A 141,084-nucleotide genomic window follows, 5' to 3' on the forward strand; every position below is an offset into this window, starting at 1 on the left:
TTCTGATGTACTGGAGCCACGAGCTGAACGCAGAGGAGAGAAGTATTGATCTGATCAGGCTAGTATCGATCCGATACTGTCCAGGTTAGCTGTGTTGCAGGCAGGATGAGGACTCAAACAAAAGCTTGAACAGTAAGAGGCCGCTTTATTGGCTGTGGCAAAAACTCTAAAATTACAAACAGGGAAAACACAAAACTTTCAAGTGGAACCGCAGAACTCAAAATGAACAATAAGGCGATAACACACAGCCCTGAGAGGCAACAACGGACAGAGGAAAACACAAGGCTGAAATACACAAGGAAGTAATGAGGGAACGAGACACAGGAGCGGGCTTACAGGTGGGGGTGTGGCCACTTTGAAACAGGAAGCTGTAACTGATCAGGCTTACAGGTGGGGGTGTGGCCACTTTGAAACAGGAAGCTGCAAGGTAAGGAGTGACTGACTGGCTTCTTCTTGACTGATTTAAAAAAAATGATATTATCAAATCAGTACTAAGGCTTGTTGGTCCGCTCGTTACCGAAGCTTGTTATGAATCCTGGAGTGGTTTCACCATGGCCAGCTTGGTGTTTTGAATCTGCCTTCATCAGCTAATGTCTCCCAGTGTTTTGCTCAGGTTTGGTGTTAGATTTGTATTGTTGATTGTCATTTATGCTTAGAAATATTTACTTATATATGCTTAGAGTTTTGTAATTAGTTGTAGATTGGTAGAGGTTTTGATCCTTGATAGTCTGCAAACTTTGTGTGTATTAGACAGCACTTTGGGAGCATGAGAGGTCATACCGTGTCTTATTGTTTTATGGTAGGATTAACGTAGTTGCGTCTGTTCTAGTCTAAGTGCTCTTTGTTTAGATGAACTGCAGGACTTCCTCACCGTGTTATCTAGGATGAACCATCTAGGGTGAGGGGGAGGCTACCCTCTTCCTGACCAAGGATGTTTGACCCTTTGATCAGCAGTCCACACACACACACACACACACACACACACACACACACACACACACACACACACACACAGGCAAGGTACTCTTTGTGTGTATGTAGACGTCATATGTTAATGAACTTATGCATATTCATGTAACCTCAATAAAAGAACAGTGGTACGGGAGAACGGACGAGAGCAACTGGGGTCAAGCGAAGGAACGGTGCCTGTCCGGTTCTCTCCCGTGCACGAGTAACATGAAGAAGCTTGCCTACTTGTGTCTTGCTTTGCAGTGTAATTATATTGTCTTCAACGTTCCAGCGGATGGGTTCAAGCTACAAACCTATCATTTGGTGTTCACGCATCGATCGTGACCGTGTTCCTGTAACTGTGAGGCGTACGTGACACAACCGATATTTCTGTCACTTGATACATAGCAGTGACATTTTGTAATCTACCCTACAAATTGTTGTAGCTGCATGACTCAATTCAGGAACTTCAAATAAGATACAAGTCTGAAAACATAAAAACAAGAAAACACTGGCTCACTGTTAATGTAAAATGTGAAAGTAATGAGGTCATGCTTCAACACGATCAGCAAACATCAGCAGCAGCCTGCCGGAGACTCTACAAAACCACTGAAAGAATATTATGTAAAAGGTTTTCACTTTTTTTTTTTGTTAGCAGGTTAATCGTTTATATCTGTGTCATTACAGGCGTTTCGCTCTCCGTGGACCACGTCAGTGTCTTCTTGGGTAAATGCAGTCAGAGTATGCTCAGAGAGAGGCGGGATGAAGGAACCAGTGTCAGAGTTTCTGAGAAACGTTCATGTGACAGGGATCATCAAAGGTCAGATGACACTGGCTCTGGTGATTTCTAAGAAAGACATCTTCTCAATCTTTAAATGATGTGAAAATCTGGTGACATGCTGCATTTTTCTCTTATTAAAACATCCGGTGCACACTTACTGATACAGCTCCTCACTTTAATAAAACTCCTTCAAATAAAGTTAATGGTTAAAATGGCTTACACACTACTAATATCAAAACTGCGTCATTCACAGTGAAAAAACGTATTTAAACTTATTAGAGGCATAGAGTGATGTCATTGTGACAATCCAATTAAATCTGGCTTCCATCCAATGAGGTCGACACGTCAAAGACTGACAAAAAACCCTGTAACGTAGAAACTATGACCCTTACAAGTGAGGTGTGTACTGCCAGCATATAGAAAGTACCACGTAAAGATTTAGATATGCTAGAATGATCTGCAGGTTGACGTGATAACAGAGGTGTGGACTCGAGTCACATGACTTGGACTCCAGTCAGACTCGAGTCGTTAATTTTATGACTTTAGACTTGACTTGAAAAAATGTTCTAAGACTGTGACTTGACTTGGACTTTTACACCAATGACCTGGGACTTGATATTTCACCCCAAATATAAAATTTAACACGCATATTATATTATATAGAAAGTGTGCACCATTAATTCAATTGATTCATTTATTCAAACCACACTCCGTACGTATGTGTGCGTGAGCTGTAGCACAGCCAATCAAATTAACCAGATTTTTTTTAAAAAAGAAAAAAAAAACGCTCAAAAATGCTGCAAGGAGATATTTTTTTCAGGTACATAAACTATGAAGTAGTGAACAAAAAACCGAAATGCAATATGCAAAACATGCAAGAAGAGAATCACAGACAGATGGAGCAGCTTCCAACTTTCAAGAAGTTGCATAAAGAACGTAGGCGGTGCTTCTCTCTTGCTACGATGAGATCATGACTTCATCTAACTAGCAAATGTTTTCCAGGCTACGTTGGTGATGCAGTTTTTTTTAATGTGTATGATATTTTTGTCATGCGATTTTAAAGCTGGTCCTACAAGCGCATCCAAGAATAACATGCAGCTTATCTCAGAACTGTCGGTGAAAATTATTCTTGGAGCTAGGTTTAATTGAGCTGCATTTTAAAGAGGTGCAATTTCACAATTTGTGTATATTTTCTAAGTTCACTATTTTGTCATGTGTTGAGAAAAACACAGATTTAAAACTCACATGGTCTAATATTTACACTTAGCATAACTGCAACATGCTTTTTTTCTTTTTTAAAGACTCGAAAGGACTCGAAATTCAAAATGTCAGACTTATGACTTGACTCGGACTTTTACACCAGTGACTTGAGACTCGACTCTGACTGGCCTGACATTACTTGAGACTTGACTTGTGACTTGAGGATAAAGACTTGAGACTTACTTGAGACTTGCAAAACAATGACTTGGTCCCACCTCTGCGTGATAATGCCTTATAGAGCCAATTAAATCTGCCATTGTTTGTGTTGACAATATACAATATTCTTAATATCACGCCACCTTGGACCCATAAAATAAACGATCAAGTGTAAATAAAGTGAAATGAGCGTTCAGGCGCGGCCGTCATGGATAACTTGTTTTTATTTGTACGTCCAATGAGTGTTAACAAACCCAACACAGAGGTTAGCATCCAGGTCTACAGCAGGGGGCGCTCAAACACACTAAAGCTCTGAGAACATCGGACAGGAAGGAAACCAGCAAACATCTTCACATCTGTACAAATGTACACTCAGTCTGTCTGTCCGTCCGCCAGCAGGTCACAGTTTGAATCCGAGGGCGTCGATGGAGATCCGGCTTCAGGTGGCGTTTTCTTCACCTCTCTATGATTCAAAGTGAAACTTACACAAACTTTATTACTCTCTGCACTAGTAAGCAAGCTGTTGAGCAGATTCAAGGTTAAAGTTAAACTGGGGTTAAAATGTGCTTTCGAGACTAAACTCACAGTGTGTCATCACTCAAACAAACTCGTCAGTAAGAAAACATGAAGCCAAAGTCCAACGTCACCTCAGACACATTCACTGGGCTTGTAGGAACAAAGTAATATAAAACAGCGCCACCAGCTGGCTGCAGGGGAACATTCACAGGGGGAGAGATACGCTTTACAAAGCAGTGCAAATCAGAGTCTCAGTGTGATGGAGGAGAGGGAAATGTACAAAATGAGACCAGCGCAGTGAAGCAGAGGAGCGCTGCCGTGGTCGCCGAGCATGTTTCACATCCCATCCTTAGCATCGGCGTTTAGTGCCAGGATGACCATATTTAGACGAGAAGGTGGAGCCTAATCAGCAGAAATAAAGACTGGATACAGAAGATGAACATAAGTTCAGAGTCTGAAAAGTGAACCCAATGTGGAAGCAGTTCCCTCTAATGACCAGCAGGGGGCAGCGAGGGCTGGAATAAGAAGCCCGAAGTCTGAAAGAACTGAGGAAATGAAATCCTACTTGTTATCACCTTCATGATGAATTTATCATTTCACCTGACAGTTTAGGTCTTTATGAACGCAGCATGATGTCATTTTTTATGAGAGTTAAAAAGCAGGAGTGTTCAGTTCCCTCGATTTCACAGGGACCAAAAGCTGATGTCACGGTACCTACATCCAACTTTTATGTCCAAGATGGAAGTCTGACCTTTGGAGTGGACGCCTGCCATCAGAGCTTTTAAAGACCTCGATAAATCAACAGTGACTGTGTCAAAACGCTGAATTAGTCTTTTATAAACAAGCCTTAATTAGTTCTGAATGCGTGTACTGAACAGCCCTTACACACATTACTTGGTGGACTTTTGTCACATGACAGTAAAGTGCTTTTCTGTAGAATGTGGACTGTTGCATTTCAGGATATTCAGCGTTTTCCAGCAAGAGTCGTAAGCAACAAAAGCTACATCTGATGTTTCTGGTTACGCTACTTTTAGCATCAAAGAGGTAGTCGAACTATAAAGACTTTTTGTACTTTCGACGGTCAGCTGAATTCTAGTCATTAACTGCTGTATGCTGCAGATTTCATTGCTTTTTAATGTCCTTTCAGGTTTTCAGACTTTATTTTGGTTGTTTTCTTTTCTGAATTGTCACCCAGCTGCCTGAACAGTGTTTAGAGGAGCTGCAGGTTTTAGCACTTCCACATTGGTTTCAGTTTTAAGCCCTGAAGTTCTTATTTACCTCCCATCATTTAAAGCGAGTGTTATCCTCATCGTAACTACAGCACTCCTGTGGTAAACTAGCTTCTCTTTTAGTTTTAGTTCTGAAGATAGAACAGCTGAAACATCATCAGGCACCACAGCCGCCCTCTGCGTCACTCGCAGCCTAAATTAGAGGAATGCATTCATGTTACAAACAAGTATTTTACATAATCTTTCAGTCTTCAAGAGCAGGAGCTGATTTCACACGATCTAGGGTCAGTCAGGAGGTTCTGACGGTCCTGAATCCCCGTTGAAACGAGGCCGAGTGCACTTCCTCCGGGGTCGGGTGCGGTCGTACGATCTGCTGCAGGAGCGGTGGGTGAAAATGATCTGCAGGCAGAAGCACGCTGCTGTCTGACAACAGCAACTATCCTGCAAATGGAACGTTGACTGAGCGTCGCAGCGACTCTTTGCAGCAGTGTTTGGTCCTCCAGAGGAGCAATCGTTACTTGGATATATTCAGCGTTTCAGTTTATATGCAGTATTTTCATCATATTTTCTATCAGAGCTGAAATTTCTTCCTGCCGTGGTGATGTCACAGATCTCAACTCTTCATTTGGAGTGATTTTTTTTTCTTTTCAGACGGACATGCAATGAACTGCATGGCAACAACAGCAAGAGGGGGAACTTTTTCTTTTTTCTCACATTTCTTTTAATCATATTTGAGCATTCCTTCCCCCGTCGACACACATCGACAGCCAGAGGAGACACGAGAACAGTCTTAGAGATGGACGTCATGGTTTGTTTACTGGCTGTAAAGAGCTGCAGGATTCTTCTTATACTTGCAGATGTAGTTGTGGTAGAGAGATAATAGAGGGAGAGAGTTTACCTATGATCACAACAGTGTGACTGTGTTGTTTTATGTATGTGTGTGTCTGTGTGTGTGTATGTGCTGTACACTGAGTCTTTATTTCCCAGTGGCTTCACTGGTGGAGTCCCAGCCAGTGGGTGGTGTCGGCTGGTTTTGGGCGGTGCTCCTCCCTCAGTACTCGCTCAGGTTGTGCCATTTGGAGATCTGCCGGCGGGGGTTTTCGCACACGTCCCTCCAGTGGGAGGCTCCAGAGGGGGAGGGGCTGTGGAGGCCGAGCAGGAGGCGACCCAGGACCTCGTTCTTGGTGGTCCGGTCGAAGTCGACCACCAGGAACTCCACAGAGATCTCGGGCAGAAGCTCGGGCGGGATGTCGTAGATGAAGGACTCATTGAAGACCGGGTTTAGCGTGCACTTCTTCACGTGGGTCTTCTTCTTGGCGATGCGCTTACGGCCATAGAAGACGTTCACCTTCACATAGGGGTCTGAGGACAGAAGGAGAACGGTCTAAGATCAAGCTTCGATGTTTGACAAATATCCTCTTACATCAATATAAGAACAAACAACAATTGCACAGCAGCTCTATAGCATGTTGTTTATCAGGGGGTGTTTGGATATGCGTGGATAGTTTATGAATAAATCAATCAATTCAGGTGCTTTAGGCCGACTCGCTCCATGCTGCATGTTCCAACCACAACATTGACTGTGCCTCAAAAAACAGAAAAATATCTTCTAAGCAAGTCAGACTGAACGCTGAGCGTCTTCCTGCTCTCTGTCCTGCTTTCTACTCACTGGCTGACAGGCCGGTGATGTCCATCTTGGGGAGGTGTCGAGCCTTCAGGACGACCACGCTGAGGCGATGAGACACCGGCTGGTAGGACAGAGACGCCAGCAGCTCTCCACGACTCTCGCACTAAAACACACAACAGAGGGAACAAAGTTAGCGTTGTATCCGGGTGACTGTTTCTTGTTTACGGTGTTTTCTCTCGTCCACTGCTCGCATGTTTGACGATCCAACATTAAACTGATAAGAGACGGAACAACAGCGAGGCTGTCACTGACACAGACTGAGCAGCTGGCTGCCATGGTAACGCAGAGAGCAGACAACAGGGTCAGTTAGTCACGTATGTAAAGTGCCAGGACCACTGCTGTCAATCATGAGTGCAAACACTAACAGGAAGCTTTAGCCTCATGTGACTTCTAACTCTGTCATTTAGGATGGAAACAACCAAAAACAGACCCAACTGTGAACATGATTTTATATTTATTAGAAACTGAGAACTTTATTGGTTAAGAAAAATGGGCTGGACATCACGTCACTATTATGTTGCTGCTTCCTGCTGCATATGAGAGTCACTAACTGTGACTTCAGCTGTATACAAATACAGTACATCAGAAACGTCTTGATGCATCTCCATCATCCAGGAAAGTAAATGGCCTGTATTTGTATAGCGCTTTACTAGTGCCTAAGGACCCCAAAGCGCTCTACACATCCAGTCACACACACATTCACACACACATTCACACACACGTAGCGTTTTCAGTGGGAGAAACGTTTCGTCACTCATCCAGGTGACGTCTTCAGTCTCAGTCAGCTGAGACTGAAGACGTCACCTGGATGAGTGACGAAACGTTTCTCTGAAAACATCCAGATGAACAGACTCAACTTTTGGAGATTACATCAGAAACATATTTATATGAGGGCACTGTTTCAGTGCTGATCTGGGATAGGGCTGCCACAAACGATTATTTTGATAGTCGACTAGTCACCGATTATTTTTGCGATTAGTCGACTAATCAGATCATCATCCATTGAACATAAATGTACAGCTTATTGCACCAGCAGCATCTGCTCTTATATAACTATCATTAGCTTACAGCTTTAAGTGTTTAAGGTCTGTGCTAACTAAAGACAAGATGATAGTTTATTACATTTTAATGAAATGTGCAGATTGTTTCGGTGGAGTTTAATAAACTCAGCCGATTTACTCAGGAACAAATAAAATACTGAAAAAAGCCAAACAATAACATTTTTAAGTTATCTAAGTGACTCATATATCATGTTTAACCTGAGTAGGGCGGTGGGTTTGAAAACAATCTGCCGGGAGTCCGGTGCTCTCATGGCCCCCGGCTCGCTATCGAGCTAGTGGGTAACAGACGTCTCAGAAAACGTCGGAGCGCTTTTGAAAATATGCGGTGTCCTGATAAACTGAGCAGATATTTGAGGTTTACACAGCTACATTCTCACCTGAAAATATGTTAAACGTTTATTTTGTGACCCAGAAAGAATAATAAGAGTAATATTAAAACTAAGTAGCTGCCGCCATTGTTGGAAACTGAGCTGGGCCGCGCTATGAATTCTGGGACACAGCTGCTTCTTCTTCGTCGGAGTTTAACGGCAGCTGGCATCCTTGTACATGCAGTGCTGCCATCTTCTGTTTCAGTCCGTTATTACACTCTTAAATCCTGCTACTTATTCCTGCGTCTTTTGTGATCTTACAAAGCTTCAAACGACGCGTCGACTATTAAATCAGTCGTCGACGATTTTGATAGTCGACGTAATCGTGACTAGTCGACTAATCGTGGCAGCCCTAATCTGGGATCAGACTAGAAGTCTGTTCCACGACTGTTTCAAATACAACTACCATTAGTTTTATTACAGCTGCAGCAAAGCCTCGCTCACCTGCATGTTCCTCTTGGTGATCTGCTGGCTCAGGTGGACTCGGCCCGTGCTCGGGTCCACGCCCTTCAGCGGCACCACTGCCTCCCCGATGACATCATCGCGGGCAAAGCGGTCAAAGCTGAGGACCAGGAAGTGCAGGGTGAGCTCAGGCAGCGAGCTGTAGGCCACGCCGTAGAAAGTGAAGGTCTCATCAAACAGTGGGTCCAGGGTCTTCCTCAGGACGCGGGTCTTGACGCGGTGCTTCTTCTCGGGGAGGATGGTCATCTTCACGTAGGGGTCTGAACTACCCGCCTGCTCGTCCATGGCGGGGAGGCCCCGGGCGCCGACGATGGTCACTACCAGAGCCTTCTTGGGGAAGTTGTAGTCGACGGTGAGGCTGATGGAGCCCAGGCTGGGCTCGGGCTCGGGCTCTGAGGAGGCGGGGGTAAAGGGGGACGCCGTCTTACTGCTGGTCTGGCTGCTGCTGGCTGAGCTGCTGTCCAGGCAGCAGTAGTCAGCACGGACCGGTAAAGCCCGCTCCAGCCGACCCTGGCCGTGGGCGGCGTCTGCGCCGGCAGGAGGGACCAGGTGACTCATCTGCAGCTGACCGGGGACATCCAGGATGTTGTTCTCAGCGTCCACAAGCACCATCCCCCTCCCGGCGGTGCCCGCTGTGGTGCAGCCTCGCTCTCCGTCACGGTCGGAACGGTCGGCACGCCGGATGCCGCGCACGATCCTTTTGCTGCTGCTGAGGGATTCTGGGTAAATGCTGATCCCCTTTAGCATGTGGATAAACTTGTAGGGCGGATCCTCCGAGTCATAGTAACGGTCCCCGTGCAGCTTGTAGCGCCCAGAGATTCGGAGGTAACGGCGCTGACAGAAGGACCAGAGCAGCACCAGAACCACCACGACCAAAACCAAAACACCAGCCCCCAGGAAGCCCGCCAGCACCGGAGACATGGCTGCGAGAGAGAGAGCGACAGTGGAGTGAGTCAGACACAACAGGCTGCTGTTCAGTCAACACACAAACACGCAGTTTATCCCAGTGTGACGCCATTTGTAACCCTGAAGTCTGCCATCCACCGCACAGCAGGGTCCAGGACTTTCAGAATAATCCCTCACTGGGAGAACAAACTGCAGTTATCAGGAGGACAAATAATTAAAAACACTAAACCGAGTAACCAAATATAACCGAACGCTTTGCCCAATTAACATCTGTTTGTGGGCGGAGCCAAGAGGACTTTTGAATATCGAGTAATCGGATACGAAGTAGTCGTCTTATTAATCAGCAACAGTAAATATTCAAAACAAATCTTAAATAAACTGTTAATTTTTTCCATTTTAGAAATCGCAGTACTTTGAGTGGTTTACATAACGTGCCAGCGTAACGCTTGTAGTGTGTTTATGTTTATTTTCTCAAGTGCAAAAATAATTAAATAATAAAAACAGTAATTAAATATAAAATGAGACAGAAAATAGTCTTTACTCTGTATTTTGGGAGGCGTATCACTGCCTCGTGTATGATGTAGTAGGGCTGGGCGATATGACCCAAAATTCATATCTCGATATTTTTTAGCTGGATGGCGATATAAGATATATATCTCGATTTTTTTTTAAAGCCATAAGTTAAGAACAAAAAGAGAGTTCTTAGTCACACTGTGTCCCAGATGTCACACGGGCACTTTTATTTACATACAGCGTAGATGTACATGAAGAAATTACTCAAAAATAAATTATCAGCATTTATTAAATAATCATGGTCCATAAATAAAAGAAAACAATGTTGTTTTTGTGCATAACAAAAAGCTCACAATTGTGCAGTCAAAATGTAAACTAACAGACGCTGAGCATAATAACAAAGAGACAGATTTCACTCCTGCACCACGTCTCTGAACAGGTGCCGTTTGTGGTCCTTATACACACACACAGTACGTATCACTCCGCGAGGCTCCTCCCCGGTAGCCGTAATCCTCCGACAATCCATCAAGCCGTGCAGCTCCGTAGCTTAGCAAAGTCATATTAAAACATTTGACAGATTGCTGAGCGCTGTATACCACATAAAATTGGTTCGCGGTCAGTAAGCACAACCAGAATTCATACATAAGGCGCGCTGTCGATTTTTGAGAAAATGAAAGGATTTTAGGCCTTGCAGCACCTCCTGGCTGCATGTCGTTAGCGCGGTTAGCTCGTTAGCGCGGTTAGCTCGCTAACACGTTGACGCCGTCCAGCCCCACGCACAGTAACTCGCTAACGGAGATTTTCCGCTTTCATCTTGTCATTGCCTGCAGGTGAAGCTATGGGGGAGGGGGAGTTGTGTTCAGTGAAGGAGAGGCGAGGCCGAGTAACGTTGTGTAGAGACAAAAGTGGACGAAAGAGAGGCAAACCTGTGGCTCCACAAGTATAATTATAACGTAACATAGACTATATCGATATAAACGATATGGTCACATCTTATATCTCGTATGAAAATATATCGATATTTTTAAAAAACTCGATATATCGCCCAGCCCTATGATGTAGCTTTACTGTCTTCATGTGTGAGTCCTTGTGTGTGTGAGATTTAAAGGAGCATGTGATGACTGCAACAGTGTGTAAAACACATGTTGAGACGGTGTGGATGTTAATAATTAATGTTAATAATACTTCAGTGTTGCACTGACCCATTTGTGTTTTTACTTTATTTACTTAGATTTTATAGAAATGATAATCTGCAGCGTAGTGCCCCCCGTGCCCTCCTTTAGACTCTCCCCTGCTCGCTTCAGGTTCACTGACAGGAAGTAAGAAAGCTGCCGTCTGACTTCAGCTGCCCGATTTGAAGCTAAGTCAAGCTACGTTAACAGTTGGTCTGCAGACGCACACTTTTATTTTAACTTCTGTAGTTAGCTAGTTAGTTATTTGGTGAATCGCTGCAGTCCTCACAGAGACCGTCAGTGTTTCCCTTCCATATAATCCAAATCTAAGAGGTGGAGATATTCGAGCACTGGGACCACCAGAGAGCGCAGACTGTAGTATCCTACAGCAGCTAGGGCAGCGCAGTCGGTGACAGCATATTTAAAAACAGTAACACAGAGTGAAGTCACCACATCGACTCTCCGAGGATCTCATTAGAAACATCTGAGCACTGGGCGGAGGAAGAGCAGAGAGGCGGGGTTTGTGGAGCTCTTTGTTTGCTGGGTATAAAAGAGTATTGTTGTGAGTCACACAAGGGCACACTGATGCTATGCGCGCACACACACACACACACACACACACACACACACACACACACACACACACACACAGTAGCTTTCCCAGAGAAACTGCACTGATGTACTGACTTGGTATTCACTGAATGCTGAGGTAGAATTCAGTGTGCTACCCAGCAGCTAAAGCAAAACGTAGCGAGCTGTAGCTTCAATATGTCGGTGATCAGGCCGGACGCAAAGCATCCACAGAGAGAGGACGCAGTTAGTAAATGTCCATCCCAGAAAACTAGTGCGAGAAAAACCTTTTCAATTGATCCACTGAGTCACTGGGATTCTTGGAAAGCTGCAGGGAGCTCGTGTTTCTGCCACTTTACACACTGTTCTCTGAAAGTCCTCATGTCCCAGAATCTCTCCACCCCAGGTGGAGGATGCAACGTTAGCAGAGTGTATCCACCTCTCATTGGAAGGCTCCAGACTCCTAAACACTGCCACACAGCCTGAAGCAGCCCCGTAGCGCGAGGCTGCCCTTGGCATTTCCACAGCAGCCAAAACATGAAAAGCAACCTCGCTGAATGAAATAAACACACAACCGCAGAACAAAAGCCAAAGAGAGGTGAAAAAACACACAAGAGCAAGAGCAGAACTGAGGTGAAGAACTCCATCAAATCTAAGAAGCTTCATTAGTAAAATCTATTTACTGCAACTTCACCAACATCTGCTATTGTGTCTCCATCACAGCTCAGCAGAGCTGCTCCAGAATGAATGACCTACTTTGTTTGGCTCCTATAGGCTTTAAATTGTGATGAGTAACCAATCAGATTCTTCTGCAGGCGGGACACTGCTGCTGGTGACAGAAACGGCTGCGTCAGAACCACATCAACGCGTGTTTCAGTCAGATTAAAGGAAACAACGCTAAATAAAATATGAATAAAACAATAAACTGCTCGTGTTGATGAAGTGAACTGTGTGATTAGCTGTGGTTACAGCATTTACAGCTTCACGCAGTCTGTGCCTGGTACACTGTGTCACACACTTGAAGCCTCCCTGTTTCCTCTTTGCTGTCAGTGTTTTGACTCATATGCAGGTCTGACGTGTTTCTGCTGCTGAGGTGACGGACACAGAGTCGCTGCTCAAAGTGTAAAAGCTGCAGAATCAAAGTCCAGAAAATCCTCCTTCCTGTTTGTTCTCGCTTTTCATTCAGACTCCATCAGATGATGTCATGTTTTGGAAAGAGCTGAAAGCAGCTGAGCTCGCTGCCTGGCAACTCTGGGACACACACACACACACACACACACACATGTTGGGCATTCATATCTTGTGGGGACATCTAATTGACATAATGCTTTCCTGAGCCACTTACCCTAAACTTAACCATAACCCCTCTGCAACCCTGACACTAAAACCACATTTTGAGTCTCAACAATGCCTTCAAACTTGTGGGGACCACGATTTTCGGTCCCTATAAGGGCTGTTGGTCCCCTAAAACTTCCAATTTTTGGTCCCCACAAAGATATGAATACACGCTCCTGCTCACACACACACACACACACACACACACTGAGGAGAAGCTCACAGTCTCTGATCTGCTCGGTTTATTCTCAGCAGTTTAAATCATCACTTAATGTGATTTCTCACGGAGTAACCAGTTCATCTTGTAACCTGTGTCTGTTCTGACCTTTGTCTCTGACTGATTACACTCGATTACAGGAAAAAGTGTCCAATAACTGTAATTGCTCACATCCAGATATTTAATGACTGGAGGATACGACAGGAAGTCCGTGCTGCATGAGACGTATTCGTTTGTCTGATTGTGGAAAGAAACATAATCACAATTTTTCAGGTTTAATTGTGATTATTTAACATATCGATTCACTTAAGTAAATGCAACGAACTTACTGAATATTAAAGATGTGTCTGTACACTTGAACAATACAGATAATAAATAACACAGTGGGAGTTTTTTGGCCCAGATGGACACAGAGCGGCGCCTCAGGTGACCTGCAGGAAGTGGGAGCCACGGGGAAAGAGAAAGAGAGCTCCAGTTAATTAACAACTAACGGGCACCTGAGCTGTGCAGCGCTGAGACCCCCTGCTGACAGCTACAGACAGCTGTCTGCACAGCCGTCCTCAGGCTCCCTGCACACAGCTTCTATGTCTGATATGTGAGGTGCGTCGAGCTCGTTCTAGTTTGTGGGGAACAACATCTTTATTTTAAGGTTGGAGGTGTAACTATATAATAATTTTACTGAACCCCCCCCCCCCAATTTAAACTGACAATGAAGAGAATTTAATGTCTAATATCAAACTCGTCAGTGGGATTCAGACATTATGAAAAAATGCAGTAAAGTCCAGAATGTATGGATGCTAACTCTGCACTCTGCACAGCCCTTCAGTGGGCCCAGTGACGCCTGTTGGTTTGATTAATCTGGATTAAATTTGCTGACTAAAGGTTCTCTGAGTCATCGGAGCTCAACTAAACTGGGGTTCAACATGAACTCTCGCTCTGCAGGGAAGCAGAACAAACCATTCAAGCGCACAGCTTTGTAGCTTTGCAGCTAAAACGAATGCAGAAGGTGATTGATTGTCTTTACGCTCAATGATTTGTTCACATAATCATTGGAAGCCACCATTTCTTCACACCAAAAGCTCTTTTCCAATCAGCACCGTCCTGAGCTGATCCATAACCTCAGCTGATCGGTATGTGGATCAACGAGCTCCTGAATAATACAGTGGATTGATTCAGAAGTCTTAACCTGTCATTTTAAAGCTCCCTCGTTCTGCTTATTTGCAGCTTCTGTCGGTGAAACCAGATCTTTAGGACAGAACTTCCTGTCACATACTATACGAGCCACTTTATTAGGCACACCCATTCAACTGCTTGGAATTGCAAATATGCAAATATGTCCTCAGCCAAACACGCAGGAGCGACTCAGTGCACTGAGGGATGCAGTCAAGACTCTTTGCTGAATGTGGAAGAGTCCACCAGGCACCGCTCCCGTCAAGAACAGGAAGCCGACTCAGTGGTTCAGCCTGGTGAGGTAAAGGTGTGGTTTGGTTGCACACTTTGGGCTCCTTAACGAAAAAGATCGTTAAAACCCCAAAGCTAACTGAGCACTGTTAGCTGACCTTGTGCATCTCCTTAATACTACCACAGTGGCCCATCTGCCGATGGCTGCTTCCGGCAGCGTAACAGACCACGTCACAAACTGCAGATCACCTCAAACTGGTTTCTTTAACATGATGGTGACTCCACTGGGCTCAGATCTCAGTCCAGTCGAGCACCTCTGGGATGTGGTGAAGCTGGAGATTCTCATCGTGGACACTGCCGGCAAATCTGCAGCAGCTGTGTGATGATGTCATGTGATCATAGACCAAATGTTGAATGTGTGGCATGACGACTTAGAGTAGCTGTGAAGGTAAAAGGGAGCCCAACCCAGTGCTAGCAAGCTGTGCCTAATAAAGTGGCTGAGTGTCTTCTGGGTGGATGTTCAGGCTCACCACAGACAGAGCTCTTTACTGGGTCTTAAACCAGCAAACAACAGAAACCTTCAATATAGATTTTTATCTAAAAATGTCAGAAAACTAGGAGCGATTATAATTTTCCACAGAAACACCATCATCCAGTTTTATGATCGCACCACAATCAGCCAATCGATTAACTGCATTTATCAGCCAGTATATATAAGATGTGGTGTAAGTCTGGATCTTCAGCTCATTTGTATTAAAAGGCGCTTCATCGATGACGTAATCGTCGTTTACTTTATTTTCCTTTCGCTGATCAGCTCCCACGCGACGATTAAACTGATTTAAAAGGTTTTTTCACTCGGAGAGCACAGACATGACGTCACCCATACACACCCCGACGGGCGCGCGCTCACGCACGAGAGCGAGGCAGACCGTGCGTGGGAGCGCCGCGAGAACGCCCTGTTTTTCTCCCCCGCGCGGGCTGCTGTTATTTTTAATTTGTCACCGATGATGCAGAGGCACGCGCGAGGCCTCGTTTAAACCCCACGCACTTTTTTCCGTGGCAGTGAAATGATGACTTAGAGGACGGTCATCTTTCCCCAACACCGTCCACTCAAACATGGCTGCGGTCACAAAATCACCGTGTGAGCTCATTTGACCGGCCTGGCAGTGGTGCCAGTCACGGGAAGATGACCCGCTCCACCCCTGAAGCATGAAAGGAAAGACTGGATGTGATGGGCTGTGCGGCCGCTTTATTCACCTGCTGCAGGCATCCGTTAAATATGTCACAGCATTTGACCCCAGTACACCCCACAGCCTAACGCAGTGAGGCCATTTAAACACGGTGGATGTGGGTGAGATGGAAAAGATACGAAGACCAAAAGGGCCTGGATCTCACCGTAGGCGGGTCCCAGCTCGCTGATATCCGCCATTTTGTGGATCGGGGCAGGATGCGGTCCTGACCGAGCGGGGAGAAAGAGCGCAGAGATGAGAAGACACCGACTGACTACCGCCCGCTTTTACTTCACATCCATAGAGGAGCGACGGATGAGAAGAGAATCACCGAAAACAAGCCGCTGATCCGGGAAAGGAAGCCTTCATACATCGGCTGACGGAGGTGTCGTCCGCTCGCTGCGTTGGTCTCCGTGTCGGTGCGCAGTGATGCTCCCGTTAGGATGCAGGGAGTCTGCGCGGAGGAGCTCGCGATGAGGCTGGCCAAAGGTTGTCTAAAAACAAGATGACTCACTCAAAGCAGGATTCCTGCGCCAACGTGTCTCATTTATTTTTTATTGTTGTGGAATCTTTATTTTTTAAAAGGACAAGGACAAAAAGTACATTCTAAAACTACATATTATCTTTATTTTTCTTTTTACATATAAATATTAAAGAATTAGAAATGTTTAAAATATATATAAATATAAGGAAAAGTACAGATCTTATAAATCTCATAAAACGTTTTTGCTTGCAAATAAGTTTGGCTGCATAATTTTGATGCAGTGTGTGAATGTAAAGGTTTATGCTGAATATGTTTGGTGATTTTTTTACTTTTATTTTTGTAAAATCCTTGTTTGAAAAAAAACCCGAGAAACTTCTTAAATGAATTCTGTGCTGTGTTGCAGAAATGTCAGCTAAGCAGACCTTCCCGTCTTTTATTTATTGCTGACAGAACAGGGTTTCCACATTTTCTTCTTTCATAAAAAAATAATGACTAGCAAAGAAAATAAATTATAAAATTAAAAGAAAAACCTCTGGAACGAAAAAGAAGCCAAATCTTCTCCTCAAAAACAAATAAAAAACAAAATAATATGTGGTCAACTGAGGCGTTAAAAATAACAATAAAACTAATAGAAATAAGTTCTGACCTTCGCACTGGTCTCCGTCTCATTCACACAGATGGATTCTGTTTTCTTTCTACTGACTTTAATTTGTCTTGTCTCTAAGAGCAGACCTCCACCTCTCCAGGCTCTCCTCCACCTTCTCCCTACTCTCACTGCAGATCACAGTGTCGTCTGCAAACATCACAGTCCACAGAAGCTCCAGCCTGACCTCATCTGTCAGCCTGCTGCAAACAAGAAGAACCCATGTGTCAGTAATGTGAATTATAACAGTTCAGCTTAGCAGGAATTAACATTTTCAGGTCTAGTCAGACATAGTTTATTTATCTGAGATGTGAACTGTGTGACCTCGAGCCTACAGAGCTTTGCTTTCCACATGAGACCTCTCAGATGAGCATAATAACAATAATGATAACAATAAATGGTAAATGATTCTCATACAGCACCTTTCTGCTCTCCTGGATTACTCAGAGAGATTTATACAACGTTTTTCAATTCAATTCAGTTTTATTAATAAAGCGCCAAATCCCAGTAACAGTCACCTCAAGGTGCTTTATATTGTAAGGTCGACCCTACAATAATAGATACAGAGAAACCCAACCAGCATATGACCCCCTATGAACAAGAACTTTGGCGACAGTGGGAAGGAAAAACTCCCTTTTAACAGGAAGAAACCTCCGACAGAACCAGGCTCAGGGAGGGGCGGGGCCATCTGCTGTGATTGGTTGGGGTGAGAGAAGGAAGACAGGATAAAGACATGCTGTGGAAGAGAGACAGATATTAATTTCATAAATTCAGTTAGATATTATGCCCCATAACGTAACTTGGATGATACAGATTTTTAAGTGTGGCAGTACTTGTTGATTATGTGACTACAGAAACAAAAGATCAAAACTAAAATGTAGTCAATTCAAAATGTGTCCATATTCTATATAAAGAAAATGTCAATTTCTGTAGTGAAGATTCAAATATATTTATTACATCATATTTAAAGTAAACTAAAAACACAAAAGAGCCTTTTCCTTTAAAATCCGTCTGAAATTTGTGGTTTCCAGAAATGTGAACAGAGTGAGACATCATCACAGCATCCTCATCACTGCGAGGGTCCGCTTGGTACTCGCGGGAGCGGAGACCCCGCCCCAGGCTGCGTCATTACAGTGTTAGATAATAAACAGGAAGTGTACTTATATGTCCACAAACCGCTGAAGCAGAATGACAGGAAACAGCTGTACCTGTGTTCTAGGACCAGGTGTGGACCCGGGAACCTGCGGTCCGTCTACACCAAGCGTGCAAGACCAAAGCATGAAGGTCACGATGGACCTCTCCCATCCCAGCAACTCTGGTCACTGAGGTCCGGAAGCGTCTGTGCTCCCTTAAGACCAAAACAGAGAGAATGAGGAGGAGCTTCTTTAGTTTTGTTCTCTGTGTTCTCAAATCTCGTGTTTGTGCATTTTTATGGCTTTATGAGCTTCTGTTCTTGTTATTTTTGTTACCACTGACATGCGAGTTGGTTCTCATTAGTTCCCTTTTGTGTTCTTGGCCATTGATTAAGTTGTAATTTTGAGTTTAAGTCCCGCCTCCCGAGTCCTGCATTTGGGTCCACATCCTTCCTTTCACACTGCTGATCCATGACGTTCAGCGATTAAACTACAACAGGATGCAACAAAAACTCCTTATGAAACAAATTTGAAACTGCAGAATTAACTCAGTTTAGAAAACTTACTCATTGAGTAGGAGCTGATCAATTTGTATGAGAGCCATCACTGCAGTGTTAAATTAGAAAAAAAACCTCTGTAAAGTAAAATATTTACACCCGTTCTCACTCCCGACACGTAAAAGATGGTGTCCTGGATCTCTGCCCACATCTGGACCACTGAGCTCCTGAACAGTCTGAGATAAATCCGGGCCCATCTCATAGAACTTTATTAATTCTGAAGGCGAATCAGCATTAACAAAGCAAACACAAATTTCCTTACTTTTTGTTCAAGGTTTATAATGCTCACATTCAAAGTTTTGACCAGTTAAAATTACCAGTTAACCTGAGAAGCATCTCTTTGGACTCTTACCAGAAACTCATGCAGACAAACTCCTTTTGTGAACCCTGGACACTCGGCACAGAACGAACTGACCAGCAGATTCAAACCAGTAACCTCCTTCCTGTGAGGTACGAGTACTAACCACTGCACCGCGATGATCCATCTTTAAGGGTGGACCTTTGCTATTCTTGTTGTTAGAGCCCACAGCTCTGTTGTGCAGAGTTCCTAAGATTTTTGTCTTTTTTAGTACTTACATGCATTTAACAAAACAAAACACTTCCCAGGTCGATATATTCGCTTCCTGCAGTTTTCAGTTAACTGTAACGTGGAGACGGGTGACTGGAGTTTGAATCATTTGATCCAGTTTAAATTTAACGACAAAATGAAGGTTTGAGACAAAGTACGAGCATTTTGTGTTTCCATTAAAATAAGGATTGAGATGTAAATTGTCCCAGGCTGCATCCTCGTCCTGCTCATCACTGATTGGTTCAGAGGAGGAATCGAGCCTGAACACTCCTGTGACAGAATTATCATAATTATAATAATATTCAAATATCACTGAAGTTCTCAGGCAAAAAGATTTTGGGTGTAAAAACACCCAAAAAGCTGCTTTCAGTTCAGAGGACGCCGCCGCCGTTTCCAAACGTTTCCATAGTTACTGACAGATGATGCAGCAGATGTGCTGGTTTGAAACGCACTTTAATAAACAGGTACGGGAGACATGAAGAAGACACTCCTGACCTCATTTATCTCGCACTATCTCTTCAGCCTGTTTGCATCTGTAATAACATTTGAATAAGTCATCTTCACTTTAAATGACTGCGAGCATCAAATGGACGTTACACGAGGACCTTCTGATAGGCGTGGGAGGAGGAACGATCAGATTTATATCAGATGGAGAGTTTTGATGCTGAACAGAGCGTCGGCATCTTTGTGTCGGGTAAGTTACCAAGTTTTTGTTTCGCATCTTTTTTTGCATAAGCTCAAGCAGAAGCTCGGGAATCAGATGATGTCATCCTCTATGTCGCACTAAAACCTGTAATAACTACAGTCGGAAAAAGTGTAAACAGAACAACATTTTAGTAATAAAAAACATTTAGTCACTTGTAGTTTTCTGTTGCGCTCTGAGCACTTTGAGGTTTTAATTTTGCTTTGTGATAATTTAATTATGAAAGGAAAAATCCTTTATGTCTTATTCGGACAGTATTTTACTTGTAAGCCTGTAATATTATACTTAGTGCCATCGAGAAAGAATTTTGTTCTGTTCAGATTAGACGCTGCTGATATTTTTGTGTTTGTGGTGTGACTTGTCGTATTTACTCAATCAGCCGTGAAAGTTGAATGAAAATAAATTTTTCTGTGAGTCAGAATTTCATGTTGAGGATTCTTCTTTTTTAAAAAGATGAATCTATGTGACTTATTTTATTTATTTTACAGTAGTGTGAAATTCAACTTTGTGCCAAATTGGAACTACAATATTGTTTTTTCCGTGTTCTTGTCATGTTCCTGGGTCATGTGACCCAGTATTCTGAGTTTCTTGGTGTTTTGTTATTCTTTTTAGTCTCGTTTCATTTCGGTTTATCTGGTTACATTCTGCCATGTTTCATCTCTAAGTTTTCTTTGTTTGTCAAGTTCAAGTCATGTCTGGATCTCCTTATGTTTCCTGTTTTATTTTGAAAGAGTTTTGTGTTTATTATGTTTAGTTTGTCCTGTCATTGTATTAATTGCTGTCAGCTGTTTTCCCCATGTGATTCTACTTCCTTTGGTCATTCCTTATGTGTATTTAGTCTGTGTGTTCCACTCAGTCAGTGTCAGAGCGTCTGTTAACCTCACCACAGCTTTCATAGGTTTACTCCATTGTTTCTCTGTGTTTCTAGTTTACTCAGTGTTCTTGTCATAGTTTTTCACTGAGTGTTACAGCCTTTTTGTTAACAGTGTTCATAGCCTCCTTAGTTTCTCTAGTTCCTTGTTTTTTCTTCTGCAATCAGCCAATAAAGGCTCGCTTTATTTCTGAAACTACGTTTTGTCTCCACCGTGTCTGCATCTGGGTCTACCTCTTTCCTCACACTGGCACACCCCGCCGTGACAGTTCTCTAATATTGTCATTTAAAACAGCAAAATTAATAATAAATGATGAAGCAAACAGGCCTCACATTTGAACACACCAGTCTTCACTGTTCAGGAAAACATCAGATCACTAACGGGACCTTGCAGCTGTTCCACCGATGGGAACTTTTATTAACTGCTTAAAACTGGAAACACTGCATTGAGCCAAATGTGACAGTCGAGGGATTTAAAACCGAGACTCACAGAGACAAGAGACTAATGAGGTAGACTTTCCATTTAAATGGATCAGTGAAAATATTGCAGTATTGCTTAAGTATTGATGCAGTGCTGCTATGTTCAAACTGTTTGGGTATACTTGTCTTAACCCAACTACTCCTGGTTACAAAAGAGGAACAAGAAGATTACGAGGTGACAGCTCACAGCAACACTCCTCCCAGAGAGGCAAATAAAGACGCTGCGGCAGAGAAACAAACAGTTCAGGAAATGAAGCAGAGGAGCGTGAGGGAGCAGCGCTCAGTGTACGGGACGTCCTCCAGCAACCTGAACCTGCAGCATAATAATTAAAAGATGACTCAGGGTCACAGTCAAAAGAAGGAAAGTTTAAAGGCCAAACAGCACGCGGTTCCACAGGAGAGCTGATAGCTCAGCCCAACTCTCTCATTCTGAACCTCAAAGAGCCACAAATAAGTCTGCCGTCTGAGAGCGAAGTGCTCTGATAGGACAACACGAAGTCACGAAGATGTGTTGAGGCCTGTATATCCAAGAAAAACATTTAGGTGAGCATAAGTTTACTGGGAACCATTAAAGAGAGATCTGAGAAACAGGAAAAATCCAAAAATCAAACGGTTTAAAACGGATCGTCCAATCAAAACCTCTGTTGCTCATGAAGGTTTCCTCCTGTGTGAAGTGACCCCGAAGCAGCTGCATGGCGGTCATGATGAGAGCTTAGGAAAGGAGCTTGGATGCTTCCTTTATTCCCTCCTTTAGCAGCGAGAGTAAATAATGCTGTCGCACAGCTGATTACAGCAGCTCTCATAAAGTTCTCCCATTTGTGAATGTTGATCTAAATAAACTCAATCAGACAGTTTTGTGTTTGTAAATAAAGCGAGAAACATGGGTAAATATTCTAATCACAGTACAGCACATCTACATGGATCCTGGTATCTGACACAGCAGACAAACAGCGTGCCAAGAATATTTGTGCTCGTGCTTCTTTATGTTCGCATCATATACAGTCGCAGCATTTTGTGTCTACAGGTATGTGCGACAGTAATGCTTTGACCTAAGGTGATTGTTGAAGTATATGAACTGGGGATGTGATCATGCACTGCTCATCACTGTTTGACTTGACTGGTAACTGAAGTATTGCACTGGAAATAAACTGGTTTATTTTTCCTTATCAAAGGTGTCAAACAGTGTGGCAGCAGCCTGCATATATTTGAGTCCAAGGGCCTGCAAACACAGAATAGAGACAACGTCTCTGTCATGGTCACACATGTGAAACATGACTCGTCCGTAGGGATGGGTATCGTTTAGGTTTTATCCGATACCGGTGCCAAATCTGTACTTTTGAAACGGTGCCGGTGCTTAAACGGTGCTCGAACCGGTGCTTAAAGAATGGAGAACACAAACTTTGTCCAAAAACCTCTCATGTTCAGCTGTTTTTTTGTAAAAAGATAACAATGTTAGCCTTTTCTGCAGCTATGGGGCATATATGGCATCACTCTTGGCTGGAAGCTTAAACAATGGAAAAATCACAAACTTTGTCCAAAAACCTCTCATGTTGAACTATTTTCCACTTTTTCTTTGGTCATTTTAGCCTTTTTGGCCAGGGTGAAGGGAGCATCTGCCATCAAACAAGAGGACAGCTGCATGTAGCTATGATGGTGTTTGCTAGTTCACCTTACATGCATTAATGTAATAACGTGGTTAGCCTACTCAAGGTAAATTACACACGAACAACATTAAGCTACTCACGCAGAGAAGAACGGCTGCTGCTGCATCATCATCCTCATCATTTCAGCTACACTGGCAGGGCTAGGGGCCAGGACTCTCCTCTTCGGGTTTTTGGGGGATGTTGCTAACTCCGGGTCCGATAACAGGCACCACACCCGCAGTAGACGTGCACGGTGTGAGGTCTCGCAGCAAGCTGTCAAATACGACGCATTTCTCGGCTTTTAAAAAAACGCTATGCGTCGCCAGGTGTTTCATCAGATTCGAGGTGTTACCTCCTTTGACAGTATCACAGTATCAGCTTAAAGCACTTGTTGCTGTTGAGTTTGCATCTTTTGCTGTGAAGTACAGCCAGACTTTTGACCGCTTCGCTTTGGGCATTTTTAATCTGTAGCTCTGCTCTAAAAGAACGTACGTACCTGGCCCCGCCTACTATCCTCGGAAACATAAAATGATTGGCTAGAATCTAAAGTGTATCACAGCTCAGGAAAAAAAAGCACCGAAATAAAGCACCGAAATAAAGCACCGAAATGTGCGCTGCTTTTCGGTCTGGTTACTACCGTTTATGACAGATCATGGCACCGGATACTGGTACCCATCCCCACTCGTCCGTTTGAGTTTATCTGAACACTGAGACCAATATGGAGCCTTTCATTCAGCCCGACACAGGAGAGCACATGACCTTTGGGTCGTTCACTGATCACACCAGACAGGTTCTACTTAGACCATCAGGAAGCACGCTGCACAGTGCCGTGGAGGTCGAGTGAGTGGAGCTACTTGAGGGGCACAGTCAGGGCTCTGACCCACTGTGTGTGTGTTAGTCTCCCATAGGGATATGACTCCTCTGCATTGAGCCCATTCACCCAGTGAAGCAGTGGGCAGCCACCAATGCAGCGCCCGGGGAGCAGCGTGTAGGGACGGCACCTTGCTCAGGGGTACCTCAGGGTAGCCGTTCAGTGGAGTCGAACCCCGACCTTCCGATCATGAGGTAACCACTCCACCTACTGACCTGCGCTATCCCCGCTCTGATGAGCGATAAGTTTATCTTCCAGTCACCAGAAAGATGAAACAGTTTACCCAAACATGCGTCACACTCAGTTTGTCTGTCCGCCATGCTAATCTCTGCGGTCGGCTCGACTGTCACCACAAATCAAGGTTTCTGCTACAACCTTACTGACAGTCGTCAAAACAGGCGTAAACTTTATACTCTGTTTTCCTGAAATACTGGGGTTACTGCGCCCTGTGGTGACTTCTCTCCAAACCAGATGTGAACACACGGAGACAGCATCGCCCCAGGCCGTAACTATTTCACCTCTTCCAAAAATTAAGGAGATCCTATGGATGCAGTCTGTGAGATGAACAATAGTCTCGTCTCTCATCTCAAAGTAGAAGCTGCAGGATTATAAGTCACGGTCATGTCAGACTCCAGAACCAATATAGATGTAATAAACTAAGCTTCTTTCAGCTGCATCAGTGCATCAAAAACAAATTGTTAGCATTGTTAGTAGTTTTTTTCCTCCTTTATGAGACAAAGCTGCTGAGAAGAGGCTGTGAGAGCGTTTCACTCATCTGTCACGCAGCAATTTTACAGCCTCAGAAGAGCAACGCTTCTCCTGTTTGATCAATTTATTGATTGTAATGTGTCTCTTTTCTTTCCTTTTTCTTGTAGGGAAGCTTTTTGTCCACAACATGCCAGCATGCTGCCTGATCATTTAAGGACCGCTATCACGGCGCTGCGAACACAAACGTGATGCTGGAGCGTCCCAAACTTTAACAAAACACATGATTAAAAAACAATCAGAAGAAAAATGTTATTCCCATAAAATGTTTATATTTGGTCTCCAGGCCTTTAAATGAGAAACCGGAGAGATGGAAGTCTGTTTTTGTTTTTCTGTGTTTACATGTTTAGTCTGAAGTCTTTTGACTCTTTCGTGCATTTATCATTTTACTTTGATGTCACACAAAGTCAGTCACAGCACTGAAGTGGACACAAATCAATCCATGACACACACACACACACACACACACACACACACACACACACACACACACAGTAGTGTATTACATGGAGTGTTGGATCAATCCATCAGGCCTGAGGACGGGCGACGTGTCATCAGACATCGGGAAACTTTTATTTGTATTTATTGATTTATTTTGGACGTAACGTGTTGCAGGTATCAAATTCAACATGAGCAAATATTTCTGATGTCACTTCTTCTTCTTTTTCATTCAGTAAAATGTCAGGTTGATTTCATCGTTGGAGTGAAACTTTGCTTTTTACACAGAAAACCATGTTTGCATAAAACGCATGCAAAGCAAATGATGAATGAAAATTTTATATCTGCAGTTTTCGAATACAACACGAGGAGATGCAGCAACACTAAAATGTTGGAAAACAAATGACTGCTCCAACATCAATGAATGAAGTGAGTGAGCCATTAGGATGTTTTTATGACTAGGATTTAAATGTCTCAGGTTGTGTCTCCATCCTGCTCATCACAGATTTGTTTAGATGATGCGTAAAGCCTTCAAGGGAATTATCTTAATTACAACATTACTCAAATAACCCTGAAGTTGTCAGCCAGAAAGTCTCTAACATCTATGCAAACACAAAAGGCAAACACACAAAATGCTGCTTCCAATTCAAATGAAGACACCAATGTTTCAAGCGTGTCCGTCTTTAAAGACAAACAATGCAGAAGGAACACGGAAAATGTGACGTTTGGATAAAGGTTTGGTAAAGGGACGAGTCTGAGACTTAAAACTGAAGGAAAACTGAGGGAAACTGAGGGAAACTGAGGGAAAACTGAAGGAAAACTGAGGGAAACTGAGGGAAACTGAGGGAAACTGAGGGAAAACTGAGGGAAACCCCTCGACATCCTGCTTGTTGTGCACGAGCTCCGTCTTTGTTTCACGGATGGACACTTATGACCTCATTTAGCTGTAATTAACAACCCGTTTGCATCTGCAGCAAGTTTGAATATGTCATCTTCTAAACAAATGGACTCTAATGAACGATTACTCACACTTCATCTGGTTTTACATACTTCATGTTGATGTGGGAGGAGGCAGAAACATCAGATTTATATCAGATGGAGAATTTTGAGCGGTCAGTCCATCAGCCCGCCTGCAGCTCCTCGTCTCAGGTACGTCATTGCTCTCATGAACAAACCTCAACAGAAGCTCACTGGACAGAGATGATACCTTTACATGTTTATTATTGTTTTATCATGTAGCTAATCTGGCAGAGCGTCATTGACTTTTCTGTTGTGTATTATTATGATTATTTTTGTTTAACTGGTTATTTCTGACTTCACTCTTACTACGTCTCTCAGCTTACTTATGACCAGTTCTCTGTTATTAGGCTCCGCTTGTGTCTTTGTCCTTTGTGTCCCTCTCTGTGTGTCTCTGTTTATGTGTGTGTCCTTGTGTCTTCTTCCCCACTTTGTCATGTCCCCTGTGTTTAAGTCTCCCTTTGTGTGTCTCAGTGCTGTCTTTGTCTCCCTCTGGGTCTCGTCTCATCTTGGCTACACGTCTCCCGTCGTGTCCTTCTGTCTGTCATGTGTGTCTCCCTGCTGTCATGTTCTCTGTATTTGTTTCTTAGGCTACATTCACATTGCAGGCGAAAGCGCATCAAATCCGATTTTTCTGACCCTCTGCGACCCATATCGGATCATGGTATGACAGTGTGAACGGCACAAATCCGATATTTTCAAATCCGATCTGGGTCACTTTCGTATGTGGTCCTGAATCCGATACATATCCAATGTTTTAGAAAGCGGGGCACGTTAACGGCGTCCAGTGGACGGTTGGTGTACTCAAACCTACCTCTGGCGCCGGTGCCCACCTCTCAATTTTAAATCCATGTAGACATTGAGGGTTCTCGGGAGGGGCCGTGCTAACACCTGCTGCTCTCTGGCAGCAGCACCATGCTCTCCCTTGTTTTAAATGCACTTGAGAACAACACGCAGCAACACTACACATGAGCGGGAGGAGGGAGGTGTGTGGTCTTCACACACCCCCGTTCTCTGCTAGCCATCGGGGCGGGGGGGCTGGGAGGAGATGTTGGCTGTCCGATTGGCCTCCCTGCTGCTGCGGAGCCTGGGACGGTCTGCTTGCCTCCACCCCGGGGGGAAGGGTAACATCTCTTGGGTCTGGGTTCTGTTTCCCCCTCTGGGGGCGAGGGTACCTGGACCCGGGGTATAGAGTATGTTTGGGGAGTGTGATTGTGTGTACATGTCCATTTATGTCAATCCTTACGTTGGGTGAGTGCTGAGTGTTTGTATATGTGTGCATGAGGGTGGGAATGCACGTTTGTGTCTGTGTCTATATGTCAGGTCGGGTCTTAGACTCCACCTCTCTGGGAACTCCCAGGCCCTCCAAGGCCTGTCTCCCCTCACCACACTCCCTGCCGGTGACTGATGCCCTCAGGGGTCGGTGCATTGGTGGTTCTTGGTGTCCGGGGCTGGGCACTCAGGTATGTACCGGCTCACTCCCGGTGGCTACCTGGCGGGGCCTGGCGCCTGTTGCTCGGTCAGGCCTCCTCCGGGGTGCGGGGGGCCCTCGGGCCTCCGGCCTCTGGGCCTGCGGCTCAATTCACTCTGGCACAGCTGGCTGCCGGCAGAGCCGGCGGGCACGCCGGTGCAGCCCCCTCTAGCTTCTGCTCGGTGGCTACTGGGTGACGCCTCGTCTGAGGAACCTCAGCCCTTCCCATGAGGGTGGCACGGATGCCCTTCCGGTGGTCCTCCTTGGGCTCTCGCACTCTGAGGCCTCTGGATGTCTGGAACCTGGATCTCCTCCATGCCTGCTTCATGCCCTGGGGGACGGGGCTATGGCTCGCTACATCCTCTTGCAGACCATTACATGTGGAAACCATTTGAATACAAGCGCACTGATCTACACAGGTGTGCACACGGGTGTTCACTGCTCGTAGACTTAAATTACACCTTTCTTGGCTGCTACTTCAAAGCACATTGTGCGCTGTCTGTCCTGCGTGCTGCACAACAACATTGAATATTTAGTATTTACTGCTGTTTACACTTAGCTAGATTAATGCGATGGTGTTGTGTTTAGTATGTTGCTTTGGTTTTGGGTTTTTTTTGCTTGTTTTCTATTCTTCTTCTCTCAACAGGTGATCCAGGAGATTTTTTTTTCCTTTCTCACCGTCCCTCTCCCCTTCTGTTTTTCTTTTCCTTCCTCTTTCTTTCTCCCTTTCCTATCCCTCACTCATGTCTGTCCCGTCTGTAACATCTGAAAATAAAATATAATAAATAATAAAAACAAAGATCGATCAAATGGACCAATACGGCAATGCCACGATGATCCATTTGGCAAAGTAAATCCATTGGGTCTCCTTGTTGGTCTTCAGACAACAATTCTGACGACTAAAGAACCAAATGGGACAGGCAAAAAAAAGAAAGAAAGAAAGAAAGAAAGAAAGCGACTGCTGTTTGATGGTCATGTCGCATTAAATCTGTCTTTTATGTCACCGACACAAGACAGACGCCAATTATCAGCTCCAGAGAAGACATCGCGAACGCTTCCTGTCCATCCAGTGAAGACAACGTTGGAGAAACGTGAACATTTTCTTTGTACTGTATAAGCTATCCTTTGAAGCAGCGCTCCTCTAAAACAGCAATAAGGATCATTATTAGGTTATTTACATCATTATGTAAATAACAAAATAACTTAAAGCAAAAATTGGGAAACGTGAAGTCCGAAGTCTTTATATTAAGGCCATCAGTCAAACAATGCTGTTTGCTCTGGGTCTAAACAGAGCGTGTTGTGTGTGACGTCTTCTTTTGCGCATGCGGCCGCTTTGAGCGTTCACACTGGAGCGCGTTTGCTGTCACATTTTATTTGTAGTGTGAACGAGCAGACAAAAAAATCGGATTTGATCAAAAAATCGGAATTGAGCATCAAGACCTGCAGTGTGAACGCAGCTAAAGTTATGTCCGTGCTCGATCTCCCGTTTCTATTTCCCTGAGGTTATGTCAAGCCTGTGTGTCTCGGGTCTGCTTCTCTGCACTTCCTGTTTTATTTTGACAGTCTCGTATCCCATGTTCAGCGTGTTCAGCTCGCTTCCTCCTGTCTTGCCGTTATGTTCATTCGTCCCAGCTGTGCTCCCCGTGTGTTTCCTTTCCTTTGGTTTAGCTGTCATTCAGTCTTTGTCGGATTGCCTGTTAATCTTCCCATATCTGTAGTGATGGGCAGATGAAGCCCCATGAAGCACTGAAGCTTTTCATCCAATTGGTTCACCCCAACGCGAAGCTTCTTGAAGCTTCATTTGCTCTAGCAGGACACCTACTGGACGTAAAAATATTAGTTGGCATGAATTTGAAGACTGTGGCCTTTTGCACACAGCCTGTAAATGTCAACAACAAAAGGAGTGTGTAAAACATGTATATTGTAGTGATGCAGTATACTGTGTATATTTATAGTGGCAGTATGGGAAATGATTATTTGGAAATGCTTAAAATGGAAATGATCATTTACTGTGAGGTGAGGTGTGGTTGGGGTGTGGACAGTAGTTGTGCTTTTGTAACGTTGAGGCAAGGACAGTGATTAGTGTTTAGGGGACACATCATTGGTTTTTATTTAAAAACAACAGTTTCTCCACTGTGGCAGGTCGTAGGCGATTTCTTTTTTTTCTAAACTGTCTCTAACTCTCACTAACCGCAACTCTCCATCAAACACCCACATTTTTGAATGAAGTCTGAGGGGTTTATATCGCTGTCATATCTCGCGGCAAAGTTCGAACCGCTTCCTGAACCAGTCACGTGGTACAGCCGGGCAGCGAGGCTTCGGACGTCATCATTTTCAGCTCCTCCCATAAATGAAGCAAGCCTCGATACGCGCTTCGCGGAAACGCCCCCTCCATTACTCGACACACGCTTCGAAGCCTCGATACAGAACGTCCCATCACTACATATCTGTCTGTGTTCCACGTTCCTCGTGTCCAGGTTTTCATGTCCGTTTGCTTTACCTTAGCTCTGCCAGCTTAGATTATTGTTTAGTTTCATGTTGTTTCACCTTTGCCTCTTTGTTTTGTTTCATCAGCCTTATTAAACGGCTCGCATTTCGTTAGTATCCAGTTCTGTCTTCACGTTTAATTTGTCTGCATTTGGGTCCACTCCTCACTGTGCCCGTGCACAACATGTCCCTGATAAGAATAATGCCCACTTACATCACGTTTCTGTTCCTGTCTGAGCTCTGTGGATGTTTGAAAACTTTGTGCTAATGATGAAAAGAAAGGTTTTTTTGTATCCATCCTTCTTTTTGTGATACTGACGTCTGTGCAGTTTACTCTGAACCTGCAGTTACATTACTTTGCATCTCAGGTGAGGCTGCTGACTGCGCTGACTGTAGTAACTTGTCTAAAAATGTACCTCCTACATGGGCTAAGTAAACATTTTAATAAAAAGTAATATATTTTAAGTAGAGCTCTGTGTAATTATATTTTGGAGTCTGAGTCTGCTCTGATGCTGCTGCTTTCGTGATCTGCTGCAAATGATATTAATGACGACATCTTCACGGTCTTTCAGCTCTCAGTCATGATTGGACGTGGAGTGATCCTCCTGCTGCTCTCAGGTCAGTGAAATTATTCCATCAAAGAACTGTTGAAGTCACAATGTTGTACCATGACTGTAGAATCTGCCTCCTGTCACCTACCAACTAAACCCTGGGACAAAGTAAAGTTGCAAACTGCTCTTTCAAGGGCTTCAAAAGCACACGCTGCTAGGACATGATAATAAATAAAGCGGACCACACCCATAGCTTGTTCTGCCAAGTTCAAATTCACAGGAACATAATTATATGAAATTCATCTTGACGCGTCTTCAGTGGGAAAAACGTTTCGTCTCTCATCCAACTGACTTCTTCAGTCAAGGAGGCCATTTGTGTAAAGACCATCTCTGAGTCCAAGGGTGCATCTGTCATGCTGTGACATACACGCTGTGATTGCAGCCATTCTCCAACTCTCTGTGAATGGTACTCGTGGTTATTGATCAAAGAATTAATCATTGATCAATGGTGTTACGTGCGTGTGTTGGTGGGTTCTCTGTTTCTTAACGTGTGTATGCAGATTCACCTGTGCAGGGCCACGGCCTGATGTAACTGGTTCCTGCTGTGGACATGGACTATAAAAGGGCGACCGAAGAGCTGCGGTGCGGGGGGTGTGGCAGACTTCCCGTGCACTTGCCTCAGGTCCGGACGGAGCAGCCGCAGCCATAGCTATTTAGATAAAAGGTCGGGCATGTGTGTGAAGTGCGGAGCAAGTAGGGGTGAGCTGCCGATTATTTTGGGAAGCCTTCTTTTCTCCTGTGTTTTTAGACCAGGGAGGTCAGACTGTGTTATTTCTTTCTTTTCCGTAAACAGGTCAGAGGGGAACCGAAGCCTAGGTTGAGTTTTGTTTGTTGTGTTGGCCTTAGCTCACCCCGAAATTATACACTCCCACTACCGTGAGTGCCGTTGTTGTGAATAAACCGTTGTTAAAAGTCCGATGCTGTGGCTGTGTCTGTTTGGGCGTGGGAATGTTATGTGACGGCTGTGTGCAGACAGGAAAAGGACCCAAGGTGCAGACTGGACACTGACTGGACACGGGGATATAGGAACTAAGGATACACAGAGACGTGAACTGGAGACAGAGCAACTAGAGAAGACAGACATAAACCATAAGACAGAACTCAAAGAAACCAAAGACTAGAATCAGGGCGATCGTGGCTCAAGAGTTGGGAGTTTGCCTTGTAATCGGAAGGTTGCCGGTTCGAGCCCCGGCTTGGACAGTCTCGGTCGTTGTGTCCTTGGGCAAGACGCTTCACCCGTTGCCTACTGGTGGTGGTCAGAGGGCCCGGTGGCGCCAGTGTCTGGCAGCCTCACCTCTGTCAGTGCGCCCAGGGTGGCTGTGGCTACAATGTAGCTGCCATCACCAGTGTGTGAATGTGTGTGTGAATGTGAATGTGTGGGTGGATGACTGGATGTGTAAAGTGCTAAAGCGCTGTATAAATACAGGCCATTTACCATTTAGAAAGTATAAATAATATAATAAACTCAAAAACATCCTAACAGGGAAGTCATGGGACACCCCGCTCTTGTTACGGTCACTTCGAGCCGGGTCATAACAAATGGTCATGACTATTTGGATATTAATGATCAGGGAGCTGACGTCCCAGCCCATTGTTCCCTCAGTTGGCTGGTTTCAGTCATTATGTAAATGTTCTGGTTACAAGGTTGGAGACCTGCAGTCAGCTGATGATGATGAAACGTTTCTCCCGCTGAAAACATCCAGATGAACAGAATCAACTTTCTGGGACTTTTTTCAGATGCTGCTGTGATGGGACCATCGTCCTCTTGCATGACTCAAGTTTCACTCTAGAATACTTTGTTATACGGAGAAGTTCAATGTCAAATTAGCGATTCTGTCCTCAAATCATTAGGCCTCAATCACAGAGTTGGTACTCGAGGTGGTCCATATGATTAAATGATGCACAGATGATATTTCATGTAGAAGGCACCGAATCACAACAGTCACCTCAAGTCGAGACTGAGAGTCCTGTTTGTAACTTTGCATTTCATGTGACTTTATAATGACAAACAAACAAACAAACAACATTTTAAAGGGTTCGAGCACCGTTTTGATTTTTTAATCTACAGAGAATCTTTTGACTGTTTCCCGTGTCGTCGCTCAGGTTGTGTGGTGGTCTGTGATCTTCAGCCTGTTCAGTTCCACTACGTCAGTCAATCACTGAACTGGTATGAAGCTGTCCAAAACTGCAGACAGACGTACACCGACCTCGCTAACATCCAGGGACCGGCCAATAACTCGGAAGCCCAGCGGGCAGCATCAGGAGGAGACATTTGGATCGGACTCTTCAGGAACATGTGGAAATGGTCTCAAACAGGCCTGGTTCAGTCATCCTGGTTCAGGAAATGGGCCGGGAATGAGCCAGGGACGGGACAGTGTGTCATAATATCTAAGTTTGGGTTCTGGTCTACCAGAGATTGTACAGTTCAGAATCATTTCATCTGTTACAGTGGTGAGTTATTTTTAAATTCACCAACATCAGCATCAAACAAAGTCTATACTCATGCAAGATGCTGCACTTAAAAACATCACAAGTGAAAGTACTGCAAACAGAAAAGAACATAAGCATCAGACTGTCTCTAAAGAACAGTCACTGGTGTGAATCTGTCTATTTTTTCCTTGTTCAGGTGCAACACGTGATCAAATCCTGGTTCAGACACCAATGAATTGGTCTGCTGCTCAGTCTTACTGCAGGGAGAAGTACACAGACCTGATAAGCATCAACACAGTGCAGGACAACATCAAGATCATTGCTCTGATGTCAAACATTATAAACACCCAAACTGCTTGGATTGGTTTGTACAAAACATCGTGGGGGTGGTTAGATGGAAGCAATGCCACGTACACAAACTGGAAATCTGGAGAGCCTAAGGATGGTAAGAACTGTGCCTTGATGGAAACGTCATCAGCTTTCTGGTCCGGTAAAGACTGTGACAACAATCATAAGTTCCTCTGTTACCAAGGTGGGTCCTTCATCACTGCTTCCTCAGAGTATGATCTTCCTGGTCTGGTGACTTCTTATTTCACTGCAGATGTCAAGCCCGCAGAGAAGAACATGACATACAACGTGAAGTACAACATGAAGTACAACGTGAAGGTTCAGCTGAGGGTGGGATCTGCAGACCTGAACGACCCGACAGTGCAAGAATCCATCCTGCAGCAGGTCAGAGGACACGCGATGCCCTGACTCAGTGAGCGCACAGCTATAATAACTGTAATAATAAATGCAGGTACAGGAAGTCGCATTCCTGCAACTATAATCCAATTAAAAAAATAAAATATCAAATGAATGGAGCTCCAGAGAGCACACGAAGACCAGTCCATGGATTCAAACCCACGATCTTATGCTGCAAAGTGAAACTGCAAGCGCTGCACCACCATGCTGCTTGCTTTAGTTACCGGGTAAATTTAAAAGTATCTCACAATACAGCCGACTAAGAAGCTGCTGAGACCTGGAAAAAGGGAATGGAAGCCCGTTTCTGCCACTAAAAACAATCCTTAACTCGAAATTTCTAGGACAGTAACTTGAAATTTTGACTTACTTTTCTCAAAATTTTGAGTTAGCGCTGCCAATCAGTAATCACTCAAAACCGGATCGCAACAAATTAGCGCATTCGAGAGTTTGCTGATAGTAACGCCATGTGATTCAGCTAATAGCACAGGGATTTCATCATTTGTGAAGCCACGGTGAAAATGATCAGCAATGTTTGCATTCATGACTGGCTGCAGCTGAGGGCTTCAGCTTCCGGCTGACAAGGAAATGACGTCATTCACGTAGATTACTGATCGGCAGCGCTAACTCGAAAATTTCGATTTATTAACTCAAAGTTTTGAAGTAAGTCGAAATTTAAAGTTATTGATACTTTTTTTTTGTAGTGGCAGAGACGGGCTTCCGTAGTTTTGATATCTCTGAGTCTAAACTTATTATTTTTTCCATTTATTCTCCGTGTGCTCGCTATGAATATTTTCACTGGACCCTGATAAAGTACTTGACCCTTCTTTTCTTTGCAGTTACAGATCAATCTCAACATTGCACACTTTCATATTGCCCTCATTTTAGAATTTGATACTGCTGACCATCGTGTTATCCTTGAAAGGCTGAGATCAGGGTCTGTTCTGGAGCGCTTCTCTGCCTGAATGATGTTTGGCTCTGTGCGCAGGTCCTTCTCCTTCCTGCGGTGTACCGCCAGGTTTTCTTTTGGGGCCTTTATTGCTGCCGGTTGTGATATTTATCATGGGAGGTGTTATATAAACAAAATCTTACTTTTTAACTTTATTTTTGTAAATTATCAAGGAGCATGTGGTGGACATCAAAGAACTGCAGCCAGACCTGTCATCGTGAATCAGTCGCACTTTATAGCGATAAAAACTTCATTCACCTCGACCAGTCAGTGAGGAGCTTCTGTTGATATATGAAAACTGTGTTTCAGCTGAAGGTGAAGCTGGGCGAGGAAGGGATCACGGAGGAGGTGAAGCTGACGTGGAAGACGCAGCCTGATGGGAAGATTTTCCACAGAGTGGGTCCAACGGAGCCTCCTGGATACTCTGGGGAGGAAGACTGTGACACGGTCTAAACGTTTCCTAATTCTTATTGGCTGACGTTCATAGGCTGAATGAATTCATCCCTTAATCTTAAAATAGAGCTTGTCCCCTTGTTCTTTGTCCCCACTTGTGCTGAATGTAGCCTGACAAGGTTTCGGTTTGATTTATTCTCATGTTGATGAATTTTATTGACTGATGTTCTTCTAGCTGTCTTCACTATCATTACATGATCTGTGGATTAAACTTTCTTTAATTCCACAACAGGAACAGGTAATTATTTTATGGCTCCAATATATTCTGCATCATTAATGATATAATCTATAGTATTGATACTGCATTAAGATGTTTATTAAAACCTGCTGGCTTTACATTAACTTTTTATTACAGCTACAGCTAAGACCATTTTATACACATGGCATTTTGTGCTCATTAAAGAAGTGTATTCTGCTCAGTCAATCGAAGGTCTCAAGCTTTGTTTGGGCAGTCTATTGTAGGTGACTTAGAGCAACAGAAGGTTAAAACTGCATACACGCTTACAAAACACATATAGTACATATAATCTAGAAACAGGCTTGAGTGAAGGCCTGAATGTATTCAGCTTCTTGTTGTAGCCTTTGGCATTTGAGTTTGCTTAGTAACAGGTGACAGAAGATGGGTCAAAAGGAAGAAAAGTCCACGGGAACCTCCAGGGCCTGAAATCATCGCCATATTTGGGAAAAGATGTTAGAAAGAGGAACTTCTGTGTCTGACCTTAGCTCTCAAAATTGCTCATTGTCTGTACAAAATGCAAATGATGTTCTTAGAAATACAAAATATGTTATCAGAACGCGTGAAGGGGCGTTTAACGCTGACGTTATATAAACCATTCTCTGTGTATTTGTGGCAGAAGAAGTCCGCAGATGTGATGCTGTGTACTTCTTCCCACACGTGTGTTCTTAATAAACTCTTCATCTGATTGCACTCTACTGGGCCTCCATTGCTTTGTTTTTGTGCCACTTGTCGAATCCGGGACACTGTACTTGTACAACGTCACACCTGCTCGAAAGCATGAAAATGTTCTGAACGTTTTGCTGGAAATAAACTGTCAAACACATGTGCATTACCATGTCTGTTCTTACCTTACCAGACAGCATAGCTTTAGTTACCCGAGCTGAGCACATGTTGTAAGTAGAAAGAGAGCATATTTCTCCTATACTGGCTTCCCTTCAGGTTTTTCCAGGTTTTGACAGGCCCGACTGTGGGAGAATTACAGCAGATCCACAGTTTCTGAAATACCTGCCAACAAAAACTGTTTTGCTGGGTTTGAACTTGGCTTGAGTTGCTTGTAACATGTGAGTCACAGATGATTTACATGAGTAACAAACTGGCAGGCGATTGTGATGTGTTGTGACTTGAAGATCAGCAAAATAAATGACAAAGTATGACATTTGGATTCAAATTAGCAGAGTAAAGGTCAAAAGTAGCACAAATACTTCAACAAAGTACGAGTAGGCTGTGTAAACCTGCTCTTCACTAAAGTAAGTAAAGTAAATTCATGTCTGTAACATCGGTGTCCACGTTTTAAAAAGAGTTGGAACTCGTAACTATTTCATAAATTACAATGAAACCAAGCAGGATGAGAAGTTACAGTCTCACATCTGTAGGGGACTGAATGTCTGACAGATGTGAAGAGAGCGATCAGTCAGGTCAGAGAAAATCTGATTGTGTTTAACTGTAACAAAGTATCTGAAGAGAGCAATCATTTAGTGATCATCACCTGAAGGAAACACATATCAGAAGAACAGACAAATGATTAGTTCGTTTTCAGTGTCACCTCATTGTTCATCTGTTAGAAGCCGCTCACTCTTATCCTCATTGAGTTTAAAGGAGCTGCCATGTTTGGTCTTTTTTACATTACACCATGAGAGGCAGAGAGACTCAGGAATCCATTTCATTTATGCTTCGTATTCTTTCAGATGTGAAGTCACAGCAGCCCAAACCCTGGAATGTGCATGTGTTCAGAAAATAAATGGTTTTATGTTTTTATGAGTGATGTCATCCCTTTAAACAGCTTGGACTGCAGCCTCAGACTCGGAGAATCGTTCGTTTTTATCGATCACTGTAATTAATAAAAACCCACAGCTATCAACCGTCGTCATACTTTACCTTAAACATTTATTTTTCTCCTGCAGTCAGCTAAAACCAACGCAGCCTGTCTGTGTCGAAGATACTTGTGGTGCATACCTGCCCGGCGGGCACAGTCAGGTTAGTCGGGTCTCTACGTGTCAGTGAGTCCGCTGCACTCTCTCCAGGTCTGAGCTCAGCTCCTCATCATGTCGGGCTCCAGAAGAACTGTGGACGATATGAGGGTCATGTTTCAGTCCTGCAAAGGCTTCGATCCGCAGCAGACTACGGATTTTTACAACAGCTGGGCTGAGACGTACGAACAGGTGAGGAGAAAGAAAGGCCTCCTGGGCTGACTGTGTGAACCAATAAATAAATATCAAACGCGCTTTAACTGGTCTTTGGACTCCGTCTGGCAGTGAAGACCAGTTCTTACCGTTTCTTCTTTGTTTCTTCTCAAATAATCAGAATGTTTCCGCCCTGACCTCAAGCAAAAACCCCCGAAAACTTTCAGATTGGACCTGAGATTTTCTCCCGCTAACCCTAAACTCACAGGTGTGGAGCTGACGGAGTGAGCTGCTGTTCTTGTTCTTCGATAAACCAGATGAAATGTTCACAGTTTATTCGTTTGACATTGAGTTGTAAGAGCAGATTATTTAATCTAAGAAAGTTTTAAATACAAAATGAGCGCTCAGAGCTGGCATCGTCATCTATCGAGCCCAGATTAGGTCGCAGTGCGCTCTGTTCTCTGCTGCCAGAGTTCACCAAAGAGACGCAGCTGTATGACTGAAAGCAGTGGAGCAAATCAGCTAATGATTCATTTATAAAAATGCCAGTTTATATAAAAAGATGCAGTCGGGTCGTTTCATGAGGCAGAAACTCCTGAACGAAATAATAAAGTGTAAGCGCATCTTATGTCTCTCTGAAATGCGTTACAAAGCCCCGACGACGGAGGATCGATCCAGAGGAGAGTTTCATTATTACAGAAGATTGAGCCGTTGAAACCTAAACTCTGTGTGGCACAGCTGACCCGATGAACACCGAACATTCACCATCAGATCTGATTTAGTGGAGACACTCTGAGTGCCAAATGTAAACGCTTCAGAGGATACGTGAGGGAGAGCGACATCTGTCCCACAGGAAAGAGAGCAGGACAGGACACACTCAGGGAGGAGAGCAGCGCGGGAAAACTGATGAAGATTGTAATAGAGTGAATTGTTGCCCCCCAGTGGTAAAATACAGAAGTGCCTGTTACAGGGCTAGTTCTTGGTTGACCAATATATAACAACAAAAAAGGGTAGTTTTCTGCACCGCTAAGAAACAACAAGTTAGTGTGTGATGTCCTGCTGTTCAATAAAGGCACCTATCCACGTCCTTCTGTCCTGATCCTTTTAAGAGCCTAATCCAGAATATCACAAAGATGGTTATGATGTCACAGGAGGTCACAAGAAAAAAGCAAGCAGAGCATTGCCGTAAAGAGGCTGCTCATGCTGGAAAACAACTGGAAATTCAAATAATTCTGTAAAGAAGAGTAAGCAGAGCTCCTCCGCAGACACGTGAAAGACTCGTGGCAGGATAACACAAACACTTGACTTCAGGTCTTGTCGCCAAGTGTGGCACAACTAGTTATTATTTATGGGACAATTATTGCAGGGAGATTTGGGAAGTTTTTCCCCTAATAAATGAAATCATCAATAAAAATTTTCAGTTTACTCGGTTTGTCTAATGTTCACATTTGTTTGATGATCTGAAACATGTGGGTGTGACAAAAACAGCACTGGACAGCCTAAATCCCAACAGCCAATAAGAATACTTTGTTTTTTCCGCTGCTTTATGTTGACAGGATTCAGAGACAATGAAGTACAGAGCACCACAGCTGGCCGTAGATTTTCTGAACGATCACTTCTGTGGAAGTCGTGGAGACGCTCAGGTTCTCGATGTGGCCTGCGGATCTGGACTGGCTGCAAAACTGGTGAACCAATAACTGGAAAACTCTGGAAGGTGGCACCTTCCAATAGCTGGAAGGAGCCGTCACTCCGAGCTGATTTGAGACCTGTAGATGTTTAAAATGCTGATGTCACAAATGGGATTCAGGAAGTTTTACTGTGGTCAGCATTTTTATGAATCACACGTGAGGACATGTTCAGATTGATCTAATTATGGAAAAACAATAACATTTTAATGAATCCCAAATCAGTTTTGTAAAATAGTAAATGCAAACATGAACTCACCGTCTTACGTGTGATTCTTTTTGAAAGTGGGAAATTTCAGCACTTATTCAAAATCTGTGAAATTCATCCTCAGACGAACATCCAGAGTTCATGGAGCAGGCTCAGAACTGATCGTCTTTTCTCTGTATTTAGATGTTTGACCTCGGCTTCAAACACTTTGTGGGAGTGGATGGTAGTAAGGGCATGCTGGAACAAGCTGCTAAGAGTGGCCTTTATCGGGAGCTCAAACTGGCCTTACTGGGAACAGACCCGCTGCCTGCACAGACTGGTACATCACACTCACACTCTGAGCTAACAAAGCAGATAACCCGACAGACACATTAGCACCACAGACAAGAAGACAGCACCGCCAGCTGATAGTAAAACAGCACAATTGAGAATAACAACACCTGAGGTTTTATAGAATATGGGGGACTGAAAGTGCCAAAATAAAAAAACTAAATAAATACATAAGTAATGAAATTGGTCATTAATAACTTAAAAATGTTTTTTTTTTAACTTTAAAAGATAGTTAATTACTTAACTATTAACTATTTGATCATTCATTTGCTACAGTCAGGGGGCGGTGCTAATGCTGATGTAGTCAAAACTTTTGCTACCTATTTAATTTTATAAATATAAAAAATACTTTTATTGAGGATATCGATTAGTTAGATGCTCAAAATATATTTATGTCAATAATGGTCTGAAACTGCAGCGCATCACGGATCAGAAACAGAAGAAAGAGGGGGGGAAGACAAACAGTAAAAGCAAAAACAAGACATGAAAAAACCTCACAGAGTAAAACAGGAAACTATCCATGAGATGAAGATTAAAACTAAAAACACTTACAGAGGAACACAGGAGGCTTTACTGCAAAGACACGATAGAGGAAGGAACACGAGAACATTACACGAGAAAGAAGTGCAAAACAAAAGAGGAACCAAAACGTAGAAAAACCCACAACGTGACAATGCCAACTTTTCACCCCAAAACAACTAACTCCTCTAACTCCTCTGTAACTAACTTCTCTCTAACTAATAACTCTAAATAACTCATTTTACTAACTCCTCTCCCTCCTGGTCTGCTTCTGGTTTCAGGTGGGTTTGATGTGGTGATCATTACTGGTGCTTTACGTGATGATTACGTGCCGGTCAGCGTTATCAGGGAGCTCTGCAAAGCTACTAAACCAGGTAACCAACCAACTTTCAAACAAACAAACTGATGTTAATCTGAGTGAGATATTTTTTTTCCATTTAATCTAAAACCATTTATCTGATGTGATGAACTCAGAGTCTTCTTTAGCTTTCAATAATAACATAATCAATGCTGTGATGTGATTTTTAGAAGACGTCTTGATGCATGCATTCAGGTAAGTAAATCTCCAAAAGTGGATTCTGTTCATCCGGACGTTTTCAGTGGGAGAAACGTTTTGTCGCTCATCCAATTGACTTCTTCAGTCTCAGCTGACTGCAGGTTTCCAACCTTATAAACAGCACATTTGCATAATGACTGAAACCAGCCCACTGAAGGAACAATGGGCTGGGAGGTCAGTTCCTTAATCTTAATTATGCAAATTGTCATGACCACTGATCAACAACCACTGATCAATAACCATGAGTCCCATTCACAGAGAGTTGGGGAATGGCTGCAATCACAGCATTGTAAGATGGGGACAGATGTACCCTTAGACCCCCTCCTCGATTCAGAGATGGTCTTTCCCTTTTCACATAACTGGCCTCCTTGACTCCGCCCTCAAACCAGCGTTCCTCACTGTCCAGGATGTTACATCCTCATCATTGAAAGAGCGTCCACTGGCCTGTGGGTGTAAATAGACTGCAGAGTCCTGGCCTGACGAGGTGGCTCTTCTGTGTTGTGCCATCTGCTTCGCCAGAGGTTGTTTGGTTTCCCCGATGTATAAATCCTGGCAATCCTCCTGCACTTAACAGTGTACACTATGTTACTCTGTTTGTGTCGGGGGACCCGATCCTTGGGGTGGACCAGTTTTTGGCGCAGCGTGTTTTGGGGATTGAAAGCCACAGAGACCCGGTGTTTAGAAAAAATGCATCTCAGCTGCTCCGATACTCCTGACACATATGGAATCACTACAGGTTTTCGCTCAGGCAGCGGTTGTCCTTCTCTCCTGGATCAGTTGGAGCTTTCTTTTGGCGCCTTCCCAACTTTGACAAACATCCAGCCGGGATAACCACATTTACTCACTGATGAAACCCAGTTTATCCTCCAGTGGATGATGAGAGTCAGACCTTTAAGTACTGATCTGTATGCGTTGCTGATCAATGGTCATGAGAATTTGCATAATCATAATGAAGGAACTGACCTCTCAGGCCATTGTTCCTTCAGTGGGCTGGTTTCAGTCATTATGCAAATGTACTGTTTATAAGGTTGGAAACCTGCAGTCAGCTGAGACTGAAGAAGTCAATTGGATGAGTGACGAAACGTTTCTCCCACAAAACGCTACGTCCAGATGAACAGAATAAACCTTTGGAGATTTTTAGACAGACCACCACACACCTGCTAAGGATATATATAAATAACAAAACAAAAAAAAAAAACACCCAGCACGCCCCTGCGGGCGGTTTATCCTTCAAGCTCGGGTCCTCTACCAGAGGCCTGGGAGCTTGAGGGTCCTGCGCAGTATCTTAGCTGTTCCCAGGACTTCGCTCTTCTGGACAGAGATCTCCGATGTTATTCCCGGGATCTGCTGGAGCCACTCGCCTAGCTTGGGAGTCACCGCACCTAGTGCTCCGATTACCACGGGGACCACCGTTACCTTCACCCTCCACATCCTCTCGAGCTCTTCTCTGAGCCCTTGGTATTTCTCCAGCTTCTCGTGTTCCTTCTTCCTGATATTGCTGTCATTCGGAACCGCTACATCGATCACTACGGCCGTCTTCTTCTGTTTGTCTACCACCACTATGTCCGGTTGGTTAGCCACCACCATTTTGTCCGTCTGTATCTGGAAGTCCCACAGGATCTTAGCTCGGTCATTCTCCACCACCCTTGGGGGCATCTCCCATTTTGACCTCGGGACTTCCAGGTTATACTCGGCACAGATGTTCCTGTACACTATGCCGGCCACTTGGTTATGGCGTTCCATGTATGCCTTGCCTGTTAGCATCTTGCACCCTGCTGTTATGTGCTGGATTGTCTCTGGGGCATCTTTTCACAGCCTGCACCTGGGGTCTTGCCTGGTGTGATAGACCCCAGCCTCTATGGATCTTGTGCTCAGAGCTTGTTCTTGTGCTGCCATGATTAGTGCCTCTGTGCTGTCTTTCAGTCCAGCTTTGTCCAGCCACTGGTAGGATTTCTGGATATCAGCCACCTCCTCTATCTGCCGGTGGTACATACCGTGCAGGGGCCTGTCCTTCCATGATGGTTCCTCGTCTTCCTCCTCTTTCTTGGGTTTCTGCTGCCTGAGGTATTCACTGAGCACTCGGTCAGTTGGGGCCATCTTCCCAATGTATTCTTGGATGTTCCTTGTCTCATCCTGGACTGTGGTGCTGACACTCACCAGTCCCCGGCCCCCTTCCTTCCGCTTAGCGTACAGCCTCAGGGTGCTGGACTTGGGGTGAAACCCTCCATGCATGGTAAGGAGCTTTCTTGTCTTTATGTCAGTGGCTTCTATCTCCTCCTTTGGCCAGCCTATTACCCCAGCAGGGTACCTGATCACGGGCAGGGCGTACGTGTTGATGGCCCGGATCTTGTTCTTACCATTCAGCTGACTCCTCAGGACTTGCCTGACCCTCTGCAGGTACTTGGTGGTTGCAGCTTTTCTAGCGGCCTCTTCATGGTTCCCATTCGCCTGCGGGATCCCCAGGTACTTGTAACTGTCCTCTATGTCTGCAATGTTGCCTTCTGGTAGTTCAATCCCCTCAGTTCTGACTACCTTCCCTCTCTTTGTTACCATCCGACTACACTTCTCCAGTCCGAACGACATTCCAATGTCATTGCTGTATAGCCTGGTAGTGTGGATCAGTGAATCGATGTCTCGTTCACTCTTGGCATACAGCTTGATGTCATCCATGTACAGGAGGTGGCTGACAACTGCTCCGTTCCGTAGTCGGTATCCGTAGCCAGTCTTGTTAATGATCTCACTGAGGGGGTTCAGGCCTATGCAGAACAGCAGTGGGGACAGAGCATCTCCTTGGTAGATCCCACACTTGATGGTGACTTGTGCTATGGGCTTGGAGTTGGCCTCTAGTGTTGTACGCCACATCCCCATTGAGTTCCTGATGAAGGCTCTTAGGGTCCCATTGATCTTGTACAATTCTAGGCATTCCAGTATCCAGCTGTGGGGCACTGAGTCATAGGCCTTCTTGTAATCAATCCAGGCAGTGCACAGGTTGGTCAGTCTGGTCTTGCAGTCTCGGCTGACTGTTCTGTCTACCAGTAGCTGGTGTTTTGCGCCTCTGGTATTCTTGCCAATTCCTTTCTGTGTCCCGCTCATGTATTGACCCATGTGCCTGTTAGCCGATATGATGCCTGACAGGAGCTTCCATGTAGTACTGAGGCAGGTTATTGGTCGGTAGTTGGAGGGGACCGGTCCCTTCTTGGGGTCCTTGGGGATCAGGACCGTCCGGCCTTCAGTTAGCCATTCCGGGTGTCTCTCGTTAACTAGCAGCTGGTTCATTTGTGCTGCCAGACGCTCGTGGAGTGCAGTCAGCTTCTTTAGCCAATAGGCGTGAACCATGTCGGGCCCTGGTGCTGTCCAACTGTTCATACTGGAGACCCTTTCTTGGATATCTGCCACTGTGGTTACTGGACCCTGTTCAGGGAGGTCGCTGTGGTCTGCCCTCAGATCCACTAGCCACTGAGCATTGCCGTTATGGGTTGCGTCCTTCTCCCATATGCTCTTCCAGTATGCTCCATCTCCGGCCTTGGTGGTGCTGTTCTCTTATTATTGTTCCCTTGCCACTGAGAGTACACCTTTGCTGGTTCTGTGGCGAACAGCTGGTTTATTCTCCTGCCTTCTATCTCTCTGGTGTACCTCCTCAAGCGGCTGGCCAAGGCTGTGAGTCTTTGCTTGGCAGTTTCCAAGGCCTCAGGTATGGACAGCTTGCTGTATTTCTTATGCACCTTCTTTGTCGCACCTTTCTGCAACTCCGTTAGTTGGCTAACCTCCCTCCGTGCTACTTTGATCTTGCCCTCTAGCCTCCTTCTCCATGGAGGGTACTGCCCCTTGTGGCTGTTCAACTTATAGCCAAGCATCTCACTGATCACTGCTGCCGTATTGTAGATCAGCTTGTTAGTGTCGGTAATCGTGGTTGTAGGTATTGTCCGTAGTGCTGCATTAACATCATCTAGCAGACCTTCTGAGGGTACTTCACGTAATCTTGGTAACCGGCTACGGGGGATCCAGGTTTCAAGCTTGGCCATGATCCTATTTTTCAGGTCAGTTCCTCTCGCACTCAACGATCCTTCTCCTATCGCACTTGGGGCTATGTACCCAATCTCGGGTGGGGGTGATGATATCTCCCCCCTGACCTGGCGTCCTGACTCCTCCTTGCCGTAGCATTTGTGTTGTACCTCGTCAATCTCTAGCTGTGAGAGCAGTCCCTTCTTTCGAATGTTGGAACACTGAGCTACTAGTTGTTTCGCCGTCATTGTGGATGTTGGGTATCGAAGAATCCATAGGTCCCTCATCCTATTCATGTAGCCCCTTCCGCCGGGGTTACTTGCGTAGTAGCATTCCAACAACGCCCACTTTTCGTCAGGGTGCCCTGGTTCTTCAACACCTGACGCGGACCTTGTTGATCCGGGCAACGTCCGAGCCGGCATGCCTTCATATTTATCTGTCTCACTCATGTCTGCAGTAGGCTTGCTTAGCATAGCCTTAGGACCCTTACTGGGTCCTGGGAACAGCTAAGATACTGCGCAGGACCCTCATGCTCCCAGGCCTCTGGTAGAGGACCCGAGCTTGAAGGATAAACCGCCCGCAGGGGCGTGCTGGTATATATATATAAAAATAATCTGGTTGTTGTTGGGTCTTCAAATGACAGTAAATGGGACCTCAGATGAATAAAAACACACGATATGTGACAGCATGTGGCAGAGGACTCATGCTCTCCTGACGTTGGAGCACATCCTACAGTGTCCAGCAAACCTGAGCAAACTTTCTGTTTTTCAAAAAAACGAAAAAGGTCATAAATTGTTGTGGTTTTGTTGTTTTTTTCTCCTTCAGGGGGCTACGTCTGCATGTCCAGAGTGGACCCAAAGTCCGAGTCTGGAAACAAATACAAAACATCTATGGAGCATGAACTGCAGCTGATGGTGGAGGAGGGCCTGTGGAGCCCTGTCGATACCAAAGAGATGCACAGATACATGATGGATGTTTATAATGATAAAAGCAAGGATGAGAAAAGGGAGGAATTCCTCCAGGGAACCATGTACCTGTACAGGAAGTCTCTTAATAAGCTGTAAAATTAGGAGTGGAGCCAAAAATGTGAGCTTACATATTCGTCGAGCATGTGCTGGCGTTAGCGTTAGAGTACAGGGTGCCTTGAATGGTTATTGCTGTTTATTGGTGATGTATATAAATTAAACTGAATTGAATCAGAAGTCCAAGTCAAGTCCTTCTAAAATCAAACCTCACCATCATGACAGTGTTATCTATGTAAACCTTTATTTCAGTGGTCAGCACATAAACAACAAGGCTCAAAGTTTTCTGAGTTTTTATTTCTTCCACTGGATGTTTTGCTTATGTTTCAGAATTCTTCAGTAGATTTCAGCTCACGAGTTTTTAATGTCTCTCTCTTACATCGTCTCTGGTCAACACTCAGCATTAGTGTCACTATTTTTACCTTTAACAGGGCCCTTAAACATATCTGCTTCAAGAGCACAGTATCGAGTAGCAAAACCAGTAGAAACCAGAAGTAGCAGGAATTCAATTCAACTAAGTTTTATTTATACAGCACCAAATCACAATAACAGTTGTGTCAAGGTGTTGTATACTGTAAGGTAAATATTCCACAGAGGAAATGGAGAAACCCTATGAGCACTTTGGCGACAGTGGGAAGGAAAAACTCCCTTTTAACAGGAAGAAACCTCCGGCAGAGCCAGGCTCAGGGAGGGGCGGGGCCATCTGCTGTGATTGGTTGGGGTGAAAGAAGGAAGACAGGATAAAGACATGCTGTGGAAGAGAGACAGAGATTAATAACAGGGATGATTTAATGCAGAGAGGTCTGTTAACACATAGTGTTAACTATTAACAACTATTAAAGTTGATATCACTGAAAACAGGTACATACGAAAACCAAATAAGATTTTGTAACCATTAATAACCTGTTTTAAGCAGGAATAAATAACAAGTTAATGTTTCAACTCATTGTAGGATGTTATCAGTAGGGATGGGTATCGAAAACCGGTTCTTGTTGAGAACCGGTTCCCACTGTTTCAATTCCTTGGAGTTGTTTGCCATTTTTGCAAACGATTCCCTTATCGATTCCAGTCGCCCCGAATGACGTCACCACGTTGCGGAGCATCATTTACCTAACAGGAAACACGGCGCCTAAGCGGCTCAAACACTAAAAAGTTTGATTACACTTTACGAGAACGGATGACAACAGGGAAACTTGCAATACTTGCAAAGTAGATATTTCATTTAAGGGAGGAAACACTACGAATATGCAAAAGCATTTGCTCACAAACACGCGATGACCTTAAATGAATGTCGTGTTTTTAATTCTGGACTCGTGAATCTCAACCCAGCAGCAGCGGTAACGTTTGCACGTCCTCTCCCGTTAATGCGGCAGGTAAATAATCAACTAACATATTATGTTAGCGCGATCTGCCTTATTACAAACCTGCCATTACTGTGCATTTAGTGACCATGATGAGACAGACAGAGTCTGGCTCAGATGCTGGCAGTTCTCGCTGCAGTCTACCGGTAGCGTCTCCTTTCAGGCAGGATAGACGAACGTCACCGAGCAGTGACTCAGTTTGTGGTCAAAGGCTTGCAGCCGTTTGCCACAGCAGATGATTTTCAGTAAGTGAATGTGTTTAATTGTAGGCAGGGACATTACTGGATATTCTTGTGTAATTGCTACAGAATAATTTATGTTATACTTTGTTATTGCTACAGAAGAATATTTATTTTATTATTTTACATTTACAATGTTTTTTTCTGGGGACCCTGTGACACCCCATTGAAGAGCCGCAGGCTGGATCTCTTAAGATCTCACTGCTGGGTTCGTAAGGCCACACAAACTAGGACAAAGTGTGTCCATCAGTGGGGGCGACGCCAACATAACCTGGTCACTGATGTTTCTCCAACCACCACCACAGGTTCAACAGTGGAAAGAAACACCTCTTACTGCTGCATGATGGGAGTTTCTTCACACTGTCACTGTTTCTGGAAATTACGTTAAAAACAGTGACAGCGTTTTGTAAGAAAGGAAGTTACTTTAAAAGAGGGAGTTAGCAACTTTACGAAACAGAGTCAAAGAGAAAAGAGTTGCTGAAATAAAAGGAAGTTTGAAAGTGACATTGGGACAGACAGTCACAAACACCACCAGACAATTGCTTGTTAGCCATCGCTCTCTCTCTCGCTCCAGCAGAAGCAGCAGAAGGTTAAACTGAAGGACGTCAGCAGAGGACTGAGAATGGCAGTTTGCACTGAAAAGACTCTGTGGAGCTTCATGTTCCTCCTGACAGGTGAGACTGAAGTGATGCTTTTATTAGTTTTTAACCTCCAGAGAAAGCCGACACTGTCACAGGAACAGGAAAGAAGAAAGCAGAAGGGCGTCTGAGCAGATTTATTAGTGTAAAAGAATTTATGACCTCATTGTTTTTCTCTTTTTGCTGAAATGATGACCCTGGCTGCACTGCTATGAAACATATTTGCTTTTTTTAACATTTCATTCATTAATGAAAAAAAAACAAAAAACAGTTTAAACTTACTGTGACAAATGCGACAAAGTAACTGCTGCCTGAGCCTAATAAGTGTTGTGTGGTGTGTGTGACAGCTGTCAGTGAGTCTTACTTCACTCTGCAGGAATTCAGAAAACTCGCAGAAATGTTTACATTCAGTCACACTGGAGATATGTACTAATAATAAAGTAACAAAAGTACATTTTTAAAGTAATATCTATAAATGAATCTCAGTCAAAAGAGGTTGAAGAAAGTTTACTTTAACACAATATTACACAACATCATAAACTCTTCGTGGCACAATCCTAATGTAACACACGAATGATTAAAGCTTTCAGGTAAATGTAGCTGAGTAACTGCTTCAATATTTAATTTTGCAATATAAGTACAGATAGACGTATAATTTCATTTCACAGGCTGTACATCCTCAACTCATCTGCTCGTATGTCAGGCCGGAGATGTGAGGGAGAACAAACACTGGTGTGTGAGGAAATCGATAGACAGAGAGAAAAACACTTTATTTCTTATACATGTTTTTTGTTGCTATACAATAATAAGTCCATGGTTTGAACATCCTTCTAGCTCAGCGCCCTCCATACTCGATAAACTACATGGCCTGATGTCCTCATGTAGGCCTTTCAGTGTCATAGTGACCACTAGATGGCACTATCTGTGGCCCGCTACCTTAACAGTGAACCATGCAAAGCACACGTGAGCTTTATTCGTTGGAGATTATGTATCAGAATTTCAGGAGCAGGACCACGCCTCTAAACACACTCCTTCCTGTTGTCATCTATATAGGTTTCTGCAAGCTGTTCATTCTCGTTTACGTGCCCCACTCCATCCTTGGAGGCCTTCCCCAAACCGCAGCTCAATTCATGTCCAAGCATCACCTTTACCTACTCAAACACTGTCAAACCTAAAACGAGGACGTGGGCCCAGCTAGTGAAATTATGGTTTGCATGTTTAATACGTGTTGTGTTCCTTGGAACACTTGCAGGATGTTACGGTGGGCTTCAGCATGTGTTATTGCATCAGTAGTTATAGTGACGAGATGATGAGATAGCCTTTATTTGTCAGTTGCAGGTCTTTTGCCCACAACCGAGATGACAGACCTTGCCGACCGTACATACAATACAGAAACATCACATTGGGGAGACAGGTCAGGCCAGGTAGCAGGAAAAAAACATCAAAATGTCTAACACAGAAGGATAATACAGGAATGCACAGATATCAACACACCATAGCACAACAAACACAGACAGCAACATGGGGAAGAGTTCCAGTGTGTACATCTGATCTGGGACCGCTGCAATCTTCGACTGCGCCTCCAGCTGCCCCGATGTCCACATCATGGGGGAGGTAAGCGTTAGAGGTGGCGTTGGATCCGGGGTAGGGAGGGTGATGCGTCGGTGAGTGCTTATCAGTATATGTATGTGTGTGCGTGTCCATAGTTCAGCTGAGACAGTGTCCTTCGCCCTGCCAGGCTAAGTAAACAGTCTTCCAGCCAACCCAGGTGGCCTTGCATGGAATGGGAAGGAACAGACTAAACACAGTCGTCATCAGGGTGTTTTGTTCAGCTCCGGCCTTGCAGCTGGTGCCGAGAGGGTCTCCGCATGAAGTGATGGTATTTTTTACTTTAATGCGAACAGCTCATATGAATTTCAAAGCAGTTCTACAGTCCAACACTGGTCTCTCAATCTCCCGTCGGAGAGCCGCGAGCTTCGCCATACTTGCGTTCTGTGATGTTGTCATTTCTTGTGCTCAAGGAGCCGATTCTGAGAACTCACGGCAGTGTGCCTCCCCGAGATGTCATCCAATTTGCACGCAGAGATGTTATTCCGAGCGAGCCCTTCCGAGATGTTTCCAGTCTGCAGTCAGAGATCTTATTCTGAGTGTTCACAGCAGCCGGAGCCTCTCCAAGATCTTATCCGTGCTGCACTCAATGAGCCCATTTTGAGAAACTCACGCCTGTGAACATATACATATAATTACTTCTATACCATCTGTTTCCAGGTGCTGTGGGTCAAACTGTGGTCTATCCTTTCACGTCTACCTGTGCTGTCAGAGGGTCCACTGTCACCCTCCCCTGCACCTTCACACCTCGGAAGTCTTTCAGTGATGGTCAGAGAGAAGTTCCTCTAAAGATCGTCAGAGTCCGCTGGTGTAAGAACCATGCGATCTGTCAGGGCAGCACTCCATCTGTGTATGACAGTAACTCAGCAAACATCGATCCTCGTTATCAATATCTGGGAGACAAGAAGACAAACTGCACTTTACAGATCAGAGATGTTCAGCAGAGAGACAACGCAAGCTTTCGCTTCAGGATGGAAGCTGATCATCGTGAAGGACATTTTACTAACCAGACAGGAGTGAATGTCACGGTTGTTGGTGAGAGAAAAATATCCTGACATTAATAAAAAAACATAAATGAGCGTTCAATGAAACTAATGATCACTTTGATTTTAGATGGGTCTAAAATGAGAATAATCAGCTCCAGTGATGATAAAAAGGTGAGCAGAGGTGAAACCGTCACACTGCTCTGTGCTTCAGACTGCACTTTCCACCAACTGGAGGTCACCTGGTTCAAAGATGGCCACGCCCTCTCAGACACTGGCTCCTCTCTTGAGCTCGACAATGTGACTGCAGAGGATTCTGGGAACTACACCTGTGCTCTGAAGAGCATCATGGAGACTCTCTCTGAGCCGTACAGCCTGCAGGTGGAGGCGGAGGAACGACAGCCTGGTATCTTTTTCAGATATTACACAAACTGTAAATACACTGCAGGCGTTTCTCTAATACACAGCAGAGGGGGCTGATGTCAGTCAGTAGAGCACTTTATAGAACAGAGAGATTCAAGCATACTTCTATTCGTTCATGGATATTCGGTGTAAAGTAGCCAGAGTGTGAAAGATAAAGGAGAAGTGAGCCTCTAAAAATGAGCTTCAGCTGCTGTTTAAAACAAACCACTAATTCAGCCGTTCTGATGAAGACTGTTTCAGAGGCGCCACAGCTGCAAGCCTGGTCACCTCTGGATTTAAACGCAGAGTATTGAACAGTTAAAACGCAGAGAGGCCACGAGGCTGGAATAAGGTCTCAGCAGGTCTGTTATGTGGGGAGGAGTCGGGCTTTGCAGGGATTTAAATGCAATTAAAATATTTAAAAACATTTGAATTTCCACAGTAAGCCGATGAAGGGAAACCAGACTGGTGTGTGAGGATTTCTAGATATCTTCATGATAAATTATATGGAAAACCACAAACAACGTAACCATAAATGATGCAAAAATAAATAAAAGTTTACAGTTTTTTGGAGAACAAGGGGATTTTTGTCTAGTCTGTTTCTTTATTTGTAAATTTCTTTATGAATTATTTCTGATTTTTACAGTTGATGGTAACCTGCCTCTGATAGTCGGCGTGGTGTCGGGTGTCCTGCTGGCTGTCATCGCATTCATACTCTTCATCTTCATCATCAGAAGGTACAAATCACACTTTATGTTTCTTCTACATTTAAAATTTTTAACATTTTGGTGGTTTTTAATGTGTAAAGAATCTTAAAGGACACACACACACACACACACACACACACACACACACACACACACACACACTGTAAATTATATTTTTTGTTTTATTTTATGAGTGTTATTTTAATGATAATGATCCCAAAAAGTCACAGGAAACACAGACGTGTGTGACATGTTTTGTGTGCAGAAAGTTTTGAACATGAGCGGAAACATATCAGAACTATAAACACGAAGTATTGATGAATACTTGCCTGCATTTTTATATAAGTCATTTCCCCAAATGTAAGTGCGAGAAGCAGCAGCGAGAACTGTCAACTCTGCGTTTATTTTTACACAAGCATTGCAGCTCTGAACTGCTCTAGGATTATGATAGTAATGTATAAAATGAAAGATGTTTAAAGCACACTTTTACACAGAAATCATACAAATCGGTGCATAAACTTTCACCACAGTGCAGAAAAGATATTTTTGGTTCAAAATGTTCTAAACCTCGATCTGAGAAGATGAATTTAGCCTGTTCATTATTAAACTTTTGCATAATGAAAGAATCTGTTGTGCGTAACAGTCAAAAGACAAACAAGTATCCAAGAAAGAATTACATTAAATTATTGTTATGTGCTGATGACCACAACGGAGGAGAAGGGGAAGCGAAGCTGGTCTCTGGCACATAATTGTGATACAATAAGACAAAATAATGTCGAGGCAGCAAGTCAAGGTCAGTTTATGTTTTCTGTGAGTTACATGTGAGAAATGTGGTAAAAACTCTGGTTCAGCACGGCCTCCTGCTCACTCCGTCCGAGCAGCTACTTCTCCTAATTCACACTATTTCCACTGGTGTACACAAAGCAGATAAGCTCCTGCTGTGTTTGTGTGAAAGGACAACCGTGGAAGCTGCCTGAGTTTGTGGGAAATCAGCTGCAGACACACAGAAACAACAAAACACATAAATGTTTTGGTTTTTTTTGCATGATAATGCAATTTCTCTTTGCCCCTGATTTTCTACATTCATGATTTTCGATAGATCTTCTGGTTCCTGTTGACATGACAGTCATATTGTTACAGGAAGCTGGCAGCAGCAGAGCATCAGAGAGCTGATGGAGGCGAGACGGAGCCAAAGGTGAGTTATGATTTCAAAGATAATTTCGGACTCTCGTAGAATATTTCATCTTAAATGAGCACAGAGGGGAGATTATGATCTGTCTACGACTACGTGAAATCTAAATGGTTCTCAGTGACTGTAATCCTAAACGTTGTTTTCCTTTAATGGTTCTCCAAAGTCTTTGCAATTAATGGTCAAAAACATAATAATAGTTGATCGTAAGATATTGGTTCATACGGTTAGGGATCGGGCCGGGGAGCTCGGCAGTGATGGCTTTACACGCGTCTGTATTTCTGGCTGTTTTCAGCATCCTCATGACATCTACAGCAGCATCCAAGAAGAAAGTCACCGACAGGAAACCAGCCGAGCTGTGGAGGACGTCAGCTACGCCTCGGTGCAGTTCAGACACAGCCATGAGAGGAGCAGGTAGGACCGACGGCTGTTCAGCTGTGAGGATGGAAAGACTTTGCTTGATGCTTGTAGTGTTTTAGATTTTCAGGTGAGAAACAGACACGTAAGAAGAAAATCAGAGGAACTAAATTAAAATGAATAAAAGTTACAAACATCATTATTACTTGTTACTTGTTTTTACTTGTTCGTTTACCCTACAAACATAAAACACAGCTAACAGCTAACAGTAGCTACAAACAGCAGTTAATTCTAACTCTTGGACTTCGTGGCTCTTTATTTTTTCACATATGGAATTTTCCAATCATCACAATCAGAATATTTATTGTCATTGTAGCAACAAAGCATTGAACAACAAAATAGAGACACAAATCTGCAAAAGAAGAATAAAAGAACGCAGTAGACTGACTCACCCCCCCCCCCAAGAAATGAGTCCCCCCACCGTGGTATCGTCTGCAAACATTACAGTGGTGTAACTGTGGTGCGGGGGGCTCAGCCCTGTTGGGAGCCAGATGTGGGCGCTCACTCTAACCCCAGATGTTTTTATGGCGCTCATGTGGAGTTTTCTCTTGGTTTTCACAGGCACGTGGAGGAAGTCGATAATGCCGTCGTCTACTCTTCACTAGCCAGTCGACGCTGAAGTCACAATCTCACCCACAAACTGAAAGGAGCCACACTGACCACAGGAGAAGCTGCAGGAAGCTCTGCAGCACTTTGTGTTGATCTGCTGCAGTCTGACTTTCATGCTCTGTGGTGCAGGCAGTTGGATAAATTCATAAATCTCCTTCACAGCCTCCATCAGTACTACAATGGTATTGTTCTAGTGTGATGACCCCGTCCACCCTGCCTGGGGGGCTACGTGTTGGTTTGGCAGCTGCTTCTTGCAGGCCCTGCAGAGGAATCGTGCTTTGTTCAAGATCAGCATCACTGGCAGCGTCAAGGCTCGACGCGTCTCTACTGAAAGCTCAGTTGTTGGGCGTGTCTGCCTTCTGGGTTTTGGTTGCTGTCTGGTTTGTTTTCTCACACTATGAGACATCACATTCACGTACAGTACTGAGTGTACCGAGCTCTGTTGTCAGGGCGCTCAGTCTGTGACGCAGCAAGTTTATTTTGTATATTTGATTTCTTATGATGTATCAGAGTAATGGTAAGTTCGTGTGTTGTTATTAGTGTGTCTTAGTTAGGTTTGTTTAGATACAATTTCATCCATGCTCCCCTGTGTGTGTTGTTTTCTGTTTCCTGTGAAAGCCTGTCTTGTCCTCCTGCATGATTTTTAGTTATATCTTCATTCCCCTTATCTGTTTCCATGTTCCTCTCCTTGTGTATCATTCAATCTTCCCAGTGTGCTTTATGCTTCATGTCTGTGTTTCCCACGTCCAGTTGTCAATCAGTCTTGTGTTTCCATGTTCAGTGTGTTTAGTTTTGCTTCCCCTGTGGCATCATGTTCATTTGTGTCAGCTGTGTTTCCAGGTGTTTCCACTTCCCTCATTACTCTTCTGTGTAAGATAAGATAAGATAAGATAAGATAAGATAAGATAAGATAAGATAAGATCCATACCTTGGATGTTCGGTGGTGGCGGTGGAGGATGTTTGTGCCTGTGGAGGTCTACCACCAGCTCTGTGGTTTTACTGGTGTTTATCTGGAGGTAGTTCTGCCGGCACCAGTCCACAAAACCATGGGTCAGTTCTTGGTACTCTTTGTCGTCCCCATCAGTGATAAGGCCGACTATTATAGAGACGTCAAATAATTTCTGCAGGAAGCACTGGGTGGAATTGTGGGAGAAGTCTGCAGTGTAGATGGTGAAGAGGAACGGAGCCAGAAGCGTTCCCTGTGGGGCCCCCGTACTGTCCGACACACAGCCCTGAGTCCTCACATACCGTAGTCGGTCAGTGAGGTAGTCTAGGATCCATGTAGTGAGGTGACGGTCCACTCCTGAGTCTCCAGCTTGTCCTTCAGGACTGTGGGAAGAATGGTGTTGAAGGCACTGGAGAAATCAAAGAACATGAACACAGTGCTCCCAGCGGTCTCCAGGTGAAGTGGTTCCAGTGATGAGCTCACCAGGGGCTGAACCAGGACCGGTGTCCAGGGTCTTGATCGGGTGGGATGTCAGAGCCACCGGCCTGTAGCTGTTGAGGTCATTGGGATGTGGAGTCCTTGGCACTGGTAGCACACAGGAGGTTTTCCAGACCTGTGGGACTCTTCTCAGCCTCAGGTGATCTGTGCAGGACCTGACGACCTTCAGCTGATGCTAACTGGACCTGCTGCATTTAGGTCCTCTGTCTTCCTCTGTTCAGTGTCACGTCGTCTGTTGTCTTGTGCGTCAAGTCTCCATGTTCCAGGTATCTATGTATGCCAAGTTTCACATTTAGAGTTTTTCATGTTGAGTTTTTCCAGTTTTTGTTGTAGTTGTTTTCTCGGTTCTCCTTGTATTTCTCCATCAGCCATAATAAACGTCTCGCTTTCACGTAATACTGAGTTTGTTTCTGCGCTTTTTGTCTACATTCGGGTGCTGGAGCCTCCTCTCAGCACCGTCTGCGACTGTGACGACTGGAAGTGTGAGTTTGTCTCTTATGTTTGTGTAATTTAAATAATTTCTTCACTGACACTGGTCTGCAAAACATGTCTGACTGAACCCTCTGGAGACCCTCTGTACTCTACTCTGTACTCTGTACTCTACTCTGTACTCTGTACTCTACTCTGTACTCTGTACTCTGTACTGTATTCTGTACTCTATACTGTACTCTACTCTGTACTCTGTACTCTGTACACTGTATTCTGCACTGTACTCTGCACTCTTGTTCACATTCTCGCTCAGAGGGAGAAGGATAAATACTGAAAAGCTTCCCTGAGCAGCACTTTTGTTCTTGTTGCATCATTTCGTAAATATGGAATTTTTTAGCAGGAAACATCCGTGCCGATGAAACTGCACCAGCAGGATGCAGCTCAGAAAAAACGGTTTCTTTTTTAAATTTCTCACCTTGAGGACGTGGGCTGATTCGAGCGTGAAAGGCTGTTTTCAGAGGAAGTACCAAAAAAAGAAACGTTTCTGGGCAATTTTGGAGAAGCAGGTCAGCGAGAAAGCAGTTCCTGTAAGATGACTTCACACAATCAAACCCACAAAATAAATAAGTGTATTCTTAGCATCGTTTAGATGTAACGATGAGGCACAACAATGATACAAATACAGGATATAAGAATTTAAGAATCTTGAGGCTTCTGGAGGAGTTTGTTGTCCTAATGATGAACAGGAAGAGCAAAAATGTGAATTTTGTGTTCACTAAAAATGAGCAAAATTCAGGATGCAGAACAACCCTGCAAAGAGTTAACTCCTGAAGAGCGTTCTGTGTTTTTATTTCTGTCTGCGGTCTTCAGCAACGCCCAACACGAAGGTGGCCAACGTGAAAGCAGCCGAGCTGTGGGGGACATCAGCATCTGGACATCATCTCCACCGTCCATGCCAAACAAACGACACAGGAGGACGGGGAGGATGGACAGATGTTTCAGCTGTGCAGATGGAAACTCCACATCTGTGTACGTTAACATTTTGTGCTTGTGTGTGTGTGATCTATTCTGACTGAGTGTTGAGTGGATGTCCTCTGATGCATTCATTTGCAGTTTTAGTCCCTTTTATAACTTTGTCCTTTCTTCTGTGGAGGAAGCTGACGTTGCTGTGGTCCGCTCTTCAGTAGCCAGTCGAAGCTGAAGCCACTTCTTAGTCACACTCACAGAAGCCGAAGTAAACGCAGCGACCACAGGAGAAGCTGCAGATCGAGCCGATCCGTTTGGCGCTTTGTTGAAGTTGCAGCTTTTTGTGACGTTAGTTTTAGCTGAACTACTGATAAACCTCAGAGAGCTGAACCGCAGATGCATCTGATGTGGACCATATCCATAACAAGGGGGATAGGTTCATAAATATAGCTTCATTTTTATGTTTCAGCCTCCATCCAGACTGAAATGCTGTTTCTCTGTCCTGAAAGTCATGTCTGGATTAACCCTCTGGGGTCCCACTGGGTTAAAACCCGTTCTTTGCCTCTTCCTGATCCCCTCTCCTCGTTATGCTGTCTGTCCTTTACTCTGCACTTGTGTCGGTCTGAAACCTTTTTAGATCTATATTTGCTCTGCAGAGCTAATGATTGTGAAAACTCTCTGTCCTCTGTTGCAATATCTCCTTGTGCTTCTGAAATAGAAAAGAGGAAGAAAAAACCTTGCAGAATTTTTCATTTTCAAAGCAGTGCTTCATTTATTTCCAGACTGACAACTCTCTTGTGTTTCTGTGATAAAAACAAACTTCATCTTGTTGAGAATCTTTCAGTCTGTTTGCAATAAACTGATTTTCTTTTCTCGTTTTTTCTTTTTCTTTGCACGAATGATTTCAGGCCTGATCGCATATAAAATGTGAAAGGAAGTAACTCCAAAAGGAGCGGGGCTGGTCAGACTAACAGAGCCAAGTCAGAGAGGAGAGTTCCTCAAAACAAAAACGAGACATCATCATTTCTCAGCTTCGCTCTCTGCCCTCTCCTCTGATTACAGACGAAACCCGGAGAAGCTCAACAGAAACCCGAACATGTCAGTTTGTGGTGAGATGATTCTGTGGAGCTTCGTGTTCCTGCTGGCAGGTAAAACTGAAAAGATGTTTTTATTCTTGTTAATGACGGATCTGTGAAGTTGTGCTTTCGCTCACTCACTGCTGCTCTGCCTGCAAACTGTTTCTAAATCTACAAACGTATTAAATCTGAGAAATGATTCGAATCACGTAGACTTAATAACGATGTGAAACAAGCTGATATTATCACACGGAGGGTTAACGATCGTTTCGAAGAGCTCAAAGCTGCTAAATTAGTTTTTATTCAAACTCGAGTATTTTATAACAGACGGATTATTTCTGTCTGTTAGTGACGGAAACTTTAAACCCACGTTTACTTTAACAGAGTACTTTTACTGCAGTATTATTGGAGCAGTCATATAAAAACTCGTCTGTTCTCATTACTTCTCTTTTCCTTCTTCCCTGTTGTGCTGTCAGTTGTGTAGATAAGCTCTGTAAATAAAAGCTTGTTGCTGTTGGTGCTCTGAAAGCTGGTGCAGCTCTTACACAGGTGAGCTGGGCCTGTTTAATGCCACTTTGCTGCCCGGTGCTTCACCTGTGTTTTCCGGACGACTGATAAATCACCGTTGATCAATAGTCATGCATATCAATGAGCATGAAACTGACCTCTCGGCCCATAGTTTGGTGCCAGTGTCAGTCATTATGTGTAAGGTTGGAAACCTGCAGTCAGCTGAGACTGAAGAAGTCACTTGGATGATGATGATGAAACGTTTCTCCCGCTGAAAACGTCCAGATGAACAGAATCCATGTTTTGGGATTTCCTTGCCTGGAATATTGAGCATGCATCAAGACCAGAGATGGGCAGTAACGCGTTACCTTGTAATGCGTAAAGTAAAGTTACAGGTAACGAGTAAAGTAAGGGATTACTATTGCAAAAACGGTAATTAGATTACCGTTACTTTCCCGTAGGAACGCTGCGTTACTGCGTTACTAAAACCGTGATTTTTTGCGAGAATGTCTCACGACAGTGACGTAAGCGAGTGCGACGTTCGTGACAACAGCTGTGTGCAGATCAACAATGGATCACATATCGAGTGCAGAGAGAGTATGAGCGTGCAGCGTTTAAAGCGTGGAAGTACTGACCTTACTTTGAGTTTGATTCCATAAAAAGTGACAAAAACATTAGTGTCCGCTGTGCGTGGGAAGAAAACGTCTTTTTACAGCGAAAAAACCCTAAACTTCCAACAAGCACCGAGTAGCTACGACGTAATGGGAAACTCACAGAGAAACTCGCGGATTCTTCCACTGACCGCGGCACACCTGCACCAGGGTAAACCTCCGCCTACCCCACTCCTGCTTTACAGGTGAAAATAGAGCAACAGGACCGCTGAGTCTTTGACTTTATTTATTTTCTGCTGTGTTTTACTTGCATCTATTTGAAAGACTGAGTGTAAACACACAAAATATTTTATTTTATGTGCTGGAATGTGCAGAAAATAGGTTTAAATGTTAACTAATTTATTCAAGTCAGAGAATGTTGCAGATAATTAAATGTTTGCTTGATGCATGAAGTTAAAAGATTAAAACTAATAAAACAAGTTTTAAAAAGAGACTTTTCCATCTGATTACATTTTGTATGACGGATTATGCAGAAAAAGTAGAATTGGGCTGAAAGATCTATCGCTTTATCACTGTCACGGCTGGCGGAGGGAGCTGTGTGGTGTGGAGGAAAAGGAGGACCCAAGATGCAGCAAACTGATGATACGAGTGACGTTTATTCACAGAGGTGGTGGTGGCAAAAACAATCAACGCAGCATGAGCAATTACAAACCTAAACTGGGAGAAACTAAAGACAAACCTGAGACCATACAAAAGGGGTGCGGGGCAGAGCGACGCAGAGACAGGAACGAAACACCATAGACCGCAGAGGAATGCAGATTAAAGCAGAGACACACAGACGAATGCAGACAAGCCAACGAGGAGCACAGGCAGACACCAACTATAAATACACACACCAGGTAATGAGGAAATGGCACACAGGAGGGGACACAGCTGGAACTAATGGGCATAATGAGACACAGACCTACAAAGTAAAACAGGAAACACCCAGACTGTTTTACAGCACAACACGGGGACATGAACAGATCACCAAGGACAGACACAGGTAGGGCTGACAATACACCAAACTACAGGTTCAACTAGTGATGGGCAGATGAAGCTTCATGAAGCACTGAAGCTTTTCATCCAATTGGTTCACCCCAACGCGAAGCTTCATGAAGCTTCATTTGCTCTAGCAGGACACCTACTGGACGTAAAAATAATAGCTGGCATGAATTTGAAGAGTGTGGCATTTTGCACACAGCCTGTAAATGTCAACAACAAAAGGAGTGTGTAAAACATGTATATTGTAGTGATGGCAGTATACTGTGTATATTTATAGTGGCAGTATGGGAAATGATTATTTGGAAATGCTTGAAATGGAAATGATCATTTACTGTGAGGTGAGGTGTGGTTGGGGTGTGGACAGTAGTTGTGCTTTTGTAACGTTGAGGTATGGACAGCTACACACTGAGGCTTTGAGCCTCAGTCCTGCCTGTTCACATTTTATTCTGTAAAAACTAAATTTTCACTGCTTTTATAACCTTTAGTGGGGAGAACATAGCTGGGATTTAATGATTTAACAAATCTTTTAACTCCTTTGTCCTCCACAATGCTAAATGGCTGTGAGTCCTCAATCACCATGGTAACCAGGTCTTCATCTATTTGAGATTGTTCTCCTGAGGAAAGACAATAAAGACAAAGCACAGATATAAATATCACACACGTAACTTATAACAGCTGTATAATATTGTTATATCATTTAGTAACATTACAGCATGAAAGGCAGCAGGCCCAGACAAGGTGTGTCCTAGGATGCTAAAGGCGTGTGCTGCTGAACTTGGGGAGCCGCTACAACGAGTCTTCAACCTCAGTCTGCGACTGGGGAGAGTGCCCGCCCTCTGGAAGACATCCTGCATCGTCCCGGTCCCTAAAAGGAACCGGCCCAATGAGCTGAATGACTTCCGACCGGTGGCACTGACGTCACATCTTATGAAGACTCTAGAGCGGCTCTTCCTCAACTTCCTCCGACCACAGGTACAACATGCCCAGGACCCACTACAGTTTGCATACAAGGCGGGTGTCGGAGTGGAGGATGCCATCCTGTACCTCCTACACAGAGCCCACTCACACCTGGATGGGGGAAAAGGCACGGTCAGGATCCTGTTTCTTGACTTTTCCAGTGCCTTTAATACCATCCGGCCCTGTATGCTTCAGGAAAAACTGAACAGGATGGAGGTGGACCCCTGCCTGGTCGCTTGGATCTCCGACTACCTCACCGACAGACCACAGTACGTCAGGCTGAAGGACATCACGTCTGACACAGTGGTCAGCAGCACAGGAGCACCACAGGGAACTGTGCTGTCCCCTCTTCTCTTCACCCTGTACACCTCTGACTTCTGCTACAACTCTGAATTATGCCACATTCAGAAGTTTGCAGACGACACAGCCATCATGGGGTGTATCTGGGATGATCAGGAAGAGGAGTACAGAAGTCTGGTGAGGAACTTTGTCGCTTCGAGTCACACAAACCACCTGCAACTCAACACCTCAAAGACTAAGGAACTGGTTGTGGACTTCGGGAGGTCCAGAGAAGGTCCACTGCCAGTTCAGATAGAGGGGGAGGAGGTGGAGGTGGTCAACAAGTACAAGTACCTCGGGCTGTGGGTGGACAACAAACTGGATTGGTCATGCAACACAGAGCACCTGTATAAAAAAGCCCAAAGCCGACTGTACTTCCTCAGGAGGCTGAGGTCTTTTAACATCTGCAGGAAGCTCCTGAGGATGTTTTACCAGTCGGTGGTTGCTGGAGTACTTTTCTATGCTGTGGTGTGCTGGGGGAGCAGCACAGCAAAGAAGGACTCATCCAGGCTGGAGAAACTGATCAGGAAGGCTGGCTCTGTGGTCGGCATGAAGCTGGACACTCTGGTGACAGTGGCAGAGAAAAGGACACTAAAGAAACTGATGGACATTATGAACAATGCTGGGCATCCTCTGCACACGGTCGTAAACAATCAGAAGAGTCTGTTCAGTGACAGGTTGCTTCTCCCCAAGACAAGAACCAACAGACTTAAAAACTCCTTTGTCCCACACGCCATCAGACTGTTTAACTCCTCTCTGGAGGGGAGAGGGAGGGGAAACAGGAGGACAAAGGAGGGGAGAACAACTAAGCTGTAGTGCCTCTGCACCTCACTGTGCAATACCTTTGTTAATAGTCAACAGTGCAATAGACTCAATACTTGAAATTTTTATTTTTTATTCCTATTTATTCTATTTATCCCCTTTGTATATTTTATTTATATTTGTGTGTGTGTGTGTGTGTGTGTGTGTGTGTGTGTGTGTGTGTGTGTGTGTGTGTGTGTGTGTGTGTGTGTGTGTGTGTGTGTGTGTGTGTGTGTGTGTGTGTGTGTGTGTGTGTGTGTGTAACAATTCTGTAACTGTAACTTCGGTCGTTGCTGTGCTTTTTGGAAGTCGAATTTCCCAGAGGAACCCACCCGAGGGATTAATAAAGTTCTATCTTATCTTATTATCATTGCATTTGATGGCTCACCTGGTCTTGCTCCACAATCGGTGTTCCTCTTATTCTCATGCAAAGCTCTGTAGTGCCTAAGCATGGATGAGGTGTTGTTGTTATATCCCAGCTCCCTGGCACATAGCAAACACTTCACCTTGTACAAAAGTAAAGCCGCTCAACATAAATTGTATTGCACCATCAGTATTATGAAAATACATCTTCTGTAGAAATTTACATACCTTGTTGGGAGGAATAGAATCAAAATGTTCCCACACAGGGGAGGACATCCTCCTCTTCTTAGCTGGCTCCATTCTCTCCTGGTTTCCAAACATAGACCGCTGTTTGTTGGTTCAGGTTTGGTTTGCCTCAGGGAAACATTGTGGTGTGGTTTAAAACAGGATGAGGTTAGAGGAGCTTCCTGCTCATCATAAACAGCCAGATGAGGTTATCCAGCTGTGATCCTGCTATATTCTCAGCATATATTCCCCATCCTTGTTGCTGCTCTGTTTGTAGGGAATAAACATAATCCTTTAGTGTCCAGAGTTTTTGTAATTTAAAAAAAGAACTTAATCATCAACATAAGCAATAATGACCTATAGAAAGTTTGCAGCCGTTTGTTTATAGCAGGTCACTCTGTGTTTCAGAGTCTGCAGGGCTGCAGTGAACTGCTGCACGTAGCATCATATCACAGCATGAGTGACTGTTTGAAGGTTGAACTGCAGGTTCAATGTGTAAAAACAGAATTTTGATGCAAACCAATCATAAAAAAGTTGTGTTGATAGTTTGTGTGCAACCATAACAACTACCCAGAATACCCTGCCATGATTCTTTGTTTAATCTGACCAGCTTTGTATATTTCACACACAGGTGCTGTGGGTCAAACTGTGGTCTATCCTTTCACGTCTACCTGTGCTGTCAGAGGGTCCACTGCCACCCTCCCCTGCACCTTCACACCTCTGAAGTCTTTCAGTGATGGTCAGAGAGAAGTTCCTCTAAAGATCGTCAGAGTCCGCTGGTGTAAGAACCATGCGATCTGTCAGGACAGCACTCCATCTGTGTATGACAGTAACCCAGCAAACATCGATCCTCGTTATCAATATCTGGGAGACAAGAAGACAAACTGCACTTTACAGATCAGAGATGTTCAGCAGGGAGACAACGCAAGCTTTCGCTTCAGGATGGAAGCTGATCATCCTCGAGGACATTTTACTAACCAGACAGGAGTGAATGTCATGGTTGTTGGTGAGAACAAAAAATCTTAATTCTGCAAATAATCATTCATCATTAAGAATTAATAAGTGTGAAGTAATATGAACACTTTGATTTTAGATTCGTCTAAAATGAGAATAATCAGCTCCAGTGATGATAAAAAGTTGAGCAGAGGTGAAACCGTCACACTGCTCTGTGCTTCAGTCTGCACTTTCCACCAACTGGAGGTCACGTGGTTCAAAGATGGCCACGCCCTCTCAGACACTGGCCCCTCCCTCCGTCTCAGCCCTCTGACTGCAGAGGATTCTGGGAACTACACCTGTGCTCTGAAGAAGAGCATGAAGACTCTCTCTGAGCCGTACAGCCTGCAGGTGGAGGCTGGAGGTTTGTTCAGTTTTCTGAAACAATTTTGAAGACGTCATCAAACTGCAAACACACAATGATGCTCAGCCTGACACCAAATCATCTCCAGATCAACAGCAGAATAAAACTGGGACATTTGTATCTGGAAAAACTCCTTCATGCACTCACTGTTTTTATACTCAGCTAATGAAAGAACCACATGTAAAACACGTGAAGAGCTTTGTTCACTTTCATGAATCTGTAAATCCCAAATCGCAGCACCCAGTGATGTCACTCATGATCTGTTGTTTGTTCTAACAGCTGATGGTGTCCTTCGTCTGGTACTTGGTGTGGTGTTTGGTCTCCTGCTGGCTGTGATCCTGCTCGTACTCTTCACCTTCATCATCAAAAGGTGCAGAAACAGAGTGTTTGAAGTATTTCATGTTTTTGTGGTTTTACTTTAGCAAAGAAGCAAATTATGTGAAGTTGGTGTGGATTTCAAACTTCATCCTCAGTAAACACGAAGCACACGTTCACCTTAAATATATAAAGGTTTATTTTTTTAAATAATTAATAATAAAATAAAACGTGTTTGCTATATATTTATGTCAATCTGGAAAATATCATCTGATCAAATCCCTTTAAATAAATGAGAAAAATGCAGAAGCACAGCGTGATAACGTTTAGAAATTATTATGCTTCCTGATGTTAATATTTTCCTTTACATGAATGAAGACATTTCCACCACAGGCTCATGCAGGAAAGGTACAAACTGCAGCCCAAGAATGAAAGAGCTGATTAAGAGACAGTTGGCAAACGTTCTGTTAAATACTTAATAATCTGAGTAGTTTTTCATATTAATAAGAGACAATACAACCAATACAATATCAGCTGATCAAGTCTGACGTCACAGCATGTTTCCTAACTCCTAACCTACTAATGTGTGTGATTTATAATCACATTGTGTCTGTTTTCTACAGTCCTGTTGTGTGATTCTCATAAATACTGATACTGTTGCAGGAAGCTGGCAGCAGCAGAGGATCAGAGGGCTGTGGGAGGTGATCCAGAGCAGAAGGTGAGTGGGTGATGGGAGGACTTTACTATGAATGAATCTTATAGGATGTGACATTCTGTATAGGTTATTATTTTAGCAAGCTCGAGTTCAAAACATGTGCATTGATTGAAAGTGTGCTGCTTTGATTCTGGACCTTCAGTCGTCTGATCTCTTTGTTTCCCTGCTGTGGTTCTCAGCATCCTGATAGCATCTACAGCAACATGGTGAAGTCTGCACAAACTGAGGCGGCTCAGCAGCAGGAACCCGGCCGAGCCGCGGAGGACGTCAGCTATGCCTCCGTCCAGTTCAAACAGAAGAAACAGGAGGGCAGGTAGGACCCGGAAACGTTTAAACACTCACGTTTGTGTCGTCACACAAACAACAGACAGCTCAGATTTGTGGCTGTGACACTGAAGCCGCTGCGACAAACAGACAGCGATGAAAGATTAAACTTTATTTCGGCACAACGTATCACAATAACACCACAGAAGTGTCTGTCTATGCTGCATGCATGAGCTGTCATCAGATCATTTTCTTTTGATCTTTGCTTCGTAGGCGCCTGCAGGCGGCCAGCGATGACGTTGTCTATTCCTCAGTGTCCAGTCGAGGATGAATCGCAGCTCTCTCACTCCCTCCATCCACCAATCAGCTGCAGGAAGCTGTGAGCTGTGGCAGTTTGTGTAAATCTGTTTGATGAAGCTGCGGCTCGACTCTGACTTTATACAGAACTATTAAAAAACTTCAGAGAGATGAGTCGAAGGCGTATCTGCAGCTCTGTGGTGCTGCATGTGTGCTGTAAGGTGGAGGAAGTCATGAATGCAGCTCAGTCCAAACTGGAACGCTGTCCATATCGGGAATAACTCACAATCGAATTATTTGTTTCTGGGCCATGATCTGCTCCACACTCTCTCTGTTATTCCACTTCATTATTTTCTCAGTCATCTGGAAGTTGGTTTGAAACTCGAGTCTGAGTGAAGGACCCAGCACACTTCTTCTTACAGCGCTCATTAAACCAGGACGAGGAAAAATGCAACAATGCAGACTTTGTACTCTTCAGAGTCTGAGCTGCTTTTCTCTGATCAGGTTGTTCTGAGAACAAAAGCTAAAACTTCACGTTGCTGAACCACAACCATCGTCGTGTCCTCCACATGCTGCCTGATCTGAGCCGAGCGATCTGCACACAATTCACTTTTATTTCACGTTGAGGATCAGAAAGCTTCATTGGTCCCAGGCCTGTATCACTGCCACTCAATTCATTTGATCCTTCATTGTCTCTGTGACTGTCACTCATCTAAAACATTAACCATCACCTGGTTAGTGGTCACACGTCTGCAAAACCTCAATAAGAGGTGAGAAAATGAGCCGAACCTTCACTTAATCTGTGACCTCGTTAAATGTTTCCCAGTGAGTTGAAGGCTCATCTGCAGTTTGAAGCTTTGCTGAATGAAACATGAAGTTCATTTTCCAGGTGCTGATGATGGAGGAGAGTTTGCTTTGTGGGGTTCATTTCCATACTTCTTCTGCTTTACTCGAGCGCTTTAAGCACTTTACACAACACGCCTGATTCACCCTTTCATGAAAGCACTTTGTCTGTATTCACACACATTCAGCCGTCCACGCAGACGCCACATATGCAGAAAAGGAAATGAATAACCGGCTTGTCTTTACCCTGTCATGGCTGCCACAGCTGCATGAGTCCACTTTCTAATACCAGCACTGGCTCAGTGAGATTAGCAACACATTAAGACTTCCTCAGATGTTTTGCAGCTTGATTGCAGAACTTCAGAGGAGGAAGTAGTTCTCCTGTTATTTTCAGGTATCATTTAGTCTATTTTTAATTGATCCAAAAGCCGTACGAGCCTGCGGTGGTCTCGGTTTCACTGTTAGAGCCGCCTCGCTCGATCTCGAGTCAAAATACCAAAACAGAGTCTTAAAAACATGAACCTGCGGCGTCACGATGGGCCTTTGGACATCTTCTATATACAGTCTGTGTTTCAGTGTCACGACTTCTGTTTTAGTCCAAAATGTTTTGTTTGTTATGAACACATAACTTTATTAAAAATAACTTTCATTTTTCTTCTATGTTAATTGCAATAAAAATAATGATTTTTTTTTTAAATTCGTCTGTTTTTTGTTGTTTTTTGTAAAAAAGTTTTTATGAAAAATTTTAAGATTTTCTTTAAATTTCTCGAGGGTTCCTGTTTCCTCTTGATAAACAAACAAGAGAAAACATCGACTATATTAATGTTTTAATCTGCTCTGACGTCTGTTTAATCATCCCTCACAAATGCCTTTAGTGTAGGACAAAGTTGTGAAACATTAGATGATGGCACAAGCTTCTGAGGATGAGCAGACAGGACGTGATGTCAGACTCTGCCTGCAGGGACGGAAACGTGTTTGAGACTAAACCTGTCGTAAAAACAACAAAACATGAACAGAATGATTAGAATGTTGTCATAACAAAAACGTGTAAAACTAAAATCTCGACAGTTTTTAATTCGACAAACAGGAAGCTGAATTTACATTTTTATATCTATATTTGAGCAGCACGTCAGAAATTAATCAATCATAAAGTTTAACCACTAAAACTATCGAAATGTGAAAATTCATGCATGACAACAATAATCAGATTTTAGCTTTAAAATGTAATTTTCATTTAAGAGCTTCTAAATGCTGCTGAATTAACCTTTACAGAAATATAAAAAGAAAAAACTAAAGAAGTGAAATAAAATCATGACGGAGACGCTGAAAATAAACCTGAAGAAGTAACCGCGATGACTTCATCCATCACATCTGTTTGTTCAAACACAAAAAAGCTCCTGTGTACAGGATCCTCGGTGCAGGTTAGATGAGAGAAAATCTACTGATCATAACAATCTTTATTTGTTTTGATGCAGCCAATGCAAAAAAATAAAGAGATAAAAATAATATGTCATGTATTCACGTCAATGCATTTCACTGGATAAACGTGTTAATTACCATCGTCAGTCGTCAGCTCTGACGATTGGTGCTGACACATGAAACCAACATCTGGAGCTTCTGCACATCAGACTGGGACACTTCCTAGATTGTTAGCGATGAACTACTGAAACAATCTTCTTTCTTTGTGTCCACACTTGTTTTCAATGTTCAGCAGAGATTTCATGCAAATGATGAAACAGAGAACTTTGAATAAAACAAGAAACAAAGATTTTTACACAACGTTCTTGTTCTCTTTGTTGCATGTTGCAAATCTAATGAACATGAAACCCTCCTCCTGCAGCTCAGAGTGCTTTGGTCTCTGAGTTTCTGCAAACTGTTTCTATTTTTTAAATGAATCACGTGGTTTCAGGAAGTGACCATAAAAGAAACGACAGATTCACAGAGACAACTCTTCAGCCTCATTTCATCATCCAGCTCTTTACTCTCTGCTCGCTCCTCTGACTGCAGCAGAGCCTCAGCAGAAACTAAGGATGGCAGTTTGGGACAAACAGCTTCTGTGGAGCTTCATGTTCCTGCTGGCAGGTAAGACTGAAATCTTATTTTGATCCTGTTTTAGTGACGATCAGTGGAAACAGGGTTCAGAGTTTTCCTTTGACTCGCTCGCTGCTGCTGCTCTGCATCCAAATCCTGTTTAAAGGCACAAAAGCAGAAACCACATGTCAGAGATGTGAGTGTGAATGTAGAAGATCAATAAGTGATCGAGCAGCTGGAAGTGATCATTGTAGCCACCTCAAAGCTGCTGAGGGGAAATCAAAAGGAGAAGTTATTTTACGTTACTTTGTTTTCACACAAACATTTTGTAGCAGACTCATTATTTCTGACTGACGTCACATTTACTTGATAGAAAAACTTTACAGTTACTATTGAAGACAGCAGGTTTCAATGAATGCAGTCATTGATTTTATTATTGGCACTTATTTATTTTTTATTTGCTCATGGATCTTCTCGTACCTCCTTCCTGAGATCGGTGCTGCTCGGCGCTGGGAACCTGGTGAACAGTCAGGCAGTTATTTGAGGAAGTTGTTGGGACACTCGAGTTCCTTCATTCTTCTTTTTTCCGGCCAACGTTTTCCTGCTTATCAGATGTGTTTCTGTCTTCATCTCTACAGTTTGTCTTATTTACTTATTTTGCATCGTATCAAAAACTCTTGTTAGAAAGTAGAGGAACTACCGTTGTTTGTGTGCTGGTGTCTAAAACTGGTTTTATGGAGTTTAAATTGTGGGTATTTTTGTTTTTCGAAACACCCTGTTTCAGTTTAATCAGTGTTTTCAATAAATTGCATGTTCAAAAAATGTTTTGTTTCACTCTCATTTCTCCTTGTTTCATGTTGAAGCTCGACCTGGAACCTTGTTAAGATCCAACCATGCAAAACATGATTTTTTGCCATTTTTCAAGTGATCTTAACCCTCTGATCTGGACTGCACGAAGCCTTTAATATCACAGTCGCCCTCTAGTGGCTTGCTGCAGTACAGGTGATGAGAAAATATAAAATACACAATTAGTAACCGCTAACTCATCAGTACCTGACTTTGTTCCTGTCAGTATAACAGCAGACACTACAGTATGGAAGCCCGTAGTGTCAAAAACCAGAAATTTTGAGAAAAGTAACTCGAAATTTGGAGTTATGTTCATAAAAAAAAGTTGTGTTGATAGTTTGTGTGCAACCATAACAACTACCCAGAATACCCTGCCATGATTCTTTGTTTAATCTGACCAGCTTTGTATATTTCACACACAGGTGCTGTGGCTCAAACTGTGGTCTATCCTTTCACGTCTACCTGTGCTGTCAGAGGGTCCACTGTCACCCTCCCCTGCACCTTCACACCTCTGAAGTCTTTCAGTGATGGTCAGAGAGAAGTTCCTCTAAAGATCGTCAGAGTCCGCTGGTGTAAGAACCATGTACTCTGTCAGGACAAAATTCCATCTGTGTATGACAGTAACCCAGCAAACATCGATCCTCGTTATCAATATCTGGGAGACAAGAAGACAAACTGCACTTTACAGATCAGAGATGTTCAGCAGAGAGACAACGCAAGCTTTCGCTTCAGGATGGAAGCTGATCATCGTGAAGGACATTTTACTAACCAGACAGGAGTGAATGTCACGGTTGTTGGTGAGAACAAAAAAATCTTAATTCTGCAAATAATCATTCATCATTAAGAATTAATAAGTGTGAAGTAATATGAACACTTTGATTTTAGATTCGTCTAAAATGAGAATAATCAGCTCCAGTGATGATAAAAAGTTGAGCAGAGGTGAAAACGTCACACTGCTCTGCGCTTCAGACTGCACTTTCCACCAACTGGAGGTCACCTGGTTCAAAGATGGCCACGCCCTCTCAGACACTGGCCCCTCCCTCCATCTCAGCCCTCTGACTGCAGAGGATTCTGGGAACTACACCTGTGCTCTGAATAACATCATGGAGACTCTCTCTGAGCCGTACAGCCTGCAGGTGGAGGCTGGAGGTTTGTTCAGTTTTCTGAAACCTTTTAAGACGTCATCAAACTGAGAACACAAACTCTACAGAGATGTGGGAGCGATCTCCGGCCACAATTTCAAACTGAAAAAAGAAGCTTTGAAAAGTTAGAAGATGCTTAAAATTAAGTTGTTAAATGAAACAAAGACTGGTAAAGTGTTTTGATAGGATGAACCTCAAATTTGATTCTTTTAGGTTTCAAGTAACTTTAAATGATAAACTTTGCCTTTAGTAAACGATGTTCTAAAAACTGATTACACACATTGGGAAATTATTTAAATACTGACACTTCTTCCACAGAGTCGCCTCACAGCTGTGACTTTATGAGCTACGTGGTGTTTGGCAGGAAGGAACCTCAAATAATAATAATAATAATAATAATAATAATAATAATAATAATAATAATAATTTTTGCAAACATTCAAGTTTTGTTTTAACATATCAAAGGATTTTATGAGCCTCCAAAACTTATTGTGACTTTTGCAAACCCTTAAAAAAATAAAATCACTTTTTCCCCCAAACACAGACTTTCAGACACAAAAAGTGAAACATCTGAAGAACTCAAATGACTTGAATACAAATGAAAATGTATTTGTTGAGTCCTGCCGTGGTTTGTATGTTTCAGCAATGTTAGCCTGTTTTAAACATCACAGGTGGACTCACCTGTGCATCCTCTGTCCTCAGATGATCTAATGAGATCTGCAGCAGAATTAAAAGGCATGGCTACTGGATCTCAAGCACAGACACAGTTCTTTGCACACAAACGAAGGCAGTTTATTTACAATATGGAACACCTCAGAGGGGCCGATGGCGCGATATGGCAGCCTCGCTTCTGTCAGTCTGCCCCAGGGCAGCTGTGGCTACAACTGTAGCTGCCTCCACCAGTGTGTGAATGCGAGAGTGAATGAATAGTGGTATTGTAAAGCGCTTTGGGTGCCTTGATTTGGGTGCTATATAAATCCAATCCATTATTATTATTATTATTATTATTATACAGTGAGTTGGGAGGGGCTCCAGGGAGAAGGGGGTAATCCACACACACTCACTCCTCTTCAGCCGCAATCGCTCCAAATCTCCACTCACACCGCCACACACACGATAGGTCTGTAATCTGGTCCAGGAGGGGGATATCTACATACAGGAAACAGTAGTTAGTACCACAGGTAAATACACACAGGGACTTCTTTAAAGAAGCTGAGAGAACGAACTCAGGAGACTCTGCGTTCCAGCGGAGAGCTGCTCTGTGCAACTGCCTTCAATAGTAGCTGGGGAATCAGCCAGAACAGCAGCAGGTGGTGACAATCACACAGGTGCGTGGGCCAAGAGCAAGAGCCCGTAACAAGCTCCGCCCAGGCAGAGGGGAGTGAGGGAGAGGGAAAGAAAGAAGAGAAAACCTCTAACCAGAGAGACACGGGGACCATGTCCCCTCTATTTATGTCCGAGTGGATGAATTCTTTTATCACTAGTTTTTCTATTTAGTCAATAAAGTTACAACATGTGAGTAAAACGTTTTTCTTTTTTCTTTTTTTTTAGCAAAACACCACCTCGACAGCACCCAGTGACATTCTGTGAAAACTAAAGTTAGTAGAAACATGATCGGACGCTCAGGTCACTTCACTGACAGCACAAACTCATCACTCAGGATAAATTACATGCAGGATGAAAACTGACTTAAACATATATAAATACATAAAAACAGGTTGTTTCAAAGCTATATTTCTATCAGAGCTTTCTCACTTCCAACCCGTAACATACCGACAGTTTGTGCTGATTTCTACATATGTTTCTGTTTTCACAGCTGGTGGAAACCTTCCTCCGATACCTGGTGTGGTGTTTGTTGTCCTGCTGGTTGTGATCGCGCTCGTGCTCTTCATCGTCGAAAGGTACAAATCAGTCTGAGTTCCTCTTCAGCAGCAGCTGAAGGTGGCTGTGCTGAACCTGAGTTATATTACGTTTTAGTGATTTTACTTGTGTTCATGTAAAGTACACGTATGTAACATTACATCACCTGTGTGATTAACAGTATAACAGTAAAGCTTTCTCTGCCAACAAAGAGCTGAAGAGACGGACAGCTGAGCTTTGGTTCAGCAGCCTGTGTAAGTGTTAGCATCAAGCCCACAGCACAGGTGGAGGTCTGATGTCAGGAAACACAGAAATGATCTGAAGTACAAATGTGAAATCAGCCTCCGTCTCTCACGCCTCGTGTATATATGTGCGTTGACTCGTCTGCCCTGAACCTCCCACAGCTCCCTCACCTAAACAGAGCATTTCCTGCTGTTTCTTACATGATAAAACACATGTGGGGGAAATATCTCAATTCCATCGTCACACCTGTGAAAACAATTTTACATCAAATCATTTTTCATACTCACATCTCACAAATACACAATAACACCCAACACGCTTCACTTTCTCAGTTTGTGGGTTTGTTTAACTGATTCTTACTGTTTATTCTTTTAAACACTTAATGATTTTGTTAAATATGTTCACAGCATATTATGAATAATTATAATCTTAACCCTGACTCACATGTCATCCTTCTTTATCCACATGTTTGTTTTCTTTGTAGTTTTTGATATTTGATTGTAAAATCAGTCATATTGTTACAGGAGGCTGAGAGCAGCAGAGGGTCAGAGAGCTGCTGAAGGTGAGTTACTGATGGGAGGAACTGTGTTTAACACACTTTACCCCTTTTATTGAGGATAATGGGATGGATTAAGATATATTTATAATGTGATGACTTGGTAAGAATAATAAGCAGACGATGCAGTAGGCTAAGTGGGGTGAGATGACGTCTAATGGGAGAAAGAAGAAGAGATCAGTGATTCCTTTACGGAGCAAACTAACAGCCATCTTCCTGTGTTTCTGTCCTCTTCACTGTTTTCACATCTGTCTGTGGTTTCAGCTTCCTGATAACGTCTACAGCAGCGTTCAAGAACAACACGACCAACAGGAAACTACAGTCTGCTACACCTGTGTCCAGCTCACACAGGAGAAATAGAATAGAACAGAATAGAATAGAATAGAATAGGTCTTTAAAGTCATTGCTTCAGTTTCAGTTTCAGTTTTATTTGTCATATGCAAGTTAGCCCAGGGTCAACATTGCAATGAAATGTGTTTGACGAGCAGCAGTCACTCAGCAGCATGATACAGTAGGAGAAAATATAATAAAAAAGAAATTAGAAAAATAGTAAGGAGCAACTATTAGAGAGACGTGGTCAAAGAGAAAAGATGACTAAATATGTATCTATAAATATAAATATATGTACACTAGTGATTAAATAAGAAAATCTTGAAAAGAAATATGACGGAGGGCAGATGGGACATTGCACAGGAATGAGCAGCAGAAAATTACAGTATCGCACTTTTAAATATAAATATCAATGACAATAAAGTGAAGTGACCAGTGCAGATTATACAGAGTACTTGTGAAGCTGCAGGTAGCTTCTGAGTGCGTCCTGTGGTGTGTGTGTTTAAGTGTTGTGGTTGAGGTGTCGTGTGGCTTGGTGGTAAAAACTGTTTTTGAGTCTTGTAGTCCGAGCAGACAGGCTCGATGTGCTGGGTGGCTGTGGTCCTTGATGATGCTGTGTGCTTTACGGAGGCATCGCTGGAGATAAATGTCCTGAATGGCAGGAAGCCTCGTGCCAGTGATGTGCTCTGCTGCCTTCACCACCCTCTGTAGTGATTTACAGCTGCTGGCAGAGCAGCTTCTGTACCAAACCGTGATGCAGCTCGTCAGCAAGCTCTCGATCGCACACCTGTAGAAATTTGAGGTGATGTTGGAGTTCATGCCAAACTTCCTCAGCCTCCTCAGGAAGTAAAGCCGCTGTACATGTACAATGAAACGATATGTGGCTGAGTGTGCAAGAGTAAAAAATAAATATCTAAATAGTAAAGACTGCAGGAATTGGGGGTCTTTCCCCGTCTCCCTTGCTATCTCTTACAGTGGAAAAAGAGACAAAAGACCCCCCCCCCCACTCCTTTGTGTGTGGATGCTTCCCTCCAACTTCCTGAGATACCATCTGTCAACAGTAAGTGTGAGAGACATGCTAAGGCTACGTCCACGCGAGCCCGGATAAATTTGAAAACGTCGTTTTAGTCTGAAAACGCTCTGCGTCCACACCATCGTTTTCAGCCGTTTCCACAGAGTTAGCACAGAGGATACGTCCACACGTACGCGGGTATTTTTGAAAATGCAGATTTTTCTACGCGTTTGCACCTTTCGTCCACGTGTAAACAGCTTTTTCGGCCAATGAAAACAGAGATTTTTAAAAACGCAGTTTTTGTGTTTACGTGTGGACGAGGAAAACGGAGAAAACGCAGCGTCAAAGGTGTGCGCCACGTTATTGTTTCGGTGAAATGAATTTCTACAATGATGGACTTAGACAAAATACTGTTGCTGTTCATTTTACTCTCTGCATTGTTTAAATGCTTACAAACACACACAGTTACTGTCGCTCTACACAGAGGACTCAGTCCTGCTTTTATGCGCCATCTTTAGAGAAGAAGAAGAAAAAAGGAATAAACAGCAAACAGAGGAGATGTTTACAGTCTAGAGGAATATAGACATAAATAAGAGAAAGGCAGCCAATGGAGACACACGTGTTTGAGAGCAGTGCAAAGACAGGGCTGAGTATAGAGTCTGGGAGTGTCCTGTGACCATGGCTCAGATTGGTGAGGTGGGTGGGCAGGATGGGGTGTGGGGGGAAGGAGCTGTTAGTGAGTCTGGAGGTGTCAAACAGTTGGTGGGCGGGGTTTGAGGGTTCAGCTGTGATGGCCCTGGTTTACCTGAGACAGGAGGATCTGACGATGACCTCTGGGGGGACAAAGATGGTTGGACAGATTGAGGCCAGTTGGTGAGGAAGTGTCTGATCCAGGAGCTGGGGGGTCTAAAGGCGTTCCAGTTTGGTGGTGAGGCTGTCTGAGACGATGGCGTTGAACGCTGAGCCGTAGTCACCTCTCACAGAGACCAGAGGAGGAGCTGCAGGAAGCTCCAGTCTGACTTTCATAACGCAGCTCGTTGATCATTGTGGCCGAACTACTGAAAGCATTTACAAAACTAAAGATTTGCCTCCAAATAAAAGAAAATATCTTTGTGGACTCTCTCAGCACAGATCGTGTTTATATTAACGTGAATAATTCAGACATGATCATGTTAGAAATATTAACTGGTTAGAAAGCCTGAGTGTGTTTTTGTGGCCTCACACTCTTTATAAGGGAAATAAGTATTGCATTATTTGTCATTAGTTACTTTGTTGCTGTGTTAAATGTGGTGTTGTGTAATGAAATGAATGAATAATTCCGTTATGGGTTCCTATCTCGAGTTAAGAAACATCCATATCTACCACCTGACTTCTCATTTTAATCTGCTCCGAGTTCTGATTGAGGAAGATTTAGTTGTGCAACATTTGAGCTTTAGAGTGGAAGCTGCTGAAAACCAACAACGCCACAGTTTCCCCACTCGAGACGCAGCAGAGGACGTTTCCTTCATCCTGTTGTTTCACACAGCACACGATGAAAGACGGCAGCTTGTGTTTACAGTGAGAGACTGATTGTTGAACTGTCGATCGGTAAAAAATCAAACGCATGAACACGTCTACTTTCATTTCTACATCGTAAAATTAATCCAAAATAAAATAAGATGGGATTGTGTCACTAAATTAATGAAATAAAGATTAAAATAAAGGCCAGGGTTGCCAAGGCTGTATCACTTTGACTCATCACTGCTTTAAATAAAGGTTGGTTCTACACTGGATCAGTTGAAAGGTCACTCTGCTCTCCCGTGATTGGCTGGTTTCTGTCCGGTAACTGTTGATGCTCTGGACTTTCTTAAAGGTGGTTCAGGAGTGAAACAGCTGAGTTGTGGACTCTGTCTGAGTGTCCTGCTTCATGTTTTCTAAGAATAAATAAATAACTGTATTTATCTGACCTCCTGCTGTGAACGCCTGCTGAGTTTTCCAGGGTGCTAACATGACCTCACCCGCACTCTAAAATTTCTCCTGCACTGAGGCAGCTCTGCATAGCTGGAGTTGAATTTGGTGACAGCAGGTTTACAAACAAAGTGATCAGGAATATTTTGATAAACGAAATTTGCCCTAATCTGGTTAAAAGAAATTATATCCTTAAAGAATTTGAGACCATGGAGGTTAAGGCGATAAGAAAAAAGTATATTTCACTTCCTCTTTCCCCTAAAGTAAAAGAGGTTCACTTTAAAATCATTAATGAGGTTTATCCAACCAATGAATTCTTAAGACGGAAATTTAATTTAGATGTGAACGCATGCACATTTTGTGAAAATGATATTGAAAGTCTGGATCACTTGTTTTTCAACTGTGAATCAGTGCACTCCTTCTGGACTGACATGTGGAGCTGGCTACAGTCCAGGAGAATTCAGTTACCACATTTGACGGTGACGGTAATAAAATTTGGAATACTTGCTGAGAATGCAGATTTTGACCTGTTGATTAGGACGATTTTGTTAATGGGAAAATTTTTATTCACAAATGCAGATACTTTAAAGCTAAACCTTGTATAAACAGATGGCTGAATGACTTTAGACTCTGGGCTAAATCGCTGAAACTTGTGAATAACAAGAAAGCTCATAAACTTGTTGTTTTATTTAAAGAGTTTAACCTATGTTAAAAAAAAAAAAACCTCCCTATTTTATAATCTCGACTGCCCTTTTTTTGCACGTTAGTTTTTGCCTTTGGTTCGAATCCTTCAATGACTGTTCTTTCTTTTTGTGCTAACTCTTTTAACTTTGTGCTTATTGTTGTTGTTTTTGGGGTTTTTTTGTTCGTTTTGTTTGTTTGTTTGTTTTGCTATAATGCTCAACCGAGGATGTAACATAATCGGATTAATGATGGTGCCTTGTATGTTATACTGTTGTTTGTAAATAAAGTTTAATTAAAAAAAAACAAAAAAAACATGACCTCACCCTGAGTTTTGCTAGTGGTGCTGATGATAAGTACTTGTTCTTCTCTACGGATTACTTCTCTGGATCGAAAAATAAAACATTTTATTAATCCTTTTACTTTGAAATGCGTTTTTACAAAAGACTTCATTTGATAGCTACTTCCGGTGTGAGAGGTCACCATCCGGGGTGAAGATGGCGGCGCCCGATGAGTTGTTTTGCTGGGAAGGAGACTGGGGTTTGCCGTCGGTCAGTACCGACTGCCTGGTGGTTCTGGTGAGTGTCCGCTAACACCGGGCCCGGTCCCGGCTCTGTGCACGGGCGCGTTCACGCTCAGGGGCGTGGGCCGGCTCTGTGCTAACGGCTGCTAATGCTAACGCCTCAGTAAGCGTGCGTTAGCGAGGTTTCATCATAAAACTGCCGGCTGCACGGAGCGTGATCGATTACTCACGTAAACGGTAAAGTGATGACTCCACAACCAGACTGCAATAAACCGACTTTAGGCGGAAACGGAGTTTTTCTTTCATTTGTTCTCAAAATAAGTAAGCTTGATGTCCATGTGGCTCAGCTGGAGGTGAAACGGGAAGTTTTCTGACCGATCAGCGGTAACATAATAACAATATTCAACAATGATTGGCATGGTTCCTCTCGGCTCCTGTAGAGGTGGACGGATCGATCCAAGTATCGATAGTGTCGATACTAAAGCTGGTATTGGTATCGGCTCGATAGTAGTGCGATAGGATCGATACTTTGTTTCTATCTGCTAAGTTTAATGTAAGTAGATCTCATAAATCATAGCACACTGCTCTCTTGTACATCATCTGCGTTCATGAGTTAAAAGTATTGGTATCAGCAGTACTGGCTCTTTATCTACTCGGCATCTACATTTGCAGTATCACACAGCACTAGCTCGCCGTGGAGCTTTGGAAGGTGGAAATGCTCCACGTTCAGTCTGGAGCTGATCTGATTAAAACATGAATTTCATGTTTCATGAAGCAGTGCTTCTGGTTGATGTGCAGGAAAGTCTGACTCCATGGAGGACTTTGGATTTTGTGTGTTGGGTCTTTTCCTTCTGTGGTGTTTTGAATGACAGCAGGGTCTGTTTTTGTTGTGTGACAGTGAGTTTTAGAGCGCAGTGATGAGCAGAAAAAACGGCCGATCGTTTGGAGTTGTGCCTGTGTGCTGACTGAAGCCAGATCTCTGGCTCGCATCCTCATGAAGAAGGATGATGGTGGAAACCGGCTCTTTCAGTGCCGGCTGTAGTGACTCCAGCTCACCTGTAGGAAGTGAAGTACAGCTCAGATGAAAAAAGCTTCTGATGATTAATACAGTAAAACTCTTTCTCATTCATACCCTCAAAATTAGATTATGATGTTTCATTTGCAGTAATTATATTTCTGATGCTATGGACAAAAATGATGTTTATTCATATGTGGGTCACATCACCAGCTCCTCATTTCTCACAGTTGCTCCCTTTTTTGATGCTAAATCACCATCAGAGGCCGACGTGGCTTTTGTCCCAGGATCGTCTCGCTGTTGCGTGTCCTAGAGAACTTGAGCACAAGGCGTTGCTACAGCAGTAACAGATATTTTGATATCACATAAAAATTAATTGTGGACGATCTGACATGACACAGCTGTACAAGTCCCTAAATGTACTATTTCTTCAGTCAGCAGAGCAGTGTTGTTACAGGCCTAACAGGACCTGCTGTGATTTTGCTCCAGTGGGCATGTCTCACCCTCCTGCTTTGGTCCTGAGCCCAGAGAGAGAGGGCAGAGCTGCAGTGCTGCGTGCCATGGTTCCTGCAGTGTGACTGTTTACTCGTCCTCAGTGGACGGGAGGAAGAACTGCCTGTTATTTTAAGCTTTCTACTGTTATCTAATCTATTTTTTATTACACACTGTATTCAGAGTCCAGATGTAATAATCCATCCATCTGTTTTCTTTGCCTTTAATTAATAATATAATATTAATAAATTAATTCTAAATCTGTCTCTTACCAAATAGTCATTGACCTGTAGTTCCTTATATGACCACCAGATGGCACCAGAGGTTCTTTTATCGACACGTTCGTCAGACATCAGCCTCAGTTTCAGTTTTACATCAGTCTAGTGGTTCAAATGTGTTTTTAAAAGTGCTTTAAGTCGCTGTGTGTATTAAGCTGCACTTTGTGCTGCTGGTGTAAGGGCGAGCACAGCTGGTGATGTAACGGGGAAGCATTGGCTGTTTCATGACTGTGTCCCTGAAAAGTTTTATCTTCTGAATTGAGAAACACCCAAACGTCTCCATAATTCCATCTGGACACGCCTCAGTGCCTCACAAAGGAGGCGCTCAGGAGGAGTCCTGGTCAGAAGCTGGAACCGTCCCCCTCTGAGCTCCTCCCACCTGACCAGCTCCTTACCCTGTGTCCTGATGGTGCAGGCATTCACCAGCAGACGCAAACAGTCACACTGCTGAGCGAAAAACTAAACTTATGGACAGTGCAAAAATGTCTTCTTGCCTTTTTGTAGACATATTTTCTTTTCTTATGTTTTATAATCAGCAGCAGCAGCCCTGTGTGCGCAGCCCTGTGTGCGCAGCCCTGTGTGCGCAGCCCTGTGTGCGCAGCAGTGTGTGTGCAGCAGTGTGTGTGCGCAGCAGTGTGCTGCTGCTAATGCACTTGCACTTGTCTTAATTTTAAACAGCAGAACTGCGTCATCCACAAAGGCAAAGAAACGAGTCTGTTCTGTAGGAGCAGAGCTGTGACTTTCTACCGTCCTATAAAAGCAGCTTCCCTCATCATTCATTCAGTTCATGCTTAAAAACGGGGACTTGTCCTTTAAGTGGAGGCATTAGGTGTAGTTAAAGACTCGCGACCACCCAGAATGCTTTGTGGCTGCAGAGTTTCCATTACTGCCGTGGTCCAGAGTCTCTGGTGACAGTGTGGGTACGATGATCCCCGCCTGCCGACCGCGCTGAGGGCCTCAGAGCTCTGCTGAGTGATTAAAGCTGATTGAAACATGTTTGTGTTGGACTGAAATCACACAGCAGAGCAGCAGTGCATGCTGGGTAATGACGGGCTCCTCAGCAGCGGTTGGAAAACACTAATGTGTCACTGCTGCTGTTTTTCCAAACCACCGGAGAAATGTGAATCCACCACTGCACTTTACACTCAATCAGAGCTTTCTTGGTTTTCTTATTGTGGTCTCAGCAGATAGGAGGCGGAGCTTCAGCCGTCCACACAGGTGAAGTGAAAGACTTTCAGCACTTCATCGTGACAAATGATGTCTTCCTGTTGTGTGTTTTCTTTTAAGCGTCTCTCAGTCCGAGTTGTTATCTCAGCGTCCAGCTGTGACCCCGGCGCTCGCAGCCTGTTCTTAACCGAGGTCACGAACAGGCTGCATTTATTCAGATTAAACACATTTATCACCATTTTTATTTGTGATGTCGTTTTGCTCACATTCAGCTTCTATCATTTGTGAGATGCAGTGTTATGAAGCGTTTGGTTTTACTGGGAGTCATGAGGACTCTTTCCCTTTGTTTCTGCATGTAACTGTTTAGCAGAGGAGTGGACGACACTCTTCTGTTTTCAGCACATCCAGCGCGTCCATCGCGCCTGGAGAGTGACTGTGCAGCCCGTGTTACTGAGATCAGCTCACGCTCTGCCACAGCTGCGTGGAACAAACAGCTCCACTTTCATCGTCCTCTGACTTCACTGCTGCACATTTATGGGGAAATTCTTCCTCATTTTTTCTGGTTGTAAAAGCAGAACGAGGCTCTCGACTCTGAGCGAAGCTTTTATTCTTTCTTTCCAGAAGAATTGAGTCACCTCCAGCTTTTACTGTAAGAGCAGTCGGTCCCAATCCCCCGCTGCTCATTACTAATTATCCTCTGACCGTTACAGTAGTTTTTTTTAAATTGCAGGCAATTGACAAAAGACAGAGAACATAAAAAACCATTGTGTGATGTTACATTTTGGTTATTTTCAATCATAACTGCATATTTTTGAGGCAAAACACTCCAGGAAAACATGAAGTTCTATGAACACAAATGCACTAATAACGATCACCAATATACTCGGGGAAATATCGCTCCCTTTCTTGTATCCAGCATTACGCGCCTCTTGTTTTTCACAGCTTCCCAACTTTTTATAAACCTTTTAATATTCAGGGAATCCAGCTTCCAAGTTTGGCCACGCCCACCTTTAGAGGAATGTGTGGGCATAGTAATTCAAAAACTCTTCGTGTGAGCGGGACCTCGTTATAAGGTTGTTTTTGTTTCTGTCTGGCAGAAATAATTGGGTCAGTGATTTTCTGACTGAAGAGAGGAACAGAGAGGCTTCAGGAAGCTTTCAGGTGTTTGTCTTACAGCAGCTCTTTGAGCCTCGGGTCAGCAGGTCTCCGGATAATGAGCGTCCTCGTCCTCGGTGACTGACGGTTCTCTCGGTCTGCAGCTTTGTTTTCAGAGGTTTTCTGGTCCCAACTCTGGAAAGTCTGATCTGATCGTAACATCGGGGCTGTAGTTTCTGCTGAACGAGTCCTTGAACTCGTCTGAGTTTCCCGTGAAGACATCATGTCAGTGTGGTCTGAGTGGGTTTGCTCAGGCTGCCTGCTTGGCTCCACACATGGAAATGTTGCTCAGTCCAACACTGCGGTTCAGACTGAAATGTCTCAACGACCGTCGGATGGATTGTGATGAAATCAGGTCCAGACGGTCTGTTTCCTGGATGCTTTTCTTCTGACAGGTCCATCAGCAGGTCAGCGCTCCCACAGGCACAAAGAAGGAAGCAAAACTAAACACCAGGGTAAACAATAAATAACGTTTGTTTAGAGTGTGGAGCGTAAAATGCAGATTCTGGACTCCTGAAAGTTCACTTTCATTCATCTGGGGTCATTTTTGCCGCGGTCATAGGGGGTCGTCCTTTGTTGCGGGCCTTCACAATACAGAGCAGCTTGACTGTTGCTGTGAGTTGGTGCTGTATAAAAAAAAAAGTTTGAATTGTGTTTCTCATGTGTTGTCGTGTTTTCTTCTTTTTTTTCAGGCCTACGCCCAGTTCGCTGGAGCTCCTCTCAAACTTCGAAAGATCTCCAACCCCTGGAGGAGTCCCAGCGGTGAGGCGGCTGCGCTGCAGACACACGAAGAAGAAACTCTGACTTGTTGAAAGCGCTTATTGATTTTTGTTTTTCCTGTCTTCAGGTTCTCTTCCTGCTCTGAGGACCAATCAGAAAGAAACTCTGTCCCGACCCTCTGACATCATCATCCACCTCAGAAAACAGGTAAAACCTCGTTCCCAGGGTTACGGTCCGACAGAAGAAACAAACGTCTTTAACATTCAAATGTTCTGTTGGACATTGGAGAATGAAATCATCACTCTCAGGACTGATGGAAAACAAAAGCAGAGCTGCGAGGAATAAAACTCTGATTGCCACTTGTTGTTTCTGCAGTCAAAACTTTTCCCTTTGCTGTGTGTGTGTGTGTGTGTGTGTGTGTGTGTGTGTGTGTGTGTGTGTGCGTGTGCGCGCACGCGCCAGTTGGAAAAACTCATTAAACAACAGGAAGCTGCAGCCAGAGACACATTCCAGCTGTTAAACCTCAGCAGGAGAAAGAAGGTAGAAAGAAAGGTGGACCTCCACCTTTGTACAGTGTGGATGGAGAAGGAGCTTTTTCAGGCACTTTCACACCGACCTGGACACGTTGTCATAAATATTTCACAGTCGTGCACGTGAAGAGTGGCGTGCATTACTCAGACTTGTTCAGCCTGCAGGGGTTTGATATGCTTTCTGATCACATGTTGTCATGATTGTTAGTGTGGGTGTGTCTCTGCACCTGCTCACTGGAATAAAATGAGCTAAAGCTGCTGTCGAGCTTCCAGGTTTGCTTCAGCGTCGTGCGGCCTGCTGTTAAAGCAGCATCGTAAGCCCAAACTGGAAGCGCGTCTTTGACATTTGCTCCTGAATATCTTTGAGGAAGAAACTCTCAAACCCAGTGATAACAGCAGTTTCTGGCCCACACCCCCCTCGCTGAGGAGCTCGGCCTTCGTTCAGCAGCTGGAACACATTACCCAGCATGCTCGGTGCCTTCTCCATGTGGTAGGTTGTTCAGAAACCACAGCGACAGGAAAGCTGTTGAAGAAGCTCGGAGGAGAAAACTGCTGGAAGGAAAAACCGTCAGCCCTTCAGCTCCTCTCTTTCTTTACAGTACTTGTTGCCGTTTTGCATCTTCTTGTGGTGTTCTTGCCCCTCGGGGCCCCGCTCGTGTACGAGGAGGACCTGTTAAGTGTTCTCTTAATGCTGCGTGCACTCAGCTGTTGATCAGAGCGGCTCATTGAGCGTGAATTCAGCAGCAGCTCGTTCTGGTTTCCCTGCTGCTGCCACTGTATGCAGCTGCTTGTGCTAATGAGGAAACATGGAAGCGGTTCAAACCGCAGAGACGGCAGCAGCCTGTAAACCCTCCAACACACACTAAAACAAACACCTTCAGCTCCTCTCGAGCCGTTCCTGCAGACGACCGAAGCTTCAGAAACTGAACTTGACTCTAAGAGCAGCTGAAACTCTCACATTTTGTTTGCTGTTATTCAAATAAAGCTGGAACTGTAATCCGTTTACAGCTTGTTGTAAAACTGACGCATAATGCAAATGAATTTTTCACTGACATTCCTGCTAACATGGAGCACGCTCCCGTTCCCAGCTCTCATTCCTTCAAACAGCATCTTAACTGCAGTATTGTGCGTGTCCTAAAACCTGCTGCTACCCCAGTCCTTCCAGTACTCCCAGTGACTCGATAGCTTGTAGAACCACCTTCAACAGGAATCATCTTGTGCATGGCTTCATCAGTGTCTCACATTGTTGTGGAGCAACTCTTCTTCATGCCGTAGCTTCAGTTCATGGAGGTTCAGGGAGGCAGTAGATAATATGAGACAACGAGGACGCTAAGATGTGATGTGGTAAATAAACTCAGACTGTGCAGCCAGTTCTTGTTTTTTAAAGTCGTTGAACATTCAGGCACAAATCACTGACAAAAACAGATTCTAAGTGTTTAGAAGCGACTGCAGTGAGCTCCTTTTCCTTTCATTGGAGCATCATTAACTTGCTCCACTCTTTGTTCCTGTTTTATCGACGTTTAATCCTGATGTACTTTTTTTTTCTTCCCAGAAGTTCAATGCAGACTACGACCTGTCGGCCAAGGAAGGCGCCGACAGCCTGGCCTTCATCTCTCTGATGGAGGAAAAACTCATGCCGGCTCTGGTGAGACGAGTTTCTCTGCTAACGAACCGAGAGTGCGTTTCTCCTGAGCTCGTCCCTGAATCTCTGGATCAATCCTCTGCAGATTTACGCTTTCTGGATCGAGCCAAAGAACTACGTGGACGTGACTCGGCGCTGGTACGCCGAGCACATGCCGTTCCCCCTGAACTTCTTCCTGCCAGGACGAATGCAGCGGCAACAGCTGGAGAAACTGCGACTGCTGCGAGGAGACGAGAGGCTGGAGGCCGGAGAGGAGCTGGAGAAGGAGGTGAGCGCTCGGAGGGGGAGGAGGTCAGAAGAGATCGAGCCTCCTCTGATTTACCAGCTTCAGAATAAAACAGCTGATCGAGATCAAGATGATCCAGATGCCATACTGTGAAGTCATTCTTTAACATTTTATAGGCAGTAAATTCATCTTCGATACATACGTAAAGCCTGTTATCTAATCTAACTTGTGCATTTCTTTCTTCCCTTCCTCCTCGCTCTCTTTTTCCCAACTTCCTTCCTTTCTCAATAAATCCCAGCCTTCTCTTTGTCCTTGTGTTTATAAAAGAAGTGAACGAATTTCCCCTGAATTGAAACTCCAGCATGAGAATAAAAAGTGAGGTCACCGTGTCCATGGAGCGTCCACCAGACCCCCCGCTTTTGTGAAGGAAACACTGACTTTCAGCCGGCTGCAGTGACAGCAGAACATGCAGAAGCTCCGCGGTTTTCCACTTCAGACACAGATATCGTTTCCATGTGTTCGGGCTGCTGAAGTGGTTGGAACGAATCTAGACTGAAAGGAAAACTTTTTGTCAGCGGAGCTTTCTGTTGGAAAAGTGCACATGCAGAACAACCAGTCCGCTTTGGACAAAGGTCAGAGGGCACGCTGCGTTCAGGGGAAGGTAGTTAAAAAGCAATTTGTTCCTGTCAGTGCGGAAACCTTCAGAGTCGACTTTTCAGGAATGAACGATCGCCGAAGTCGCCTATTTTCCAGGGTTGTTTCCTCTGAGTTTGACTCCCCTTCAGGTCGTAACCAAGATAAAGACGTCACGGTGGATGGTTCATAGAGACGTAGTCTGGCTTGTCAAGCAGAAACCAGTGAGGCTGGAATTTTGAGTATGTACAGAAAGGGGAATAGAGATGCCAGGAAGCAGAGTGAACTAGAGGGAAAAAGTCAGTCATGGAGCCTGAGGGTGATAGCATCAGTTGGTCTGATGGTTCATCCAAGAAGAGGATCTGGACAACATCTGAATCACAGTTTGGATATTTGTGATCCCAGGAGAAACTCTGGTGGCGTTTCAAGCCTGTAACTGATTTTTAAACCACAGTACCGCTTCACGATGATCGTTGTGGGTGTAGACTATCAGATGGTAACTGAAAGCCTCGAGGGCTTCTCTCTTTGCTTCACACATGCACTCATGCAGACACGAATTGAAATTCGGTGCCCGTTTCGCCCGCTGTGATCAAGGCGGCAGAGCAGCGTGGCGGCTGTATTTATAATGGATTCAATCAAAGTTTGAGAAAGTCTCATTTTATTGGAAGTTACGCATTACGTCGACATGGTCATCTGGATGAACCGGCCCTTTAAATGTCCATAGTACCCGATGCAAATGGAAACTCTGGGCCAAAAACACGCCTCCAGTCCAACAGCATAATATTAACATCCAGATAATTCAGTTATTAATTTGATGTCACACTCTTTAAAATACTGACTGGGTAAAATATGAATGTACTGCCGAGTGTTTCCGTCATCTGGAGGGAAACCGTAGAAGAACTGCCTGAAATGTTGCACAGAGTCGACATTTTTTGTGGTCGGCACTGATGAAGTCTGAGGTGTGTTTGGATGCTCCAGAAAAGTGAGTTCGTCAGACACTTTTCCCCTGGAGATTATAAACACGTCACACAAATAAATCCTGATGACTTTGGTGAACATTTGGCTGTGCTTGAGGCTATAACGCTCATGTTTGAGAAGCCCTTTCTAAGTGACCGTACCAAAGACGTTTGGTATAACCCGACCTCAGCAGTCAGTCGCAGGAGTTTCTAAGGCATGAAGAAACGAATTGATGTGCTCTCTTCGGAGGTGTCCAGTGGAGATATTAACAGCTCTCAGTGGTCGTAAAAGGCATCACACCGTGCAGACTTTCAGCACAGGAGTTGGACACGGACCTTTGGCCTTGGCCATGTTAGTTCCTTGCTTTAGCTTTCACAGTTAAATTTATGGTGGCCCTTGGCTTTTTAATGCTTGGTTTCAATAGCACTAAGTCAGAGGAGCTGGTAATGGAACAGCTGTGTACACAGTGAGAGGAGGAACAATGAACTGCAGGAAATTTACTCCAGACAAGGAGGACCAAGGTCACAAGCATGACATCCAGGCAGCTCGAGACTCCATTGTAGCCTTGGCAGATTTAAGGTTAAAGGTTGGGAATCGGGGGCAAGTAATCGAGCCTTTAGAACTGAAGAAGCTTCTCGGATGAGAGGTGAAACATCTTCAAGCAACTTAAAGAAGTCCAGACGCTTTTCTTTCCAAGCTCCTTAGACTACTCGAGACTTTCCATCTTGTGAAGTCTGGTGGGACAAAGGGCCACATATGAACACACCTCTGGGTATCCTAAGGCCTCTCTTCTACCGTCCCAGTACCAGGAACAGAAAAAGCCCCAAAAGCTCCAGCACGAGACGACAAAACTGGCTCGGAGTTTTTTTGTTTTCAGCTTTTTAGCAGAACCAGACTTCCTGCACCTTTTGAGCCTTTTTTACAGATATTGTTGATCTATAAACTGAAGCTTCTGGCTTTGACCCAGTTTTGTCTTTCTGTGTCTGTCTTGTGGTTTTCAGTTGTACCGAGATGCTGCCGAGTGCATGAACCTGCTGTCCCAGCGACTCGGCTCTCACAAATTCTTCTTTGGAGACTCGTAAGTTCATCCACACGTTAACGTGAAAACACGAAGTTGGCTTTTCTCACAGGCAGCGCACTTGTATTACTCTGGGGAAACTTTGAAGATGGTCATTAAGTTAAAAGCTTTTCTAGAGGTGTTTCAGGCACCTCCACCCAGGAGGAGACCCGGGGCCGCTGGAGGGTTCGGGAGAAGGAGGTCAAATATACGTTAGACGATAGATTGATGGCTATCATTTTGAAAAACACTGTGTATCATGTTAACTGTGGTAAAAACTCTTGTAGACACCCTGTGTTCATGCACGTCTGTCCTCCTTATGTACCTTACTGCACTGCATACAGTGATGCACTCAGTAATTGTCACTGGGAGTTGCAGTGGTGACACCAGATTATTGGACTTTGACCCTAATAAGCTTTTCTCCCTGCAGGCCTTCCTCTCTCGATGCCTATGTGTTTGGTCACCTGGCGCCCATCCTGAAGTGCAAACTGCCCAATGGGAAACTACAACAGCATCTGAAGTCTCTCGACAACCTGACCAACTTCTGCACCAACATCCTGCAGCTCTACTTCCCCAAAGACGGCCGAGGTGAGGCACACAACAGTCCGAGAGCAGACTTCTCGAGTCCAGGACGAGGCTGGACGCCGTCCCGCTCACTTCAGGACGTTTTAATCTTCTGACAAATTGTTCGCAGACTTTAAAGTGAAACTCTGAGAGCGAGATGTCTGAAACCATTAATAAGAGAAGTAACAACAGTTCAAGCCCGTCAGCATTTTTTGCCTCTGAGATGTTTTGGAATCGTTTATCCGTCTGAGATTGATGTGACATTGTGTAAACCGTCACTCTAAACAGATTGTCTCATTTTAGTCTGAAACGTGTTTTCTGCTGTTTGACTTCTGCCATCACTAACGAGGAACGAAGATGACATCAGGCACACATGTTGTAACACTTAGGGGGAAAAGACCCGGGACGCTTATCGGAGCGCTGTCACAAAGACGATGTTTGTTTTATTGGAGAGATTTTTGTTGTTGGTGCCTTTTAGAAAGTTTTGGTTGTGAACTTGACACCGTCTGAAACGCTCCCAGCTCGCTTTCATTTCAGCACACAGAGTATTTCCAGTAGTCGGAGTCTTGTGTGGACCGTTTCCTGCTGTGTGAGCGGGGACACCAGTGGAAAAGTTCCCAGTTCAATTCAGATTTAATTATAAAGCACCAGTTCACCACAACAGTCCTGCTTTATGCTCTAAAGTAAAGAGACTACAGCATCAACCCACAAATCTGTGACGCAGCACTTTACTACTACTTTACTTCTTTAGTTACAGTGTTTCACTTGAAAGAACAACTTTTAAAAGCCCACTCACATGTTCTAAGAGCATGGGGTCAAGGGTCAGGGTGCTTGTCATTGATGGTTCAGCTTTAAACCTAAACCATAGCCACAAACCCTGTGAAGGATCCTGGGAGCTTTTGAATTGTAGCTCGTGTTAATGCAACCTGCAGCGGTTCCTGATGGTCTACACAACTTCGTCTCATGCTTCAGTAATGTGACATTGACACGTTGTTGTGGTTGACATTTTGTTTATTGCTCCTGGAAACTCTGACATTAGTGTTCAAACTGGTGCTCGAAGCGCGCCGGGCTCTCTGGAGCTGCTGGAGGATCACAGCTCAGGAAAGAAATGAAGCGCTTCGCCTCTTCGATAGGAAGACGAGAAGCAAAGTTTTCCACAGGAATTCTCGTTTCCAACTGCTGCGGTGATTTCCTTATGTGTCCTGTGGGAATCCCTGCATTGATACGGCAGCAGACCCGGTCCGCACACTCGTATTTCCACCCCAACCGAGGCAGAAAAAGTCAGAATGTGCACGATGAGCCAAAATGGCACCAAAGTGCACCAGCAGCTGTGATGTAGTGTTTCACGCTGCGGTTAGCGAAGCCACCGTGAGCGAGCAGAAACCGCCTAGAGTAGAAACACAGTAGAAACACGGCTGACATTCTCCCCGTTGTTGTTTTTTGGTTCAGAGAGCTTCAGTCAGAAGACTTCCCCCCACTCTGAAGGCGGAGACTTCGACCACGTTCCCAACAAGCGGAGGAAGCAGTTCCTGTCTGCTCTGGTGGCTCTGGGCGCCATGCTGAGCTACGCCCTCCTGACAGGCATGGTGTCAATCCAGCACGCCCATCACGAGGCGCTGGAGGAGCCGCCGGACCTGCAGGACATCGGCTCCCATCACGACCACGAGGACGAAGGAGACGGCTGAGGACGACGGGCCGAGGCCGCCGTGGGACTCCGCGGACAGCAGTGAAAATGTTCAGGATAAGATCCAGGTGCAGTTAGACAAAGTTTGGGTCCATCTGACCAAACAGGAAGCGTCAGTGTGAAGTTTATCAAATGAAAAAATAATTTATCGACACAAACGAGCCTCTGTGGACAGGAAGTGGAGTTTGGTGCTGGTGTATGTACAGAAATGAATTAAAGGAAAAGTGGAGTCACATGGTTTTGTTTAGTTTTCATGTGTTCTGTTTTATTTTCAACATAATATGAAGCAAAAGGAGAAGAAATGTTGACAGCGTTCACTACTGATGCATCTTTGTTCTGAACATGTTTCAGCGTAAGTTTCATGTGACGACGACACAAGAGAATAAAGCTTTAAATGCAGACGGATGGCTCCGTACTCATGGAGGATTCAAACAAAGCTTATTTTGGGTTCATTTGTTGTTTTGTGGCTTAAATGATTTTTTTTCTCCATATAATCAAAGTCACCAGCAGCTGCCTTCACTTCATCTGTGGAAGTTATCAGCGAATGACAGAGGGGAGGTGCACAGAAGCAGAAGAGCGCCTAAACCAGCACATATAACAACGACTCGTTACCAGTTGTTATTCATGCTGGAATTCTACCGGCTTTCAACCTGGAGTTTCATTGATTTTGGTCCAAATTACCACATTTCCAGCGTGGTTCCAGTCACCAACTACTACTTTTTCTTCTGGTTGCTCGCTGTAGGGGGCGCCACAGCAGATCATCTGCCTCCATCTCCTCCTATCCCAGCATCCTCCTCTGTCATGCTTCTGCATATCCTCCTTCATCCATGCTCTTCTCTTCCTGCCTGAAAGCTCCATCCCCGCCTCCCTCCTCTGCACGCGCTCATTTCTAATCCCGTCCATCCCGCTCAAGAACATCTTCAGTTCGGCCTCCGGCGTCTCCAAACGATACATCACAGCAGGTCTTGCCTCCATCTTTAAACTATCCTGTCACAATAAACGGCTCCCGTCTCCACCCACTCCTCTTCACCTCTCTTGTGTGCTGTCTGTTGCTTTGGAGCCCAGGTATTTAAACTCCTCTGTCTCTCCTTCCCTGCTTCTGTCTCATTCACACACATGGATTCGTTCCCAAATCCGAACCCGAGCTTCACCGTCTTGGTTCCACGACAGCACGGTGACTCTTCCAGAGGTGGGACCAAGTCATTGTTTTGCAAGTCTCAAGTAAGTCTCAAGTCTTTATCCTCAAGTCTCAAGTCAAGTCTCAAGTAATGTCAGGCAAGTCAGAGTCGAGTCTCAAGTCACTGGTGTAAAAGTCCGAGTCAAGTCACAAGTCTGAAACTTTGAATTTCAAGTCCTTTCGAGTCTTTAAAAAAAAACAACGAAAAAATAATGTTGCAGTTATGCTAAATGTAAATGTTAGACCATGTAATTTTAAAATCTGTGTTTTTCTCAACACATGACAAAATAGTGAACTTAGAAAATATACACAAATTGTGAAATTGCACCTCTTTAAAATGCAGCTCAATTAAACCTAGCTCCAAGAATAATTTTCACCGACAGTTCTGAGATAAGCTGCATGTTATTCTTGGATGCGGTTGTAGGACCAGCTTTAAAATCGCATGACAAAAATATCATACACATTAAAAAAAAACTGTATCACCAACGTAGCCTGGACAACATTTGCTAGTTAGATGAAGTCAGCTATCTCATCTTAGCATATTTATATGCATATTTATAATCATACGGTTCTTGGAGTGAGCGCATACACTCATGAAGTTTAGTAACTTCAGGTCACTGCAACAAGCCCAGGTACAGTTTACCGACGGATGGGTGCAGGACCTTGAAATGCACCGTGTAGAACGAAAGACCATCGTACGTATCATAAGTTTACCAGTCTCACAAATTGTCGTCATAAATACACATTCCTTAACCGTTTATTAATAGGACCTTTGAGCTCAACGGTAATCAATTAGTAGTGGAAATAATTTCTGGTACGAGTTACAGAAATGTAGCAGTGACAATAATACTGTATGCTGTAATTGTACTGGGCAATTAGTGATACAAAACAACTGTTTTATCCTGTGAATAAAAGTATATGTTTTTGTCAGTGTACCATAATAACAGAAGCGAAACGCAATATTGTGTCAGGACAATTCACTATTTATGCACAATAAATAAAGGAGCATAGCGCGACAATTTCTGTTCAGCGCCAGACTTGCTTGTAACCTATATCACTAATTATGTTGTGAAAATTACGTATTAACTACAACAGCAGACTGACCTTCGTGTAAATGCTTGGAGCAGACTAACCTGTGAGCTGGAGTGTTCTGGGACGTTATATTTGATCTTTGAATGGCTGCAATCCAGGCCGTACGGAAGAGGATTAGGGCCACAGGAAAAAAAAGAAAAAGAATTCTGACTTTAATCTCAGAATTCTGACTTTATTCTCAGAATTCTGACTTTTTTCTCAGAATTCTGACTTTAATCTCAGAATTCTGACTTTATTCTCAGAATTCTGACTTCTTTCTCAGAATTCTGACTTTAATCTCAGAATTCTGAGAATAAAGTCAGAATTCTGACTTTAATCTCAGAATTCTGACTTTATTCTCAGAATTCTGACTTTTTTCTCAGAATTCTGACTTTTTTCTCAGAATTCTGACTTTAATCTCAGAATTCTGACTTTTTTCTCAGAATTCTGACTTTATTCTCAGAATTCTGAGATTAAAGTCAGAATTCTGACTTTAATCTCAGAATTTTGAGGTGGGCACCTGCAGGCTTCCAGCTTCGGTGACAGCGATGTGTCCAGTTTGGCAGGTGGAGAACTAATTCACTAAATATGGTGGATATAAGTGACTTTTTGCGTGGCCGAGGGGTCCCCGAAGATGCTATTTTATTAATGGAAGAGCAGAAGGTGAGTAACAAAAAAGAGAAATAGTTTGGTGTCTCCTATTTTTACAGGAAAACAGTTACGGTACAGTTACGGTTAGCTGTTAGCATGCTTGTTAGCTTATAATGTTATATAGGAATGAACGTGTTTCACAATGTTACAGTATACTAGGTGAATTGACGTTTTAACTGTTGTTGATCGCAGGATCATCCCAGATGGGTTCGTTGCATTTTATTTTATTGTTCTACTATTTCAGAGTTTTTCAAGGCAGTTAAGCGGAGCTGTAAATGGCCTGCATTTGTATAGCGCTTTTCTAGTCCATAGGACCCCAAAGCGCTTTACACTACATTCAGTCATCCACCCATTCACACACTGGCGATAGCAAGCTACATTGTAGCCACAGCTGCCCTGGGGCGCACTGACAGAGGCGAGGCTGCCGGACACTGGCGCCACCGGGCCCTCTGACCACCACCAGTAGGCAAACACGGGCCCAAGGATCTTGCCCAAGGATATTTGGCATGCAACCAGTGTGTTACAGATGCTAGCCGCCTGCCAATATCACTGATATATTTGATGTGTACAAGTAAGTTACACTTAGTACAGCGGAGGAGAGAAGCTGTAATGAATGTTTATGCGGATATTTCACTCAGAAAAATGGGTGGCGTTCATACACAGCCACCGACACAGCCCCGGTTGTTGTTCTGACGGTGGCCGACTGACGATCCCCTCACAACATGTTAGCTAACACAAACTAATGTAGTGCATGTAACTGTGTATACGTTAGTGGTACAGTGTCGGAAGAAATGAGCAAACTGTTTATAATGTCAGAATGACATCATCTTTCTCCTATATATAAAAGTGCTGGCTGAGGAGCGCTGCCGGGTTGAACTTTGACCTCGGAGTGACGTGACGTTTGTTCGCACAACCAATAGAAGTGCAGAAAGTCGCAAATCAGGCATATTGTTCGCATAAACACAAAAATAAATAACGAAATAATCCCGATATTGTGCCAAAGACTGATTTACAATGTTACTTTGTGTTCTATGTGTAATACCTTTGCTTAAATGACTAAATGGACTGTGTATTTATGACTCTGCGTTATAGTCTTACATACATAAGTAACATTCATATGTACAGATAAAAATGTACAGAGCTATGTACACAAGCGTGTACACAAAAGTCTACTGCTGATCGAGCTGCTCAGTGGTCGTACAGTCTCATGCAGAGAGCGTGGAGGTGTTGTCCATGGTGGATGTTAGCTTAGACAACATCCTCTCCTCCCCAGTCTGCTCAGTGGACTTTAGCAGACCGCTAAAGCTGGCCCTCCCGACCAGTTTGTTAAGTTTCCCCCTGTCCCTCTCTGCCATTCCACCACTCCAGCAGACCACAACATAAAAGACAGCAGACGCCACCACAGTGTCGTAGAACATCCTTAGAAGACGTACTACCTACATCATAACCAATCAAGTCCCGCTTTTTTTTAAATACAGAAGAGGATTTATTATTTACTGAAAGGCTATGCCTTAGTTTGCTTCTTTCATTATTGTGTTTCGCCCTGCATAAAATAGATAGCTTTTCTGATAACTACAGTCAATACTCTCCTACTGGCATTAGCGGTGACCTAAGAGGCTTAACTGTAATATTGCTTTGCAGTGTAAATGTTGCAGAAAATGACTGTCTTTTCTTTCTTCCTGTGTGCAGATTGACTGTGACGTCATAGCGCTGATGGATGACGCAACTTTGGCAAACTACATTCCCTCGTACGGAGACCGAATTGCCGTCTTCAATTTCTGCAAAAGCAAGCAACCACTGTCAAAAAGAAAACTAGGACTTCTGCAAAAACTTCGTGAGAAAATGAAAACCAGAAAAGAAAGTCCAAAGGAGAACACTTCACATACAGATGCAGGAATAAGACAGACAAAGAAGCAAAAAGCAACACGCAATGTTGAGATAGGATGGATACATTGTGATGGAAAAATAGCCAAACAGGTGAGAGCGAAGCAGGGAGGTGGCACTAGAAAAATTCAAATGGCCACTGATGCTGGATTAAAAGATATTCTTCAGGAAGGAAAGAAACTTTTTTTTCCTAATGGCATATCTCCTAAGGGATGTGAAACAGATTTTGAGTTTGAGGTTTGGGACTTTAAACAGAACCACCTTACTGATGATACCTGCCAGTCTATTGGCAATATGTATGAGGCAGCGAGACTGACAATGTTACGCTTCTACATTGCAACAAAACCAAAAGATCCTGAAGAAGATGCCAGCGAGACATCTGAAGTGGTGTTTGTCTCAGAAAGCAGTGGCAGTGATATTAATCCATTGCAAGTGGGGGAAGTCAGGGGTAATTTTGATGAAGTCATCGCTGGTTCAGAAATTTTAGATGATCCAGAAATTACTTTTGGTCCAATTTTTGATGCTGAAGAAGATACAGAAGACACATTAGTCTATGAGGGTTTTCTTGTACCCCTCAGTCCACCTAATTCAGAGAACATAATAACAATCACCATACGTCATACTGACACTTTACATGACATGATTACTGCTTTCTCTGATGAGGAGATTTTGACCAAAACACTGAATGTGAAGCGCATACTTCCAGACAACACAGAAGAACCAGGCACTGGATCAGGAATACTAAGAGATGTACTCACATGCTTCTGGCATGAATTTTATGAGCGATGCACCCTAGGTGCAACCATTAAAGTGCCATTCATTCGCCATGATTTTCCTGCTGAAAAATGGAAGGCAGTTGGGCGAATACTCCTGAAAGGTTACCAAGAATGTCAGTATTTTCCAAATAAACTTGCAATCCCTTTTATGGAACAAGTGCTTTTCAGTGGTGTTTACAGTGATCTTAAAGCACACTTTCTACAGTTTGTCAGCAGCCAAGAATGTGATGTTTTGATGGAAGCAGTAAAAGATTTCTCTGCAGTTGACTTGGATGATCTTGTGGAAATTCTTGACAGTTATGGCTGTAGAAAAAGAATCACTGCTGAGACTCTACCTACAATCCTGGATGAAATAGCACACAAAGAGCTTGTCCAAAAACCAATGTTTGTTATTGACTGCTGGCGGGAGATCATCGACCCCCATATCTCCCTCAGTCCGGAGGGACTGACCAAGTTATTCTCTGAACTGCAACCAACTTCAAAAAAAGTGTGCCAGCTGCTGAAATTTGCTGTGGATTTGACTCCACAACAAAAAGAAGTGAAAAATCATCTCAAAAGATTCATCAGAGAGCTGGATAACATTAAACTTCAGAAATTTATGCGTTTCTGCACCGGATCTGACCTTATAGTAACAAACAGTATTTATGTGGAATTTCAAGATATGACAGAGTTTACAAGAAGACCAGTCGGACGCACGTGTGGGAATGTTCTGCAGCTAGCTAACAGCTATGAAAACTTCCCAGATTTTCGTTCTGAATTTAATGCAGTTCTTGAAAGTAATGTCTGGGTGATGGACATTGTTTAGACTCTCACAGCAATGCGCTACATTTGAACTGCTCATGCACACTAGAGCATAACTGTAAAGAGATGTTAGGAATATGTATTTTTATGTATTTTGAACTTATACAGTATACTTTTTTTAATTAGAGAGAAGTTTCTCATCTCTGTTAGAAGTCTAGTTTTGGCTAATATTTCATTTTCTTTTATCATTTTGAGTTTTACATAATACAGTCACAAAACAAAACGAACAGGTACACTGTTTACTACCATATCCAGAGCTGTCTTCACCAAATCCAAGCTTTCCAGCTATAAGACAGAAACCTTCAGCAAAAGCATGAAGAAAGATTACTTAAGATCTATAAACTATAATTAAACTGCTCTTAAACGTTCTTTAATGCACCATGTGTGGTGTGAGAGCTCAGCACAGTCAAATACTTTTGTAAGTAATTAGTAGAAAGACTAATTCATTCAGATGGTATTTTCTTATTAGGTCAGGGCTAAAACTGAACATAGTTATAACGCAAAAGTAATGCTGTTATGCAACACTGTATTGTAAAAGGAATAAGTACAATTTTATACTTTAGCATTTGTCATGTCTGAAAACATTTTGCTTTACAGTATATGCAATTTTTAGTTAAGGTAGGTTAAGGTATCAAAGTTTGGCATTTGTTGTTGATTACAAAGGTTCCATATAAAGTTGGTGAAAATATTTTTTTAAATTCCAGTATTTTCTTAATGTCATATTGTTTCTAAGCATACCTGTTATTCATCCATCAAATTGATTCAAGCTGCTTAAAGGATTCAGTCTGTTTTGAAGATGGTTATTGATTACTGAGATCATAAATAAACACTGTACACTTCAGTGCAGTGGTCAAGTACTGTGATTATTCAGGCATCCTTTTGTAATGCCAAATTGTCATGTTCTCAGATATAGTATTAATCTTAACACCTGAAAAAATGTCTTGTTACTGCCAGAAATTATGCATTTTTATTTGTATGCATGTATGTTCTCAGTCATTCACACTTGTTTTTATTTCTATACCATAGATGACACTGAAGGAATATGTGATACCACAATAGCCAGTGTTCATGGTCTTTACAGTAAGTCACTGATGTATACTGATGCATAACAAGACTATATGAGATCTATAAGTTTGTTTTAAAAGTTGAGTCATTCTTGTTACAGGGCAGCTTATACGGTTATGAGTTTTAGCCATGTTATTGGCATTGGAAAGAACAGGTTTCTTGTAAACTTTTTCCAATAAAATGTTACTGTACACAGTACATTTGTATTGTTGTTTTGAATATGTTCATCAAACTCCATATCTATTTGAACATGCCAGAATTCAAGAGACTGCCACACATGAGCTCAGTAACATGGAAGAATACCATTTATTTTTAATTTCAAATATTTCATAAAGATACACAAATATAAATGTAAAACATGTTGCACTTAATGGGACAATAACTTGGTTCCACTTGCAGGAACTGTTTTGTTGCATTGTTGCTGGGATACTACAAATAAAAGTCAAAATATTTTTGGTATGTTTCTTATAATTTTAGGATTCATATCATGAAGGAGCCTTGTATACAACAGCTAACACTGAATCAGTATAGCAATGATTCGTGGTCATTTTACATGAAAAACCAGCTAAAATATCTTACAACTAACAGAAGTGAAATACATTAATAATTAAGTGATGGATCTTCATATGGGTAAATGATTATAATAGCTTTGCTTTAATATAATTGCACTAAAAGCTCCCCAAAAGGCATAACGACTTTAAATATTAACAATGATACGTTTATAGAAACATGCTGTTGTCAAGACCTAGAATTGTTAATGCTACTATGGTTTGCTGAAACATACCACAGATAACCCGGGCACTTAGCATATCATATGCTGGTGCCTGGGTTTCCAGCCATGAATATTAAGAGTAAAGGTTGATACAGAAAACAATAAGCAGGGAGCTGGTCAGTTTATATTTTATATACTATGCACATGTCTGGCAACAAAACACAGAAATTTATATTGCAATTTACTGGTAGGCAGGTTTACACCACTTATGATTCAATCAAAAATATAACATTTGTAAATGCAGTTTAATGTATGGCCTTTTAAAAGGATTGACATGTGTTTCATAACTGATTGATAATATCACAATATTCAGCTTTTTCAAGTAATATATAACATTTCTGTTTAATGGTAGTGTGAATGTAGAAAAACATTTTTCATTTAATGCAGTGCAGAAATACCTGCATAAAAGGTACCTGTAAGACATGGCACCTACTATCAAATCACGTTATCAAGATAAAGAGAAATATTTTGTATTTATTTGTACATTTACACACTGAAGTTCCTTAAATACTTTGCAGTATTTCTTCTCTTAACCTAATGTACAGATCCGCAGCACCAAGTGGATCTCCTGGGGCATCCCATTCATTTTCTACCATAAGCAGACAACACAGTTCAAAGACTGTTTCATCACAGGGGTGTTGACCTTTTGGGCTACACTCTTCCATACACAAAGTGATATCCTCCATAGAAATAGGCTTCAGTCTATCCTCAGCACTGTGCAGCTCTGGAAATGAGTACATTACTACTGGTCGACCCGATGCTGCACTACCACTTGGCCGGATTTTGTGCGAGTTCCATGTGTTCACAACTTCATCAAGTTCATCCTACATGAAAAACAACACAATATAAGTACCGGTATATGAAACAGACCATGTACCAGTAGATTTAGCCAAAGTTGAGGCTTATTAACTCATTAATCAACAGACATAGAAACTGACCTCTAATTAATGTAAAACCAAGCAGCAACAACAAAAGAGCACTTTCACTAAACAGCACATGGACACAGAATGGTGCTGCATGATTCTGCTGTTGAATAGATAGCCCAACACTTTATACTCAGTGTGCAATGATTCTACAATAAATTTTCAATAGAGAATTAACCAAATGATAGGATTGCTTTCTGAAACCGTGCCCAAAGGACCACTAGGTAACAGACTCCATAGTAATTTAAACCATGTGGCAATAAAAAAAAAAAAAATGCTCCATGCACCTGTGCTGAGAAAGGTGCAGTTACTTCCACTGATAACATGAATACAATTCCATCAAAGTATTAAAATGGAATCCCAAAAAGTTGATTCTGTTCATCTGGATGTAGCGTTTTCAGTGTGAGAAATGTTCTGTCAAAAAACATTCCTTACCTGGCTGATTGAGCATGCATCAAGACATATTAAAATGGAAATAAAATTCATATTTAATTTAAAGAAAAAAAATGTTCTAACCATATTTATATTTTCTATTTATGCAGCTAAGACATTACATAGCATGAGCACATGCTTTTACCTGAATAAGATTGAGAAAGCAGAACTGGATAAGACTTTTGTCCAAAAAATCCCCTGTGAAGTGGCCATCATCCTGAAAAGTTTGAAATAAGTTCATCCAAAATTGTGCACTCTGTTTGCGTAGGGTAGCCCACCATCCTTCTATACGTTGGTTGGCCGTACTTCTTCCGTAAAGGAAACTTTTCTCACCTGCAAAACTGTCTGTGTGGTTTCTCCGTAAAAACATCTGCATTTGTTCGACACAACCATTTTCGGTACCTCGGTCAGCACGTAACCTTTCTGGACATCCGCTGATGCATGAAACTGTTTTCAGAAAATAACTTGCAATCAATTTAGGGTCACTGTTTGTAGTATAAGCCTCCATCCATAAAACATAGCGGCTAAAACCATCTATGCAGCCACTGATAGCAATACCATATGGTTTCAACTTGTCATAGCCATCCATGTGCCAGAGAGCATTTGGCCCTCTGCAGCTGTACTGTCGTCTTCTCAACCGTCGAGCTCGTCTCAGTTCCACACCTTGAGGGTCAAGCAATTTGATTATGCATCTTACAGTATCTTGTGACACCACAAATCCATGTTGAATTGCACGTAGATGTAGCCAACGATAACCTTGCATCTGTCCATTTGTCATGATCTCTTGTTGGACAAAGGCTAGCACTTCCTCCAAGTTTGATTGATTCTTCCTTCTAAAAAGCCCAAGTCTTTTACAAATTCTCTTTAGAGTTCGAACACTTATAATTGTCTGATGACTATGTGCTAAAATTGAAAGTATTTCTTTGTTACTGAAAGAAAGTCTGAAATACAGTCTTATTAAGTCATCCAAATCTGACATGTCAGCCACTGTTTCTCTCACTTTGAGAGGTGAACTTTTTGCAGAAGTCCTAGTTTTCTTTTTGACAGTGGTTGCTTGCTTTTGCAGAAAATGAAGACGGCAATTCGGTCTCCGTACGAGGGAATGTAGTTTGCCAAAGTTGCGTCATCCATCAGCGCTATGACGTCACAGTCAATCTGCACACAGGAAGAAAGAAAAGACAGTCATTTTCTGCAACATTTACACTGCAAAGCAATATTACAGTTAAGCCTCTTAGGTCACCGCTAATGCCAGTAGGAGAGTATTGACTGTAGTTATCAGAAAAGCTATCTATTTTATGCAGGGCGAAACACAATAATGAAAGAAGCAAACTAAGGCATAGCCTTTCAGTAAATAATAAATCCTCTTCTGTATTTAAAAAAAAGCGGGACTTGATTGGTTATGATGTAGGTAGTACGTCTTCTAAGGATGTTCTACGACACTGTGGTGGCGTCTGCTGTCTTTTATGTTGTGGTCTGCTGGAGTGGTGGAATGGCAGAGAGGGACAGGGGGAAACTTAACAAACTGGTCGGGAGGGCCAGCTTTAGCGGTCTGCTAAAGTCCACTGAGCAGACTGGGGAGGAGAGGATGTTGTCTAAGCTAACATCCACCATGGACAACACCTCCACGCTCTCTGCATGAGACTGTACGACCACTGAGCAGCTCGATCAGCAGTAGACTTTTGTGTACACGCTTGTGTACATAGCTCTGTACATTTTTATCTGTACATATGAATGTTACTTATGTATGTAAGACTATAACGCAGAGTCATAAATACACAGTCCATTTAGTCATTTAAGCAAAGGTATTACACATAGAACACAAAGTAACATTGTAAATCAGTCTTTGGCACAATATCGGGATTATTTCGTTATTTATTTTTGTGTTTATGCGAACAATATGCCTGATTTGCGACTTTCTGCACTTCTATTGGTTGTGCGAACAAACGTCACGTCACTCCGAGGTCAAAGTTCAACCCGGCAGCGCTCCTCAGCCAGCACTTTTATATATAGGAGAAAGATGATGTCATTCTGACATTATAAACAGTTTGCTCATTTCTTCCGACACTGTACCACTAACGTATACACAGTTACATGCACTACATTAGTTTGTGTTAGCTAACATGTTGTGAGGGGATCGTCAGTCGGCCACCGTCAGAACAACAACCGGGGCTGTGTCGGTGGCTGTGTATGAACGCCACCCATTTTTCTGAGTGAAATATCCGCATAAACATTCATTACAGCTTCTCTCCTCCGCTGTACTAAGTGTAACTTACTTGTACACATCAAATATATCAGTGATATTGGCAGGCGGCTAGCATCTGTAACACACTGGTTGCATGCCAAATATCCTTGGGCAAGATCCTTGGGCCCGTGTTTGCCTACTGGTGGTGGTCAGAGGGCCCGGTGGCGCCAGTGTCCGGCAGCCTCGCCTCTGTCAGTGCGCCCCAGGGCAGCTGTGGCTACAATGTAGCTTGCTATCGCCAGTGTGTGAATGGGTGGATGACTGAATGTAGTGTAAAGCGCTTTGGGGTCCTATGGACTAGAAAAGCGCTATACAAATGCAGGCCATTTACAGCTCCGCTTAACTGCCTTGAAAAACTCTGAAATAGTAGAACAATAAAATAAAATGCAACGAACCCATCTGGGATGATCCTGCGATCAACAACAGTTAAAACGTCAATTCACCTAGTATACTGTAACATTGTGAAACACGTTCATTCCTATATAACATTATAAGCTAACAAGCATGCTAACAGCTAACCGTAACTGTACCGTAACTGTTTTCCTGTAAAAATAGGAGACACCAAACTATTTCTCTTTTTTGTTACTCACCTTCTGCTCTTCCATTAATAAAATAGCATCTTCGGGGACCCCTCGGCCACGCAAAAAGTCACTTATATCCACCATATTTAGTGAATTAGTTCTCCACCTGCCAAACTGGACACATCGCTGTCACCGAAGCTGGAAGCCTGCAGGTGCCCACCTCAAAATTCTGAGATTAAAGTCAGAATTCTGACTTTAATCTCAGAATTCTGAGAATAAAGTCAGAATTCTGAGAAAAAAGTCAGAATTCTGAGATTAAAGTCAGAATTCTGAGAAAAAAGTCAGAATTCTGAGAATAAAGTCAGAATTCTGAGATTAAAGTCAGAATTCTGACTTTATTCTCAGAATTCTGAGATTAAAGTCAGAATTCTGAGAAAAAAGTCAGAATTCTGAGAATAAAGTCAGAATTCTGAGAATAAAGTCAGAATTCTGAGAAAAAAGTCAGAATTCTGAGATTAAAGTCAGAATTCTGACTTTATTCTCAGAATTCTGAGATTAAAGTCAGAATTCTGAGAAAAAAGTCAGAATTCTGAGATTAAAGTCAGAATTCATTTTTTTTTTTTTCCTGTGGCCCTAATCCTCTTCCGTAAGGCCGTCTTTGTTACTTCGGAAACATGGCTGAACAATTTCTCTTCAACGACGTAATCCGATAACAACCGATCTCTTTACTCGTCGGCTTCCCGTGGCTGTCATGCGACCGGCTATTGCAGTTAATAATACAACAGCTTCTTGACATTTTTGTGTTTCTTTTTATCGCTGTATAACTGATTTTAATTGAAAGCCTGCGTGCGCTAGTACCTCTTGCCACGAGTTCCCAGAATCCTTTGCGGTTCTACCCGTGAATGACGTCACATTTTCAATCTCTATATAATATGCATGTTAAATTTTATATTTGGGGTGAAATATCAAGTCTTTTCAAGTAAACCGGTTCAAGTCCAATTCAAGTCCCAAGTCATTGGTGTAAAAGTCCAAGTCAAGTCACAAGTCTTAGAACATTTTTTCAAGTCAAGTCTAAAGTCATAAAATTAATGACTCGAGTCTGACTCGAGTCCAAGTCATGTGACTCGAGTCCACACCTCTGGACTCTTCCGCTCATTTCCGTGACCTCTGATGGAGTTTGTTATCTCCAGCAGCAATTTGAGGTCTTATTTAATACAACGTGATGTTTATTTGATCAAGTATGCTCCCTTCTCGCTTCTGTTCAAATCTTCTGAGCCAATCAGAATAAAGTTTCCAGACAGTTTGAAACTGGGGAGCTGCGTCACAGTGCGCTGTAAGATAAATAAGGATTATTGTTTGAGCTGGTAATCATGCTAAGCCACTCTACTAGTTTAGGAATGAAAACATGTTGCTGAAAATGAGAAGTAAGAATCATCTGGACTCACTCTGACTGAAACGAGAGGTCACGAGAGGTGATTTTACCGTAAACTGGACAATGAAACAACAGCAGACAACATCCACATGTCAGGATAATAGAAATGAATGTTTTTGAGCCACCCCTCCGCCCCGAGACTCCACCCATCCTGACCGGGTCTGGACCCCGGGGACGTACAGCTGCACATGACGCCACCTCACAGGAATCCTGGCCTGGCTTCTGTGCTGCGTGCTGTTAACGTGCGTGCCCCCCCCACCCCCCCCCTCCTGCTCTGCTGGGCTTAATGAGCTGATCTGGAAGCAGTTTGAGGAGCTGGATTCTTTCTCCAGACGCAGTTAAGACAGAATTACAAACTCTGTGTGACACTTTTTCACTCCTCACACACTTCTGCTTCAGACTGAGGAGGCAAAAAGGAGCCGGAGGTCTGGAGGTGGAGAGGTGGCGTTTCCTTCCTCCCCTCACCTGCTGTTAAACACGAGTTTCCATGGCAACGTGCTGGAGTCAGAAACAAACAGTCTGAAAGCGTGAGAGGAGGCATGCAGGGAGGACCGCAGCAGAAACCGAGAGCTCGCCTTCTTTGTGTTGCTGATTTCATCGAGAATCACTCCCACGTTACGTTTTCACTGAAGTTCGCTTCTCTCCTTTACATCAGGACGGGAGCCTGGAAACCTCCAGCGCTTCATGTTCAGTCATGTTTGTGATGAGGACTTTAGAAACATTAAAATCATGAATCCATGGATGTTTTCATGTGTGTTTGTTTGGCTGCAGGGCCCTGCGACCTCTTGATGCCTCTCAGTCTGTGCCAGCTTGGCCTTGAGTAATTCTTCACACATGAATCCTTCAGTAGAGCCTGCCCATCTAAGACACGCCCACCCACCAACCAAACAATTTAGTTCAGACAGCTTAAAAAAGTAATTAGTAACTAATTACTGATTACTTCTTCAAAAAAGTAATCCAGTTGCTTTACTGATTACTTACATTTTTTGCTGATCAAAAGTAATTAGTTACTTAGTTACTTTTTAAAAACATGATACACAACCTGAATACGTAATAAAGCAACAGACCTTTCAGCCCAATTCTAATTTTTATGCCTAATCGTCATATAAAATTGAATCAAATGGAAAGCCTCTTTTTAAAACTTGTTTAATTACTTTTAAACTTTTAATTTTATGCATCAAGCAGAAAATAAATTATATTCAACAGTCTTTGACTTGAAGAAATTGTTTAACATTTAAACCTATTTCCTGCATATAAAATAAAATAATGTCATCATAACGCAGCTTGCTTACGGGAAAGTAACAGTAATCAAATTACTTTTTTTGCAATAGTAATCCCTTACATTACTTGTTACTTGAAAAAGTAATCAGATTACAGTAATGCATTACTGCCCATCGCTGGAGATCACACACAGACTTTAGACTGAGGTCTCAGCCTGTAAAGACGATCCCCCAACCGCCCCTCCCTGAGCCTGGTTCTGCTGGAGGTTTCTTCCTGTTAAAAGGGAGTTTTTCCTTCCCACTGTCGCCAAAGTGCTTTCTCACAGGGGGTCATACGATTGTTGGGTTTTTCTCTGTGTGTACTATTGTAGGGTCTTTATGTTACAATATAAAGAACCTTAAGCTGACTTGTGATTTGGCGCTGTATAAATATAATTGAATTAAATTGCAAATCACTGCAGTATCAGGCTAATAAAATCCGTATGGACACTGAAGTACAAACACGTGGGACGTATCGCACAGCATGCCATGTGTGTTTTTTCAGCTAGTTCCATTAGCCATCCAAAAGGATTCAACAGAGGTCCACTTCCTGAACTTCCGGACGTTTTTCTTCTAATTCTTCTTGTAAATTATTTTCTGAACTCACACAAGGACCCTGCACCCGGGGGTGTCACAGTCTGGCCCTGGACCCTCAGCTGGCCCCCTGCAGGACTGAATGAGGGTCCCAGAACACAAAGGTGGTACGGACATCAGAGCTCCTGGGAGGCAGCTCCTGACCTCTGACACCTGACCTCTGACCTGCTGTGATGGATGGAGGAGTGATCTGTTTACTGCCCTCACAGCTGCAGTCATCAGGCACTAAACTGATTCTCGACCCCTTATTCGCTGTTATGTAATCTGATCCGAGCTGCTTCTCTGTTTGTTATCCAAAAAAGTGAAGTGCAGATGTTTCACTTCAAGAAAAGAAAACTTTAACCTATGAAAAAAACTTCCTTTCTCTGTTTTTACTTTGTTGTTGTTTTTAAAGTTGAATTAATTTGATTTTCTTTTATTGTTATTGTTGCTCTCGGGTCGCGCGCACGACTTGAGCGCGCGCCAGCAGCAGTTTCCAGCTGTGCTCGTGAACCCGCCCGTCAGTTGCTCGGTTTGTCCTGCGGTGCTTCGGCTCCTCTCCTCACCGCTCACCGCTGCTGTTCGTCGGTGTGGATACAGCCTGCTCTCTCGGTCCTCTTGCTCCTTCCTCCTGGCTGAAACTGCCCCTGCTCCCCTCTCCGTCCTCCAGCTTCTCCGACCTTCTTTGGAGAGCTCCTCGGGTTCTCCTTCGGTTCCCCCAAGTCCAGCATCGCGTGGGACCTGCACGGGTTTCTGTACCTCCGGGATCTCCGGTTTAAAGTTTCCAGAGCCGGTTCTTTGAGGTCCAGCATGGGTTGGTGTGTCCCGGTTCTGCTGTCACTCATCGGCGCTCAGCTCGCTGCGGGAGTCCCGGACGGACCGGACGTCCAAGGTCAGAGAACCGAACCAACCTGCAGCTGATGCTGTAACTGAAACCGAGTAAAACGGGATGGGAAGTAGTTGTAATCCTCGAGTACTGCACTGAAGTACTGCTTTAGTACACTTCGTAGTGACACATTAACTATAGCTGCTGATTTTATTAACTCCGAGCACGTTACTAATATTGTTTCAACGCTACACGTTACCAGTTTTCATATTACAGTTTTAGCAAACTTAGCAAATACATTGAAAAATTGCTCTTTAATAAATGGTGTTTATTAATGTTAATACCAGGTTTGTGTTACTAATATTGCACGACCAGCTTTCAGGTTATGAGTTCATAGCAAACGGGTTTATTAATAACAAATAAATCATTACTGATACTGTTTTAGTGTTCGTCTTACGATTTTATGGAAAAAAGGTAAATGTGTTCTACATTTATATTAAATGTATTAATAAGCTTTTCATTATTACACCTTCTAACCAGGTGGTGTAAAATCTCCCTTTCTGTTCTTAAACCTATTAAAAACTAATCTATACTCATGAATTACTCAAATTAAAATGTTTTATTTCTTTAATAAAAGTTCTTGAGACTGTATCAGATATCAGTCGATCACCTGAAGTCAGAAATTTTAGTAAGGCAGTGAAAAGGTGATTATGGATGCACAACCTGGATATTTTAGTTTGGATTTCCAGTCCCGGAGACAGAGTGAGATGGTCTAAAACATCCCGAGGACGTGTTCGGCTCAGGATGCTGTTTCTGTGAAACAAAGTGTGCTGCTGAGGAAGTTTGAACAGCAGGTGGAAGCTGACGAAGGTCTCACCTCAGGCCTCACGTCCATGATGGAGCGTTTAGTTATCTGAATAATAGTCTGATAATAACATCAGTGCCTGCTAAAGACTCCAGTCCTGCTGAGTGCGTTATTAGTCCATTATAGTAATAAATAGTGATGCAGCCAGCTGGCAAAGGGAGCCAGCTAGCACTAGCTGATAACTGAATGAGGTCGTTTCTAAGTCACTAACACTGAACCTTTAAAATGTGGAGTCCAAAACCAGTGGATGATGTCATGGCAGCCATGTCCATCTTCTACATACAGTCTGTGGTCTTAGAGATCCAGATTTTTAATCATACCTAACTTTCCAAAGTCCTTTTTGGAATAATACAGAAAACATTAAAGAACACAAAAGGTGTCCATATTGCACATGCTGTGTAATCCACAGTGACAGCAGCTGCTGCTCACCGATGAATGTTACATAAAACACAGCAGCTGCATATTGGGGTGAATTGTAATGATTTTATTTTTTTGTGAGGACAGATTCACTCAGACTAAAGAGAAACACAGACACAGACACCAAATAAAAACCGAGCAAGGAGTTCAGGACTGAGGTGCGGACCTCTGCTGACTCTGGGCTGAGAGACCATCTTCACAGTGGCCTAATAAAGAGGAACAGATGTTATAGATCAGCAGGATCACTGCTCCTATTTTTCAAGTGTTTAAAACAATCTGATGAGAAGAAAGCTTCCTCAGTGTGTCAGCGCTTTCACTGCTTTCTTCCACTTTGGGATTGTTTATAGTAACTTTCTGGGTTTCCAACAACATTTTTTTTAATCTTTTCAATTTTATCTTCTGGAAAACAGCTGCAAGAGATTTGGACTAAAAGCGAGGACTTGAAAGGGGTTCCCCGTCTGCTAAGGATTCATTTTCTGTGACGTAAGCCCAGTGCAGACAGAGATCATCTTTAAATCTTTCATTTTATTAACAAATACTTTATTACCATTAAAACATGGAAAGCAGGGTTTTGGAGGCGAGGCAGAGATTCTGTTGCTTTTAAGAAACGACCAACAAACTATCAAAAAGAAACTACTCAGTCAAGTGATCTGAGAAAAGGTGTTTAACGTTTGCAGGAGTGACTTTATTTAGGACCAAGTGTTAAGTCTGCAGACTGAAAGGTGGGCGTGGCCACTGTGGGGTCGCCTGCTGGTTTCACGACTCTTCTGCGTTTTAAAGCCTCTGCACTGGGATCAGTTTTAGCGTCAGCTGTGTCTGCGTGATGCTCTGACCTGTTACTGTGTCTAACACTGAGCCACCTTTGTGAAACCAGTAAATTGAGCTTAAACTGGTTCCAGCCAGATGTTTATGGTCTGAGCCCCCTCCTGCGGGCTGCATGGAGCTGACTCCTCTTTCTGCAGAGGTTCAGGTGCTACACTAGTCTCCAGTTTGAAGATTGTTGGGGTTTGTTTTAAAACATCAGGAGTCATCTGTTATTATTGGACTAAGACATCCTGGCTGGTGTGAGGGTGGAGGGGCGGCAGGATTATCAGCTGTCTGTGTTGTTCTTCCTCTGTGGTGTTTGTGTTCAGCAGATGGACTGATCAGAAACTTCCTGAGTCGAGCTCACCAACGTAGCTTAGTTTCACAATAAAAACCTGGAAGCTGCACGTTGAAGTTTGCTGCGTCGGTTCATGTATCAGCAGGTAAAGTGAGTCACTGCTTTCAGCATAGCCGACAGCACCTCGCACACTGCTCTGCTCTGTGTGCTGATTAGTGTCAATCAAGGCAAGCCGGCCCTTGCCCTGATTGATCTCTATCTCGCCTTCTGTCATCAGACCGTAGCTGCTTGGAAAGAGCCGTTCTGCTGAGCAGCTTCACTTTTGTGTTCCTGCATTGGTGGTCCCTAATCGGTTTTGTATGCAGCTCACTCAGGGTAGAGATTTCTTAGGTACTCCTGAACCACGCCTATTCTGTGTAAGGATACGGGTTAACTTTTGTATTTTTATTTGTCACGAAAGAGCATTCATGGAGCACAGGTTCCATTTATCTTAGATCAGGCGAGGTTTTTTCTTTGAGTCAAGTATTAAAGAACAATATTCTTGCATCCTTTGCGATGTTCAGACAATATTTTAGCTCCCAGAGGAATCTCATCTATTTGTCTCGGTGACATTAAACCGCAGCAGCCGCTCTGACTCATGTGATCCTCGCCCAGAATTTTCTGGTGTGTTTGAAATCATCACTGTTAAATCCACAGTGGGAGGAGCAACAATTAGAGACACCCAGTGAGAACAAGAGGGGAGATGTAAACCACCTTCATGCGTCTGTACAAATCCAGCTGAGGTGCAGAAATGCATCTGTTGTCTCGTTTTGCAGTCTGAGCAGTTGAGTGATTGCAGGAAGTTTCAGATGTTAAAAAGGAAGCTTTAACTCAGTATTGTTGTGACTTGGAGTCTAATTTAAACGTGCAAAGGTCACAAGAAAGTCAGATATTAGCTGTTAGATGCTCAGATCCTCATATGATTCTAATAAAAAAAATGAAGAAGAAACCAATAAAGATGGTCTTTAAGGAAAATGGGGGCGACGGTGGGTCTCCTACATCTTTCTAAATGATTTCCATTTATCCTTCAGTTATGTCTGCTTTATTCTGGAGAGCGTCCTGAGGGCAGGAGCTGATCCCAGCTGGCTGGAGAGAGAGGCGGCATGTACCTTGGACAGCTCAGCAGGCGATCACAGAGTTTATGATTTTTAGTGTTGAACTTTCAGCCTTAGCATCAATCATTTCGAGGCAGTATCTGTTTCTACGTCACCACAGAACGTCTTAAAATATGCTGCCAGGCTTTGGCATCGACCTGACGCCGCCCGGCACTTTTCCAGATGTTAAAAGTGTGCTGATTGTATGTAAAGGTTCTGAAACTGAGACCAAAACCTAACGCGTTTCATGTTGTCGACGATCAAAACAAAAGAGACTTGCCAAACATCTGCCCTGGTGTTGAATGTAATAAAAAGAAAAAAGTTCTTCTATTTGACGACTTTCTCAACAAATCGAAAACATCTGGAAATGAGCGAATTCCCTCATCGCTTTATTTCTTAGTTTTGATGCCTGTTATAACCAGATGTTTTTATTGTGTCATTCTTTACTTATGGTTGTTGTTGTTGGTTATCTTTTTATACAAGTTACATTTCTGTGACATGTGGATTAATTAGTAGTGACGAGAAAGTAAAACAGGATTCTTCTCTGCATCTTTGCTAAGATAATCAGTACAGAGATATCTCTGCGATCACACGGTGGGTCTTTGTCCACAGCTGTCACTACAACATGATTTCTAATTTCCAGTTTGGCCGTTGATTGGCTGTTTGGGGCAGTGGTTCAATTCCTGTGTGAGTCCTTTGAGTGTCAGATTTGTCTCACGGTGTCTCTGATGAAATCTGAACAGGAGTCAAAAACCAGTTCAGCTTTTTTCTCTTTGAGGTTTCTGAGCTAACGGACTCTCGTGTTAACGAAACACTTGTGTGCACTCTTTCCTGCTCCTCAGTGATCGACGTGTTGGGTCTGCAGGACTCGAAGCAGAGCGTTGCAGCGGTGGAGAAGCTGTCTGGTGGTCTGAGCGCACTCAGTGACATCTACGTGGTGTCCACGTTCAGGCTGCCGGCAAAGCTCGGAGGAGTTCTGCTGGGCATCTACAGCAAGCAGGACAACAGGAAGTACCTGGAGGTCGCCATCATGGGGAAGATCAACAAAGGTTGGTGGACGTGTAGCAGCTCACCCTCATCTGACTCCAGCTCTGATCCAAACACCATCCAAATCCTCTTTATTTTAAACTCTGCTGGAAATCTTAAACTTTCCACAGATCCCAAAAGTGTCAGGATGGATTTTGTTGAAATGAAACAGCAGAGCTGTAAAAGCTTTCCATGAAAGCATGAAGGCTGTGGTTCGAATACTTCACTGAGAGGAAACACCTCACCAAGAGGGTCGACGTAGCAGGTTCAGGACAAGGAAAGAAAGGAAGGAAATGTGGCGTCTTTAGCTTAGCAGCTGGTCCACAGTGTTTCTGTGACATCTGACAGAAACGTTTTATTTTACCTTTGAACCCACGGGGCCCTGGAGAGTAACGCACCGTACCGTGGAGCAGTAAGGAGGTTCCACAGATCACTGAGGAATCCCGAGACTCTGTGGGGTTCTTCAGGAGGTGTGATGGTCACTGCAAAGGTTTTAGTTGTTGTTGAAGATGTTTCATTAAAATCATTCAGCTGATGATGATGATGGAGGAAGTAAAAACCGTTATGACAGGCTTGTTAGAGTTATTCACACCGTTTCCACCAATCATCCTGCACACTCCACTCACCAGAGAGACACTGAACAATCTGGGGACAAAAGCAGTCTTTAATATTCCACAGGTTAAACTACACTTTAATTTCCTGTGCTCCAGGGGTGGGGAACTCCAGGCCTCGGGGGCCGGTGTCCTGCAGGTTTTAGATGTGCCCTTGATCCAACACAGCTGATTTAAACGGCTAAATGACCTCCTCAACATGTCTTGAAGTCCTCCGGAGGCCTGGTAGTGAACTAATCATGTAATTCAGGTGTGTTGGCCCAGGGTGATATTAAAAGCTGCAGGACACCGGCTCTCGAGGCCTGGAGTTCCCCAGAGTCAGACTCTGACCTAAACAGCTCATCAGAAAGGGCACAGAGTTTTCCGTCACACTTGTTTGTTCATCTGTTTCTTCCACAGCATGTCTTTATCCTGTCTTCCTTCTCTCACACCAACCAATCACAGCAGATGGCCCCGCCCCTCCCTGAGCCTGGTTCTGCCGGAGGTTTCTTCCTGTTAAAAGGGAGTTTTTCCTTCCCACTGTCGCCAAAGTGCTGCTCACAGGGGGTCATATGATTGTTGGGTTTTCCCTGTATGTTATTGTAGGGTCTACCTTACAATATAAAGCACCTTGAGGCGACTTTGTGATCTGGCACTGTGTGAATAAAATTGAATTGAATGTATTGGAATTTCTGGTTCTGCACAGGCCGCTCTCTCAGGTTTCAGTTTGTGACATCAGTCTCTTGCACGCCCTCTTGTCTTTGCTATAGATGAAAATGTATATAACTTCAGGACTACGTCACCATCTACGTCCACTCGAGGTGCAGCGTCTCCTTCTTACCTGTCATAAAGGTTGAACAGCAGAAATTTCTCACAGATTGTCCACTGACAGTTAGACATGGAGGAAAAATCTGTTGTCAAAAAATCAAATATGAACCTATTGATACATTCTGATGTAGTTTTCCCACAAGTGGCAAATAAAATACATCAGCTGGTCCAGGAGCACATGGGCTGTAAAGATGCAGGCACTAAGATGTGACGTTTCCACTGAGTGACACATTTAACCTGCAGACTCCACGCATGTCTGCCACATCAAACACACAGCTGAGCCTGACAGACTGAAGATCTGTGGAAACTCTGAGTCCTGCAGAACTGAGACGGTGGCTGATTACAGAGCTGGTAATCACGCCGAGCTCAATGATGTTTAATGAAGCTGAAACTGAACACTGCGCTCTGATGGTTCAGCTCTGAATGACGTTCACGTGGCTCTGTGCTGGGCGGGTGCAGTCTGGTCTGATCAGCTGGTCTCCGCCGGGCCGGCACAGGAATCTGGTTCTGTTGTCGTTTTATAATCTTCTTCATCCTGATAATGACAGACTGCGAGTTCAGCCTGCAGCTGCTCTAACTACATGATTGCTGTAATCAGACTCCATGTTTCATAAACTACTCTGTGTTTGTGTTTTGGCTTAGGCCGACCTTTGACCTCGTGATTTAGCTGTCTCAAAATGCTTTAGTCTGAATATGATCCACACAAATTTTCCAGAGAGCCTCCTCGCCTTGAAAATAGGCCAATAATGGGACTATTTCCAGCAGCGGATGAATCTGCACTGGGTTCTCTGGTGACAGTAATTTATGTTGAACTGAGCGCAGCTCTGTGGGACAGAGAAATAAGATACAACTATAACTTTTATCTTTACGCCACCACAGTTATTTTATCCTGGTAGTTTTATTTTCTTGGTGCTTCTCATGTTTTTATTGGTCAGCAGAGCTCCTTCTTCCTGCTGCTGCGAGCTGCCAGCCATCCGCTCCTTCAGACTGTTTATTCTTTTTAATTTTTTCCGTTACGCTTCTTCCATTTTCTCATCCACGGAACCGTTGCCCTGATCGCCTACTTTCAAACAAAAGCATTTAGAAATTAGAGCATGGGCAGTTCCTGTCTTTATGAGTAAGCTGTGGATGATTTCCTCCTGTTGACCCTCATAAATAACTTTCTTATTTGTATCTTAGTAACACTTTCTGTGTAGAAGACAGATAGGAGTTAAAGACTGGATTAATATTTGCTCAGTACTGCAGTCTAATATCGATGAGTTCTATTTTTCTTTCATCAACATCTCTCAGGTTTGTTCTCATCTGCAGAGCTGTCCTCTATAACCTCCTGAGACCCGAACTCTCCCACAGCAGCATTTTTAATTTCTCTTTGATATTTGGGCTGATTGGGACCTGATGAATGTAAAAACAAAGAATTACCAGATTTTTACTTTATTAAGAGCCACATATGAGGATATTCATTTAAAATATTTGATAGAACAGTAGCAGGATAATGTTCTTGTAAGTGGATATCAGGCCCTTGTAGAGCAAAATTGAGTTTTTTGGTCTAAATAACCCAAAATGTGATGTCCAGGAGGTTAAAGCCCATTTGTGTAACTATTTCTAAATCCCGTTAGAATTGCAGCCACATAAGCTAGCGCAATAATTAATTTTTTTGCATATGAAACCGGAGGAGCGTACTTAAGCAACACGCATTCAGCTTGTCTCAGGTCACAGTTTCCTTCCAGAAATGTCTTTTTTTAAAAACCGCATAAAAAGCGCTGGAAACAACAAAAACATTATAATCGAGAAACACGCTTTGCCGAGCCGATCAACGTTGGAATAAACGTCAGCGCAAGCTATCGCACGACCGCCCTCACTTGCCAAAACCGGAAGTGATGTCATTTTTGCGGGAAACATAGTTTTTCCCTGCGGGGCCTTTCGAAGGTTTGCTGGTGTTTGTGAGTCATGTTGGCCTGTCTGTGTCATTTTGTTGGAGGCTCAGGACTTAAACTGCACTGTTGTTGGAAATAGTTTATTTTGATGCTTTTTTTTGCAAAATGTTCACAAATTATTTATTTTCATTTTTCCTGCAGTTTATAAAAATTGGTGCATCTCAAAAATGTAAAGACACTCAAAATAAATTTCCAGTGTTTGGAAAATATTTCATGCAACTAAATATAAACCTACTTTATTGCACTTTGTTTTGTAATTTATGTAGTTACTATGGACTTAATGCAAACATATTATTAACATCTGGGATATAATGGCTGTATTGACATATAGCAACTCAAAATGCTGCCACAAATGGCACTACAGCAGGTAATATATGAAAATAAAATCTGGCCGACTTGGTTCTCTGACATGTGACAGAAAATGCCGCTTAACACTAAACCTTCATGATACTTCTATATCATTATTGTGTCTAATTATAGGTGTTGTTGCAATGACTTAATACTGCCACTGTTAGATCAAACTGCAAATTACAAGGTGGTCATCTATAATCTCTAACCAGCGGCTCTGCGTTATCTTAATATAAACCCTATAAAAACAGAGCTATGCTTTATATGTAAGTCTATAAAATACCTGATGCCGTGTTTGTGATCATGATGCATTTAAACCAAACGTCAAACTGTTCATTTTTTTCTCCTCTTCTTCTACTCCATCTGTTTCTGCTCCAACTGCGACTTCTCTCTCCTCTCCTTTCTTTTACTATCTTTTGTTCTACCGTCCATGTTCTTCTGGTTCTTCAGTCCTGGTTCGTTACGTCAAAGCTGACGGGAAGGTCCACACCGTGAACATGCAGAACGCTAACCTGGCTGATGGACGGACTCACTCCATCATCCTGAGAGTCGGTGGCCTGCAGCGTAACAACATCAACATGGAGCTGTATGTTGACTGCCGACTGGCTGACTCCAGCCAGGGCCTGCCGCCGCTGGTTCCCCTGCCCAGAGAGGTGGAGATGGTGGAGATTAGACACGGGCAGAAGACTTACGCCCGACTCCAGGTTGGAGCAGCAGAAAATTAACGATCTGTTCAGTGATTAAGGAAATATTATGAGTGTTTTTGAAATAGAAGGATGTGTCAGGGGTAACTGCTGGTTGGACTAAACTGGATTTTTGAAGACACTGCTTCAGGCTGTGGAAATACAGATGAGACTTTTACTGTGAAGTAGAAGAACAGGGTTTAAATTACCTGACGAGCAGCCAGTTTGCTGAAAAAGCAGGAGGTAATTATTTGTGAAAGAGGGGGTGAAAAATGAGTCGCATAAACTCTGGATTAAAATCACTAAGTGGGGCAGGTAATATTAAAATCACTCCACCTCCCTCAGAGAAATAAATCCCATCTGAAAGGGCCTTTGTGCATGAGCCAGCACGGGGACGAGCACAGAGGAGAGTGAATAAAGCAGTGATGGGCAGCACCGCCAGTGGAACATTCGTCAGTGTCTGCACTTCACATGAGGAAAAAACCCAATTAAAGGGCGTGCTAATTACAGCCCTCTGCCAGTTTAACTGCGTCTGAGCTTCAACGTGAGAGTGAGGAACACATTTTGATAAATGAAGGGAACGGTTCCCTCACAGTTCTTGCTCTGTTCCACACTTTCTCTTCTTCTTTGTTTCAGGGGGCTTTGGTGTCCCTCATGATGGCTTTAGGGGGCAGCGTTGCTAAAGCTGGATCTCTGACTGACTGCCCGTTCCAAGGAGACTCGTCATCCTATAACTCAGGTCAGCTCACTGAGATCTCACTCAGTGTGGCTCTCTGCACTCAGACCTTCAGAGAGAGCTGGTTTCTCCTGCAGCTTTACACTCCAGCTGATCATTTTCTAACTGTAATCAATTATACCCTGTGTGACATTAATAAACAGTGATGAATTCTTTCTCTTCCAGTGAGCGGCGAGGTGAACTCCATCCTGGGTGAGATTTCCTTTTTTTATGCAAATAATCAAAACCAATAATCACATTTGAGCTGATTTCTGATCACTGACTATACGTTTCCTGTCAGGTGACCACACCAAGGCTCTGATTGGCCAGCTCATTATCTTTAATCAGATCCTGGGAGAGCTGCGACAGGACATCAGAGAACAGGTGAGGCAGACAGACAGGTGAGAAAAAGTCTTCTGTTGGTAGACTTTCATGTTTCAGGGAGTACATCCATCCATCCGTCCGTCCGTCCGTCCATCTGTCCATCCATCCATCCGTCCGTCCATCCATCCATCCATCCATCCATCCATCCATCTGTCCGTCCATCCATCCATCCATCCATCCATCTGTCCATCCGTCCATCCATCCATCCATCCATCCAACCATCTGTCCGTCCATCCATCCATCTGTCCGTCCATCCGTCCATCCATCCATCCATCCATCCATCCATCCATCCATCCATCTGTCCGTCCATCCATCCATCCATCCATCCATCCATCCATCCATCCATCCATCCATCCATCCAACCATCTGTCCGTCCATCCATCCATCTGTCCGTCCATCCATCCATCCATCCATCCATCCAACCAACCATCTGTCCGTCCATCCACCCATCCATCCATCCAACCATCTGTCCGTCCATCCATCCATCTGTCCGTCCATCCATCCATCCATCCATCCATCTGTCCGTCCATCCATCCATCCAACCATCTGTCCGTCCATCCATCCATCCATCCATCCATCCAACCATCTGTCCGTCCATCCATCCATCCATCCATCCATCTGTCCGTCCATCCATCCAACCATCTGTCCGTCCATCCATCCATCTGTCCGTCCATCCATCCATCCATCCATCCATCCATCCATCCATCCATCCATCCATCCAACCATCTGTCCGTCCATCCACCCATCCATCCATCCAACCATCTGTCAATCCATCCATCCATACAACCATCTGTCCGTCCATCCATCCATCTTTACATCCATGATCAACTAATTTATCCCATGCGCAGCCAGTACACAGTGGATTAAAACAATGTCAAATAACAAACTAAAAACTTGCAATACAACCAAATTTCCACTGTGTGACATATCCCTGATCTCAGTTTGCAGTCACTACCCAGAGCTCATAACCACAGGTGAGGGTTGGGATGTAGCTCAACCAGTAAACTGAGGACCTTTCTTTTATGCTCAGCTCTCAGTTCACCAAGAGTGAGATGTATAAATTTAAATACACACAAATACAGTGAGGTAAAGGGAGAGAAGTGGCATAACCTGAAAAGCTTATTGGTGTGTTGTCATGGTCCGCAGGTGAAGGAGATGTCTCTGATCAGGAACACCATCCTGGAGTGTCAGGTTTGCGGTGAGATGGCGGTGCTCTTTGTCCTCCTCGTAGTTTGAGTTTGAAATGCGAGGAAGCTCTGACTCTCAGCGTCTCTGTCGCAGGTTTCCATGAGCCTCGTTCCCGCTGCTTTCCTAACCCTTGTCACAAAGGCGTGTCCTGCATGGAGAGTCTGCACTACCCTGGATACACCTGTGGTCCCTGTCCACCTGGAACCACTGGCAATGGGACACACTGCAGGGACATTGATGAGGTAACAATGCAACTACACTTCAACAGACAACAATGCCAGTACTGCACATTGGGGGTGTGCTCGGCCTATTTCCAGCTCTGTGTTTTTATTCTCAGACCGTACTGTTTTAACTCCTCCTTCTTTGAATCAAATCTTTTCTGATTGGCTGCCCTTCACAAACAGCAGGCAGGTGGTTGAAGCGGGCCATAGATGACCATATTAGGGATATCCTCACTTACTGACATCATACAGATGTAGGAGTAGAAAAAATGAATCCTTGGCTTTTGGCTTTCGCATAAACTGACCTCATTATTTGAACATTGATCACTGGAATAGTACATACATAATACGGAAAAGAAGGAAAAGAAGAAGCTGTCACTTTAGAAAAAGCTAACTACACACGGTATATGTTTGTAAAGCCAGATGTGTGTTTCAGTAACACCCGTCTTCTCTGTCTTAGTGCGATGTGCAGCCATGTTTCTCTCCCCAAGCCTGTGTGAACACAGCTGGGGGGTTCAGCTGTCAGCCATGTCCTCCAGGCCTGTGGGGGGCGCCACTGTCAGGAACTGGACTGGACTACGCTAAGACGCACAAACAGGTCAGGCAATAGACTGCACTTATTTTTAATTTTCCACTGGCACTCAGTTTAACTCTTTTTTTTTAACTTCAACTCTGGATTTATTTCTCTGTCCCGGGGTCACTCTCTCTCTCTCTTACACACACACACACACACACACACACTCTCTCACACACACACACACACACACACAAAGGTGTGCTTGTTTTCTCTCTTTCACTGTACCTTTATGGGTGGATACAGTTTTGTGTCAGCATGTCTGCTGTATCCAGACTTCACACTGTTTTACAGCCCGAGCGCTGGATGTGTTTATAAAAGGAAAATGCAGCTGGAAACAATTAAAAATAACTTTTGGAGAAAAGAATAAACGGAAACAATAGAAAAAAATAGAAAGTTTGAGTACATATGGCAAAATTCACTGTAAATGACCACTGTGTGCGTACTCATATCTATCTATCTCTCTCTATATATATATATATATATATATATATATATATATAAATATAGAGAGAGAGAGAGAGAGAGAGCATTTTTGTAGTTTTTTAAACTTGTTTTTAACAAGTACATCAGGTGTCCCTGTAAATGAGCCCCGACAGTGAGCAGCACTCTGGCCGTGCTTCACATAAGTGGAAAAACAGTTCGACCTGTGCTTTTCCTGCACGATGAGCCAACGTGTCTGCAGAGAAAAGTGTTCTGAAAACCTGAATCTGTTTCTCAGGACTGTGTGGACATTGATGAATGTGTTGATCTACCTGACGCCTGCGTGCCAAACTCTGTGTGCGTCAACACTGTGGTGAGTTCACATCTCTGTTCTCTTCACACAGATAAAAATTCCTGTGATGTCTTTGCCGAGAACATAAATTTACTTGCACGTTGTTCTCTTCAGCCCCTTTTCCATTAGTACCTATTCGGATGGACTTGCCACAGTTTTCCATAGTCATAGTACCTGGTACCAGCTAATAAATTAGTACCTGCTCAACCGGAGTTGAGGTGACATCATCAGACTGTGTGCAATTGGCTGCTTAGTGGCGTCACTCGATGAGTCATGAGAGCGTCTCGTTCAGGAAAATCAAAACTGCCATTTTTGAAACCCGACAACGAGAGAAGCAGCTACAGAAACAATGCCGTGTTCCCGATTTTGACGAAAAGCCGCAGACCGAGCAGCAGGTATATTGTTAACTGGATGTTGCATACTAATTTTGTCACGGGATGCTCTGCCATGTTGCTATGACGATGACCACACACATCAGGTGGTACTCGATTGTAATGGAAAACCAGTCGATCCGAGTCGAGCAGTGGCAAGCCGTGGCGACTCGATCCGAGTAGCTACTACTGGAAAAGGGGCTTTAGCTGAGAAACAGCGCCCTCTGGTGGAGATCCAGCTGTAACTGCTACGTCATATTTCTCTCTCTCCTCAGGGCTCGTACAAATGTGGAGGCTGTAAACCTGGTTTTCTCGGTAACCAAACATCAGGATGCTTCCCTAGGAAGTCCTGTGCTGCACTGACCTTTAACCCCTGTGACATCAACGCCCACTGTGCCATGGAGAGGAACGGAGAGGTTGCCTGCAGGGTGAGGACATCAGACCTGATTGTTTCGAGTTTATGTAACTGTCATGTAACGATCCATGTTTCCACACAAATTACCTTTATGAACATGATGCTCCTCTGAGGAGCAATGACACCAAACCTAAAAAACTTCCAAACAGTCGACTACATCTGCATTGTTTACTACTAACTGTCATCACGCTTCACAGCTCACTGAGCTCAGCTCAATGTAAACTAATCCACACCGCCCTCTAGTGGCATTTTGGAGTAGTGCTTTATGAAAAGTGACCAGAAAAAATGAAAACCAACACATATATACGTGACGTTTCTTTGGGTTTAGTGTTTTTAATTTGGTCAAACTTGTTCAATGGTGGATCTTTTTTTGATACTGTGTTTTAATACCGCTTCGTCTTAAATATTCCTCTGTCAATACGACATAGATTACAAAATTATGGATATAACGAGTTAAAACAAACCCACTCATGATTAGGGTTGAAAATAAAAACTAATGAAAAATGCAGAAGCGTTAATTAACCTTTTTGATTTAGTTAAACAGAAAGAAAAGCTTCGGTTTTATGATAGCACCGATAAGGTCGTATTGCCTCAAGTCTGTCCTGAGCTGTCACAAAGTTCTCAACATTTAGAGCATATAATCATCCTCCTGGTGCACACATTGTCAGTAAATGAGGCGGTGGTTCATCTGAAGTTGGAAAAGGTCAGACAAACCATTAACAGCTAATAAAGTACGGTGGACGTCCACCGTAATGTTGTCTTTACAATAAGAAGTTTTACGCCTTTGTACTTAGTTTTTCAGATATATTTGCAGTTTCATGTAAACAGACCAGAGAATCACCTGGATGATCCTGTTTTGTCACGTGTGTGTTTCCAGTGTAATGTGGGCTGGGCCGGCAACGGGAACACGTGCGGTATGGACACGGACATTGACGGGTATCCCGACCGCTCTCTGCCCTGCATGGACAACGACAAACACTGCAAACAGGTCAGACATATGACACTATCACTGTATCGTGTCACATGCGATCAGCTGTTGTTGACTGATAATAGGTCATTTGATTAATTTAGTAATTAAACTCTAAAAAGTAATTTGGACTGTGATGTATGTGTGTGTGTTACCTGCTGTCTTTGTCCACCAGGACAACTGTGTGTTCACACCAAACTCTGGCCAAGAGGACGCCGATAACGACGGGATCGGAGACCAGTGTGATGAGGACGCTGACGGGGACGGCATCAAAAACGTGGAGGTTAGAGACCGCGAATGCGTCTGTCAGTGGCTGTCGTGGCTGTGATGTGGTCATGTGACATGTCCTCTGGCCTTCAGGATAACTGTCGTTTGGTTCCTAACAAAGACCAGCAGAACTCGGACAGCGACTCATTCGGAGATGCCTGTGATAACTGTCCCAACGTCCCCAACAGCGACCAGAAAGACACAGACAACAACGGACAGGGAGACGCCTGCGACCAGGATATCGACGGAGACGGTTAGAAACCGCCATCAGACCTCGCAGGAGACACGTGACTCTATATTGCCCTCTAGAGACAAAGAACAGGAACTACAAGAGCTGTGAAGCAAATTAAGCTCTAGAAGTTTGTCTTTAAGGCTGTTTATTTACAAAAACATGCAAACTGGTGAAGCCACAGTGCTGCATGAATGTCATTTATAACCATTAAACAAGACTGGTGAATGGCTTTGTGTCCAGGTATTCCCAACGTTCTGGATAACTGTCCAAAGGTACCGAACCCGATGCAGACAGACAGAGACAGAGATGGAGTCGGAGACGCCTGCGACAGCTGTCCTGAGCTCAGCAACCCAATGCAGGTACAAACACTCAGGCCCTGTGGCACGCTACGTTTTATTGGACATAAATAATCACACATGGAATTTAAATTTGTTTTAATAAAAATCGCAAACAAAAAACACTAAATGTTAATGCTGAGAAATGTTTTGAAAAGTATTTGCGTATTGCATCTTTGTTGTTGTTGTGACTTTTTTAGTTGTGAGAAAGTCAAAAGAATTAAAAGGTCACACCAACAACTCACAACTGAGGCGGCTGATGAATAACAGCTCGATGTAAAAACAGCATTTCTGTGCGTTTCAGCAGTAAACAGAGACAGTGTAACACGGTGTGCACAAATAACTCAGTAACAACTGTTTTGTGTTTGTAACTAGCAATAGCAGAAAGGTCAGAGGTTACAGTCTGTCTTCTTTCTTCTTCAGACTGATGTAGACAACGACCTGGTCGGAGACGTTTGCGACACCAACCTGGACACGTATGTTTGGAAAACACACACACACGCACGCACGCACGCACGCACGCACACACGCACACACACACACACACACACACACACACACAAAACCCCCTTCAGCTATCTTAGTGAGGACCTTCATTGACATAATGGTTTCCCTAGCCCCTTACCTTAACCCTAACCATTAAAAATGAATGCCTAACCCTTACTCTAAACCTAACCATAACCTAATTGTAACCCTGACACTAAAACCTCATTTTGAGCCTCAAAAACGCCTTCAAACTTGTGAGGACCGGTGAGTGTGTCCTCACAAGTATAGTAGAATGCAGATTTCAGTCCTCACAAAGATAGCTAGACAGGAACACACACACACACACACACACAGATCTATTTTAGTTTTCTATTTTTTGATGCCATAAAACATTTAAAAATGCGATGAAAATTAAAAAATGATGTAAACTTGTTTTCTAGTTGCAGTTGAGTTTTCATGGGATCCATTCAATGTTATTTTATTTATTCAGCGCCAAATCACAACAACAGTCGCCTCAAGGCGCTTTATATTGTACAGTAGACCGTACAATAATACATACAGAGAAAAACCCAACAATTATATGACCCCCTATGAGCAGCACTTTGGTGACAGTGGGAAGGAAAAACTCCCTTTTAACAGGAAGAAACCTCCGACAGAACCAGGCTCAGGGAGGGGCGGGGCCATCTGCTCAGGGAGGGGGCTTTATATTGTAAGGTAAATGAAATTGGGAATAAATGGGATTACTTTGGATCTAAATTACACTGTAGATTAAAAAATGAAAATGTCTTTGTTTGAAGTGATTTCATTTTTATTTTCAATTAGTTTCAATTCCTGTCAAACAGGCTGTTTCTGATAAATGTAAGTATGTTTTATTAACATACATTTAAGGGTAGGAATACAGTATATCAGTCTTATGTCTTATGACAGCCTCGAGCTACAAGCCAGCTGTGTCACTAAAATTGGCCACACCTCTAATTAGAAGAAAATATTGAAGTCTATGGAGACTGACTCACTTTCATAGCCAGGCTTTAGTGGGCACACAGTTCCATGTTTAAAAATGGACAGTAATTCTAAAAACAGAAACCTGCTCATTAAAGGCGAAACACGGTCGCTTATTTAACATCTGTAGGGACGGCGACGGTCACCAGGACAGCAGAGACAACTGTCCAGACATCCCCAACAGCTCCCAGCTGGACTCCGATAACGACGGCCTGGGAGATGACTGCGACCACGACGATGACAACGACGGCATCCTCGATGACTACGACAACTGCAGACTGATCGTTAACCCCAATCAGAAAGACTCAGATGGTAACAATCATATAAAAGCCCACAAAGGCTAAACAACCAGAACCTGCTGCTGTGTACCATCCATTTATTCTTTTTTAAAGAGCAGAAAATATGATAGAAAATTAGACTCGGGTTAGTTACAATTAACCTCTTGAAGTTTACATATTCTGTGTGATTATTACTTTTATATTCTTACTGAATAGTTTATTATAAAATGTATACTTTTAGTTTCCAAGGATTTTAACATCCTGGTTACATATCGGTGTAGTAATGTCTGCATTCAGATGTGGCCCAAGTTCCCTGATGCGTTTACCACAAGTCTTTTGTTGGAGCTACATTCATGTTGTTTTGTTGTATTTGCCATCAAAGTGTTTCTAATGTTGGTATTACCCTCAGTGAATTTTGAATGTACAGGTCAACAGTAGCAAAGCTGTGAACTGTGTTTTTCTGGCAGTAAATAGAACTGTGTCGTCTGCACAGAGAAGTAACTTTATTCATAGAAATCCTGCGAAGGTCTAGATTTAAACCGCTCCATCGTGTCCGTCTGCAGTGAACGGTATCGGAGATGTCTGTGAGAACGACTTTGATAACGACGCTGTGATGGATTTGTTCGATGTGTGCCCGGAGAGTGCCGAGGTCACTCTGACAGACTTCAGAGCCTATCAGACTGTCATCCTGGACCCGGAGGGTGACGCACAGATTGACCCCAACTGGGTGGTGCTGAATCAGGTAACTTTGGTAGTCTTATGTGAATATGGCTGGTTATCAAGTACAACTGTTTCTCCACCTGTTCTTTACTAGAAAATGTGTATAATCGCTTGTCCATTGGTGTTAAACAGTCGGTAAAAGCATTAACAAGAAGATGTAACTGATACTAACGTTTCTTTCTGGTGGACTGGAAGCACAACAAGGGTGCCTATTTTGCTCATTTCCAGCACCAGCTGGACTCTACTACCATATTTGTCTCAGGCTATAAACAATAACTGCCTGTGTGATCTCGATGCTCTTTCATCAGGGTATGGAGATTGTCCAGACGATGAACAGCGATCCTGGTTTAGCCGTAGGTACGAGTTCCACTTTAAAGTGGAGAATTCACAGCTGTCCTCTGGTCCTCGAGCAGATCATCACCTCCTCCGTTTGTCTGCAGGCTACACGGCATTTAATGGCGTTGACTTCGAGGGAACGTTCCACGTCAACACGGTTACGGACGACGACTACGCTGGCTTCATCTTTGGCTACCAGGATTCATCCAGCTTCTATGTGGTGATGTGGAAACAGACAGAGCAGGCTTACTGGCAATCCATACCTTTCAGAGCCATGGCCCAGCCCGCACTGCAGCTCAAGGTTTCTACTCTCTTCTACTGTCCTTTAATGCACATTTAATCAGCAGAAACCAGTATTGCATCATGTGTTGGCAGGTTGTAATGCCTGCTGGTCATTCTTGAAGAGTTCAGTTGTCTCATTCAGGACGTTGCACCCCCTGAACTTTCTCCCTGTGTTCATCCTGCAGGCGGTAAAGTCTCGGACCGGACCAGGTGAGTTCCTGAGGAATGCCTTGTGGCACACGGGAGATACATCTGGAGAGGTGAAGCTGCTCTGGAAGGACCCGCGAAACACCGGCTGGATGGACAAAACGTCCTACCGCTGGCAGCTCAGCCACCGACCGCAGGTGGGATACATCAGGTGAGAGCACAGGCAGACCCTCAGGGAGGTCTGACTAAAGTATCTTAAATACTGCAGTGTGACAGTATCCTGTACTACACTCTTATTTGGATGTACTCCATAGCACATGCAGAGTGCAGGACTGGAACTTGAGTACTATGTAGTACTCTCGCTCTGTGGTTTTAACTCTGTTTTTTAGTGTAGTACTAAAGCCTGCAGTATATATTCTGCTGTAGTAAAGATATGAATAATCTGTAGAACAAATACTGCAGTAGCCTCGATATACTCTGTTGTACTCACACCTTGCAGCTTTGTTAAAAGATCTTCACTTGTGCAGATACTACAGTACTCTGTAACAGTGAGTACTCATGTTGTAGCACAAATTTATTATATATACTAAGTGCAGATACTGCAGTACTCTGTAGTACTCCCTCAGCCTGCAGCTGTGTCCCTCACGCTCATCTATTTTCTGTCTCTTTCTTTCTTTTCTCTTTACTGCATTCTTCACCCTCTGAAACTTCTTTGTGGCTTCGGGGCCCCCCGGTACTCCATTGTACTCGTCTCCATGACGACCAAAGCCCTGGCAAGAATCCACCTCCGAGGCCATTGATATGCAGATCATACGGAGAGACGGCGACACACTGAAAAACTTTATCCCGTAAAATATCTACTGTACCCACTCGAAGTGCTAAATCAGTCGTTGATAAGACCTCGAGTCACGTTACCGAAAAGTGAGCCTGACGCAGATCGACTCAAAGTTACACTCTTCCTCCGTGCTGTTTTATTTCTGTAATACATTTGTATATATTAGATTGATTGATATTAAATGTTACAGTGTTGCAACGCTCACTGAAGGATAAATGATCGGATTCTGGTTCTTCCAGTGAGTGTCACGATTCTCAAAACGTTTACGTTTTTGGAAATGGCAGCAGATTAAAAAAAGGTCTGGATTCACATTCTTCAGCCGGTCAGGAGGAGAAAGAGAAAAGCAAAGAAATAAAGGCAGCGAGGCAGGAGGAGGAGGTTTTCAGAAAGTCTCTTCAGAGAGTCGTTAAAGAGAGAGAGTCCCAGGTTGTTCGCACTCTGTCTTTGCATTTTTCAGCTCAGTACTTCAGAGCTGCTGCTGAGACTTTCTGTGCAGTTTGGACATGTGACTGAAAATAAAGAGTGCAGAAATGAAGGTTTTACCTCCAATCTGTTTGCATCGTTTCATTAAAACTTAGTACGTCTGATGATTTGTCCAAATGTGGCACAAATATTCAGAAAATGAGAAAAAAACCGTTTACTTATTTATTACAGACATTATGTGAAAATTAGGTTTTCATCCTACTTCATACACTCTATCCACGTAATTCCCAGTCCGATCTATTATTTATCCCAAGCAATGTTTGGTTTCTAACAGGCTTGTATTTCAAGCTTGGGTTCGGGTTCTGCCTCGGAGTGTTCCAGAGTTCATGTTTATCTTTAGGAAACTTCTGTCTCCAAACATCACAGCAGTTATCTTCTGGAGTGTTTGCATTTTCATCTCTGAAGCTGCTGGATTTACAATCCTTACCGATCATTTACCCGAGAATCATTTATTTGCTCGCCTGATGCCTGATGCTAGTATTCATCCATAGGAATGATTGGCTTCTAACCTGGAGCATCGCCGTGTTCCTGTGGTTTTAGGGTAAAGCTGTTTGAAGGGACCCGCGTGGTGGCAGACTCTGGCGTTGTGGTCGACACCACCATGAGAGGAGGACGGCTCGGTGTCTTCTGCTTCTCCCAGGAAAACATCATCTGGTCCAACCTGCGCTACAGATGCAATGGTAGGACCGCCGACCCTGCTTGGCATTATTTTGTCGTTTTATTTGTTTCTGGGGAGTCCTGGAATATTTTTGATAAGCCTTTTACGGTGCTAATATGTCACTGCCGTGTTGAAGTGGACGATTGTGTTACCAGTGACACCAATTCACCTTCAGACTTTTCAGTTTTTCCCGAACATACAAGAAGTTCTTAAAACAAGCCCATAAAATCCCAAAACCTTGCCTGATTTAAATACCACTGATCCAAGATCATCTTCTCGCATGGCTGGATGACTTCCTGGAAGCTCGTTCTGACCACAAACATGCAAACACCAGCTTCTGTCCTGAAGGGATCCTAGCGTTGTTTCAAGGATCATCACGACTGATGAGAGCTGGATCTGCAGCTGCCACCAAGCAGTTTTCAGCTCAAGAGTCCACAGTTCCCAAGTACAGAGGCACCTTGTCAGGAACCTGGTGAGGACTGACCCAAGAGTTTGATGATTCATGGAGTTGTGAAAATCTGTGAAATGTGAACACTTTTTATTTCCCTGCTGTTACACCAACTTAGTCTTTGCTCACCACTTGGAGCTGTTGTCCCATTTGGCTCGTTGTGACTTCATCCACAAAGTGAACACTTGTTAAAGGATCACTGTTTTGACGCACAGGTCCAGCGCATATCACAGTTACACCAGTACAAGTGCAGTGCACCTCTGTACTGGCCCAGAGGAAGGAAGATGATCTTGAATGGGAGATTGGCTAATCTGTAGTGAGGCAGGGTTTTTACTTTTGGCCGTAAAAGGCTGATGAATGTTGTCGTCTCCCTGCTGATGTCTACTGAAAATCTCAGTCACCTCGACCTCAAGGTTGGGGGTCAGGTTTTCTGAAAAGCTTGTAAATGTGATAATTGAGGAGGAACCAGTATTTTGGAATTTTAGAAGCTTTTTTGAACTTTTAAAAATATTATTAATCTAAACAATCCTCCTGCTATCATTTTTACCCCTCGGCCGTAAAAGGCTGACTGAATACTGTCAGCACTCCTTGGATCTACAGAAAGGGTGCACATCCTAGTTGGTAAATACGATAACTAGAGAACGAGTCAACGTAGGATTTTCAAATTGTTACCATGCATCTACTAGTCCAGAGGTCAAGTTTTCTGAAAGGTTTGTGAACACACTGATAACTCCATAAAGATGTCTTTAAGATTTTCAAATTGATGCCATAGTTTCATCTACAAGCAGGCTGGTGTTTGTTCCTGAAATGAAATACTCAGAGGAAAGGCCCAAAATTATGCACAATTAGAAGCTCACATGCATTAATATTTAATAACCCATCGTCCTTCCTATTCATTTTACCTCTCATGTCTGCAGAACTAAAAAAAATCCCAATGAGATCAGGGCTTAAAGACTTGTGTCCACTTTTCAGTCGGTATCTGCAGGAAGTACAACCTGCTGACTCTGACAACTGATGAACTTTCTGCTCATTTCCTTCTTTATTCCAGACACGGTGCCTGAAGACTTCCAGACTCATCGTAAACAAGTTCTGATGCACATTCAGGTCTGAGAGCTGCAGAGGGACTGTTAACACAACCCCACACACACCATTAAAACGAGTACACACACAGCTTCTCTGAACCCACTTTAACTGTAGTCTGAACGCCAGCTGAGAAAGTCCAGTCTGAATGAGTGTGTTTATGTGTGTGTCACGAATGAAGCGAAGGAGAGAAAGCAACCAAAGAGCGAACAGTCTGGGGGAAGCACCTGAACGCATCATCGGGGTCCTTCTACGTGACGTTTGAGTGTCTCGGTTTTTTAATATAAACATGGAAACATACGACAGAAACTAAAGAGAAGAAGAATAGGTCCACGTTAACATTTAGTGTATGATAGTAATGATATGTACCTTTTTTTAACTGTAGGAGAAGCTGCGCATCTCAGTCTGTCTCATTAATAACCGGAGCGAAATGGAGAACGAGTTCGAACCAAAATGTGTCAGTATGCACGTCACGTACACGTGACATCACTAAACCTTTGGAGGGTTTATCTTGAATTTCTTTGGAAGCCAAAGTCACAACTGCCGCTAAAATCACATTAGCGCCCTCACGGTGGTTCTAGGACTTTTCCATCTGCAGCTGAAGCTAAGTAAGAGTGAAGAACAGCAGCTTCACTCCGTGAATATTCCTGTTTCATTTTTCTCGTGAGCCTGCATCCTCGATCATCTCCTGTCCAGTTTGCTGTGAAGCTCTAGCGAACGAAATAATCCAGATTTGCTTCTTTTATATCTGAACAGCGATGCAGCGTGAAAGCTTGTTGCTTCATCTCGATGACATGTCGGCGCGCTCGTCGTGTTCCCCCAGACTCTCCTCTCTCTGCTTGTTACTGATCTGGGTTTATTTCGCGTTCATGTTCATCACCGATGTTTAAATCAGACAAAGACGTATAAATCAGCATCCTGACAGCCAGAAACACACACACAGACTTCATTTCCAAAACAGTGTGCGTCCTCTTAAACAAAGAAGAAGGAACAAAGATTTCTGAATTATTTTTGGACCTTTTTAAAAAAATCAGATTGTGTCAGTTTAACTGAGCAGCAAACACAAACCTCTCGTGCTGAGACCTGATAAGCTAACGTTACAGAGAAGTCTGATTCAAACAAAAAGTGAAATGTATGTTTTGTGTTTCTTCAAATGTAATGTAATATGTTTGTTGAAATAAACCCAACCATGACTTTTCCTACAATCCTGGTTTCACGTTTCATGATTTCTTAGCAGAGGCGCTCAGACTGATGCACCTGCTGCTGCACGTTTTGCATCTTTGCATCTGCCTGCAGCGCTGCCCTGCGCACAGAGATCAGCGCATGCACATGCGTTTGCACATGAAGCAAATCGCTCCTTAAACTATTCAGCTGTCACAATTATCAACCACACAGACGATTCAAAAGGCTACTTCTGTTTGAAATGACCAATTCGTTTTTATTTAGAGAGAAAGATATTATCACACACGTGTTATGGTTGACAGATGATGACAAAAAAAAGTAAATAATTCAATCACACGTACGAGCTAACTGAAGCACTGACGAGCAGCTTTCTTCTTGCTGTCAGTGTTTCTGCATTGGAGGACGCGTAAGAAGCCACGAGCAGAAAGCAGATGTTCATAGGCTGCGTTCACACTGCAGGTCTTGATGCTCAATTCAGATTTTTTGATCAAATCCGATATTTTTGTCTGCTCGTTCACACTACAAATAAAATGCGACAGCAAACGCGCTCTAGTGTGAACGCTCAAAGCGGCCGCATGCGCAAAAGAAGACGTCACACACAACGCGCTCTGTTTAGACCCAGAGCAAACAGTATGTTTGACTGATGGCCTTAATATAAAGACTTCGGACTTTACGTTTCCCAATTTTTGCTTTAAGTTATTTTGTTATTTACATAATGATGTAAATAACCTAATAATGATCCTTATTGCTGTTTGAGAGGAGCGCTGCTTCAAAGGATAGCTGCAGATTTCTGTCAGAATCTGCAGATTATACAGAACAAATAAAATGTTCACGTTTCTCCAACGTTGTCTTACCAGCAGTTTCACCGGATGGACAGGAAGCGTTCGCGATGTCTTCTCCGGCGCTGATAATTGGCGTCTGTCTTGTGTCAGTGACGTAAAAGACGGATTTAATGCGACATGACCATCAAGCAGCAGTCGCTTTCTGAAACATCGGATATGTATCGGATTCAGGACCACATACGAAAGTGGCAGATCGGATTTGAAAATATCGGATTTGTGCCGTTCACACTGTCATAGCATGATCGGATAGATGGTCGCAGAGGGTCAGAAAAATCGGATTGATGCGCTTTCGCCTGCAGTGTGAACGCAGCCTTAGTGGCATCACTGAAGGCGCCTCTGGTGCCATGTTTTGCTAAAAAGAAATGTATGGACTGCAAAATGTATTTAGGAACAGGTGTGTGAAAAAGAGGCGTTAAAAGAATCAGCCTTTGTTTTCCCAACAAGCTGTTTGATATCACAGCGACGCAAGTGCAGCCTCGTCTCTGCCGCACAGCTTTGCTGTCACTCTGATGACGTAAAGGCAGCGTCACTCTGATGACGTGAAAGCTGTCTGCGTCTCCAAACAAGCTAAACACTTTGCTCAGGCTAAATATCCACCACGTCTCATCGTTGCTCTTAAGCTTTGGGAGCTATTTCAGTCAGGCGGCCTCATCACTGGAAATGAAACGATGAAAGCTTTTTGTTTAAGCTTTTAAACTTCGTAACAACGTGGAGGACAAAACTGTGGGTTAGCTCGTGATTTGTAATCTACCTCGTCTCTGAGCTCCAGCGCTGCTTTTGCTCTCTCGCTGGCCTGGAGGGGAGGGGGCGGGGTCGTGACCCCTGGGCCGGGGAGGCCGGGACGAGTGCAATATTGGAGGGGAGATATGACAACAGCGCACCACATCCCGGACCTGCCCGACCCCGGGAGGAAACTCGCCACACACCCTGAAACGCACAGCCGTGTTTCCGTGACTACAGAGGATATTACATCATAGCTGACATTGTTGAACAAGCTCATTAATCCTAATCTCTCCTCAGACTAAACCCTGATGCACACTTTGCTTTCAACACACAAAGTTTGGATTACTGCATGTAATAATAGTAATTGTATACAACTCAGAAATGCATGCATCTGAGTAGCAATATTATGCAGTATTATTTTGTTTAAAGCTACACGTTAATTTTAAGATTGTTGTACATTTATCAGGTTTTATTTGTTTGTTTTTAATTTTTAACCAAACACAAAACTTTCAGCTGCCAGTAATACAACTTATAACTTATTTATCGTCCATTAGTTATCATGACTTTACAGAAAGTTACAGGTAAATAAGAGAAAAGTAAAGTTAGGATTGCGATTCCGCATGTGACACATAAGGGATCTTCACAGGATTTATGTGTGTGTGTGAAGGTTACACACGTCTTTCTTTAAAGTTGTCTGTGGAACACATGTCGCTATCTTTAATTTATTTTAAACGGTAACACTGAGGAAAAACACAGCTGAAAACAAGTTTTACACTTTTGTACCTTGATAAATACACTTGTACTTAACAACTTGTTCTTTTAGTTAAACATCTTCCAGCGAAAGATGTTATAAAAACTAAATGAACATGTTATACAGAAAATGATGAGTTTTATATTCAATGCAAAAAGTCATTTTCCGATTGGACATAAACATTTATAAACATTTAGCCATCACAATTATATTATAACAAACTAATGAAGTAGAACCCCCCCCCCCCCCCCCCCCCCCCCTAAAAATGTAGAGCAGCCACTCAGATACTGATGATTAAAAAGCGTTTGATAAAAACGCACTTTTTCTGGCGGGTATAGAGTTTCCTTTCAGCTGTTTGTGATTCAGCTGACCCATCCGCGGTTAGGAGCTCCTGGATGTCCTGGATGTTTAACATTTCGCCTCTGAGGTTCACAGAGACGCGAGTCATGACGAGTGTTTAAAAGGTTCTGCTTCTCTCTCCTGACGTGATTTTACCAGATCATCGTCACATGCTGACGTGATGAGTTCAGGTTCTTGTGATAAAAGCGAAAACGAAGAAGAGCTCACCTCTGTGCAGCCTCCCTCTGCCTGTCCATGTCGCCTTGTTGTTTCAGGTCTGTGGAGGGTCCCAGTCAGTCAGTGCTGGTTTTAATCCGAACCCCCACCCACACCCACAAACCCCCACTTCTAAACACTAACAAAGGCTCTGGGAGCTGCTCAGTGAGGCGTAGAGGGGCCCCGCTTCACGCTTAAAGGGCCAACAACTTAACCTGGGAAGCCCTGCGGCAGCGTCCATCTGCACTCGCTTACATCCTCGTTCACACTCGCAGAACTTCACCCAGGGCCGATGGAGCAGGAGCCAATCACCTGTGTTTACCTGCAGACGCAGTGTTTGATTGTAGCTCCCACCTGCCTAAGCTCTGACGTCATCAGCCGCAAGTCTGAATGACGATGACATTAAAACAGCAGCAGGTGATTTTCTGCATCCTCAAAGTGACAGTGCTGCCCCCTGCTGCCGCTACGTGGAACCGCGTTTGCCCCCAGCACCACCGGCCCTCCCCCTCATTACCCTCACAGGGGTGGCCTGTTGTGTCCCCAGCTAGCTGACCCCCTAGCAGCAGGTATGTCTACATTAAAACACTTTATACTTTTTCTTCCTCGACTAATCTGCATAATAAAGATATCGTACTCCATATGGTTAATGTTAAAGCTTACTTTAAAATAAAATGTATTTTAAACACTTTGTACTGTAGTAAAATTATACTTCTTTCACTGCATTGTACAAAAAGAAGCTTAAAGTCTTGTGCAGCCACTTTTCATATTCTACATCTAATGCTCTATCTACATATGTCAGCCACACATATGCATGCTTATAAAGATGTGAAAAAAGGAACAGCAAGTAAAACAGCAGCAGGATGCAAATAGAGTTTGACTTATGGAGGTCTGAAATATAAATAAACTGTCGCTGTGTGTGTGTGTGTGTGTGTGTGCGTGTGTGTGTGTGTGTGTGTGTGTGTGTGTGCGTGTGTGTGTGTGCGTGTGCGCGCGAGGACAGTTGTCGTGCAGCAGGTGGTTGTTGCAGACTTATTTAGGAACAACTGAAGCTCCCAGTGTGAACGCACCACAAGTTCCAGACCAGGACCTGGGGTGGGTCGATCCTCAGACACTAACCTGGACTGAGTCTGAGATCTGAGTCGAGTCTAGGAGAGTTTTGGACCGAGACCTTTAGCAGCAGGTTCAGGAGCTCGGATCGATTTCCCTTCGATAAACTGCAGACATGGACGGACAGAACCGGCAGAAGGTAAGAGACAAAAAACAAAGTACATAATTAGAAAATTACAAACTTGGATCAGATTTTTATTATTATTTGTTAGGATTTTACCTGAGGCTGTATCGCTAATTTACCTTCAACATAAAGAATATAAAATCATTGTGTGTTTTCAGCAGCATTTGAATATTTATGGTTTAGTATCACCTCTAACACTTCCAGACGTCACAGAACAGAGTTTTTCTTACACTGAAGAAACCACCTACATGTAGTTTTGGACTGTAATATGAATTATGGAAAACTTTTTGTTCACACCTCTAGCAAATTTCATTTCAGGCTCTAAAAGTATAAAAAATATAGAATTATGTTTTTCTTCTTTTGGCTATGGTAAATGGCCTGTATTTATATAGCGCTTTACTTGGTCCTAAGGACCCCAAAGTGCTTTACACATCCAGTCATCCACCCATTCACACACTGGTGATGGCAGCTACATTGTAGCCACAGCCACCCTGGGGCGCACTGACAGAGGCGAGGCTGCCGGACACTGGCGCCACCGGGCCCTCTGACCACCACCAGTAGGCAACGGCTGAAGTGTCTTGCCCAAGGACACAACGACCGGAGCTCAAACCGGCAACCTTCCTATTACAAGACGAACTGCCAACTCTTGAGCCACGATCGCCTTCATGGCTTAAGTGAGACTCTTTGTAGTTTCACCATCACGTTGGTGTAATTGTTAAACCCTGACACACTTTTTCACTTTTTGTTTGATGAATACAGTCTCGCAGAAGTGAATTCATGTGGTTTAATAATTAGCAGCTGCTGTCCAACAGAAAACACTTTAGTTACGCGATTTCACTGTAAACTGGTTGCGTGTGATTTCGCAGCACACCACAGTACTGCTATGAAAGCAGATATTGTCTGACTTCTCCAGAGTAGTTCCCCAAACACTTTATCCAAATTATTTCTGTTTATTTACCAAAAGTGTTTTTAGTGCATTTGTCCAACAACAAAGACAAGAAAATTTTAATTACTATATTTCTTAATATTCTTATTTTAATCATGAGTTTTAAGGTAAACTGCTTTGGCGTACTTTCATAAGACATTTTATTCATTTGTGTATCACCAAAATGTACATTTTGTCAACTGCTTTTATTGTGAAAGGCAAGAACGTGAGGAAGCTTCTGGTATAGATTAAGCTGTGCCCCAACACAGCGGGCAGCTCTCTAACCCTTCAGTGTTGCTTTCTCTGTGCAGAGAGTCATTCACCCTGTTTCAAAGTTAGTGGCAGCTAGTAATGCTCACTGAGACGAGAGACACTGAAGAGCACAACAATCACATCCTTTGGATTTTTAAACCCGCCGGTCACACAGACGTTACTCTGATGGCTATTAGAGGGTTGGTAAAGGTTGCGTTTTACATTCGGACACCAGCGATGAAAACGTGAGAAACACGAACAAATTACCTGTGACTCAGCCTGGGTAGAATTCTGTGACCAGTATGACCAGTGAGACTCATGCTCAAAAAATATTCCCAGTGTGTGTGTGTGTGTGTGCTCATACATATAAACTGCTCATATTGTGTGTGGGTATTTATAAGCCTGTGTGACTGTAACTCTGCAGAGCAACTGAGGTTTAAATTTAGCCTCACACTCCAAAACACACACACACAGTCACGTTTGCATTACTGGAAACACAGGACGCTGACCAGGAGCATTTGCAGCAGACCTAACGTTGCATATTAATATTAATGTATCGCATTAGACCTTAAACCGAGGACACACCTTCAGATTTAATCATTCACCTTATAGGGACTCGCTTATCAACAGGAGGTCGAGTCCTCACCATGCAGTTGTGTAAACAGACGAGTACAACAAGCTCACGCGCACACACACACAGCTGTTAAAGAGGGCTAAAGGTCAGCTGACAGCTGTCTGTCACCGTTCATGCTGGTCATTATTTTAAAGGACCAGTTCAGTGTTTTTATATAAATCCTTTGATTGACTGAGGATCAATTTCAAGCCCCCAAAGCTCAATTTAAAGACTGGAAATGCTGGAAACAGCCGGCATGCTCCCTGTTCAGCGTCACATATTTGGAACCTACCCGGGGGCCCCTGCTGAGGCCCCTCATTCCCACATTCCCAAGTGTGTGTGTGTCCCAGTAACCAACTCCAGAGAGCAGTCTGGTCACCTTTCTGTAGTCACAGCCTTAGCGTCTCCCGGTCAGACCTGGTGACACCGTTATTCCTTATTTGCTGCTTTTATGAAGCACTGAAGTAGTTCCACATTTGTGCTGACTTCATGTGTTTGTGGAGGTTTTTGAACAAACTAGTTGCCTTCAGGTTGATCTGTGGTGGCAGCTAAAACCCAACGGAACAGGCAACAACATCAATCATTTATTGAGGTGTTCAACGTATTTTTGACACTGCCTCCTGCTAACAGCACACGGGGACGACATGTAGGCGACGGTCCGCAAAGTTCTGTGTGGAACCATCGCAGTAAGCCCCGCCCACTGACCGCTGCTGTTTGTTCTGTAGGAAAAAACACAGACAAACAGACAAGAGTCCATTTTACAGCGCAGAGAGAAAAAAAGGAGGCAGGTTGACCTGAATGAATCACTCGGGCTGAATATTTATCGTTCTTTTATTAATACTTAGATCTGCTTAACTTGGAGGAAACTGCAGAAACAGGATATTTAAGGATCTAAAGTAATTTTGTTATTGAGTTTATCAGTGAGGACCAACTCTGAGCAGGTAGGCCTCATATTAAAGCTTCTGACCAAATTTCACATCTTTAACTTCTTTATTCCACAAAAACTAGCGTGAAACAGATAAAAGTGATAAATCATCATTAATTAACAAAAGATAATCAGTTGCTTACATTTTTTAAGCAGCATTTGCATTGAACATATAAATAACGTTAACAGAGAGAAATGGGACAATAAATGTGGTTTGGAGAGAACAGAGAAAACAGCTGTTTTTAGCCCCTCCCCTTCAAGCCAGCAAATCAAATGCCAACAACAGTTAGCTCACGGGTGAGTAAACAGAAAACCCCAACAATCACACGATCCGTATGAGAAAGCGCTTTGGCATCAGTGGGAACCAGACTCGGGGAGGTCCAGTCATCTGCCAGAGTGTGATATAAATCACAGACTGGAAAAACACGTTTAATAATAAAAATGCAGACAACCAAAAACTACACAGACAATAAAAGAATGTAACAGGAATGGAATCCATGAACGTGAAAGTGAAAGTGTCGGTGCAGCTTCGGCTAAGTTGACCATGACATAAAAAAATCAATCAAAGGGTTGAAAAAATGTTAAAGAATCGTTCAGGTGATCACGAGTCATGTGACATTTGTGTGTGCAGGTTTTCTAATGGCTCCTGGAGAAGAAGGAGGTTCCAGCGAGCATCATGCAGGTGAGCTGAAGGTCCCGATGGTGGCGCTCTGTCACATCTGTGTTACTGTGAGAAAACAGTCACACGATTCCACAGAAAGTCAAAAAAAGGAATGTGACTCTTATGTTTTATCCTCAGATGTGTGAATCGCTGTTTGAAAAGATCCGTCTGTATATTTGTTTAGAGGGGGGGAAACTCACACCGAAGGCCCCAAACATTGTTGCACAAGGCTCAAAATGTGTTGTTTTTTTCTGCTGTAAAAGTCGGGACACTTTCACAGAGGAGTCTTTGGTGGCTGACTCACAGTACAGGAACTGGTCATTCTTCCGTTCCTGAGGTTTTCATGAATAGGATAAGATAACTCTTTGTTTCCGTTGCTCAGTCATGCTTAGCACAATAGTACAATGGAACTGGAAAATGTCCCACGCTGGCATAAGCACAACTAAGCACAACAAACACAACAGAGGAATTTAAGTGGATTTGTCCAAGTGCAAGAAAGGTTTGAGCAAAAAAAGTAATGATTTAATAAAAAATAAAAGAGTGAGTGAAAGTTTATTGCACATTATTATTGTTATTGTTATTGCCCACCCAAAAAGTCCAGGGATGTAGCCAATCAGGTCAGCTGTTAGCATTGATTAGGGCTGTCGCCCTGTTGTAAAAGCTGTCCTTGAGTCTGTTGTTCCGGGACCTCAGCAGCCTGAACCTCCAGCCAGACGGCAGCAGCGTAAACACCCGCTGTCCTGGGTGTGTGCAGTCCCGTAGGATGCTGCGTGTCCTCCTGAGACAGCGAGTGCTGCACAGGTCCTTCAGGGAGGGAAGAGGATGTTTTGGGCCATAATAATGATCCTCTGAAGTGCCTTTTTGTGTGCCATGGTGCAGCTGGAGAACCACACAGATGCAGGATGTCAGCACACTTTCATGGAGACGATCAGGTCAGAGAGGTATAATAATGGAAAATGCACAACATGAGGAAAGACGAGGAGAAAAAAGAACTCCCCCCAGACTGAGCTCCAACAGGGAGATCAGTTTGAGAACAGAAAAAAAAACACCACAGCGCATACAAAAAGCACATGACTATCATCTGAGAAGCTTCTTCAGTTCTAAGGTCAAATGGTGGAGAGTCCCAGATTTAAACCCAGTGGGAGTTTCCCCCCACAGAGGGACAAAGGACCCTCTGATGATCCTCCACCTAATCACATGAGCCAAGGGGTGAAAATGGGTGTGGGTTACAATCAGGTGAGCTCATTGTGAAACCTGGCCCCACCCTATCATGTGAATTCCTGAGGTCAGATGGCCCAGGATGTGAGTGGGCGTTAAGGCGTCTGGGAGGGATCTCAAAACTGGATCATAGATGGCAGAGAGTTGGTGTCGTAAACCCCGCCTCTGTTCAAAGATGGTCGCTCACAGTGGACATAGATGCTTCTTTCACTCCTCTTTCAAACCATCTGTCCTCTCTGTCCAAAATGTGAACATTGGCATCCTCGAAAGAGTGACCTTTGACCTTTAGATGCAGATGGACTGCTGAGTCTTGTCCTGTGAAGTTTGTGTTTAGGAGTTTTGTCTTTCGGGTGAACCAGTTTTTGTCTGAGTGTGTTGCTGGGTCTGAAGTACACCAGGATGTCGTCATCTTCTTTTCTGTGCATCAGAAGAGAAGGTCAGACACCAGCGAGGGAGGATAAGAACGACAGACTCAACAACACTGTCATCCCCTATGTAGCCGGTGTATCAGAGAAACTCAGGAGAGTTTTCTCCAAGCATGACATCCCAGTGCATTTGTTTTTTATGTCTATCTGAATTCTTGTTCACATGAATAGTTTATATAAAAGATGTCCAACTCAGAGACAAAAAGGCTGAAAGGAGGGATTCATGCCTGGAAGTAGGGCTGGGCGATATGGCCTAAAAGCCATATCGCGACATAATTTGAAGCACGTGCGGTAACGATATATATCGCAATATATTCTTTTCTTCTGTATAACGTATTTTCCACACTATAAGGACTTAAAATCCTTTAATTTTCTCAAAAATCGAGAGTGTTCCTTATGTATGAATTCTGGTTGTGCTTACTGACCTCGAACTGATTTTGGCTGCAGATTTTTGAAACTAATTCAAACGTACAGCTCTGTTATCACTTCTAACATAAAGACAGGAAACTAAACAGCAGTGGCGTTTGCAGGGTTACTGAAGTTGGGCTAGCTGGTATATAATGTTGTGCTACGTGATTGCTAGCGACACAGCTATGTTAGCATAACATTAGCACAGTGAAGCTGGAGGATGAAGCCAACTTTTTTTCCACTCGATAAAAGTTAACGTGAGGGATTCTGGTGGTCAGGGACAAATGCAATCACATAGCAGGATGCTGTACACGGGCCAAACTTCAGTCAGGAGAACAACTGAGATTATTCATCCACAATACGAGGTTAGTTATTAATATACTGCAACTACATGGGAACAGAGCAGCTGCGAGAGAATTCAACATTAATGAATCGATGTTACGGAAGTGGAGGAAGCGCAGTTTTTGGCTTTCCCCACATTTCAAAAGTGCTTCACCTCTTTGCTATGACTGTCGCCCGCCATAATTTGCAGATGATAATGGTTTTAGCCGCTGCGATGCTTTCAACCAAAACAGGCGCCGCTTGGTGACGTCATCAACATGCGCTATCGGGATAGAGCGATATAGTCAAAATCTCTGTCGTTGGCCAAATTTATATCGTTTCTATCATATATCGTGTATATCGCCCACCCCTACCTGGAAGTCAAAATTATGTTAGTGACTGGTTTCAGTCAACCACAGAATTAATACGAACTCTGATGATCAGTTTTAAAGAGAATGATGATTGCAATCAGACAGATGAACTCATGTGCAGTGAAATCACTGATGGACTGTAATATTTAATTATCACATGAGCCTGCCAGTGAATCATGCTGAGTAGCATCATGAGAGGGGAAGAGAGGTACCAGTTCCCACTCAGAGCATCATCATGATCAGAAATCCTTATCAGAGCAAACGAACCAGCTCATTTACAAGTGGAGGCGGGTTACAGGGTTTGGCTGCTAACAGGTGAGTGTGGCACATGTCTGTGGCATTTTTCAGACTGGTGCTGATTGACTGAACGACCTGCTGTGAGCCTGCTGATGGCGCTCTGGGCTGCCTTGCTGTGGAAGTGCTGGATCCACTTGACTCTGCTGCTCATCCAGGTTTCTTTACCTGAAGGTACACACACACACACACACACACACACACACACACACACACACACACACACACACACACACACACACAGATAAACAAAAGACTGCCCAGTACATTACAGACAAAACAGGAGAGTTCTTCATCTTGAGAGCCCAACAGGAAGTGGAAAGCCATTAGCGATAATAACCACAAACTGTTATTTTGATCCTTTAAATATTTATTTGCCAACATGTAAGAATATGGATTTTTAACCAGCAGCCTTTCAGCTGAGCATTAATCAATGCATGTCTCAGGTATCAGTCTTTAGCAGCAGCTTAGGGCCTTCAAAATAAAAGCTTCCCATTAGAGAGACAGAGTGCCAGTGGATTCTTAAAAGCTTGTGTTTTTCTCCTGAAGATTTATTTTTTGCTAGAATTTTCGGACTTTCCGAGCAACAACACCACTCCACACCTGCTCCAGAGCAGACTCTGTCATAGATCAGCATGTATGAAAGCACCACCTGCTGACCAGTTCTCCCGAAAATAGCAGAATTCCTGGAAGATCCATCAAACACGGATGTATGGCTGGAAATGCATCCCAAACAGTCTTTGTCTTAGATGCTCAGATGTGTCTGTATGCCTGTTGTTTTTTTAAATTTAACTGCAAGCAGTAAAGAGTTTTAAACCGCTGTGGTTAGCAAGAAGGTCTTGGGTTCAAATCCTTGTTTTGTGTGGCATGTACGGGTCCTCTCCCAGCCCCACAGTCCAAAGACATGCAGTTAGTGCGGTTAGGTTAATGGTGATTCTATACCAGGGGTCTCAAACTCAAATGAGCCGTGGGCCGCTGCTGGCACCGTCATCTCATTGGAGGACCACTTTAGTGCTTAAGTAGTACAAAAAATCAAACAAACAAGAAACCACCCACT

General features: G+C 43.5%; 10 protein-coding genes and 3 long non-coding RNA genes across 18 annotated transcripts in view; 9 read left to right on the top strand and 4 right to left on the bottom strand.

The window, feature by feature from the left end:
- Positions 1–3,351: 3,351 nt before the first annotated feature.
- Positions 3,352–16,337, bottom strand: LOC309717369 (synaptotagmin-11-like). The gene is made up of 4 exons (XM_082551895.1): positions 15,978–16,337; positions 8,451–9,391; positions 6,560–6,680; positions 3,352–6,252 (listed from the first exon to the last, which is right to left on the bottom strand). Exons 1-4 carry the CDS (start codon positions 16,009–16,011, stop codon positions 5,942–5,944), a joined length of 1,407 nt encoding a protein of 468 aa, XP_082408021.1. The 5' UTR covers positions 16,012–16,337; the 3' UTR covers positions 3,352–5,941.
- A 177-nt stretch (positions 16,338–16,514) lies between these two features.
- Positions 16,515–23,521, bottom strand: LOC309717370. Its single transcript, XR_014279673.1, has 3 exons — positions 22,995–23,521; positions 18,147–18,286; positions 16,515–17,141 (listed from the first exon to the last, which is right to left on the bottom strand). It is a non-coding gene; the product is annotated as an uncharacterized lncRNA (long non-coding RNA).
- Positions 23,522–29,717: 6,196 nt separating this feature from the next.
- LOC309717262 (macrophage mannose receptor 1-like) lies at positions 29,718–37,369 on the top strand. Its single transcript, XM_082551698.1, has 8 exons — positions 29,718–29,904; positions 30,272–30,310; positions 30,515–30,560; positions 32,657–33,004; positions 33,180–33,515; positions 33,585–33,715; positions 34,983–36,611; positions 37,266–37,369. Exons 1-7 carry the CDS (start codon positions 29,806–29,808, stop codon positions 35,124–35,126), a joined length of 1,143 nt encoding a protein of 380 aa, XP_082407824.1. The 5' UTR covers positions 29,718–29,805; the 3' UTR covers positions 35,127–36,611; positions 37,266–37,369.
- On the top strand, positions 37,317–46,087 carry LOC309717268 (methyltransferase-like protein 27). Its single transcript, XM_082551704.1, has 5 exons — positions 37,317–37,523; positions 39,041–39,169; positions 39,561–39,696; positions 40,508–40,600; positions 45,610–46,087. Exons 1-5 carry the CDS (start codon positions 37,407–37,409, stop codon positions 45,846–45,848), a joined length of 714 nt encoding a protein of 237 aa, XP_082407830.1. The 5' UTR covers positions 37,317–37,406; the 3' UTR covers positions 45,849–46,087.
- A 104-nt stretch (positions 46,088–46,191) lies between these two features.
- Positions 46,192–55,799, top strand: LOC309717265 (uncharacterized protein). Of its 2 annotated transcripts, XM_082551701.1 has the most exons (8): positions 46,192–47,412; positions 47,981–48,080; positions 50,313–50,687; positions 50,766–51,041; positions 51,684–51,774; positions 52,885–52,939; positions 53,229–53,347; positions 53,912–55,799. In XM_082551701.1, the coding sequence occupies exons 2-8, from the start codon at positions 48,029–48,031 to the stop codon at positions 53,967–53,969; spliced, it is 1,026 nt and encodes a 341-aa protein (XP_082407827.1). In that variant the 5' UTR covers positions 46,192–47,412; positions 47,981–48,028; the 3' UTR covers positions 53,970–55,799. The 2 variants fall into 2 exon arrangements, with proteins under 2 accessions (XP_082407827.1, XP_082407826.1); XM_082551700.1 differs by having other exon boundaries at positions 46,192–48,080.
- Positions 55,800–56,081: 282 nt separating this feature from the next.
- LOC309717260 (uncharacterized protein) lies at positions 56,082–67,184 on the top strand. 2 transcript variants are annotated; one of them, XM_082551693.1, is made up of 8 exons: positions 56,082–56,861; positions 57,861–57,946; positions 63,353–63,727; positions 63,815–64,078; positions 64,358–64,448; positions 65,057–65,111; positions 65,288–65,421; positions 65,646–67,184. In XM_082551693.1, exons 1-8 carry the CDS (start codon positions 56,614–56,616, stop codon positions 65,701–65,703), a joined length of 1,311 nt encoding a protein of 436 aa, XP_082407819.1. In that variant the 5' UTR covers positions 56,082–56,613; the 3' UTR covers positions 65,704–67,184. The 2 variants fall into 2 exon arrangements, with proteins under 2 accessions (XP_082407819.1, XP_082407820.1); XM_082551694.1 differs by lacking the exons at positions 56,082–56,861; positions 57,861–57,946 and adding an exon at positions 59,885–60,037.
- Positions 67,185–68,430: 1,246 nt separating this feature from the next.
- LOC309717267 (uncharacterized protein) lies at positions 68,431–77,520 on the top strand. The gene is made up of 6 exons (XM_082551703.1): positions 68,431–68,594; positions 69,812–70,186; positions 70,275–70,538; positions 72,348–72,432; positions 73,159–73,196; positions 73,455–77,520. The coding sequence occupies exons 1-6, from the start codon at positions 68,543–68,545 to the stop codon at positions 73,460–73,462; spliced, it is 822 nt and encodes a 273-aa protein (XP_082407829.1). The 5' UTR covers positions 68,431–68,542; the 3' UTR covers positions 73,463–77,520.
- An 87-nt stretch (positions 77,521–77,607) lies between these two features.
- mtx1a (metaxin 1a) lies at positions 77,608–90,038 on the top strand. Its single transcript, XM_082551702.1, has 8 exons — positions 77,608–77,738; positions 82,483–82,552; positions 82,638–82,717; positions 84,593–84,685; positions 84,768–84,950; positions 87,500–87,576; positions 87,986–88,143; positions 89,569–90,038. The coding sequence occupies exons 1-8, from the start codon at positions 77,658–77,660 to the stop codon at positions 89,802–89,804; spliced, it is 978 nt and encodes a 325-aa protein (XP_082407828.1). The 5' UTR covers positions 77,608–77,657; the 3' UTR covers positions 89,805–90,038.
- Positions 90,039–92,426: 2,388 nt separating this feature from the next.
- LOC309717978 (uncharacterized protein) lies at positions 92,427–96,167 on the top strand (the record flags this gene model as incomplete). Its single annotated transcript, XM_082552919.1, has 2 exons — positions 92,427–92,714; positions 94,392–96,167. Exons 1-2 carry the CDS (start codon positions 92,640–92,642, stop codon positions 96,165–96,167), a joined length of 1,851 nt encoding a protein of 616 aa, XP_082409045.1. The 5' UTR covers positions 92,427–92,639.
- Positions 96,168–98,345: 2,178 nt separating this feature from the next.
- Positions 98,346–102,504, bottom strand: LOC309717270. Of its 2 annotated transcripts, XR_014279655.1 has the most exons (4): positions 102,188–102,504; positions 99,689–100,510; positions 99,501–99,572; positions 98,346–98,824 (listed from the first exon to the last, which is right to left on the bottom strand). It is a non-coding gene; the product is annotated as an uncharacterized lncRNA (long non-coding RNA). The 2 variants fall into 2 exon arrangements; XR_014279656.1 differs by having other exon boundaries at positions 99,501–100,510; positions 102,188–102,502.
- A 3,045-nt stretch (positions 102,505–105,549) lies between these two features.
- thbs3a (thrombospondin 3a) lies at positions 105,550–129,535 on the top strand. The gene is made up of 23 exons (XM_082551692.1): positions 105,550–106,274; positions 110,568–110,774; positions 114,902–115,155; positions 115,771–115,873; positions 116,036–116,062; positions 116,151–116,233; positions 117,380–117,431; positions 117,515–117,663; positions 118,103–118,240; positions 118,938–119,012; positions 119,638–119,790; positions 120,655–120,765; positions 120,920–121,027; positions 121,105–121,264; positions 121,484–121,602; positions 122,002–122,054; positions 123,194–123,375; positions 123,905–124,083; positions 124,370–124,418; positions 124,502–124,698; positions 124,865–125,037; positions 126,685–126,824; positions 128,299–129,535. Exons 1-23 carry the CDS (start codon positions 106,193–106,195, stop codon positions 128,358–128,360), a joined length of 2,856 nt encoding a protein of 951 aa, XP_082407818.1. The 5' UTR covers positions 105,550–106,192; the 3' UTR covers positions 128,361–129,535.
- A 3,975-nt stretch (positions 129,536–133,510) lies between these two features.
- LOC309717271 lies at positions 133,511–139,595 on the bottom strand. Its single transcript, XR_014279657.1, has 3 exons — positions 139,538–139,595; positions 135,784–136,123; positions 133,511–133,597 (listed from the first exon to the last, which is right to left on the bottom strand). It is a non-coding gene; the product is annotated as an uncharacterized lncRNA (long non-coding RNA).
- hjv (hemojuvelin BMP co-receptor) overlaps positions 133,517–141,084 on the top strand; it is an 11,423-nt gene continuing 3,855 nt past the window's right edge. Inside the window, exons 1-3 of one of the 3 annotated variants that reach the window (XM_082551696.1) lie at positions 133,517–133,629; positions 136,961–137,011; positions 140,082–140,201. In XM_082551696.1, coding sequence (XP_082407822.1) covers positions 140,123–140,201 — 79 coding nt within the window. In that variant the 5' untranslated portion in view covers positions 133,517–133,629; positions 136,961–137,011; positions 140,082–140,122. Of the gene's footprint in view, positions 133,630–136,960; positions 137,012–139,648; positions 139,942–140,081; positions 140,202–141,084 lie in introns of those variants that run through there. The other 2 variants (XM_082551697.1, XM_082551695.1) reach the window with 2 other exon arrangements.

The sequence above is a fragment of the Aulonocara stuartgranti genome (assembly GCF_965226115.1).
Source record: "Aulonocara stuartgranti genome assembly, chromosome: 11".
Taxonomy (NCBI): domain Eukaryota; kingdom Metazoa; phylum Chordata; class Actinopteri; order Cichliformes; family Cichlidae; genus Aulonocara; species Aulonocara stuartgranti.

Excerpts from the sequence above, each read along its gene's own strand:
- LOC309717268 (XM_082551704.1), top strand. The coding sequence starts at position 37,407 with ATGTCGGGCTCCAGAAGAACTGTGGACGATATGAGGGTCATGTTTCAG. Across the intron at positions 37,524-39,040 it reads GGGCTGAGACGTACGAACAG|GATTCAGAGACAATGAAGTA; the intron begins GTGAGGAGAAAG and ends TTATGTTGACAG. Across the intron at positions 40,601-45,609 it reads CTGCAAAGCTACTAAACCAG|GGGGCTACGTCTGCATGTCC; the intron begins GTAACCAACCAA and ends TTTCTCCTTCAG.
- LOC309717265 (XM_082551700.1), top strand. The coding sequence starts at position 48,029 with ATGGCAGTTTGCACTGAAAAGACTCTGTGGAGCTTCATGTTCCTCCTG. Across the intron at positions 50,688-50,765 it reads AGTGAATGTCACGGTTGTTG|ATGGGTCTAAAATGAGAATA; the intron begins GTGAGAGAAAAA and ends CTTTGATTTTAG. Across the intron at positions 51,042-51,683 it reads GGCGGAGGAACGACAGCCTG|TTGATGGTAACCTGCCTCTG; the intron begins GTATCTTTTTCA and ends TGATTTTTACAG.
- LOC309717262 (XM_082551698.1), top strand. The coding sequence starts at position 29,806 with ATGAAGCAAGCCTCGATACGCGCTTCGCGGAAACGCCCCCTCCATTAC. Across the intron at positions 30,561-32,656 it reads GATCCTCCTGCTGCTCTCAG|GTTGTGTGGTGGTCTGTGAT; the intron begins GTCAGTGAAATT and ends GTCGTCGCTCAG. Across the intron at positions 33,716-34,982 it reads AAGAATCCATCCTGCAGCAG|CTGAAGGTGAAGCTGGGCGA; the intron begins GTCAGAGGACAC and ends ACTGTGTTTCAG.
- LOC309717369 (XM_082551895.1), bottom strand. The coding sequence starts at position 16,011 with ATGGCGGATATCAGCGAGCTGGGACCCGCCTACG. Across the intron at positions 9,392-15,977 it reads CGAGCTGGGACCCGCCTACG|CCATGTCTCCGGTGCTGGCG; the intron begins GTGAGATCCAGG and ends TCTCTCTCGCAG. Across the intron at positions 6,681-8,450 it reads TCACCAAGAGGAACATGCAG|TGCGAGAGTCGTGGAGAGCT; the intron begins GTGAGCGAGGCT and ends TGTGTGTTTTAG.
- LOC309717267 (XM_082551703.1), top strand. The coding sequence starts at position 68,543 with ATGGCAGTTTGGGACAAACAGCTTCTGTGGAGCTTCATGTTCCTGCTG. Across the intron at positions 70,187-70,274 it reads AGTGAATGTCACGGTTGTTG|ATTCGTCTAAAATGAGAATA; the intron begins GTGAGAACAAAA and ends CTTTGATTTTAG. Across the intron at positions 72,433-73,158 it reads GTGCTCTTCATCGTCGAAAG|GAGGCTGAGAGCAGCAGAGG; the intron begins GTACAAATCAGT and ends ATATTGTTACAG.
- LOC309717260 (XM_082551693.1), top strand. The coding sequence starts at position 56,614 with ATGAGCAAAATTCAGGATGCAGAACAACCCTGCAAAGAGTTAACTCCT. Across the intron at positions 64,079-64,357 it reads CCTGCAGGTGGAGGCTGGAG|CTGATGGTGTCCTTCGTCTG; the intron begins GTTTGTTCAGTT and ends TTGTTCTAACAG. Across the intron at positions 65,422-65,645 it reads CAGAAGAAACAGGAGGGCAG|GCGCCTGCAGGCGGCCAGCG; the intron begins GTAGGACCCGGA and ends TTTGCTTCGTAG.
- mtx1a (XM_082551702.1), top strand. The coding sequence starts at position 77,658 with ATGGCGGCGCCCGATGAGTTGTTTTGCTGGGAAGGAGACTGGGGTTTG. Across the intron at positions 82,718-84,592 it reads TCATCCACCTCAGAAAACAG|AAGTTCAATGCAGACTACGA; the intron begins GTAAAACCTCGT and ends TTTTCTTCCCAG. Across the intron at positions 88,144-89,568 it reads CTTCCCCAAAGACGGCCGAG|AGAGCTTCAGTCAGAAGACT; the intron begins GTGAGGCACACA and ends TTTTTGGTTCAG.
- thbs3a (XM_082551692.1), top strand. The coding sequence starts at position 106,193 with ATGGGTTGGTGTGTCCCGGTTCTGCTGTCACTCATCGGCGCTCAGCTC. Across the intron at positions 120,766-120,919 it reads ACGACAAACACTGCAAACAG|GACAACTGTGTGTTCACACC; the intron begins GTCAGACATATG and ends TTTGTCCACCAG. Across the intron at positions 121,265-121,483 it reads CCAGGATATCGACGGAGACG|GTATTCCCAACGTTCTGGAT; the intron begins GTTAGAAACCGC and ends CTTTGTGTCCAG.